We start from the raw sequence: 144,179 nt of genomic DNA on the forward strand, positions 1-144,179 counted from the left end.
CAATCAAGAATTAACTATTCAGAGAGATTCAGCATTGTCATCCAGAGGAGAAGATGGAACTTCAATGAAGAAAGCTTCAATCATTTCTATTGAAAAAAATCAGAACTAAATAGAAAATTTAATCTACAGTCACAGCACTCAAGAGAAGCACAAAAAAGTGGGGGGAGGATTATATATATATATATAATTTAAAGGTTCAAGTGTTTACATTCCTAGATTTGGAAAATGATATCTGTAAATTTTGAAAATTGTATTTGCCGCTGAGGCATAAAGAGTAGGTATTACATGGACTGAGAATATGATTGTGAATGGACTCTGATGTGATGACATCAAAGAAAAAGACATTAAGGGATGGAGGAAAAGTCTGTATTGGAAAAAAGAGGAAAGGGGGAAATATAATGGGATAATTAATTCACATGAAGAGGTAGAAAAGACCTATTACAATCGAGGGGAAAGAAGGGAAGGGGATGAGCATTGTCTGAAACTTGATGTCTTCAGTTCAGGCTCTAAAAGAGAACAACTTATTCATTCAGTTGTGTATAGAAATTTATCAAATCCTATAAAGATTTAAGAAGAAAAAGAGGCAAAGAAAAGGAAGGGAACAGACAGAAGGGAAAGCAGAAACAAAAGGGAAAAAAGGTAAGAGAAGGAGGGAAGGACTGATAGCAGATAATGTAGTGGGAGGAATGGGTTAAAAAAATTAGTAAGAGAAGGGGGGGGGTGATAGCAGATAAGATAGTGGGTGGGTTGGCTAAAAACACCTCTATAGTCAGAATGGAAAGAGAGAACAAAATTATATAGCAGACAGAAAATAGGATGGAGGGAAAATAGAGCTGGTGATCATAACTGTGAATATGAATGAGTTGAACTCTCCTATAAAATAAAAGCAAATAGCAGAATGGATTAAAAAAAAACAGAATCCTACAATCTGTTATTTACAAGAAAAACATTTGACAAAGAGAGACATACAGAGCAAAGGTAAAAGGCTATAACAGAATTTATTATGCTTCATCTGAAGTAAAAAAAAAAAACAAAAAACAGGGGTAGCAATTCTGATCTCAGATAAAGTTAAAGTAAAAATAGATCTTTTTAAAAGAAATAAGGAAAGAAAATACATATTATAAAGGTTATTGTAAATAATGAAGTAATAATATGATTGTGTATACACCAAGTAATTGAGCAAGCAAATTTCTAGAGAAGATTTTAAGCCAGTTACAGGAAAAAATAGACAGCAAAACTATTCTAGTGGGGTACTTCAACCTTGCCCTCTTTTTCTTGGCAGTACATGGCAGCTACATAAAAAATGAACATGTATTAGGACATAAAATCGTCACAATCAAATGCAGAAAGGCAGAAATAATAAATCCTTCCTTTTCAAACCACAATGAAATAAAAAAAAATTACATTTAATAAAGGGTCAGGAAAAAAGACTAAAAACATTTGGAAATTAAAATGATGTAATTCTAAAGAATGAGTAATTCAAGCAAGAAATGATAAAAACAATCAATAATTTTATTCAAAAGAATGACAATAATGGGACAACATTCCAAAAAAATATAGGATACAAGCAAAGCAGTTCTAAAGAGTAATTTATATCTCTAAATAGTTACATGAATAAAATAGAGAAAAGAGGAGATCAATGAATTTGAGATGCAACTTAAAAAGCTAGAAATAGGATGATTTAAAAATCCCCAATGTAACATAAAATTAGAAATTCTGAAACTCGAAAGAGCAATTAGTAAGAATGAATGTAAGAAACCTATTGAACTAATAAATAAAACTAAATTGGCTTAATGAAAATCACAACAAATCATATAAAGTTGTGTTTAATTTGATTACAATTAGGAAAGGAAAAAAAAACAGCATCAAAAATGAAAAGGAGAACTTACCACCAATGAAGAAGAAATTAAGGCAATAATAAGAGGCTATTTAACCCAAGTGCATGCCAACAAATCTGACAATCTAATTGAAATGGATAAATACTTTATAAATATGAATTGTTTAGATTAACAGAAAAGGATATAAATTACTTTTAATAGCCTTAATTTAGAAAAAAAGAAATTGAACTAGCCATCAATGAACTCTGTAAGAAAAAAAAAAATCTGCAGGGCTAAATGGATTTAAAAGTGAATTCTACCAAACATTTAAAGAACAATTAATTTAAATACTGCATAAAGCATTTGGGAAAAGAGGCAAAGAAGAGTCCTGCTAAATTACTCCTTATATGACATAAAATGGTATTGATATCTAAACAAGGAAAAGTAAATCAAAGAAAATTATAGACCATTTTCCCTAATGAACATAATAAAAATTTAAATAAAATATTAGCAAAGAGATTACAAGAATTTATCAGGAAGATAAAACATTAGGACTACATGGGATTTATATCAGGAATATAGGGCTGGTTCAATAGTGGGAACATTATTGGCATAATTGACCATATAAATAACAAAGCTAACTGAAGTTATATAATTATCTATAGATGCAGAAAAAGCTTTTGACAAAATATACCAACTCCTATTAAAATTACTATAGAACATATGAATATATTGAGTTTTCCTTAAAGTGACAAGCAGCATCTACCTATAACCATCAACAAACATTATTTATAATGGGGAGAAGCTAGATATATTACCTACAAGATCAAGTAGTGAAACACAGATGCCCATTATCAGCATTAGTATTCAATATTGTACTAGAATTGTTGGCTTTAGCAAAAAGAAAATCAAAATAAATTAAAGAAGTTAGAGTAGACAATGAAGAGATAAAACTTTCACTTTTGCAGATGATATGATGCTATAATTAGAGAATTCTAGAGAATAACCCCAAAATATAATTGAAACAATTATAACTTTCAGAAAGTTTGCAGTATATAAAATAAATTCACACAAATCATAAGAATTTTATTAGTTGCTAACAAAGCCCAGCAACAAAAGTTAAAGAGAAATTCCACTTGAAATAACTGTAGACAAAATAAAATATTTGGGTGTATGCCTGCCAAAGCAAAGCCAAGAATTATATGAACATAATTTAAAATTCTTTTCACCAAATAAAGTCATACCTAGACAATTGAAAAAAAATCAGTTGTTCATGAATAGGCCGAGATAATGTAATAAAAATGACAATTCTGCCTAAATTACTCAATTTGTTCAGCATTATACCAATCACACTGCAAAAAATATTTTACACAACTAGAGAAAATCATAACAAAAATTATCTGGAAAAACAAAGTCAAGAACATCAAGGTAATTATAGTAATTATAGAAAAAAAAATAGAAAGGATGATGGTTTAGAAGTACTAGAACTAAAATACTGTTATAAAGCAGCAGTCAACAAATCATACCATACTGGCTAAGAAATAGAGTGGTGGGTCATTGCAATAGTTTAGATACACACAACAAAATAATCCAGACCTATAGTAATCTAGTATTAGACAAACCTACAAATTCCAGTTTCAGGGATAAAAACTCACTATTTGACAAAATTATTTGGAAAACTTGAAAATAATATGTCAGAATCTTGGCATAGATCTCCATGTCACATTGATACCAAAATAAGGTCAAATGGATACATGATTTAAACATAATGGGTGATACTAAAGGCAAATTAGGAGAGCAAGGAGTAGTTTGTAAATCAGATCTTTGGAAAAAGAAGGAATTTATGGCCAATGAAGAACTAGAGAACATTATGTGTAGAGGCCCGGAACTCTGGAGAGGTATACTTGAAACAAGGTGTTAACTCAGTGGAATTGATAAGTTGAAGGCTCTCTAGTTCACATGTATACTTAGCACTTAGTATGTTGATATAATGGTTCTCTAGTTCACACATTTTCAGTATGCTGTAATGATGTAATTGTACTAAGGTATATAAGGGCTGAGAAGGACTGAAAATGAGAGATTTTATCTTTGACCAGCTTCATAATGGCTGCCCTGTCTTCATCACTTCTCCACTAAAACCAAGGACTTGGGCTGATCCTGAGGTCTTCCAGAAAGGTAGCCCAGACATTACAATTATGAAATGCAAAATGGACAACTTTGATTACATTAAATTAAAAAGATTTTGCACAAACACAACCAACACAGCCGATATTAGAAGGGAAATACAATCCTGTGGGGAAAATTATAGCCAATATTTCTGATAAAGGCCTCATGTCTAATATATAAAGAACTGCGTCAACTTTATCAGAAAACAAGTCATTCCCCAACTGATAAATGGTCAAAGGATAGGAACAGACAATTTTCAGATGAAGAAATTAAAGCCTTCTATAGCCATATAAAAAAAAATTCTCTAAATCACTATTGATTAGAGAAATGAAAATTAAAACGACTCTTAGCCCCACCTCTCACTTCTCACATTGGTTAGGTTGACAATAAATATGAGCGATGTCGGAAAACTGGGACACTCATGTACTTAGCAGCAGTGCCACTACTAGATTTGCATTCTAAAGAAATCATAAAAGAGAAAACTACATATGCAAAAATATTCATGGTAGCAAAGAATTGGAAGATCCCCATCAATTGGGGAATGACTGAATAAGTTATGGCATTTGAAATAATGGAATGTCATTGTTCTATAAAAAGGATTAACAGACTGAGTTTTGAAAAGCCTGGAAAGGTTTACATGAACTGATGCTAAGCAAAACAAGCAGAACCAGCAATACATAAGAACAATAGGATTATGCTATGCTCAACTATGATAGACTTGGTTCTCAGCAGTTCAGTGATCCAAGACAATCCCAATAAACTGTGGATGAAAAACACTATCCTCATCCAGAGAGAGAACTATGGAGATGGAAGGTAAATCAACAGATGCTTTGTGGACTTTTTTTTCCTTTTTTTTTCTGTTTTTTTTCCTCATTTTTTCTTTTGTTTTGAACATGTTTCATAAGGGAATATGTAAAAAAAAAAAAATGAATGGGTATGTATAACCAAAAAAAAATACTTAACCTTTCTAGATCTTTATTTTTTCATCTGATTAATTTGCCCATGATTACATAGATAGCTAGTGTTAGTAATATTCAATAATAGAAGATTTAGTCCCAGGCTTTCACAATTTCAAGTCTGATACTTTACCCTCTGTACCATATTATTACATACCAAAAACAATGAGTTTCATCTTCATATATTTTGTTCTACATGTTCCAATGTAGTCAACTTCAATATGACTTAGAAAAACACAAACACAATACATTGTTACCTACTTTTCAAAGCTGTTGTGAAGAAAGTGTTAAAGAACTGCTGTATGATCAGCTTCCTTATCTAAACATTCATATCCTTCATTAATAATTCATTCAAGATAATTTTCTTCTACTCTATTTTTACTTTATGTTTGGCCATCAATTTATTTTCATTTTCTTTGTTGTTGTTGTTGTTGTTATTTTTATCTTAAATTTGTTTTATTAAAACATAATTTAAAAAGGAAAACAAAACAAAACAGAACAGAAAATCAGCATGGGACCAGCAAGAAATCAGGGGGGATTCAAAATATACAATAATAATTTCCTGTTCAAGAAAAAAAAATATCTAATAGTAGAAGAAATTATATTCATGAATATCCATCTTTTCTTCCTTATAAATTACTTTTTTTTATTCTTTTCTGTGTACATTTTTTACTTTATTCTTTTTTTTTCTTTTCATTCTTCCCCAAGCAAGTTATAATTAACTTTATATATACATATATATATATATATATATATATATATATATATATATGAGATTTATACATACACACAGTCATTCTGCCCCTTGCCACATATCCACACATATCTTTTATATCCTACCTTACTCTTTGCTTTAATTCTGCTCCTTAACTTCGTTTGCTATCACTCAATATTCCCCCACCCATGGATCCTTCTCTTCTCTTTTTTCCCAGACCTTGCTTCTCCCTCTGCCCTTCCTTCCCCCTTGTTCCTTGTACATATTGGAAGGTGTTATATCCTTTATGGTCTATGTAGTGTTGCCTATTTAACCTATTCCAGATGTCAGTAGGTTTTCAGAACAACAAACCCTCCTTCCCCCTCTAATAAATCTGTGTCTATTGTTCCTCTGAATTTCATTTGTATAACATGATTAACATATTTATATTAACTCTGTCCCAACCTTTATTTTGAGCTACCCTATTGTTTTACATTTCCAGGTAAAAAAAACATAAACAATTAGTCCAAGTTAAATTCCTTGAAACTAATCTGCTTTTAGTTCTAACATGCTAAATTTTCTATTGTGTTCATTTTTGGATGAAAGAAAATCTGCAAGTTTCCTAAATATCATCTTTTTTTCATTCAATGTTGTCGATAATTTTGCTGGATATGAGATTTCTGTCCACAAACCTAATTCTTTTGATAGTCAGTATGTAAGGTTCTAGAATCTGGGATCTTTTATTGTAGTTGCTGATAAGCTCTATTCAGTTGTACTTTAGCTCCAGTATGTTTGAATTCCTTTTTTTACTTTGGCAATAATATTCCTATGTGGTTTTAAGGAATATTTTCTTTGAGGTGGTGATCAGTGTTTATTTCTACTATGCCCTCCTTTTCTATCACCTCATGACATTTTTCTTTGATTACTTCTTTCATTATTGAGTAATGGCTCTTCTTTTTGTCACAATATTTAGGTAGTTTAATTATTCTTATATTTTCTCTTCTTGACTTGTTGTCCAGATCTGGCGTTTCTCTTATGTTTCACATTGTTTTTGTTTGTTTGTTTGTTTGTTTGTTTGTTTTTTTCATTCTTTACATTGTTTTGTTATTTCTTGTTTTATTTACAACTTCACTGGCTTCCCCTTTCTTAATTCTAATTTTCAAAGAGTTATTTTTGTATTTAAGACTCTTTATCTCCTTCCTGGATAATTTTTTTCGCAATCTTTTTTTTTTTCTTAAATGGATTTTATTTATTTACTTATTTTTAGTTTTTCCTTTGTGGCTCTCATTTGATTATAATTTTTTTTTTTAGTTCCTTTATAAATTCTCTCTAGGAAGGGAGCCATTTAATATTACTCTTTGGAGCAGAAATAGCATTTTTTTTTTCTTTGCTTAAGTATCCTTTGAAGATGAATTCTAATCTTCCCTATTCTCATAATAAGTTTCTGTGGTTGGGTCCTTTCTTCTTTGCCAAGTCTTTTTTTTTTTTTTTTTTTTTTTTTTTTTTTTTTTTTTTTTTTTTTGTTTTTTTTTTTTTTTTTTTTTTTTTTTTTTTTTTTTTTTTTTTTTTTAATGAGACACATTAATGAAAGTACCTCTAATTGTGGGGTGTGTGGATGGTGCCTTTAGCTTTACTTCAGCTCTCCCCTCTCAGTGGAACAAGTGAAGATTTATCAGAGATTTTAGGGTAAAGATTATATCCTAGGTCTAAGTTTCAGGTTGCTAATGCCAAAAAGGAGACATTGTTGTACATTCGTCAACAACTCCATTCTGTGTTCCTGAAGAATTCAGTCCAACCAATGAATTTAAAAGTCAACAGGATAAGGGATGATTTGTGGTTTTTGGCTATATAACCCAGTTTTTGCTTCTGAACTGTCTCAGGCACTACCAGACTGCTTAGTGAGTGTGCTGACCTGCTTCTTGTAAGAACTGAATAAAGACTTACTGTTTATGTCTGGAGATGCCTTTGAGTAGTCAGTTTGAGTAAGAAAGGGTCTAGTAACCCATCCCACACATCTCTGATCTAGAATTGCAAACTTATACTTCCACCTATCCTGCAAGCATCTGCAGCCAGCAGTATCCCTGCCCTAGTACTTCTGCACTGACTGGGTGTCCTGCTTCTTTCTTTCCAAGAACTGTGACTCTGTAGGAGGAGTTGGTCCTGCCATTCCTAATCAGCAGAGCTTCCCTCAGTCTTCCTACACTCAGATCTCTGATTCCTCACACAGGCTGTAAGGTGAAAATTTCTGTGATTTTTGTTGAGTTTCCATCTAACTTCAACTAGTTCCCCACTTGCTGTTTCAGAGGAGCTAACCTGGGTTATTTTCACTTCATACTAGTTAATCCCTGGCTGGGGGTTTTTCTTCAAATCTTCTTGGGTTGTACCAGGAGGACCCTTGTTCTGTCCTGTCTTCTTGATTTTTCATATGGATACATGTGATGTGCCTATGTTCTATGTTCTCCCTGAGGCACAAATTTGTTCTATTTGTGGGGAAAATCTGGAGACATTGAAATTTCCTAACCTACTCTGTCATTTTTTCTAAAAATGCTTCCCAATTTATTTTCTTTTGAGAAGACAATTTTCCATGCTTTCCAGTATGACAATATCCCATAAAGTGAAAATAAATTTAAAATGATTTTTCATAGGAGATATATGGATGAAAATGAATTAAACCCTGAGTTACAAACATGTTTATAAATATATGAATTCCAGAATTAGTACATATATGACATTGACCAATGCATTAACTTTTGTTCTCTATTTCTTCATCAATAAATTAGGTACTTAGATTATATGTTTGTTAAGATGTCTTAGAGGTATAAGACCTTTCCTAGTTATAAGATTATGATTGTGTTCATAATGTTTTTATATAGTAATGATACAAAAAATATCATTATTAAAAGATTAGATTTTTGAGCAAGAATGCACTTTGAAATCCTTGACAGTATTCCATGGTTTTTCAAATGTAATTTAACCTAATTTAAAGTATCTATTCATCATTTATGACTGACAAATTTGGGTAATATGAATTCTTTCCTCCATCACTATGTATTACTACCCATCTTTTATTCCTTGGATCATCAAACCACCCCTTCCCATGTTTTTCTTCCATGACACTTCAATTTACACCCCTTTTCCACTTTTCTCACTATATCCAATTTCTGAAATGTAGTCAATTTTTACTTTCACCATCAAAAAAACTATTTTATTTCATGTCTTAAAGTTTAAGAACAAACTTGTTTGCAATATTCCTAAATGCTAGTGCTGTCCCTCATTGGTGACCTTATTTTTAATTACCTTATATTTATTTTATATATTACTATTACTGCTGCTGCTGCTATTATCACTACTATTATTGATATAATGCTTTAAGATTTGCAAAATGCTTTACAAATGTTGCCTTATTTTATTTCCTGGAAAGTAGGTGCTATTATTGTCCTTATTTTACAGATTAGTAAACTGGAAAGATATATGTAGTAAACTGTTGAATGTCACAGATCCAGTAAGTAGCTGAGGCTAGATCTCAACCCAGATCTTTCTGATTCCATGCATTTAACTGCATGGCTGCACAATTAACCTATAGAGACAACATATTATAGAAGACAGAGGTTTGACTCTGAAGCTACAAAGAATTGTTTGCAAATGTCTGTTTTGGAAATATGCTGTCATTTGACCATGGGGAAATAATTTAACATTCAATGCCTTTTATTATTCTATAAGACTGTGTACTACAGAAAAGTACCTTATCTGTACTATCACACAGGGTTTTTTTCATCCAAGTGTTTGTGTGTCTATAAATAAATACATATCTATGAATATGTACATATATACACATACCTATACACACACCTATTAATCCTCATACCCTATACTTTTTTATTCATCATTATATGCATATATATACATATGCATAAATATAGAGATATATGTCTTTTTTAACTAAATATGTTTGTTTCTCACTTTGTCTCTAGAGTTCTCAGCTACTACTAGCTGCTTAATAAATTTCTCCTAGTTGGATACTTGATTAGTTAATTGATTACTTTTTCAACACTGTTTTTTTTTCCTGTGAGCATGAGTAGATTAATTTATTATGAGTATTTGGAGATATAATTGAGGAACCATCCTCTTCATGGTCAGATTATGGATAGATGATCTTTTTCTAAAATATTATTTTATTTTTATCATTACATCTAAAGATAAGCTCCACATTAATTGTTTGAAGATTTTGAGCTTCAAAAATATTTTTCTCCCTCTCTCCCTCCCTTATCTTCATCCCTCTTAAATCAGCAAGGAACTTGTTTATACAGGAGCAATCACTTGTAACATATTTCTAATTAGTCATGTTGAAAAAAAAAAAAAACAGAGTAAAAGGGGAAAACCACAAGGAAGAAAAAATAACAAAACAAAACAAAAGGTTGAAAATTGTATGCTTCGATATGAATTCAATATGAATAATTCTTTCTTGGGATAAGGATAGCATTTTCCATACCAAGATACTTTGAAATTGTTTTGGATCATTGTATCATTGAGAGGAATTAAGTTTATTATGACTGATCATTACACAATATTACTGATCTTGTATACAATATTCTCTTGGTTCTACTTACTTAATTTAGCAACAGTTCATGTAAATCTTCCCAAGTTTTTCTGAAATCAGCCCACTCATTGTTTATTGTAGAACAATTTTTTCCATTACATTCATAGACCATAGCCTATTTGTCCATTCCCCAGATGATGAACACCTACTCAATTTTCAATTCCTTGCCACCACAAATAGAGTTGCTGCAAACATTTTCCCACATGTAGGTCTTTTTCTCTCTTTTATTATTTCTTTGGGATAGAGATTTAATAGTGACAATGTTGGATCAGAAGTTATGAAAAATTTTATAGCCCTTTGGGCACAGTTCCAAATTATCTTCCAAAATACTTGGATCATTTCACAACTCCATCAACAAAGAATTAGTGTCCCAGTTTTCCTACATCCTGTCCAACATTTACCATTATCTTTTCCTATCATCTTAGCCAAGCTGATAGGTGTGAGGTCATATTTCAGCGTTGTTTTAATTTGTATTTTTCTAATCAATCATGATTTAGAACTTTTTTTGTATTACTACAGATGATTTTAGTTTCTTCATCTCCAAGTTGTCTGTTCATATCCATTAATGATTTAGCAAATGGGAAATGACTTAAGTTCTTATAAATTTGACTGAGTTCTCTATGTATTTTAGGAATGAATCTTTTATCAGAAACATTGGTTGTAAAAATATTTCCCAGATTCCTGCTTCCTTCTAATCTTAACTACATTGGTTTTGCTTGTAAAAAAAAAAATAATTCATTATATTCAAAATTATCTGCTTTTTGCATTTCATTACATTCTTCATTTCTTGTTTGGTCTTTAATTTACCCCTTATCCAAAGATCTGATAGATGAAATATCCTTTGCTCATCTCATTTGCTTATACTATTACCTTTTGTGTCTAATTATGAACCCATTTCTACCTTATCTTGATATAGATTATATAAGTAATATTTTTTGTTTGGCCTGTGTGCACAACATCCTCCACATCTCTCTCTCTCTCTCTCTCTCTCTCTCTCTCTCTCTGTGTGTGTGTGTGAGTGAGTTCTGAATGTCTCACATGTTCTAGCCTATGGGTGAAATCATTCTCCTAAGGTCTTTGCATGATTTCTTATAAACCAACTGAGATATCATCCATCCATTTGTGTTGACCCAAAGCATTCTGATGATCATTATCTACTATTTTGCATAGAAAAGTAAGGGAACGAATGAGAGATACAAGGATAGCACAAGCATGGAAACTTTACTGCAACTTAAAGTCTTGTCAACCTTTACTCATCTTTCCCTGACACCTTTCCTCCATGCTTCAGGGAAATTTTCCTGAATTCTTTGGCTTACTTCACATCTTGATGAGAATTTCTTAGGGCACTGAATCTGTGATTTAAACATACTACTGCCAGATTAATTTAGGACTATTCTGTTCATGAAGTATATATTTTTTCCTTGAGGTATCAAGTCTTTCAAGGTCATCCATAGAGTAATTGTGACATTTTAACTTGACTTTGCATAAGTAAAAATGAAGAATTTGAATAAAAATATTTATATATTTCAATGTTAACATTTGAATAAATCATAAAGATCATCCCATTTCAGTATTGAAATTGTTGCTTTATGCTAGTATTGTTCTGCTTCATTAGATTAAGAAAGCTAATAGATTCAATTCTCATTCAAGCTGATACTTTTTTTTTATCTTTCAGTTCTATAATTTAGGCAATATATATCTAGATCTAGTTTTTGCTTAATGCTAAAATTAAGTTTCTACTAAAAACAAGCCTACTCAAATGCAACAGTAATCAAATAGTAGATATTGGAAAGGAAGACATTGAATGAAAAATGAATTTTTGACCAGTTTTTATAAATTCTTTCCCTGATTCAGTCATACATATTCAATATTTTCAGTCATACATATTCAATATGTAATGATTTCTATTAATAAGTAGCTTTGTCTTCCAATGTAATTAAATGATAAAACTCTTCCAGAGAATAGTGGTGATAACTGAGTGGCTAAGGCATTTTTCAATATTTTAGCTTAGTGTCGCAAAGTTGATCCTTTTTTTTTTTTTGAATCAGTATTTTTGTCATCAAGAGCAAATTAAGGGGCAGAACATAAAAAAAAAATTCCTGATTTTCTTTTATTTTGAGTTTCCCTTATATATGATGATTTGTTTGTGTTGGTCTTGGTGTTGATGGTGGTAGTGGTGATGGTTATGAGGGATGTGTGTGCTTGTATGTTTGTATAAGAAAAGCAGAAGACACTTCCATTATCAGTGATTTCCATAATAAAACACACATATACATATATACATATAAATACATATATTATATATATGCATGTATGTGTGTTTTACACACACACAGAGTCATTTTTATTTTTTTTAAATCATGCTTAAAAGTTTTGTTTTGTTTTATTACTTAAAAGAGGTGGGAAGAATAGCCCTAGAAGAAAACACTATTTTAACTGGCAAGGTGGCTGTTTAGGTTTTCAAGTAGTTTCAGCCTCAAGAATTCTAAATTATATATAAAACAATCTAACAAACAATCAGTCAGTATTCATTCAATACCTTCCTTGTGGCCTCAGTTTGATTGGAAGTGCAGAGGTAACCAATGCAAGGAAAAAATTCTCTCTCTGTCTGTCTTTCTCTCTGTCTCTGTCTCTGTCTCCCTTCCTCCCTCTCTCTCTCTCTCTCTCTCTCTCTCTCTCACACACACACACACACACACACACAAGCAGATGCACAGAGACATCTACCCCAAAACCTTAATTGGGGAAGATAACAAATACACAACATATATATATATATATATATATATATATATATATATATATATATATACCACAAATATAAAATAAGTAAATATAAATATACATTGTAACATAATAGAAAGTAATTTGGAAAGGAGAAACTAGCAGTTAGTGAATTAAGGAAAACCTACAAGGAAAAAATAATGGTTACGAAGCATTTTTTTTTAAACCATATCTATTACCTTTATTTCCAAATATAGTGGTTGCCTATCCATCCAGAATCATCCCTTGTAATAAAAGGGGAAAAATACAAAGTTTTAATTGAATTTGACTTTCTATGCTTTTTTCCCTAGAAAATGTATTTACTTTTAGTACACATTATTTTATGAATCATATTGGGAGATAAAAATCTAAGAAAAAGTGAAAAACCATGGGAAAGATGAAAATAAAAAAGATGTGAACCTAGCATTTGTTGATTTACATTCAGTCTCTTTAGCTCTTTTTCTGGATGCAGAAGAAATTTCTTGTCAAAAGTCTATTGGGTTGGCTTTGAATCACTGCACCATTGAGTAGAACCAAGTCTTTTACAGTTGATCATCACCCATTTTTGTTGTTATTGTGTACAATATATTACTGATTCTGCTTTTTCACTCAGCATCAGTTCATGTAAATCTTTCCAGACCTTTCTAAAAGCAGCTTTTTCATCATTTTTTAGTATAATAATAATATCCCATTACCTTCATATACCACAATTTGTTCAGCCATTCTCCAATTCATGTGCATCTACTCATTTTCCAATTCTTTGCTTCCAGAAAAAGAGCTTCCACAAACATCTTTGCACATGTGGATCCTTTTCCCTCTTTAAGATTAGCTGCTCTACAAAATAGTTGAATCAATTCACCACTCCACTAACAATGCATTAGTGTCCTAGTTTTTCCACAGTCCCTTGCACATTTATCATTATCTTTTCCTGTCATCTTAGCCAATGCAAGAGATGTGAGATGATACCTCAAAGTTATTTTGATTTGCATTTCTCTAATCAACAGTGATTTAGAACATTATTTCATATAACTACAGATGGCTTTAATTTTGTCACTGAAAATTGTTCATATCCTTTGACTATTTATAAGTGAGGAATGACATATTCTTATACATTTGAAACAATTCTTTACATATTTTAGAAATGAAACCTTTATCAGAAACACTGGCTACATTTTTTTCCAAATTTGTACTTCTCTTTTAATGTTGTTTCTGTTTAATGTGATAAACTTGTCAATTTTACCTCTCATAATATTATCTAGTTCTTCTTGGCCGCAAATTCCTCCATTCTCTACCTTATTTGCTTATGGTATCACTCTTTATGCCCAAATCATGTAGCCATTTTGACCTTATTTTGGTATGGAGTGTGAGATGTAGCTAGGTCTATGCCAAATATCTGATATATTATTTTCCAGTTTTCCCAGAAATTTTTGTCAAATAATGATTTATCATTCCATAAACAGGAGTTTGGGGGTTTATCAAATAGTTAATTATTATATGATTTAATTATTTTATCATGTGTATCTATTCCTCTAATCCACACTCTATTTCTTAGCCAATACCAAATGGTTTTGATAACTGCTGTTTTATAATAAAGTTTTAGGTTTCCTACTGCCAGCCACCATTCAGATTAAGAGACATCTTAAATAAATAGAGGAACTCTTTCAGGTAAATACATTTCAGGCATATGGAACAGTCATTGCAAACACAACAATTTGTTCAAATGATCTTTCATTTGTGAGAAAGGAGTTTAGTTTGTTTTTTTTTGTTTTTTTTTTTTTTTGTGGTATGGAATGTATGGTTCAGTTTTATTACAATTCAATTCAATAGAATTATATTACATTTGAAACTGGAAAGACAAGTTGAGAACAGGTTAATGATTTTAAAAACTAAATAGATGGCTTTATATGCTATCTCTGAGACAAAAGGAAGACATGAAGTTTATTGAGTGGGATGATATTGTGATCAGATGTACACTTAAAGTTTAAGTGAGAGACCTGAGGCAAGGAGACTAAATGGGAGTTTGTTGCAATAACATATATGGAAAGTAAAGAAGGTCTGAATTAAGGTGAGTAGTGAAAACATGATGGATGTAAAATATGAAGCTAGAACAGGCAGGATTTGACAGTTGATTTGATATATGGGGAAAATGCAGTGTGGAATCCAAAATGACCCTGAATTTATGAACCTGAGACAGTGAAGGGGTCCCAAACTCTTCTTTAGAATCAGGTTACTTTGGAAGAGGCAAGGTTTTTTTGGTGAAATAATACCAATTTTGGACATGTTTTGTTGAAAATAACTCTGAATCCCGTTTAAAACACACAATGAGAAACTGGTGATGAGAGACTGAGGCTATCTATTATCTATCCATCCATCCATGTGTATGTAAGTGCCTCACTCTCCATCATATAAATATCTTGATCTATCTGTGAATTATCCATATAAAGATGGTAGTTAAATAAATGGAAATGAAAAAGTTATTGAAAAGAAAGTAAAGAGAAAAGGATGCTTCCAAAGGAAGCATTTTGGGTATAGATTTAATAAATTTGATCTTAGAGATATATTATGGATATTGATCTAGTAAAGAAGACATAGAAGGCATGTAGGAGAAGAACCCAGAGTCATTTTAAAAACACAGAAAAAAAAGGGTATGCAAGAAGAGTAGGTGATTAACTACATGATACTTGCTGGCTCACATTTTGCCTCAGCAATATTTTCATTTTTACTCCTAATAAAAATGATATTCTATTATGATTTAATTAAATGGTTATAAATTGCAAACCACATTTCTCTTGATTGGGGTCATAGAAATTTATAATCTAATTCAGCTACATGATCCTAACTGATTTTGTGACAGCCTATAAACTTATAAGACTTATGAGACAAGTAGTCTCAAAAAGAAATCCAAAGATAATTTAGTGACATGATATATTGCACTTTCATGGCTAGTTGCCTTATTTGGATTTGTATTGAAAGAACTGATGCCTGTGTGAGTATATACACATATACACATATAAATACACACATGTATATATGTGTAGCCACAATGCAATATACATATATATAATACAATATTGTTTACATACATATTTATGTATGTGTTTAAATGGTTTGTTTTAAGGACTTAGCATCATTTCTATGGTAATCTTAATGTGGCAACTATGACAACATGGAAAAAGAATTAGCCCAAGAAATCTGGCCCCTAAATCTGCTTCAAATTGGTTTTATCTTACTCAAACACATATTCTATATAATCTTAATCTGTAAAGTAAGAAACTTTAGACTTCCTTCTATCTCTATCTTTTATGATTGTATAGTTCTGTTGCTATAGGCTATGTTTAGGGACCACAGTATAAAAAGAAACGGAATTGGATAGTAGAAATAATTGTAGATTTGAGACCAGAAAAAACAGAGAATGTAAGGGGTTCCAACATCTGGTCAAAAAAAGAATTACAAGTGATCCCTGTGTGTGGAATATAAACAGGATAAAATGATGTTTAATAACTCTATTGCCTTTATATATTTTAGGGACATAGTTCAAGGGAAAAAGAAAAGTTCAGTCAAGAGGCAGTAGGAACCCCAAGGGACAAATATTTGGCAATTTTGCCTATATTCACTTCTGGTTGATATTTCAAGGACAGGGAGAATTAAGTTGAGACAAGAGAAAGCAAAAATTCTGAGAGGCATTATTTCTTTTAGACACAAGGATCAGAAACCTTGAAAAACAATGTCACTTCTAGTCCTAAATTACCAGGATCCCTGAGGAGTAGTGTTAATTAGAATCAGGGACCCTTCCTTCGTAAGGAATATAGTGCAGACCAAATGACAGTGACCACAATCTCCAGTTGATACCACCTTAAAAGAAGAAACAAAATTCCAAATTCCTCAAAGAAGCTCTGGAAACAGCAGTGCTAAAAAGCTGGAAGTTTGAGATAGTACTTTCCCCCTAGTTCTAAACATAACAGTGCAAAGGAGACAGAAAATTGAGAGAGTGCTCCTTCCCCAGTCATGAGAGCAACAGAGTCCAATTTTAATATAAAATTCAAAGTTAAGAAATGGACTGAAAAAAAATGAGCAAATAGCAAAAGAAAAAAAGAACCTGATGATAAAAATCTGCTATGATGACAAAAAAAGATCAAGACATACATTCAGAAGAAAACAATGGAATATAAAGAACTACAAGAAAAGTTTCAAAGGAGAAAAAGTGAATTGGATGAAAGCTCAAACTGAAATTCTGGAGGAGATGAAACTTATTTTTAACATCAAATCATTTTCTTTTAAAAAATAATTATTTGTTTAATACAAGTACAAAATAGAAAAAGAAAAAAAAAACATTGTCATGTGCACAGAATGCAAGAAAGGATTAAAAATACAAGATAATACATTTCCATTTCAAAGAATCTAAATAAATAAAACATCTTGTGCTCCAAGTTGTCCATCTTTCTTTTGCTACCTCATTGGTTTTCTGTGTTGCACACTTTTTACTTTAACCTATTTCCCCATGAAGTCTATAATTAAACATGGATACATATATATGTGTGTGTGTGTATATGTATATATATATATATATATATATATATATATATATATGATATATAATATATATAGTATGCATGCATTTACTCATACATAGATATCTATAATCATATAAATATATACACATATATATTCACAGACATCTATGTAAGGCTGAATTAGGCTTATTTGTCTTCTGTTTCTCTGAAGGTGGATAGCATGATCCTTTCTAAGTGCAGATTTTTCCATAAGTATATTTTTCTAATTCACCTATTCATTATTTCCTATACCATAGCAATATTCAAACCTTATTCAAAAATAACCTAGTTATTTTAAGTAGTCTAAATCAATATTTATTAATATGGCTGATGCATAGCTCAGTTTTTCTATTTTTCGCTTTTGATTATATTTATTTTACTTATAACTTGCCTGAGATCATGATTACCACCCTGGTTTTTTCTTATAAATTGCACTCATTATTTTTATCATATTTGTATGTAGCTCTTATTTTCTATTGTTATTGATTCCTCTACTTTATTTATACTGTTACTTTGCCTTGCTATTACTTAACCTACCCTTTCTCCTTGAATTCCTCACTCATCCTCTCCCCCTACTATTTCTCTTCTTCTTTATCCCATTCAGATTAAGCTATACATTCTTCTATATGCCTTCATCCTATCATCCCCCTTCTAACCCTTTATAAATATAGAAGATATATATATATATATATATATATATATATATACACATATGTGATCATATGTAAATCTATATATGTATGTGTGTATGTATATATCGTTCCCTCTTTAACCCATTCCTGATGTGAATAGGATTCCAGAATTAACAGCTCTCTTCCCCCATCTAATTCCTTTGTGTGAGTTCTTGCTGTCACATTTCATTCATACAATGTAATTATTATTTTTACCTGTTCTTGTAATGGGCTGAAGTTTGAGTTGATGCACTGAGGTCCCAAGTACGTGAGGCTAAATAGTAATTGGGCTATACTCTATTAATATACATGATTGGATAAAGAATGGTCCCTGCCCACTCTCTGTGCAAGTCCTGATGTGTTGTATAGGAAAGATGATTTTGGTGGGTGGAAGCAGAGAGAGACAGGAAAAGAAGCTGGGAGAGATTGGGCCTGGGTTCAATACTCCTAGCTGCTGGTCGTATAGCTGCTGGTCATGTAGCTGCTGGTCTAGCTAGCTTCTTGACTCAGCTGCACACATTGCTATCGCCGATTCTCTTCCACCTCCGATCCTTCTTCACTGAGAATAAAGATAGACGATTTTTCCCTAGCCTGAACTCCTGACTCCTGCTGATTTAAAATACGCGATCTTCACATTTGGCGCCCAACGGTGGGAACCAAGGACTGAAGAAGTCTCCGGGGACCAGGCACTTGGGTGAGTATTGTTAATAATATGACATTTTAAGGGGAGACAGTGCTTTAAATTCACCACGCCAGCTTACAAAAGAAGCTCAAGAGGCTTTGAGAGAAGTTGAATTGGTTTTATCCAATGTGGTTGAAAGAGTCACTCAAAAACCCTTGGAGATATCAGTTTTTGCCACACAAGAGGCACCCACAGCAGTCCTTCATCAAGGAGACAGTGTGATAGAGTGGGTGAACCTCCCGGCACAACCAGATCAAAGCCTTACACCCTACCCAGTGCTTGTGGCTAGAATTTTATTAAAGGCCACTAAGCGAGCAGTACAATTATCTGGGACAAGACCTGACAAGATATACACCTTTTATACCAATACACAAATTAATGTGTGTTGTGAGACCATCCCAGAGTGGCAAATTTTATTAGCCATGGCTCCAAATTTTTTACATGGGTCTCCATTAAAGATAACTAGACTATTACATAATTGGCGATGGATTCTTGAAGAAAAAGTTTCTAAAGTTCCTCTTAAAGGACCAACTATCTTCACGGATGCATCCAAACATAATATTTGTGCTGTGTACTCTCATGATCTAACTATAAAGAGAGTAGTCAGAACTCCTTTTCAGTCCACTCAGCAGAATGAATTGTACGCGATCATTCTAGCTCTTACTTATTATCCAGGAGACATAAATATAATATCTGATTCGGCCTATTCAGTAGGTGTGGTACAAAGAATTGCCACAGCCCAAATAAAATTTGCAGCCTCTAATATATATCAGCTCTTTAAGAAACTTCAAGAGCAAGTGAGAAAGCATCCAGGTAAGATCTATATATTACATGTCCATTCTCATAGTGGACTTCCAGGTCCCATATTTGATGGCAATTCAAAGGCAGATAGCCTTCTAACTATGTTGGTCAATACCCCTTTGTTCCAAGAAGCTCAGGCATCTCATTCTAAATATCATCAGGCTGCTCGAGCTTTACGTTTACAATTTGGAATAACAAGAGAGGAAGCTAGGAGCATAGTAAAAGCCTGTACGGCTTGCCTTCCTTTCCACGCTCCTACACTGCCTCCAGGGAAGAACCCTCGTGGTTTGAGACCCAATGAAATCTGGCAAATGGATGTGACCCATTATAAATCTTTTGGTCGTCTGTCTTTCATCCATGTTGTGGTAGACACCTTTTCGGGATTCACTTTTGCAATGCCAGCAGCAAAAGAGACAGCCCGAGTGGTCACTGAATTCCTCATACAAGCATTTGCCATTATGGGTGTGCCACAAGCAATAAAAACAGACAATGGTCCTGCTTATACTTCAAAACATTTTGCACACTTTTGTGCACAGTATAAGATTTTACACACCACGGGCATACCTTTTAATCCTCAAGGAAAGGCAATAGTGGAGAGGAGAAACAGAGATATTAAGACGCTCCTTCAAAAACAAAAGAAAGGGGGAGCCACAGGTAACCCTAGAGAACTTCTAAATCTAGCTCTTTATACTATTAACTTCTTGATTTTTGACAAAGATGCACTGGCTCCGGCAGACAGGTTTTATAACTCACTGGAAGGTCAGTGTCCAGTGTGAGCAGCTCCACTATCTTTAGATAATCGCCAGGTGATGTGGAGAGACCCAGAAAGTGGTGAATGGAAAGGACCAGATAGGCTAACTGCTTTGGGGAGAGGGTTTGCTTGTATCTCTACAGGTGGGGAAAGAATCAGATGGGTGCCATCGAGCCATATTCGCCTTGTCCATCGCAGAGAGACGGAGTAGACCCTTGAAACAAAGGAGACAACCCAAGAAATATTGGGTGGTTCTGTTGCTGATTGTGCTCACCAATGAAAGAGCATGGCAGTTATGGCGTTTGACTCATGGACATCAAAGATTGTGGGACTTCAAGACCCTCAGGAATCATTGGATTCTCTGAGACATAGGACTCAAAAATCCTCAGGAATCATTGGATTCTCTGAGACATAGGACTCAAAAATCCTCAGGAATCATTGGATTCTCTGAGAAATGATAAGACTGTTACAGCACTTCAAAATCTGCTGGAATCATTGGATTCCCTAACACATAAAAAGACTTTTGCAGGACTTCAAAAACTCAGGGGGATCATTGGATTCCCTGACATGTGAAGCAATGGACAGTAGATTGGTTTTGGACTATCTCTTGGCTGCTGAAGAAGATGTATGTGTGACTGTTGTTTACATACTCTCATTCTAGGACTTCTGGTGATCTTTTCCAACGCCATGTTGATTTATATTGTTTGCTATGCCGCTACTTGCATGTACAATTCATGTTTGTTACACCACATCGAGCCTGCACTGACTGTGGGGAGAGTCATCCTTAATAGCCTCTGCGTTATTGCTATGTGCTTGTGTAATACCTCCCATGCTGATGGGTTTGTGCATAATAATACCCTTCAGCCCAGAGACCCGCTAGCAACCCTCACTTCCCTTTGGTGCTTTTCATCTCCTTTCCTGAGATGTCAGGGAGGGTGTGATCATCTCCGTTTTAGTGCTTTCACCGCCTTTCCTGAGAAGTCAGGTAGGCTGTGATCACCTCCTTTTCGGTGCTTTCACCTCCTTCCCTGAGAAGTTAGGGAGGCTGTGATCACCTCCCCTTGGGGGCTCTGAACTCCCTGAGGAGTCAGGGATGGCATGACCACCTGTGTTCTAAAATAAAAGAAAGCAGGAGATGTAATGGGCTGAAGTTTGAGTTGATGCACTGAGGTCCCAAGTACATGAGGCTAAATAGTAATTGGGCTATACTCTATTAATATACATGATTGGATAAAGAATGGTCCCTGCCCACTCTCCCTGCAAGTCCTGATGTGTTGTATAGGAAATGACGATTTTGGTAGGTGGAGGCAGAGAGAGACAGGAAGAGAAGCTGGGAGAGATTGGGCCTGGGTTCAATACTCCTAGCTGCTGGTCGTGTAGCTGCTGGTCTAGCTAGCTTCTTGACTCAGCTGCAAACATTGCTATCGCCGATTCTTTTCCACCTCCGATCCTTCTTCACTGAGAATAAAGATAGACGATTTTCCCCTAGCCTGAACTCCTGACTCCTGCTGATTTAAAATATGCGATCTTCACATGTTCCTACACAGTTTTGCTTTGTCCAAATACATCTTACTCAGTTCTATCCCAATTATTTTTTTTGAACTACCCACTTATGAAAGTCACATGCAGTTTATATTTCCACATAAAAAACACAGATATTTTATCCTTATTGAGCCCCTTATAATTTATTGAGCCCCTTAACTTTATATTTCTCTCGGACCTTGTATGTCATATTTTCTATTAAGTTCAGCTCTTTTTGCCATGGAATCCTGAATGTCTGGCAATTAATTGAATATCCTTTTTGTTGTAGTTCAGAATTATGCAATACTTTGCTGGGTATGATATTTTTGGATAAAAATCTAGTTCTTTTGTTCTTTGATATATAATATTCCAAGACCAGTAGGTACTATTTTAGATCTTGTACAATTCTAATTACATAATTCTGCATTGTATTTGTATTGTTTTTCCCCCCTTAATCCTCATAATATTTTTTTTTCCCCTTAAACTGTGGGTTTTGGCTATGATATTCCTGTAGATTTTCCTTGAAGAATCTTTGTCTATTTTTTTTTTTCTATTTCTACTTTCCTCTCCTGTTTTAAGACTCCAGGACAATTTCTTTTGTGTTATTGTATAGAGATTTCTTTTTAATCTTAGCTATAAAAGAGTTTGTTCTTATCAGTGGTTTAATGATCCTAGGGAATCCCAATAAATTTTGCATAGAAAATGCCATCTGCATCCAGAAAAAGAATTATGGAGATTGGAGATAAATCAGCATATGCTATGTTCATTTTTCTTTTTTGTTGTTGTTTTTTTCTCTCTCCCATAGTTTTTCCTTTTTCTTCTGATTTTTCTCTCCCAACATGATTCATAAAGATATATGTACTAAAAAGTTAGTATGCATGTAAAATAAAAAAAATACATTAAAAAAATCTAATTTTCAAGTAGTTCAATTTGGCTTGTTTTCCAAAAGAATTTCTCCTTGTTTTGCTTATTTCAATCAGCATCAGTTCATGTAAGTCTCGCCAGGCCTGTCTGAAATCTTTCTGCTGATCATTTCTTATACAACAATACTATTTTTTAATATTCATATACCATAACTTATTCAACCATTCTCCAAATGATAGGCACCCACTCAGTTTTCAGTTTCTTTTTTTTTTTTAAAATTTAATAGCCTTTAATTTACAGGATATATACATGGGTAACTTTACAGCATTAACAATTGCCAAACCTCTTGTTCCAATTTTTCACCTCTTACCCCCCCCACCCCCTCCCCTAAATGGCAGGATGACCAGTAGATGTTAAATATATTAAAATATAACTTAGATACACAATAAGTATACATGACCAAAACATTATTTTGCTGTACAAAAAGAATCAGACTCTGAATTATTGTACAATTAGCTTGTGAAGGAAATCAAAGATGCAGGTGTGCATAAATATAGGGACTGGGAATTCAATGTAATGGTTTTTAGTCATCTCCCAGAGTTCTTTTTCTGGGCATAGCTAGTTCAGTTCATTACTGCTCCATTAGAAATGATTTGGTTGATCTCGTTGCTGAGGATGGCCTGATCCATCAGAACTGGTCATCATCTAGTATTGTTGTTGAAGTATATAATGATCTCCTGGTCCTGCTCATTTCACTCAGCATCAGTTCGTGTAAGTCTCTCCAGGCCTTTCTGAAATCATCCTGTTGGTCATTTCTTACAGAACAGTAATATTCCATAATTTTCATATACCACAATTTATTCAGCCATTCTCCAACTGATGGACATCCATTCAGTTTCCAGTTTCTAGCCACTACAAAAAGGGCTGCCACAAACATTCGTGCACATACAGGTCCCTTTCCCTTCTTTATAATCTCTTTGGGATATAATCCCAGTAGTAACACTGCTGGATCAAAGGGTATGTACAGTTTGATAACTTTTTGAGCATAGTTCAGTTTTCAGTTTCTTGCTGCCACAAAAAAGGGCAGTCACAAACATTTTTGCATGTGTGGATCCCTTCCCCTCCTTTAAGATGTCTTTGGGATTATAAGCCCAGTAGAAACACTGTTGGATCAAAAGGTATGTACATTTTGATAGCCCTTCCAGCATAGTTCTGAATTACTCTCGAGAATGGTTGGATCACTTCACAACTCTACCAACAATGTATTAGTATCCCAGTTTTCCCACATCCCCTCCAACATTTGTCATCTTTTCCTTTTATCTTAGCCTATCCAAGAGGTGTGTAGTCATATCTCAGAGTTGCCTTAATTTGCATTTCTCTGATCAATACTGGTTTAGACCTGAAAAAGAAATAATTTTTTCTCAGCAATGCAAGAGTAACTTCACAAAAATTGATTAACAGTTAAGGCACACAAACCTCACATTCCTTTTCCTTCTTGGCCCCTATTTTTTTCCTTCCTACTTTTTATCCCCATTCCCTGCTGCTGCTGCCTCTGCTTCTGTCTCTAGGCACTACCTCAGCAAAGCTTGTCCATCTCAATGATTGGTTCTCAGACTTGAAAGTTATTCTCAACAAAGACCTCAAGTTGGAGAGAGACAGAGAGAGAGAGAGAGAGAGAGAGAGAGAGAGAGAGAGAGAGAGAGAAGAGAGAGAGAGAGAGAGAGAGAGAGAGAAAAGAAGGAAAGAGAGAAAGAGGAGAGGGAAAGAAAGAAAGATGGAGGGAGAGAGAGCAAGCAGCTTTTCCCACAGTAAAATCTCATATGTGTATACCTTGTTTCCCTAGTCTGGACAAAGAAGAAAATGGTACTTTCACCCAGGAAGACTTCTAGCAGATTCCAGAGTTTGCCATCAAACTCTTAGATCAGATCATCAGTGTCTTCTTTTCTAAGGTAAAATTCTTTGGATTAATTAAAACTCTGGTTCACTTCAGACTAATCAAAAATAAGAAGAAAAACAAAGATGTGAATTTACCACCACCATTGAACAGTCAGAACAATAAAATGTATTCTGCTTTTCTATTGTATGACTTGGATAAAGATGACAGGAGTTCCAGAGATGAATTGTTACAGATACTATGCATGATGGTTGGAGTGAATATTTCAGAGGAGCAGTTGGGAAGCATCATAGATAGAATGATACTAAAAGCTGACTAGGACAGTGCCACATCCTTTAAGAATTATAGCAAAAGATGAGCACCAAGTTTCTTCATTAATAGATTGGGATTAAATTGTTTCTGATTGTCTTTTATTTAAGAAGCCGAACTTTGCTTTTGCTCCATCTCCCTTCAAAGCCTCCTTTCTCCCTAAGGACTGCTATTGTTGCCTGACAACCCTGCCCTAATAGTGCCAACACAAACCTGCCAGCCTTGGTTTTACAAGCTAAGCACTAGGGTATGAATGGCATATCTGAGTTCTCCTGCTCCCTTTGGTTTCTCCTTCCACAACTCTCCATTTATCAATATTGCCTTTCTTCTGTTTTGCTAGTGTCAGTTATAAATTCATCAGTACAAGAAAGGGAGGGAGGTAATGAATTGGGCTTGCAACTAAAAAAACTAAAAAAAGACCAAATTAAAAACCCCCAATCAAATACTAAATTGGAAATTCTAAAATTAAAAGGAGAAATTAAAAATATTGAAAGTAAAAAAACTATTGAACTAATTAATAAAACTAAGAGTTGGTTCTATGAAAAAGCCAATAAAATAGATAAGCCTTTGGTAAATCTGATTAGAAAAAGGAGGGAGGAAAATGAAATTAGTAGTCTTAAAAATGAAAAGGGAGAACTTTCCACCAATGAAGAGGAAATTAGAGAAATAATAAGGAGTTATTTTGCTCAACTTTATGCCAATAAATTTGATAACCTAAGTGAAATGGATGACTACCTCCAAAAATACAGACTTCCCAGACTAACAGAGGAAGAAGTAAATTGCTTGAATAGTCCCATTTCAGAAAAAGAAATAGAACAGGCAATTAAACAACTCCCTAAGAAAAAATCCCCAGGACCAGATGGATTTACATGTGAATTTTACCAAACATTTAAAGAACAATTGGCCCCAATGCTATATAAATTATTTGATAAAATAGGGAATGAAGGAGTCCTACCAAATTCCTTCTATGACACAGACATGGTACTGATACCTAAACCAGGTAGGCTGAAAACAGAGAAAGAAAATTATAGACCAATCTCCCTAATGAATATTGATGCTAAAATCTTAAATAAGATATTAGCAAAAAGACTACAGAAAATCATCTCCAAGATAATACACTATGATCAAGTAGGATTTATACCAGGAATGCAGGGCTGGTTCAATATTAGGAAAACTATCAATATAATTGGCCATGTTAATAACCAAATTAACAAAAACCATATGATCATCTCAATAGATGCAGAAAAAGCATTTGATAAAATCCAACATCCATTCCTATTAAAAACACTTGAGAGTATAGGAATAAATGGACTTTTCCTTAAAATAATCAGCAGCATCTATTTAAAACCATCAGTAAGCATCATATGTAATGGAGACAAACTGCAACCATTCCCAATAAGATCTGGAGTGAAACAAGGTTGCCCACTATCACCGTTACTATTTAATATTGTATTAGAAACGCTAGCTATAGCAATAAGAGCTGAGAAAGAGATTAAAGGAATAAGAATAGGCAATGAGGAAGCCAAATTATCACTCTTTGCCGATGACATGATGGTATACTTAGAGAACCCCAGAGATTCTGCTAAAAAGTTATTAGAAATAATCCACAACTTTAGCAAAGTTGCTGGTTATAAAATAAACCCACATAAGTCATCAGCATTCTTATATATCACTAACAAAATCCAACAGTCAGAGTTACAAAGAGAAATTCCATTTAAAGTAACTACTGATAATATAAAATATTTAGGAATCTATCTGCCAAGGGAAAATCAGAAACTTTATGAGCAAAATTACAGACCACTTTTCACACAAATTAAGTCTGATCTAACCAATTGGAAAAATATTAAATGCTCTTGGATAGGGCGAGCAAATATAATAAAGATGACAATATTACCTAAACTAATCTATTTATTTAGCGCTATACCAATCAGACTCCCAAAAAACTATTTTAATGACCTAGAAAAAATAACAACAAAGTTCATATGGAAAAACAAAAGGTCAAGAATTTCAAGGGAATTAATGAAAAAAAAATCAAATGATGGTGGCTTAGCTGTACCAGATCTAAAATTATATTATAGAGCAGCAGTTACCAAAACTATTTGGTATTGGCTAAGGAATAGATTAGTTGATCAGTGGAATAGATTAGGTTCAAGGGATAAAACAGTCAACAAATATAGCAACCTAGTCTTTGACAAACCCAAAGATCCCAGCTTTTGGGATAAGAACTTACTGTTTGATAAAAATTGCTGGGAAAATTGGAAACTAATATGGCAGAAACTAGGCATTGATCCATACTTAACGCCGTACACCAAGATAAGGTCAAAATGGGTTCATGACCTAGGCATAAAGAATGAAATTATTAATAAATTAGAGGAACATAGGATAGTTTACCTCTCAGACCTGTGGAAGGGGAAGGTCTTTATGACCAAAGCAGAACTAGAGATCATTACTGATCACAAAATAGAAAATTTCGATTATACCAAACTGAAAAGTTTTTGTACAAACAAAACTAATGCAGACAAGATTAGAAGGGAAGCAATAAACTGGGAAAATATTTTTACAGTCAAAGGTTCTGATAAAGGCCTCATTTCCAAAATATATAGAGAATTAACTCTAATTTATAAAAAATCAAGCCATTCTCCAATTGAAAAATGGTCAAAGGATATGAACAGACAATTCTCAGATGAAGAAATTGAAACTATTTCTAGTCATATGAAAAGATGCTCCAAGTCATTATTAATCAGAGAAATGCAAATTAAGACAACTCTAAGATACCACTACACACCTGTCAGATTGGCTAAGATGACAGGAAAAAATAATGATGATTGTTGGAGGGGATGTGGGAAAACTGGGACATTGATTCATTGTTGGTGGAGTTGTGAACGAATCCAACCATTTTGGAGAGTAGTTTGGAACTATGCTCAAAAAGTTATCAAACTGTGCATACCCTTTGATCCAGCAGTGTTACTACTGGGATTATATCCCAAAGAGATTATAAAGAAGGGAAAGGGACCTGTATGTGCACGAATGTTTGTGGCAGCCCTTTTTGTAGTGGCTAGAAACTGGAAACTGAATGGATGTCCATCAGTTGGAGAATGGCTGAATAAATTGTGGTATATGAAAATTATGGAATATTACTGTTCTGTAAGAAATGACCAACAGGATGATTTCAGAAAGGCCTGGAGAGACTTACACGAACTGATGCTGAGTGAAATGAGCAGGACCAGGAGATCATTATATACTTCAACAACAATACTATATGATGACCAGTTCTGATGGACCAGGCCATCCTCAGCAACGAGATCAACCAAATCATTTCTAATGGAGCAGTAATGAACTGAACTAGCTATGCCCAGAAAAAGAACTCTGGGAGATGACTAAAAACCATTACATTGAATTCCCAATCCCTATATTTATGCCCACCTGCATTTTTGATTTCCTTCACAAGCTAATTGTACAATATTTCAGAGTCTGATTCTTTTTGTACAGCAAAATAACGTTTTGGTCATGTATACTTATTGTGTATCTAATTTATATTTTAATATATTTAACATCTACTGGTCATCCTGCCATCTAGGGGAGGGGGTGGGGGGGTAAGAGGTGAAAAATTGGAACAAGAGGTTTGGCAATTGTTAATGCTGTAAAGTTACCTATGTATATATCCTGTAAATAAAAGGCTATTAAATAAAAAAAAATTAAAAAAAAAAAAAAAAAAAGAAAGGGAGGGAGGGAAGCAAGCACTCCCACACATTTTGCATCCCATAAAAGCCAACAAAGCACCTTTACTGACACATATATGCTCTAGTTAGGGTTTAATACATCTCCTCAACTTTCTTTAAATTCTTCATAAGTACATATATAACTGTACAGCCATATACTGAGCCTTCAGTCTCAATGTTCCTTTTTAACATACCTCACCCTCCTTTGTTCTTCCTTCTTCCAAGTTATGACTACCACATTGCCAAATCTCTCATCTGTCAGGGCTTATAAAATTGGTGAGAGGGCTTGATGGTTTTTAATTATTTTCTACTCAAAAGTGCAAAACATCATCTTTCCAGAGTTTTTGGGAAACTAACCACTTTCCCTTGAAGAAGAGGAACATCCCTAAGCTTCTTATACTTAGTATTATAGTTGAAAGATTTCATGGTGGAAGCATCCTTCCTGAAAATGAGTGGTCAAGATAGAGGTAGCAGTCAAGGTTTCTGTGGGTCCTTGGTTAGGTCACCTCATTTTTTGTCTCTGACCTGCATGATTACTCTTATTAGTACAATATTTATCCTTCAGAAATTGGCCATCCATATGGAAGCACCATTAATTTCTGAGTTGCTATTATCAGGATTGCTTCTATGGCAATATGTATGTGAGATTGTTCATGGATTCTTAGAAGTGGAGACAAGCTTAGCATCTTCTGAGATCCTCAGTATTGACACCCACAGCATTGTTTATACTTCAATATCACTACACTGAAATATCTTAAACTTTGGGTATCTAAATTGATAAACAAGTGTTAAGCAAGTGCCTAACTTACTCCAGAGCAAGAGATTTGAAGATTGTTCTCGGCTTCCTGAAATTTTGTACACAGATTCTCTTTAAAATTGACTTTGCAAATGGTTATGCTGAAATTCATAGCCAGTTCATGATACAGGTCCAAAGATATGAATGATTGTCTCCTGGTTAGCTAATTTTTTAGCTTCACATATATACTGCAGCTGATTTTTTCAGAAATGAGGCATCTGGCATTCATCACACATCCTGAAATGGGTTTGTAGGCTCTTGGAAAAAGTCCGTGCCAAAGCCAGCTTAATTGAGACTTCCCTGAATTAGATTGTCATGTTAACGACTGTATGAGTTGTTTTATTTCTGTAAATGCCCTAAACCATCTTTTTCTTGGCTTCTTGCTTCATTATTTGCATGAGAAAACTGATCAAGATACACTCAGGATTCTTTGGGAAAGTACTTGTCATACCCTTCTTCAGAATGCCAGCTGATAAAGTGGGGTGGTTTAAGGAGGTAGTCACATGGATCAGTGTAGATGCAAATTATCAATGGCTTTCACACAGGGCAATGAAACTAAATTACTGCTTAGATGATGTAATATAGAATTTTTTAAAAGTCCAATGTAATGTAATACAGAAGTATTTTAGTGGCTTTATGACATATTTAAAATTCTTAAGATGTACAAAAATATTTTCTCATTGTATGTATAACAAAATATCTCAATCCATGATTATATTTTGTTATTCCATTAAAATTGGGTTCTTTGATACATCAAAAAGTGCTTGTGGTTAAAAGAAAAACAAAACCAGAGGTGTAGCCAAGATGGCAGAGAAGCTTCTTTTTCCGAGCTCTCCTTGATGTCCCTCAAATTAAAAAGGGAATCAAGCCTCTGAACTGGTTTTGGAGTGACAGAATCCATAAACATTTGGAGTGTAACAAATTTACAGCAGAAGATAATTGTGATTATCTTTAGAAAAGGTCTACTTCAATCATTTATGGAAGGAGGCAGGCTGAGCACAGACAGCAGAGTACAAGTTCTTGGGAGTGCAGGCAATGCAGAGACTCAGGACAGTGTGCCATCCTGCACAGGGGGAATCTACTGGGACAAATCTACAGCAGTGTTGGCTAATTTCTCCTGGTTGCAAGACAGTAGATCAGCAGATTATCTGCAAGAAATGCAACACAAATACAAAAGGCAAATACTGAGCTCCTAACTCCCAGAATATCACAGACTTGGCCACATCCACCTAGCACCAGAAGTTAGTCTGCATTGACACAGCATAGCCACTGTTGCCTTTAGATGAAGTTTGGACAATCTCCCATTTGCCCTAAAAGCAGACCTCAACTTTAAAAAAAAATAATAAACAAAAAAGCAATAAGAACTCTGACAATAGATAATTTTTATGGAGAAATAGAAGAGATTTCAAAACATGAGGATACTAAAAGCAAATTGTCACCAGATGAAGCCCTAAAAGGTAACATGCATTGGTCCCCATTTCACAACCCCCCCCCTTTTGCTGAGGCAATTGAGGGTAGGTCACTTGCCCAGGGTCACACAATTAGAAAGTGTTAAGTGTCTGATTGAACTCAGTCCTCCTGACTTTAGGTCTGGTGCTTCAGAAGACTCTTTTGGAAGAATTCAAAAAGGCTCTTAAAAGTATTAGAAGAAAGATAGGGGAAAGGAAATCAGAACTTTGCAAGAGGCTTTGGAAAAGAAAACATAGAAATTATCTGAAGAAAATTCTTTACAAAAATGATTTAGGGAAATGGAAAAAGCATATAACTCCTTACAAAATAGAGCTAACAAATGTAAAAAAGAAAACAACTCCTTGAAAAACAGAATTTGTGAAATGGAAAAAAAAATCACAGAACAAAACAAGTCATTTAAAAATTCAATTGGCCAAATACAAGAGAAGCTAAACAAAGTAATTAAAGAAAATAATTCACTAAAAATTAGAACTGAACAAGTGGAAATAAATGATTCAATGAGACATCAAAAATCAATCAAACAAAACAAAAAAAAATAAAAAAATAGAAGAAAATGTAAAATACCTCACTTTAAAAGCAACAGAATTGGAAAATAGATCTAGGAGAGACAAATTAAAGATTATTGGACTGGGGCAGAGCCAAGATGGTGGAGAGGACACACTCTTCTTTCTGAGCTCCCTTACTACCCTCAAACTATTTATGAAATTCAGCCTCCAAATTAGTGCTGGACTATCAGAACCCATGAATATCAGGAGTACAACACATTATCAACAGAAGATAATCTCAAAGATAGCCAGAAAAGGTCTGATTTGATTGTGCATGGGCATTGGAGGAGGCCAGACCAAGCGCAGGCACAGATAGACAGGCAGGCAGAACATGGAAGTCAGCATATGCAAAGTAGACCAGGAGTGGGGTGTCGCTGCTGGAGAATCTGTGAGAAAGACTCTACTGAAGTGTTGGCTACTCTGCTCTGGTTACAAGCCAGTAGATTAGCAGAGTAGTTATAAAATTTCCAACATAAACACAGATGGTAAAGAGTGTACCCCAAAGTGCTGGAGTCTCCCGGGGCCTGGCTACACCCATTGAGCACCAGGAGTGACTCAGCTTGATCACAGTATGGCAGCTGATCCCAGTGCAGCTGCTGCCATTCTGCTGCTGCTCCACTATCACTTCCTGCTGCCTGTTCAAGAAACTTGGTAAGCCCTCATTGCCCCAAAAACAGAATCTAGCATTTTTTGTTTTTTAATGAGTAAAAAGGCAAAGCAGGCTCTAACTATAGATAGTTCCTATAGTGAAAGAGAGCAGATTTCAAACCCTGAAAAGACTAAAAGCAGATTGTCTCAAAATGAAGCTCCAAAGGGGGATATGACATGATCCCCCCCACATAAGGCTCTCATAGAAGAAATTAAAAAGAATCTTAAAAGAGAGCTAAAAGAAGAATGGAGAACGGAAAACCTTGCAAGAGAGTCTGGATAAGGCATATCATTCATTAAAATTAGAGTGTACAAAGAAAACAACTCCCTGAAAAACAGAATTTGTGAATTAGAAAAGGTAAATAACTCCCAGGAAAACAGAATTTGTGAATTGGAAGAAGAAAATAACTCTTTTAAAAAAATTGGTGAAATGGGGGGAAAAAATGCCATAGAACAAAACAACACATTTCAAAACTCAATTGGCCAAATAAAAAAAGAAATAAAAATGTAAATGAAGAAAATAATTCATTAAAACTCAGAACTGAACAAATGGAAATGAATGACTCGAGGAGACATCAAGAATCAATCAAGCAAAACCAAAAAAATGGAAAAAATAGGAAAAATGTCAAATATCTATTTGGGAAAACAACAGACCTGGAAAATAAATCTAGGAGAGATAGTCTAAGGATTAGTGCAAGAAGAAATAGATAGCAAAACAATTCTAGTGGGGAATCTCAAACTTGCTCTTTCAGAACCAGATAAATCAAAGCATGAAATAAATAAGAAAGAAGTTAAGAAAGTAAATAGAACTTTAGAAAAGTTAGATATGGTAGATTTTGGAGAAAATTGAATGGAGAAAGAAAGAAATATATGAATAAATGTTTAAATGTTGTTTTCCTTAAAATGATCAATAGCACTTATTTAAAATCATCAGCAAGCATCATATGTAATAGGGACAAACTAGAACCATTCCCAATAAGATCAGAGGTGAAATAACACTGTCCACTATCACCATTACTATTCAAAAATGTATTAGAAATGTTAGTTTTGGTGATAAGGAAAAAAAAGAGATTAAGGATTTAGAGCAAGTAATGAGGAAACCAAATTATCACTCCTTGCATATGATATGATGGTATAGTTAAGAGAACCCTAGAGAATCAACTAAAAAACTACCAGAAAGAATTCTCAACTTTAGCAATGTTGCAGGATGCAAAATAAATACAAATAAATTATCAGCATTTTTATATATTACCAACAAAGTCTAGCAGTAAGAGATACAAAGAGAAGTTCTATTTCAAATCACTGTGGATAATATAAAATATATGGGACTGTTCCTGCCAAGCCAAAGTTAGAAACTTTATGAACACAACTACAAAACACTTGCCACACAAATAAAGTCAGATCTAATCAATTAGAAAAATATCAAGTGCTCAGATAGATCAAGCTAATATAATAAAAATCACAGTGTTATCTAAATTAATCTACTTATTTAATGCCATAGCAATCAAACGTCAAGAAATTATTTTACAAATCTAGAAAAAAAATTAATAACAAGGTTCATATGGAAGAACAAAAGGGCAAGAATTTAAAGGGATTAAAAAAAAACAATGATGGTGGCCTACCTATGCCAGACTTAAAGCTATTTTATAAAGCAGCAGTCATCAAAATTATTTGCTACTGGCAAAGAAATAGAGTAGTAAATCAGTGGAGAAGGTTAAGTTCACAGAACAAAATATTCAATGACTATAATAATCTACTGTTTGACAAACCCAAAGATCCCAGTTTGGAGGATAAAAACTCATTATTTAACAAAATCTGCTAGGAAAATTGTTAACTAATATAGCAGAAACTAGACATTGACCCACACCTTACACCATATACCAAGATAAGGTCAAAATAAGTTCATGATTTAGACATAAAGAGTGATATAATCAAATTAGAAAAATGCAGGAGATCTTATCTCAAATTTGTGGAGAAGAAAGGAATTTGTGATCAAAGAAGAACTGGAGCTTGTTATTGAAAACAAAATAGATACTTTTGATTATATTGTTAAAAAGTTTTTGTACAACAAAACTAATGCAGACAAGATTACAAGGGAAGCAGTTATTTGGGAAAATATTTTTTACTTAAGGGTTCAGAGAAGGTCTCATTTTTTAAACTATATAGAGAATTGACTCAACTTTATAAGAATTAAAGCCATTCTCCTATTGATAAATGGTAACAGGATATGAACAGACAATTTTTAAATGAATAAATTAAAACTATTTCTAGTCACATGAAAAGTTTCTCTAAATCATCATTGATCAGAGAAATGCAAATTAAGACAACTCTGAGGTACCCCTACACATCTCTCAGACTGAGGGGATGTGAGAAAACTGAGAGCAACTGGGAACTATGCTCAAAATGTTATCAAACTGTGCATATCCTTTGAACCATCAGTGTTTCTATTGGGCTTATATCCAAAAGAGATCTTAAAAGAGGGAAAGGGACACATATGTGCAAAAATATTTTTGGCAGCCCTTTTTGTAGTGTCAAGAAACTGGAAACTGAGTGGGTGCCCATTAGTTGCAGAATGGCTGAATTAGTTATGGGGTATGAGTGTTCTGGAATATTATTGTTCTATAAGAAATGATCAGCATGATGATTTCAGAGAAGCCTGGAGAAACTTACATGAACTGATGCTGAGTGACATGAACAGAACCAGGAGATCATTGTACATATCAACAGCAAGATTATACAATGATCAATTCTGATGGCCATGGTTCTTCTCAACAATGAGATGATTCAGGGAATTTCCAATGATCTTGTGATGAAGAGAGACATCTTCACCCAGTAAGAATACTGTGGAAACGAATATTTTCACTTGTTTTGTTGTTGTTTGATTGAATTTTTTATTTCTCATTTTTTTCCTTTTTGAACTGATTTTTCATGTGCAGCAAAATAATTGTATAAATATATATCCTTATATTGGATTTACATATATTTTTGCCATGATTAAGACATATTGAATTACTTACCATCTAGGGTAGAGGTAGAGGGAAGGGAGGGAAAAATTGGAACACAAGGTTTTGCAAGGGTCACTGTTTAAAAATTATCCATGCATATGTTTTGAAAATAAAATCTTCAATAAAAATAATAATATAAAAGCAAAAACAAACAAAAATACCTCACAACTAAATGCAGTAAAACAGAAGTGTTAAATTCATCCTTTTCAGACAATAACAAAATGAAAAATAAATTCATAAAGGGCAAGGAAAATATCAATTAGAATTTTAATTGGAAAATAAATAATCTAATCCTAAAATGAATAAAAATAGAAAAAAAGGTCATAAGGAACATGAGCAAGAGGGGAAAAGTTTTTAAAATTCATTAGATATAGGTAATGTTGTACTTATGAGGGAAATAATATCTATAAATGCTTCCATCAATAAAACAGAGAAAGTACAGATTAACTAATTGGCTCAATAACTTAAAAAAAATAAAATAAGTACAAATAAAATATCTCCAATTAAATGCCAAAATGGAAATTCTGACAATCAAAATGGAGATTAATAAAAATAAAAGTATAAAAAACTTCAACTACTAAATCATTTTTTTTTTAAATAAGAGACAAAACCAATTTAGCAGTATTAAAGGCACACGTGATAAATTCACCAAAATGATGATAAAATTAAGGCAATTATTAGGGGTTATTTGTCTAATTGTTTGTCAACAAAGCTAATAATTTAAGTGAATAGATGAATATTTCCAAAAATTTAAACTGTCTAGATTAACATAAGAGGAAATAGCACAGAATCCTAAAACAATCTGATTTTAGGGGGGAAAAAGTTGAATAAACCACCAATGAGCTCCCTACAGGGAAAAAATTTTAGATCAGATGGATTTGCCAATTATTTAAATAGTAATTAATCTCAATATTATGGAAAGTAGTAGAAAAAATAAGTAAGGAAGTCTTACCAAATTCATTTTGTGATGCAAATTTGGTTCTTATACCTTAAACCAGAGGAATTAAAACATACTTAGCTTCATTGCCTTATTGCATATCAATGCACAATTTTCATCCTAGCAAGTAAATTTTATCAATATATCACAAATTATCTAACATGACCAGATGGAATTTATGCTAGAAATGCAGGGCTAGTTTAATAATATTAGAAAAACTATCAGTATAATTGAACATATCAATAATAAAAACATCAAATATATAACAGATTTATAAAAGTAGACCTTTAGTAAAACAAAACATACATTTTTATTTTAAAACACCAGAAGCATAGGAATCAATACTTTTCACAACAAGATAATCAGCATCTATATAAAACTCTAAAGAGTAAACAACACACATATACATGTATATGTGTATATACACACATGCATACACACATAACAAGAGTAAAGTCTTCCCAATAAAATGTTTAGTGAAGAAAAATACATATCACCACTATTATAAAATATTGTACTAGTAATGTCAGTTATAGCAATGACTAGACAAAATAAATTGAAAGAATGAAAATGGTTAACAAGGAAACAAACTAGCATATTTTGCAGATAATATGATGGTATACTTAAAGCACTGTTGAGAATAAACTAAAAAACTAAGTGCAGCAATTAAAAACCTCAGCAAAATTTCTGGATGTAAAATAAACCCACAGAAATCCTCATCAATTCTTCATACTGTCAATGAAACACAGGAGCAAGAGATAGAAAGAGAAATTTAATTTAAAATAACTGCAAATAACAGAAAACATTTGCAAATCTACCCACCAAGTTAAATCTAGAAATCATATCAACATAATTACATTTTTTTTGAAATATAAAACAGATTTAAACAATTAACAAATATTAATTGCTCATGTGTGAACTGAGCCAATAGGACAAAAATGGCAATTTTACTTAAGTAAATTTATTTATTTATTGTCATGATAATCAAACTACTGAATAATTATTTTGTAGAACTAGAAAAATATTGGAAAATTCATCTGGAAAAAAAAAGATTAAAAAATCAATGAAAAAATGTGAAAGAAGTCCTAGATATTCCAGATTTTAAACTATTTTATAATACAACCTGGTACTGGCTAAGGAAAATAATGTTTGGTCAGTGGAATACATTATGTATGAAAAGCAAAATAGTAAATGACCATAATAATCTAGTTTTTGATAAACCCAAAGATCCAAGTTTTGGGGATAGAAATTCTCCATTTGACAAAAAAAAAAAAAAAAAAAAAAAAAAAAAAAAAAAAAAAAAAAAATGACAAATTGAAAAGCAATTTGGCCAAGGAAGAATGAAAGAAAGAAATAGACCACTATCTCATACTGTATATTAATATGAGGTAAAAATGGATAAATAAATGATTTAGACATAAAAGGTGATCATAAATAAAATAGAGGAGTATGGGGAAATGTAGCTATCAGAGGCATGACTAAAGAAAGATTTTATGAGCAAACAAGACTTAAAGAAAGAATCATGGAAAGTAAAACACATAATTTTAACTACATGAAATATGAAAAAAAAGTAGATTTTGCACAAACAAAATGAATCCAACCAACATTAGAAAAAAAAACAAAACTAAACTAAAAACTGGAAAAAGGCAGGGTGTGGAATTACATCAATTTTCTGTGATAAAGGCTTCATTTCCCAAATATATAGGAAACTAAATAAAATTTATTACAAAAAATCAAAGAAGTCATTCTTTATTTAAGAAATGACTAAGGGATACAAACATGCAATTTTAAAAAGAGAAAGTCAAACCTGCCATATTCATGTGAAAAAGTGTTCAAAATCTCTACTGATTAGAGAAATTTAAATTAAAATGCTTCTTAGGTACAACCTGATACTATCAAATTTTCTAACAAGACAGGAAAGTTGACAAATGCTTGAGAGAATATGGAAAAACTGAAACATCATTGTATCATATAGATGGAGTTGAAAACTAATTTAAACATTTGAATAATAATGTAGAACTCTTTGATTACCATTTTACTGAGCAAAAGTGAATAATAAGTATTTATTAAATTAATAGTAAGGATTTCCTAGTAACAATGTGAAACCTCATGATTAAAGTAATACATTTTGGAGTTGCAGGAGAAACTAAAATTTTCCTTCTCTGGCAGTAAAAAGAAAGTTGGGAAACCTGTTTTTTTTTTTTTTTCTTCCTTACTTCTTCAGAGATTACTTGTTTGATCTTGAGAAGACATTTCACAACTCTTAGTCTCAGTTTTATAATTTGTGAATTAAGGAAAATAAATTTCTTTAGTTCTAAAGTATCTTATTTTTAACAATGTGAATCTTTGTGCAAAACTTTAACATTTTAAAAATACAACAATGTAGATTCATTCATTCGGTATATGTTGAATATAACATTTTAAAAGTTATACAATTTAGTCTTCAAATTTGGCTTATCTCACCATTTTGAAAAATTAGTACTCATAAAAATAATAAAACTATAACATTTTCACAGACCTGAACAACATAGACATTTCCTTTTGATTTGGAAAAGTAAATGATGTCTTTCAAAGCATCAACTTATTATTATTATCCTGCCTTAGTATGAATAAATCCATATTTTTCTATCCTTACTTCTGGTGATTTGTGTGACATCTGTGAAAATAAAAGTCTTTGAAAGAAAATGGGCAAATCTGGGTTACATGTGAGTTGCTGATGAGCTAAAATCTCAGCTACAGAGGAAAAGTGGATAGTGCCCTACTTACACAACTGTTAAATAAAGAGAGTTCTGCTCTTGAATTTTACTTTCTTACCACCAATGGACATCAGATTATTTTTGAGGCTATGAAAATAAAAAAAATGTCATTGCAATATTTCTCCTGGAAAGTATAAGGCCAGTGGAAGCTGTGCATGCATGTTTATATGTATTATATATATAAAGGAGGGAAGAAGTGTGTGACAGTTGACTTTTTCTTGGTTTATACCTTCTTTATCTATTTTACAATCCAATGAATATATAGAATCTTTACCTTGTATACTTGGGGTAAGAAATATATTCTTTCCTTGCAGGAATCTGTGGACAGGTTCATCAATTCTCAACTAGCTGTATTATCTTGGATAAATCACATATTCATTCTTTACCACAGTTTATTTTTATGAGAAATAAGAGATGTTTTATGAGAAAACATTTGCTCTAGATACCTCTAGGTTTGTTCTGAGGATTAAATCATGAAGTGCATTAGCAGTAATTCAGAAAACCAAGAATCATTAAACAAATGCAAAATCCTCTTATCACTATCATCTCAAATTTTTGGATTCAGTTCCACTCAAGTGTCATACTATAATGGAGAGATACTGTTGAGTCCCAAGGAGATAAATATGCAGAATACAGTTTTAACAGATTTTCTTAAACTAGAAAGCTTTCGAGTACAGGTCAAATGACAGCCTAATATCTTAGTTAGACAAGTAGCAAAACAAGTTGAGAACTTAAACAGAAAATCAGCCTCCAAAAGCTAAATTTTTTGACCAGATAAACTGACAAAATTAGCTACAAGACAAGATTTATTTTCAACAATTATTGATGAAACTGATGTCCTATGTATATGTATGTCTTGTAACATAAATACTGTAATAATTGTAATAATTGATGAAATTGATGAAAAATTATTGATGAAAAAATTATCAATTCACTAATGAATGTACATGTTCAAAATATATTTAATATAGTTACCATTATCCTTATATTAATTACTTATGGATTATTTCAAGATGGACTAACAGATTTTATTCTTGCCAGTTTAGGGAGGGGATTTGTTCTTATGACTTTATTTATAATAGATATTTAGTAGCTGCAATAGTTATTTTAGGCCCTTAGCCACATCTTTTTTTTCTCTTAAAAATAATCCTCATTTCTGTTCCAAACAAAGGAGAAAAGACAATTGTTAATGCCCCAAAATGTGAAAAGATATAGTATAATTATGAAGTAACTTCTACTACATTTGCTCATTTCCCTCATAAAAATGACAAAGAAGCTAGAAATCTCTTCTTTAATAAACTCAATACCATATTTTTAAATGTCAAGGAAAAAAAAACTGATAAAGTAAAATTATCTTTTTTGTGTTTCATAATATTTTACTCTTGGTCTAGCAGGCATTTCACAAGTACTTGTTTTATTGTCATGTCAAAATATTGCATTAGAAATCCAACTCATTTCTTTATACTATCCTTAGTCTCTGTGAAGTATAAAGTTACTCCTTACTGTTCGTTATTACTATGTGTTCTACCTACCATACTTCTTAGAATGTATAGGATAATTCCTCTTTCTTAAATACAAGGAAATCTTGATGCACCAAATAATGAATTGAAGTGGGTAATTCTAACATGTAGTGGAAAAGTATTGTAGCTCATTTATGCATTAAAAAAATAGATAGTATAGTTGATACTCATAGACTGTGAATAAAGACTGGATGAGCCTGTCCTTGAACAAGGCTAATTGCCTCTGTGACTTCAAACAAGAAACTTTAGCTCTTGGTATCTCAAATATATTTTCTCATAGCAGAGTAATATGTTCTCAAAATTATTTAGTCTACTTAGATAAAAAGGTGGCATTAGTGCACAATCATAAGTTTATCACTAACTGTATTAAAGATGTAAGTAAATTAAATGATTTTCAGGGATAATTTTACTTAGAATTTATAATTTCATTCATGAATATTATGAAATGACACTAGATGAATAATAAAAATAGACAAAATGTTAAATTATAATATTTTTCTCATGTAGGTTAAAAATCTTGTTAGGCTTTAAAATACAGATTTTCAATATTCAGTTTAAGAGACAAAAAAACACACAGCATATAGAAATATGAATCTATTATTATATGCAATTGGGAAAAAAGTAAACAGTTATAATGGAAAGCATGAGTCTCACTTTGAAGACACAGTAACAATATAAATTCCATGACATGCATATTGAAAACTCCTTACAGTTTCAAATTGAATAGTAAGATATTTCTGAAGTGACCTAATTTTAAATATTCATAGGTACTCTATAACTATAAAATGTACAGTTATATCGCACATCATAAGTATGAAGTGTATCATTGTCTTGCTTTTCAGAGTCTAATGTTCAAGAATAAAATTCTGGCCAGTAATTTGCAAGAGCATATTCTTTAAATGACCAATTTTAGTAGTGTATTTGTCATGAGACAAATGAACAAAATGAAAGACATTTCATTTAGCAGATTAAAATAATTGGAATAATTTAACCTAAAAGAATAACAAAAGATGAACTTCTGATTGTTTTCGAATATAAGCAAGAACTGAAAAGAAATTGTTGAAATTGTTAGCCATCAACCAGCAAAGCAGAAAAACTCAAGCATTATTTTAATAATATGATTCCTTTGAGATAAATATTTTCTATTCAATGTTACCCAGAGCAGAATGACTTTCTATAACACTGGAAATCTTTCGTATTAAAATGAGGAACCATCTCGTTTGAATTAGAATAACATAATCATGCTGGGGGAATTGGGTAAAGATAAATTTCTACTTAATTTATAAATGTAAAATTAAATTTTATTCCAAAAACTTCAAAAGATAGTCAAATAACATCCTTAATGAATGTTTATATATAATGAATAATTATATATATATATATGTATATATATATATATATATATATATAGAGAGAGAGAGAGAGAGAGAGAGAGAGATACACACACACACAATCCTTTTCCTAACATTCTCCTATAAACATACAAGAAGTTAGTTAAAGCTTTAGTCTCTTTAATTTCTTCCAGTGGGGTCTGTCCTGAATATACTACCCCTACTATTCAGCACCACCTAGAGCTCCGGGGGTGGTGGTGCTGAAAGGACAGCTCCCAGTAATGTGGGCTGTCTCAGTCAAAGCTTCAGCAAAGCTTTTTGAAAGCATCACCCATAAATCCTTTTTTAACACTCAGTCATTCACAAAATCTGAGAAAAGACCCACCATCATCTCTGTTTACATGGGAACGTACTTATACTGACTCTCGTGAACACCCACGACCTACCCTAACAATACTGAGCACGTAAGCTAACACGGAATAAGAGGGAGGGAAGAGAAGTCGAGGTAAGGATTGTGGGCGAGGGGAGGGGAGGGGAGGGGAGGAGATAAAAAGAAGGATAGTGAAAGGGACCTTCTCCCAAGATCTTTTTTTTTCTTGTTTTTTTCATCTATCGTTCCCCACCATCACCAACACCACCACTGTTCTCACCACCCCGCACAGACATACGGAGTTTGGGACAAGAGAGGGAAATACGGAAATGGGGGCACTTGTTGTTTTCTTGAGCCTATAAATCATTAGCTCTATTTATTCAACTTAAACACTCAAAATTCACAAAATAGAGACTCAAATATGCGTCCGAGTTTTCTATAGTCACACAGTTGCTTTGCACAGATTAAACAGCCCTAAAGCGCGCTCGCTTACGTCCTTGAAAGCAGTAAAAGACAGTTGAAGAGAGGAGTTTTCTCAGTCCTGTCCCTGTCCCGTTCCATAAGTGTAAGGATGCGGACATTTCTATTGCTGCTGAACTTCAGGCTCATCGCTCCATGTCATATAACACACAGAGAATTGTACATATATAGAGGTGAAAGAGAAAGAGAAAGGGAGTGTGTTTCATTCATTTATAACATTACATTTCCGCATTTCAAAACTCTTGATCATTCATATTTATGCAACTGTTAAATAATTCATCAAAGATAGAATACTAATGCAGAACAGTTTTATTTTAATAGGAAAGCTTTAAAATAATCTGTTAGTAAATTGCAAGTGTCAAATGATTTCAAATGTAATCTCTCAATTTCCCCCATCCCCTCCCCCTCAAAAAAAAAAAAAAAAAAAAAAAAAAAAAAAAGCCTGGTGCAGATTGTAGAAGGATTTGAGTCTGCAGCTAGAGCGAGGGGGATTACGACGAGAGCAGAGCAAGTTAAATTGTGCTGCATATAAAAAAATGGGCGGATTGGTTTCTAGATGGAGCGACTGGTACCACCTTCCTTTCTAAAATAAAATCTCTCTGGCATGAAGTCACTGCCTATTTCACATCCGGTTTACCCTGGGACGTATTACTACTGTCTTGGTAAAGAGAAATCTTTTGTTGTATATCTGCAGACCGAATATTGGGAAGAAATTTGGGTGTGAAATCTTCAACATTGAAGTACGGAAGAGTCCATGATGCCTCAGACTGTATGAGTGAGAGGCAGAAGCAGGGACAACATTCAGCTCCAGTTCCTCAGCCATCCCTTACTCTCACCAGCTCCGATTTCTTGGCGATTTTCTCTAGCAGACTTTCCACCCTTCCTTCCCAACCCGCCCCCCCTCCGCCCCCCGCCCGCATCTTCAGAGATCCAGTGCCTGGAGGGGGCCGGAGGTAAGTGCTGCTCCAGGACAGCGAGCAGACCTTTGAACGTGGGTTTTTCAAGCCTGAGAGATCAGGAAGCTACAGGGGTAAGAGAGAGGGAGAGGGAGAATGCGAAGAGCCCGTTTCCACAGCAGGTAGAAAAGAATGGGGGGGGGATGAAAACCTCAGTAATCGCTGGATCACCCCCTACTTTACCTTCATCTTCTCCACTGGCTTTGGGTAGATTTGAATTTGAAATTTATTCTTGGAAGAGGATGGGGAAAAATAAGAATTTTTTGATCTATTCTGCAAAGGTGGGGATGAGAGGGATGTCGTCCAAAGTTGAAATAATGAGAAGCAAAACATGTTTCAATGTAAGCTTTGGGTAAAGGCACTCTTTTAATCTAGCACCTAAATGCACTAAATGCATCTTTTCCTTCTTTCAGTGATGCTGTTGAAATGCTTTTGCGTTTGGAAGTCTTTCTCATTTTGCATTTGAGAAACTCAAGAATATATATTTTTACAGCCCTTACATTGGTGTGGTGTGGTATGGTGTGGTGTGGTGTGTGTGTGTGTGTGTGTGTGTGTGTGTGTGCATATGTGTGTGTGTGTGTGTGTGTGCGCGCGCGTGTGTTTTGGAAAAGGGGAAGGCACGTAGAGAAGAAAGTAGCCTGGGGTTCTTTTGAAAATTGGCATGTTTGCATTTCTCTTTTCATGTTGCAAGAAACTTTACTTCTTCAACAACTGTAGTACCTTATTGGAATTGTTTTTCTCTTTTAAAAATATTAAAGAAAAGCAATGACTTGGAGCTCAATGCCTAGGTAATCTTTTGGGAGACTTAAAGAAAAACCAAAACAAAATGCATTTTTAAAAGTTAGTTGAGCTCAGTAAGAGAAGCTGTTTTATTTTATTCAAAAGCTTCTGCTTTATCGAAAGGTGCCTTATGTTTGTGCAACTTGAATGAAATTTCTTACTACATAGATTTTAATTGTTTCTTTCCTATTATGTTTAACTCATCTTTGTCAAAGCCAAAAATAAAATCAATCCACATCTATTGATGGCTTAGCATTTCTTATCTCTAGATCATTTTGCTCAAAATACATTATATTTTGTTGCTCATATATCTGATTATAACTGGTTTTTTTTAAACTGATTTAAATAAACCCTGGGAGTATGGAATAAATCAGTGTGGATTTATTTTAAAGAAACATCATATTAAACTGTAGAGTACTCAATTTATTAATTGCTTTAATGTATTGTAATTCATTAATCTTCTCAGCTACTGAGATGCAAATTTCCATTTATATTTCTGGATGTTTTAATTAAAGTGAATTCAAAAATATACAAATCTATTCAATACACAGATATTAAAGTGGCTTTAAAAAACTGTAGTCATGAATATATTTTAAGTTTACATTCCTGAAACCTCCCTACCATTTCTTCTCCTTAAAATCCACAATATCAAAATGCAAAAATTAGTAATAGTTGCATTTCATCTTAAGTTAAATATGCTATACAAAATGATGGCAAAACAATTTCTGTTAGCTTCCATATGAAAATACTCCCTTTAGAAGGAAACACTTCTGAGCAGGTAGCATGGAAAAAATAAAAATAAAAATAGGGATATGAAATGCCAGTATTTGTATGTATGTGTAACCAACACATGGCTGGATTACAAAGTATGTCCTTTAGTCTCTTGGAAGTGTTAGTGTGCATACTGAATAGGAAATCATAAGGGGAAGAATTTCACCATTATTCTTGTGTACAAACAAGTAGGTTTCAAAAGATAAAGAAAAGCATGATCAGGTCTGAGATAAAGATAGATGAAGAATATAAAGGTGAAATACAGCCAGCAAAACTAAACAAAAAAATCATTTCTATTAGCTTCTAAAATAATATACGTTCCAGGATATGAGAAATAGTTTTTAAAAGTTACTACACAATAAATTCTTGGAAACTTAAGATGACCAAGTTTTAAGATTAAAAAAAATAAAAGTAGGAATAGGAAGATTTTATTCATACTGGGAAAGTTGAAAAGTCAGGTCCCAAAAGACAGTTCTCAAGTTGAGAAAGTGACATCAGAAAGTATTTAAATATTTGTGCTTTTCCAAGGAGGGTGAAGGTATAGATTCATTTCTCAATGGAGAATTGAAAAGAGAGAGTAGAAAATGGATGAGGCCATGTTTGTATTGTTCCAATGAGGTGTCATATTACTGTGAGGTCATTTCCTGACTTGAAAGCATTCATCTAAATGGCCTCAGCCTTAGTGGCTACAACCCGACTTTTTCTGAAGGGGATGTTGATATCTACTTATTATACTTTTATGCTAGGAAAAACCAACATGAAGAGGAAACTTGGTCTTTTTGAATATCTTTGGGCCTGGACGCTCCTGAGTGCACTTGCTGGAAAAAGGTGGGGAGACTTTATTTTAAAACTGCATGAATATTTCTATAACCTTTCATTTATTCAGACAGGGAGAAGTAAATTTTGTCTGAATGGAAACACTTCTAAGGAAATTCAGGAAAGTTAATTGGAGTCAAATCCCAGCTAAGTATAAAGAAGAGTAGCCTGAAAGAATAATGCCACTTCTTAGCATGGCATGCTAATTAGATTATACTTAACAGATTTTGACAAAGAATATGGGGATATAGCATTATATTTTAAGACTGAACTTTTCATTTCCAAATAAGATCTGCTTATAACATGCTACTTCCCAATTCATAGAAAAAATATTCCCAAATTCAGATACATATAGTATGTCCTGTCAAATAATATATCTCTATATTGAAATTAGGTGGACATGTGTGCAGACTCACCTTTATCTTCTAAAGTAATAGCTCAGGCTTGAGCTATAGATTTTATTTTTAAAATGGTGATGTATATAATTAAAACTAAACTTTTCCTGGTTAAATATATGTAGAATGATTTATTTTTTTAATTCATTTTTAAGTAAATCTTTAAACATGTTAAGCAAAATATGACCTTTGTATTAATGAGTGAGCAATGTGGGATATAAAATTGGTTGGGAGAGAAACATTAACATATAAAATTATTATCATATCAAAAATAAAACTCCATCACTAACCTAATCTGAATAACATAGACAATATATTTTTGGTAACACTTCATGGACCAATTATTTTCAAAACAATTTTTTATTTAAAAAAACATCAATACCTGATTCACCTATTCACAAAGATAAATTAGTCATAATGCAAAATCCAAAATATTTCTCAAAAGATAATGAAATAAAACATGTTTATTCAAATTATGATTGGAGACAAACAAATTTAGTGTTCCAAATTCATGTACTCCACAGGAATTTATATTAATTTTTTTGTTTGTTTGTTTTACCTTTCTGTCTTGCTACCACTTATGGCAAAGGATGTTTAAATGATGAGTAAAGAATATAGCTTGCAATAAGAAAAACTAATTGAAAGATTTAAATGTAATTCATTGCTTTTTGAAAAAATTATATGGTGTCACTATTGTAATGACCTGTAGATGGAGTTAGTGTACAGTGTTTTATTATATGGTGGTTTAGTATGAAACCAGTCACATACAGTAACTAACATTTCCTTTCAAAAATATATTCAGTATATACCAAATAAATGGTCTTGTTCTTTATCATCATTCCATGTTCTGGATAGTTGTTTCAGTGTTGTAGTAAAATAGAAGTGTTATGTACAAAAGATCAAATTAACAAATTGCATTATTAAAAAAAAAAGCTCTCAATTTCCACTACTTTAACAAAATTGGTCCTCTTTAGTAAAAAGCATTAAAGGAAGCATGATAAAAATTCATTTAATACTTATATCCTACTATGCTGAACAAAGTGTTTTAGAATGAAAATAGTATGTTTTCTTAATCCATGCAAGTTACAGCAATAGAGCTTATATTTGGAAACATCTGTAAAACTATTTAATAAGTACAGTATAGGCAAATAGATGCTATTAATTACGTAAAATTGGCTTGCCTTACTCTATAACTTCATGGTCTTTCCCTCTTCCTTTCTACCCACTATTATTTTTTTTTTTTAATGCACACTCACATATTTCTTATGGTTTAAGGTATACTGTGTTGTACTTTGTGTTTTCTCCATGTGACCTTTGAATAACCTTGGAATGATACATATACAGCATTTGGTTTAGTGACATTGAATATTACAAGAAATTTCATCAGGGGACTGTTTCTGCATTCCTGCCGTCTTCTGCCAAGTAGAGGTCATGGAAATGCAGGACTCATTGAAAAACTGGGTTAGAAAGTTTAAAACAAATATTTAGGGTAGAAAAATACCAAATTTAACAAGATGTTTCTTTTAATTGGGGAAAATTTGGATTGGAAAGAATTTAGTTATAATAATTTTTAACATTTAAAATGTTAAAATTGTTTTATTTTTAGCATGAACTAAGATGATATTGATAACTTGGACCTTCCTCTAATAAACATTGAATTCCTATTTATTCATGCTTTCCTCTTAAATGACATTCTGATAGCATCATTTTGGTCCATCCAAAAAACTTTGAATATCTAGTTTAATTTATTCATTCATTTGTGTCTTCAAACCCAATAAAATCCATAGAAGCTGAGGAAAAGGAACCCTGCCCAATACATTCTTTTAAAGATCATATCAGTTATCAATTAATAACATTATGATGAAAAACTTTGCATTTATCATTATTTAAGCTTTGTTATAATTTTTAAAAATGTGATTCTACTATTTAGTAGCATCACTTCAAATTTACTAGAAGGGGGACCTCACTTCTAAAAATGTAATTTTGAATAACATTTTTCATTATGGAAAATATAATTAAATAATGTTTTAGTTGATTGCTTCAAAAACATGAATGAAATTGACTTCATAGAAAGCAAGGAAGTTGAAGTTCAAAATGCTTTTATTATTAACCTGAGGTTCAATATGTATGTAATCAATAGATTCCAATAATGCTATACAAGTCAAATGCAGTGAAAGGAGAACTGGACGGACTAAAGGGAAGACTTATTTATAGTTTTCTCTGGGCTACTAATTAGACAGAATACCTCAAGGAATTTATTTCCATGTGATTCAGTTTTCCTTATCCATTAATTCTTACTTAAATGATCTCTAAGGTACATTCTTAATCAGTGATATTAATAATCCAAAAAACCCCAAAACAACAACAACAAAACAAAAGCAAACAAACAAACAAAAAAGTAACAACAAAAAAGTAACAACAATAACAACAAAAAACTTCCAATTGGAAAATTGCTCAAATGCCTGGGATGTTACTGAAATGACTAAGGAATCTTTAAATGCATTCTTTCCATTTACATAAAGATAAAAATTACTTTAGCTTTCATGGAAATAGAATTTTTAAAAGCAGTAAATAAAGTAAAAATGAAAATGTGTTTATCCTAAGATTTTACAGGCGATTCATTAAAAAAAAAAAAAAAAACAGATGGTTGATTTGAGGATTGCTTGATTTTGAAGAATGCATGAATATTTCATTGGAAGGAATTTGTATTTGCTATTTTTTTTCCAGCTTTGGACAAACTTCACTACAAGATGAAATTAAAGACAATACCACTGTATTTACAAGAATTTTGGATCGACTCCTAGATGGTTATGATAACCGCCTGAGACCAGGATTGGGAGGTTTGTGATATTATTTAATTATTTTTCCACAAATTATTATTAACCCTTTAATTTAGGTAATGATCACTCTGTAAACTTTAAAATTATAAAAAGTACCACCTAGTGAAAAACTGTTAAAAACTGCTCCATGCTAATTAAATATTTTATCAGAAATTAAGTAATTTGAGATGTACTTGCTAGAACTACACATAAGAATATTTCATGATGATGTGAGAAAGCATAAAACGTTTAAGAATTTTACTTTTATCATACATGGGAAACATTTTTCCCAAGATTTGTCTTCCTTAGTTCAAGGAATAATGTCAAATTTTAATATCATGCTACTTAAGGATCTAATGAAAAGCATTAGTACTTCATCAGGCATTATTATGGCAACACTGAATTTGAGCAACACTTACATAGGTATATTTATTCACAGGTGTGATTTGCAATAGTATATATTGATCTATAACTTAGTATTTCAAAGAATGTTTTCTCAGAGAGAATAGAACAGTGAGATTATTTTCTTTGAAAATATCCTGAATTTTATCTTTTTATTTGCTTTGAAATGTTAGAATAACATTAGGTTTTAATGATAGATGTAGGAAGGGAGAAATTAATTAGTTATGTTTATTACGGTAAAGGTGATGCATTTTAAGTCAGAGCAACTGGGTTCAAATTCTAACCCTGCCACTTTTCACTTGTTTAACCTTGGGCAAGCTAATTATTTTCTCTTAGTATAAGTTTCCTCATTTTAAAATAAATAGGTTGGGCTAGGTCTTTTCTGAAATGTGTTCTAGTTCTAAATCTATGATACTAGTAGGAAGATAATGCACAAATCATGAAGCACTTCACATGATATTTATAATCTTTTCATATTTAAACCAAAGCAAGACACCAAAAGCATAACAGGTTGTTTTACATAAATGAAATGTTTAAAAACAGCAGCATATAGCTCTAATAATGGCTATGAAGCTAAAAAGGTCTTGAGTATACGCATGATGACAATATTTTTGTTATCTTAAAAGAAGCATTACTAAAATTGATGAAGCTAATCATCAAAATATGGTCAACTAATACCTTGATCTAACTCACTAAATTCATAAAGATAATTTAGTAAAGCATAGAGAGTTTAGCTTCTGGGTAAATGGAGTTTTTAATTAAAGATGTGAAATCAGGAATTTTTGAAATATTGATGTGTGTTCAAACAAAAAGAAATCATAATTACATCAGAATTAAAAGGTATGATTCAAATTCTTAGGCCATTCTATGAAAATGACAAGTACCATTATTAAATACTGATGGAAAAATGGCAAATCTCATATGACCCAGTGCTACTTAGTTTCAGATATTTAAGATCTGATTCTGATCTAATCACCTGAAACTTCCTTATTCTTTAAAGAAGGTGAGTCATTTGAGAGTATTATGGGACTATTGTGATGGCTGCCAAGTGCCATTATTATTTCAGAAGGCCTGAGGGGACTACCTTGTCAAAGTCACAAGTCAAGCATATGTCAGAAATCACATTAGTTGTCTTTTCTTGTCAAATTCAAATATTCCTTCTTTGAAAAGGACTTTCCATATTTTGATTAAATTACATTTCTTTTAGATTTCATTTAAGCATCTTTCTTCAATTTGTAGTAGAAATAATTGCCAATTGAAATGTGAATCCACATGTAAAAGAATGACAAAAAAATAGAAAGAGTATATATGGTATGTCAAAGTTTTATCTGCTTTCATGTAAACATTTGGATCAGCTCTAAAATAAATATTCATTAGGTCATTATTAGCACATCTTTCAATATAATCTATTATGAAATGGGATATTATACTGCATGTCAAGGATTGCAAAGTCAAAGTGTAGGTACAAGAAAAAGTATGAGTATGCTACCTTAATTTACAAAGTACTTATCTTTAAACATAATTATATGGAAGCCAATGAAACTCCTTAATCTCCATCTTTATATGTGGCTCAGGCTCAACTCAATTACAGCATTTTTTTCCTCAAAACCTGGAATGTGTGATGAATTGAAAACAATGAAAGCCATTTTGGCCCCTGACATAATTAAAGAAATCCTTTCCAGGATTTTTACATGCATCCTATTTATATCATTTACGAAATTCACATGCATTTCCCACTGAATACTAAGTTTAAAAAATACAGAGTAATTTTTAAAAATAGAGAGAAGTTTTTGTTTTCTAAAATCTTGAAAAATGATAGATTTGGTTAATCTCAACTTGTTTATAACATTATTATATAAACATTATTTTTTGTAAAAAATATGGTATTGCCATAATGTACTGAAAATAACAAAATATAACTTACAAATATTATGATTTTATTTAAATATAATGTCTTCTTAAATTCCTTATTGATTCATTAAATGCATGATTCTATGAAAGAGATCTGATTTAGGTGTGCAAAAATATACAGATTACTTAAGTAATTGATTTACAAGAACATAGGGTATGTGGAGACCCTTCCAAAAAATAACTTCATCATGTCAACCCAAGAGGGACAATATGCTTTTAGCTAAATGGTTTAAATAGTATAAAGAAAATTAAGACAGACTTTTATAGAATGGCAGAAATAGTTTATAACACAGACAAAACATGTAAGCTGGTGTTCTTTTTTCATGGGTAGAATGGGAAATTTAAAATGGTGAAAAGCAAGAACTTGATGAAAAATAACAATAAATTCTGCCTTTCTTGTTAAGCATGACTTCAAAAGCCTCATTTTGGGGAAAGCATTACATTTGGATATTTGTGAGAAAACTAATTAGAAAAAAAGACCAGATTCTTACCCAATTTTCCATCTAAAAATGTCACATGAGGGATTGTTATTAAAATTGACAAATTTGAGTCAAAGAGAAAACTTTAGTAGTGACTAACCTTGTATTTTTTTATGTCCCTCTGATAATATATATTTCAGACAATGTTTACCATAAGTGTCATTTAGGTTTGGTACATATCAGGGCATCAATGTATTCATAGCCAATAGTTCCTAAAAGCTGCGATTTGTGAAAATGTCCAACATCAATAATCTATATTAACACTTCCAATGTCCTTCACTAACACATTTTGCCTCACTGGAAAATTACCACCTTATTGTGCCTTGGAACTAGACTTGACAAGAACCCCAATGACTATCTACTCTGAACCCTTCATTTTGTATGAGTCAACTTAAAGTCTAAGAGTTTAAGTGAAGACCCAGGGAGTAAGTGTCAGATAAAAGTTTGTAGATTAGTCTTACCAACTCCAGAGGCATTATAAAATATTATTTTCCTTGCAATAACCAGAAACCATATAAATCCTTAACCATATTCTGGGGCTAACTTTTTGGTGAAAAACCAATAGATTAGTCTTCATATAGGAGACAATAAAAGTTATCATGTCTATAGCCAAAGTCTTCCTACTTTGGTAGAATTTGCCTAGAGCATATCTGATATTTCTATAGCCGTTGGGAAGCTAGTCAACTGCATACATGGTGAAACTTCATAATGAGAGTCAATGGAAATATATAATTATAATAGTATTTTTAATTTAATAATTTTCTTCTACAATGCATTCTATCACATGTTTATATCTATTTCTAGTGACATAGGTAGGGCAAGTCATTCAATATCATTCATCATGAAATTAATTTCAACATACCCCAAGAAAAAGAATGCTCATCAAATGTAAAAATGACATGGAGTAAAGCTGAAGATAACATAAATAGTAATTAAGACAAATAGAAATTTAGCTAAAATCAGGCAGATGGATAAATACATACATGCATAGATATATACATATACATAAATTATAGATTTTACTTCAAAATGCCCTAATGCTTTTTTATTTGATCTTCATAACCTGTGAAGTGCACAGTGCTATTGTATCTTATTTCTCTGGTGAGAAAACTAAGACAAAGAGGATAAGGGCCTGTCCCAGGGTCATATATCTAGTCAGCTTAAATCAACAACAAACATTAATAAATAACATTGTTTCAGTGAAAGTGATTGCAGAGAGAAAGTATCAAGATTAAAGGATAGAGGGAAAGACTTTTTGCAGAAGGTGAGGCTTTAACTGAGATTTGAAAGAAGTCATGGAATCCCAGAGGCAGACATAAATAAAGAATTATAGACTTGGTGGACAGCCATTAAAAATGACTGGAAACTGGGAAATGAAGTTCCATGTGAAAGAAGGAGTAAGAATAACTATGTCATTGCATCATAGAGCAAGAGGAAAAATGTTTAAGAATGAAAAAAAAATGATTCAAATTCATATTTTCTTCAGTCCACGGCTAATATTATATTCCTTAGGCTATTAGTTTCTCACCAAAATTATATCAACTTTCTCTTCTGTGCCTTATCATCTCTTAGTTAAAACAAGATTCACTCCTTTCCCTCACCACTAATAGTGGTTCCTAGTTAGCTACTCCTAAAAAAAAAAAATGGGGTCTTGACTTTGAAACCATCATTCTGTACATTATACTGTATTTATCTATATGCATGCCATATTATTTGCAATAGATTGTAAATTCCTTGAAGGCAAGTATTGTTTTGTTTTTTGATTTGATAATCCAGTATCAAGCAATCATTATGAATACAGTAGTTAAAAGATTACAGTTTAATTGAATTTGATAATATACTCAAACTACTTTTATAGACATTAGACTCCAGGTTTTCAAAAAGACTTGCTTTTTCAAGATAACATAAGTTGTGTCATAGGCAGGATATGAACCCACATCTCTCCCACCTAAATCTACATATAGCAATGTCACATTCCTAGCACTTGAAAACCTTAAGAGACATATAAATATCAATTATTACTATTTTGAGCAGGATATTCTAGTAAGACTTCAAGAAATTATAAAAAATTGGAATTTGAGTTATTTCTGAACACATCTATTAATACCTATCTTTAGAGATTTTAGAGACTTTCCAAGTCCTGAGAGTGGACATCTTCCCTCAATTTTATACCTTAATTCCATTAAACATTCCATTATGACATATCACCTATTTTGACAGAATTAATGAAATAAGTTTTGCAAAGGTTACGTTTTGTAAAAGCTGAACTTAGAACAATATTGAGAAATATTTTTAGGTGTTATTTTATTCTGACATCATCAGTATTATTCTTAAGGTAGTCTCTCGAAAAATTGTTAATTCTCTTTTTAACTCATATCAAATTTTAAACAAGAATTAGCTACAGAGATTGTAAAAAAATAATCTCTTATTCAAAGAGAAAAAATAAGAACAAAATATTAACTACTTATGACAAGTGACACCATTTGATTTGTAAAGAATTAAATAATTAAAACTTGGAAATAAATTTGAAAATCCAAATTTAAGACCTATTAGTGTATTAATTTTTAATCTATATTTACCTAAGTTATGCTTTACATTGAGAGCTGGGAGTTATTAATAAACTTTTAGCCTACACATAAGATCCATGCCTGAGACTTGTTGAATTTATAGTTTAAAGCACAGTCAATGTAGAAGGAATACATAGAAGGAAGAAGATAATAACAGAAGGGAAAGAATTTAAGAAATAAAAAGAAAAAAGAGAAGGTGGAAAAAGGAAATGAAAGAAGAGAAAAAAAGAATGAAAAGCAAATGAGAAAAAAATAGAGCAAAGAGGATCGAGGAGAGACAAAAATATAAAAGAAAACCAGAAGGCATAAAAGAATTAGGAGAAGAGGAGAGCTCACTGAGATTTTGCAAAAGCACAGAAAGTCTCTATTGGAAGAAACCTTAAAAGCCATTGAATACAAACTATGTCTGATCAAGATGACACACCCAACAAACTATCATACACTCTTTGCCTGAAACTTCTAGTTGGCAGGAAATAAACAACTTTCTAGAGCAACATGATCAAGTATTTGTATTTGGTAGATTTTTCTGTCTGTGAAACATCTATGCTATGCATTACCTATTACTGATTTGTAACTTAAATCAGTTATCTTTTCCCCTCTCTTCATTTATAATAGTACCATAACACTTACTCCAGCAATTTAGAAATCTGACCTTTCTATTACATGGAGGACTGAGTAGGGGTGGAATAGGAAGCTTAATTGCAATTGTTTTATTCATTTGATTTTTTTTTCCTCATTTGGCCAATGGTATTTTTTAAGGAGTTGTTTTCTTCAGATAATTTCTTTTCTTTCCTTTTATAAACTGTTGGCTCTTTCAGGCATACCTCTCATTTCCTTTCTCATTTTTCCTTCTACTTCTCTTATTTGCCTTTCAAAGACTTTTATGAGTACTTCCAAGAAGCCTATGTGAGCTTGAGACCAATTCATATCACTCTTTGAGATTTCTTCTTTCATATTTTATCCTTGTCTCTGTTGGTGGTTTGGTCTTTCCTATCATCATAGTAGCTTTCTATGGTCATTTTTTCCCCTTTTCTTTTGGCATTTCCTTGAAAAAAATTATAATTGATATCTGCTCCTGGAACAGAGGGGACAGTTTTGAGCTTCCTGTACTAGTTTTGAGCCTTGATTTTGAGCACAGGACCCCTTGTATTTGCAAGGGGTAGCATTGCCTACTTTTTTTCATGAAACAGCCTCGTTTCCCAGAATTTGCCTTCTGAGCTGGGATTGGAAGCTGCCCCACTGATTTGTTTCTTTGCTGAACCAGGACAGAGTGTCATAGTTGCTGATTTGCTGTGATTAAAATTCTCTCACTGGTTTTCCCAGTCTGTTTAAACAGGGCTGAATATGCTTTTCACCTCAATGAGAATGACCTTTTTTGAAGTTTTTCCACTCTGTCTTGAGCTGGAGAGTGGTTTCATTCTATCAGATTGTTCAGAAGTTTGATTTCATGTGTTTTTTGAGGGAAACTGGGAGAGCTCAAGCAGCTTCCTGACTTTACGCTGCCATCTTGACTCTACCTTCAAAAGTGTAATTGCAACTGAGGAGTATAAATCTAAAAATCAATAAACAATAAAAGATCCAAGGCAGAATTTCATTTATGTGAATCAAAATCAAAATCAAGATAAACAGAAGCATAAGGCTGAGACAAAATTATTGAGAAGTAAAGTATAAGTGAAATGAAGTGAAATTCTCTATAATTTTTCACACTAATGATTATCAACAATGTAGATACTTCTCCCATTTATCCTATTCTCTATCTCAATCTGCCTCTCTCTCAAAACTCAAACACTCAAAAGTATTTTACTTCTCATTTTTCCCTCCCTGCAAATACCTTCCATTAGCTCCCTCTTTTCCTAATTTCTCTTATCTCCTTCACTTCCTACTTTCATGGTAAGATAGGTTTCTACAATTTAAATTGTATGCATTTTATTCCCTCTTTGAGTCAATTTTGATTAAACTAAGGTTCATATGGTCCCCTCATCATATCTCCTATTTTTCTCTGCACTGTAAAAATCTCTTTCGGCCCTCTTTTTTGTGAGACAATTTTTCCTATTCTACTTCTATTTTTTCTTCTCCCAGTGTATTTTTCTCATCCATTAATTTTATTTTTAAGATAATTATATTATTACATTCAACTCATACCTTTCTTTTTGATATATGTTCCTTGTAACTGCCCTAACAATGAAAAAGTTTTTGGGAGTTAATATATGTCATTTTCTCACATAGAAATGCAAACTGTTTAGTATTATTATTTTTTTAATGATTTTTCTTTCCTGTTCACTTTTTTTGTGCTTCTGCATATTGTATTTGAAGGTCAAATTTTCTATTTAAATATGGTATTTCTATCTTCTATTTCATTAAATATCTATTTCCTTGATGAAGGATTATATCCAGTTTTGCTGAGTAAATGATTGTTTGTTGTAATTCTAAGTCATTTGCTTGCTGAAATATCATATTCTAAGCCCTCAAATATTTTAACACAAAAGCCGTTAAAATTTATGTTATCCTCACTATGGCTCCATGATATTTAAATTGTTCCATTTTGGCTGCTTTCAGCATTTTCTCCTTGATCTAGGAGGTCTGGAATTTGGCTCTAACATTCCTGGGAATGTTAATTTTGGGATTAATTTCAGAAGGTGATCTTTGAATTCTTTTAATTTTTGTTTTAACTTCTGGTTCTAGTGAATCAGGATAGTTTTCTTTGATTATTTCTTGAAAGATGATGTCTATGCTCCTTTTTAATATCATGATTTTCAGATAATGCAATAATTCTTAAATCATTTTTCCTGGATTTATTTCCCAGATCAGTTTTTTAAGGAGATATTTCACATTTTCTTCTATGTTTTCATTCTTTTAATTGTGTTTGATTGTTTCTTGCTGTTTCATAAAGTCATTAACTTACACTTGCCCAGTTCTAACTTTAAGGCATTATTTTCTTCTGTGAGTTTTTGTACCTTGTTTTCTCTTTATACTTGTTTTCTATTTGGTCAATTCTATGTTTTCTTACAATCTTCCTTTTAGTGAATTTTTGCACATCTGTTGTTGTTGGTTTTTTTTTTTTTTTTTGGCCGAGTCTGTTTTCAAGATATTGTTTTCACCAGTATTTTTTGTAACTCCTCTTACAAGTTTTTAACATCCCCCCCCATGATTTTATTGTATCACAATTATTTCTCCTTCCTTTACCTCTCTTAAATAATTTTAAAAAATCATTTTTGAACTCTTCTATGACCCAAAACCAATTCATATTTTTTCTTGGAGAATTTAGATACTGAAATTTTGACTTTGTTGCCTTTCTCTGAGTATGGGTTTAGATCTTCCTTGTCACCCTAGTAATTTTCTGTGGTAAGGACTTTTTTTCTATTGTTTGCTCATTTTCCCAGCTTCTTTTTTGACTTATAGCTAAGAATAATTTCGAAGGTTCACATGTGTGTGAGAGTGGAGTACAGCCCAGCACAGGCCATGCTAGAACAGCCACAGTTCCAGCAATGCAGGAGCAGTCCTAGGGACCCACTGAGCAACTGCAGGTGGTTTCCAGAACTTTCAACTGGATAATAAAGGAATAAAACAACTGGGAAGAAGTAGATCATAGGGTTCTCTTGGCTATCACTGAGGTAGGACTCTATTGCTTTCTTCATATTTAGATCCATAACACATCCTTATTGGCCCTCCCAATGTGAGAAGGAGCACTAGCATACCAGAGATTTCAGTGACAGTGGAGTGTGGACCCTCCTTACAGCTTCAGGGCACAAAAGAGTGCTTGTGATTACTCACAAGCCAGGGGACAGGTTAGGAGTCTGAAATTATTTCACCTTAGCATCAAACTATTGAAACTTGCAAGAGTGTATCCTCCAATCTGGAAGCAGAACCCTATATTAGCAAGAGTTAAATGTCAGGCTGGGAAAATAATCAAATAACAGGAAAAAAAATGATTCTGAGCACAGAAAGTTACAGTGGTGAGAAGGAAGATCAAAAAAACACACTCAGAAGACAATAACAAAGTCAAAATTCCCACATTCAAAATCTCCAAGAAAAAATAGTTCTATTCCATGGAAGAGCTCAAAAGTCATTTTGAAAATCAAGTAAGACGGGTAATGGAAAAATTGGGAAGAGAAATGAGTAATACAAGAAAATCATGTAAAACAAGAAAAGTAAGCAATGTGAAACCCATTATGCATAAAATATATATTTTTTGGAGAGGTTCCTTTGCCTAGAAACATGCAACCAATGTGTATATCAAAAGCAGGACTTTAAAACTAAGTTTTCCTGATTTTGATTTCTCAACCCACTAGATTGTACTACCTAGAAACACACATGCACTCTCACACACACACAGAAAAAACATATGCCTAAAGACTAGATCAATGGGAATATATGCAACAGTGCATCAAAATTCAATTTGACAATCGAACATTGAACAAAAATTAAAGTTTCCAGTTAAATACTGATGATTACTCTTTGAGTCTATCCATTCAATTAATACTTTTTCAATCATACTTTTATTTACCCCATTCACCACAACTTGCCAATAAGAGTAAGCCTTGAGTTTGAATACAGATTAAACAAACTATAATTCCAAGATTCCTTTGACCTATTATGTAAGAATCCCATCAGTAAATGGGATGAATTTAATTTGGTATGAGTTATTTCTGAAAAAGTTGTCTAGTCTCTTTGTGTTTGATACTTTCATGTACCTATATTATTTGAACCAATGGCCTCTTCTTTTGAACATTAAATCGTTGTGGAAGCTAATAAATAATAAAATCTCTGGGATGAATTGTTAATGGAACTTAATTATTTCCCAAATAAACCTTTGGCTATCACAAAGTCCAGATAATATATTCACTCTGATTAATGTAATTAAAGGCAAAGGACAGATCAAATATGCCTATCCCAAGTTGGTTGGTATGTGCAGCTATATAGACAGAGATCAATAAGCCAGCTATGTTCATAAAATGCATAAGTCAATCTTTCTTTTGAAGTTAATGCTGCAAAAATAAAAGCTAACATAGATCACATAAATTCCAGGCCATATGTGTTGCTTCAACCTAATTGCTATTTCTACTGTTAATAATAGTGCTGACTTTCATAGTTAGACATAAAGCAATAATTATTAGTCAAATACTAAGGTGGAGGTTGCATCCATTGCAAGTTATAATAAATATTGGATAACTTTCTTCTTCAATATAAATGAAAGAGCAAAACATTTCAATTATAATAAAAGATTAGTCTACATATACACGGTGTTTTAATGTTTGATTATTCAAGTAGATAATGAAGACATTTTTGGTTCTTTTGAATGAAGAATTCTATTATATGACTTCTTAAGAATTTTTAAAAAGGCCAATATTTTAAAGTTTGTTATGGACCATTAGAAAATGGTTCTTTCAGGACAACTATAAATGTCTATACATTATGTGAAAAATATGATGGATGATCATCTGCACAAACCATAATTCTTATATAATAGAATTAAAAAAAATCTCTTCAAGGTGGTTTTCCATACTGAATCTCTTTTGAAATTATTCTAGTACAGGATACACTTTTTAAAAATTAAGTCTATTGTGATTTCTATAATGTAGCCCAACTACATTCTAGTATGAGACTGAATAGTAAGACCAGGATGATATCTAAGATTGATGCTCTTAGGAATATTGGATAAGAACACAATTCTGCTCTCAAATCCAATCTGATTGAAAGTGGTAAGTAAAAATCTAGTATGACTAAGTAACAATCTCATTTTCTTTCAATTTAAGGGTTTTGTACATAGCATTAAATATTTCTGGAAGTTCATCATATTGAATTGAGTTACACAATTTCACTGAAGAATTTTCTCCAGAAATTTGTCAGATATGATCTAGTAAGAAAAAAACCCACAAATTAAAAATAGCAATTATGTATGTTATATTAGATATTAATATATTCACATTTCTATATTAGTATCATAAATAGTACATATCAAGTACAATGTTATTTTAATCTTAGCATGTGGTTTTCATATCCTATATCAAATATGTAATTATTTTACTAAACAAATTTGAACTATCAAATTGTGATCACTGATAATCAATGCAAGAGTATTTTGTAACCCAATACATACATACATAGGTAGATCATTTTCAAGTACTTCAGTAGTTTTTTTTTTTCTTTCATGTAAACAACACTAATCCACTTTGTCTACTGCTACTGCATTTCTTAGGAAATGTCACTATTTATGTAAAAAAGTGTCACAACACTAAAATAAAGCTCAGCTTATTGGTTGATATATATGTCACCAAAGGCTAATAAAATAAAATCAAGTTGAACTTGAAATGTTTTCTATTAAGCAAACAGTTTGAATGCCATAATATGTTTTTTTAACCAATTTTGAAGACATCAGTAAAAGTTAAGGAAGATTTTCTCAAGGAACAATATGAATTATTTGAACAAAACTGAGAACATAAAAACAGACCATAATAAACTGCAACATTTTATTATAAAGTTCCCAGACATCTAAAATGTGCCTCTAGAGTATTAGTTAAACAGCAGAAGTCTAATATTTCACTATATAAATTTTTCACCAAAAAGAATCTGAAAAATGGAACAGAATACAGTGTAATTGTGATGATTAAGGATAGTATAGGTATGGAACCCAGAGTATGAAGTCAGAGTCAGTTTATCACTTGGTTCATTTTGCAGAAATTTCCCCCCTCATTTTAAATTCTTTGTTACAAGGGATGATCTGTCTAGTTCAATGAGGAGATATATTCAGAAATAAATATGATAAACAGATGGTAGCAATATAAATTGACAAAATAAAAAAATGCATACAGTTAACATTTATTTTGAATATAACATGAAGAAGTGTTTTTTATAATTAGTAAATTATTTTGTCCATTAACAAATAATTGACTAGACAATAATGGAAATCAATGGAGTTATCACCAAGAATCTGTATGCATTTAGCAAAAGATATTACTGTTTCTCAAAGTGGAATATTTTAACTTTCTTTTGTGCTGAAAATATTAACTGTGAAATTTCATGTGTAAGCAGTAAATTATCAACACTACACTGCAGAACAATTTTAGAAATAGCTAATCAAAGGCAATAAATTTCCCATTTGGGTGTGAGCTTGTGGTGGAGAGATCTAATGAGAATTTTTGATAGACACTCACTGTCCCAATTTCCTGCTTCATCAGAGCGTGTAACTGAAGTGAAGACTGATATCTTCGTCACCAGCTTCGGACCTGTCTCAGATCATGATATGGTGAGTGACACTAATTCTACATTTATTGATGTAGTTTATTTTTGAAATTTTCTTTAGATATGGGGGGAAAGAACTTAAAATATTTGGATGAATTTTCAGCAGCTTGATGAATTCATCTATTTTAAAACTTTTTGTCTCCCCAAAATTGCCAAGTTGTATAATTAGTGATTGTTCTTCACAATGACTACATTCAAGAATATTTAAATTCAATAATGTATTACAGAATATATATGTATATTGTATATGTGTATGGCATACTGAAGAATGTCAGCTACTTTATTCTTGAGACTATTATAGGGCTTATTTTCAAATTATAGTGTGGTTCTTGTTGATGGATTGCCAGAAAAGAATGTTATTAACTTTAGTTCTGGTAAAGAAGATGATGTTGATTTAAGGATAATGAGTTCTGATATTCCTAGATTACAGCCTGATATCTGATAATAATCAAAAATGAAATTCTAAAACTTCTTTGGACATAAAGAAAAAGAATATAAGTAGTGAATATTTGATAAAAGAGAGGCAGAAAGAATTACAAGCATTGATATCAAGGAGAAACCAATGCTTCAACTATGACAGAGATCATCCAGAGTAAATTCATGAATGAGAAGAAAATTAAGACATGTATGTGCTTTTTCACAACTCTATTTGTGCTAGTTATATTGTTCTTCATTACAGTAGAAGCTGCAATTATTTATTAAGCAAAGTGCATATTGTCAAAGCATGCCCAAAGGGAATGTGAGACCTCATTTGTGGGATTCTGTTGAAGAGTAAAATTGCTTTTGTATCTATGAGCATAGAACAGGTGTCTTCTCATGGGGCAAGATTTTCTTCTTCAGTCAATAATGAATCTTTGGAATAGTATTGAGGGAAAGAAAGGAAAACTCATATATTGGCAAACTAGCTTAGTTAAATCAGGCCTAGTATTTAATTGGCAACACATTGCCTTCATATCTTAAATTAGAATGTAATTTCAAAATTTTGGTTTGGCACCAAAATTCTTACAATAATGAAGACACAAATAAATCAGTTTCCCATAAAGTCCTTAGAAGCACACAATGAGATTAATTCTTAAGCAGATAACCTATATCTGTGATCTAGTTTCTAAAATGCCTATTTATTGTTACTATCTTAACATACAATGCTTCTTCTAGCCTCAATTTTATCATTGGGAGACAGATAGAAATGCAACAAAATGTTATTGTATTAATCTAATAATCACAACAATAAGTCAAATTAAATTTTTAAAAAGTTTCTATTTAAAGCAGCAAAACCAGTAATGTATATAGAAATGATTCCTAAATGATGCTAAACATCAGAAATAGTGAAGTGCATGTGCTAAGTCAGGGAAGTTTGCTCTGTTTTGTACTTGAAGGACCAGAACATGACCAAGATTCCTCCTATGACAACTGAATAATTAGCAAGGTCTGTGATCTCTTTGCCATATGTGGTGAATATATAGTAAAACACCATCTGAACAGCTAAATTATTTGATCATCTTGAAATGATATCATGAAGAATCTAGCAGACACTCATTTAGTGGTAAGCAACAAATCTTAGAGTAATGGAACTGTTCTAGAAATACAATCAAGACAATGTCACAGCCCAAATGAAACTATATTTAACTAAGAAAAAAACCATCTCCTATATCTTTTCATGAGAAGCTGATTTAAAAAAAATATCATAAAACCAAAGTAGCCTGCTTTCATTTGGGACAAAAAAAATTAGGACAGCTCCTTGAAATTATTTTAAAAGCCACTAAATGATAATCAGGCAGCTAATTCCCAGAGCCCTGGCCTCACACAGAATTGTTCAGAGAATTCAATCAAATGGAGTCATGTATTCCTTAGTGTTTAAAAGATATTATATAGAAGACCCAGATGAGAATAAAAGTTGCATATTGGAATGCTAAAATAATTACAACATTTATTTTGGAACATGAAGGATTTTACTCTATGTCTATAAAGTAAGGTTCTATTCTTCTAGGATACATTACATAGAACAGGATTTCTTGGTGAGAAATTTCATCCAGGTTATGTGGGCTGAAACTGTGAAACTTAATGTGGATTTCTTGGCATTCCTTAATTGTCTGCAGTTCTCTTGCCTACCCTTCCTGTTATCACTGCCTCTCCTCCTCAACACCCCTTTTACTGCCAGCAACCTTCTTTTGCTCTTCTAAACACAATACTCACCATTTTAAAAAACCTGCTATGTATTCTCAAATAAAGGTACTTTATACATATGCACATACATACATACATACATGAAGAAATGGGGGTTAAAATGTGAAAAAATTTGTGAAGTTATTGTCATATAAATATGAAAAGTTGTTTATATAAAGATTGAACAGAAGCCTATAATTACTTCTTTAAGTGCTGCCAAACTACATAACTTGGAACTTCAAATTTCTGAGCCATGAGTTTCCTGTTCTCTAAAATGATGACATGAAATCCATAATTTGGATAGTCTTCTTGTTACTGCATCAAGAGTTCTTGGATAAGCAGTGACCAATACTATGTAGATAACATATTTAAAACTTCTGATGGAGTTTCAAAAGTCAATTTAAGGAGTGTTGTTTATTCATAGATAATGTGAGAGACATTATCTAGAATGTCTAATTGCCACTACTATTACTAAATATTTATTTAAATGTATATGTGTGAAGCAGGATGATATAATGTATAGAAAATTAGACTTCTGATGAAGAAATTCAGAGTTTAACTTCTACCTTTTATACATACTCTCTGTAGAATGCTGAGAAAGTCATTTAACCTCCCTTTATCCCAAACAACATTTTATTTTTTCAGTTTTCTTAAACTTCACTCTCCTATATATACTTTATAATGAGGTGACACTAGACTCCTTACTGATCTCATAGAGGGCTCTCTATATCTTAACTTTTATCATTTTCACTAGTGACTACACAAACCTAAATGTTTTCCCTCATTATCATTCTTTCCCTGGCTTTCTTCAGATCTCAGCTGAAGTTCCACCATCTTTAAGAAGCCTGCCTCAGTCCTCATTAATCTTTGTTCCTTCTCTCTAAGATTCATCTCACTCATATCTAGTTCTGTACCTTAAATATATAAATACATATATATATTTATATATATATATACACACATATCTTGTTTATCCACAGTAAATGTTGTCCCCTAAATTGGATTATGAACTCCCTAAGGGGAAGGGCTGTTTTCCCTTTCTTTGTATATCCACTCCTTTGACCAAGAGAGTGGAACATAGAGTAGACTAACTTACAGAGATGTTTTTTAACTATATTGGTAAATAAAGTTTCTAGAGATCCCCACACTGTTAAAATTACAAATAGTTTTTAAAATACAGCAGGAGAATTCAATCTATTATATATCCTGGGAGTGTTTATTTTCTCAAGTCTTATTTGTTTGTATATATATATATATACATACACATTGGTTTGTACTGAGTTATATTTACTCTTTCTCTTTGACATCTTTCAAATGTGATTGGAAACTATTTTATTTCTAGCTTTCATAATTTTAGGTGATTTGTGCACAGTATTCATACCTATTTCTCTTCTGACTCTGAAGTCCAAGACTTTTACCTTTACATAATTGTTTTTATGTCACAGTGATGGGATACCCATTTCTTTGCCCTCTCTGGATAATATAGGCTGAAAATCTATAAGGAAGCACTTTAAAAATAGTCAAAGTCAGGTATTGCTTTGTTTTGTATCTAGAAAAAAAAGAAAAGGAAAACTAATTTGTAGATTTCTTTGTTTGGCTTTCTAATGAGGAAAAAGGCAATTTACTGATAGTAAGATGGCATTTCTTGGGTTGTCTACATTTCATACTGGGAAATTCTAATATTGTGTTCATGAAGAACATTTAATGGCAAGAACTTTAGTTATGAATTCTGTATCACAATAGCAAGTACTGTAAGGAGATATTAACCTTTTAAATTTCAAGAGCTGGTAAGTCCTCTTGATTGTTTGAAGATTAATAGATGTTTGGTTCTAGCTACTGTCAAGTAAAATGCCATGTTTGTTCAAATAAGTATATTACAAAATAGCCTCATATGGTTGAGAATAATAATGAACTTCTCACATTCCTTTTATTACATATACTCTCAGATATTTCACATATCTTTTGTTTACTAAAAAATAAACTGGTGGATAGAAGTTTTCCTTTCATTTCTCAATCCTCTACATTTCCCCCCCTTCCCCAAATATAGGTGCTGCTTAGCTGGAGAATAGTATGCATTTTCTGACTGAGAGTGAGAAGTAATAAAAGTAAAGCTGTAGCAAAGATATTTAGGCTTGGTATAGTGCAATGGCATTCCATATGTCTGCAATGATTTGATTGTTAGTCTATCAAAGGAATGGATACAATAAAAATCTGAAGTTTCCTTCTAAATTTATAATTCCACATTTAGCCCTTATTCTTGTTTTAACATCTATTTCTTCAAAAGAATGACTGAGAGAGAGTCAATGCCACTAAATGTCTAGTATGTTAGATTTTGATTCAGGCTTAAATTCTGCAACTTTAGCTGTATGACTTTAAATACCCTACTTAATCTCTTAAATCTCAGTTTCTTCTTCTGAAAAATGGGTAAATCAAAGAATAAAAGACATATTTCACATATTTTTTCAAAGGTCAAATGAAATTACTTATCTATTGTTTTAATATAACTTAAAATCCTATATGTGATAAAAAATTTTTTATTATTATATTCCTAATTTGCATTTCCTCTTTTTTTGTTGTTCCTCTTACATATTATTCAAACTTCTCTCTTTCTCTTGTAGAGAACTGAACATCATCTCTAAATTAATATATAAAAATAGAAATATTGCAGTGCTAAGATATTAGTTACTATATTTTTGTTTTAACTAACAATTTCTCACTTTTCCCCCAAAATGAATTACTTCTGATACCAGTATGCACAACCAAATCTGCCAGTTAGAATCATAATGATATCAATTATGTTCAACTACCAAAACAGCAAAATTAAAATGAACTTTCTCTGAAAGACTATAATGAAAACTGTTAATTTTTCAGTTTTAATGCTATTTCTAAAAATCTTTAGTTATTTTGCAGTACAAAACATAATCCATCAAACTTAAAAATTATTTTTCAAATTTGTTTAGGAATATACAATAGATGTATTTTTCCGTCAAAGCTGGAAGGATGAGAGACTCAAATTTAAAGGGCCTATGACTGTGCTTAGGTTAAATAACCTAATGGCAAGCAAAATTTGGACTCCTGATACTTTCTTTCACAATGGGAAGAAATCTGTTGCCCACAACATGACCATGCCAAATAAGTTGCTTCGCATTACCGAGGATGGCACCCTGTTATATACCATGAGGTAAGAGCCACCACTGTCCATTAACCATTGATTATATTTCTCCCCATCTCTATTTACCATTGAAACCAACATGTTACAATTAAAAATGTTTTCTATCCTTTGGGTTTTCTCTTTGCCTCAGTATATTTTAGATTTTTGTAATTTCATAAAGGTATGGATTCAGAATTGGTTTATAAGTAAACCTAGAATGAAAATGTTACCTGTAAAAAAGGGGGACCAAAGCAAAAGTAAAAAGGAAATCTAAAGAATAACTTAAATGAAATAGATAACAAGAAGAAATGTAGGACAGTTCAAAGACTTATTTATTGGTTGTTAAAAATGAAGTCTACTTTAACATTTCAAATCCATTTCAGGTATCTCTGAAGACTGTAAATGGATGTAATATATGAGCAGAAAATTCATTACCTCCCTTAATAGGAAACAGATAATTCATATAATCTGTATAGGTTTTTTAAGGGAAAATAAGCCAGTTGGAAATTTTAAATCATAGAGAACTATATTACTTTTGAGAAAGAAATTGTTTCCATTTGCTGATAGTTTGTAAAATGATTTTCTATTTGTGAATTAGTCCCAAACATGGCAAGTAGAGTCATGTAATTTCTCCCTTGGTATAAAAAGGTAATGAAAGCAAATTCTGCACTCATTTGGCATGCTTTTCCATGGAGGTAGAATTATATTTTGCCTTTAGAGTACTGCCAATCCCGGATTTTCATTCACTGACATTCAAAAAATTTGAAAAGCTGCTTTTGATATTGGTCCCAGCTGGCTTGAATTGGTGTGAGTGTATGGGTTCCAATGTTAAAAAACACACAAGGGAAAGAAAGAAATAAGGGAATAATTGGCCATGTGTGGGGAGATTTTGCCAAATATTCTAGGCATGATCTGTTTATGTTCAAAATGCTGGCCTTAAAGCTTTGTGATTGGTTAACCAAATCCAAAGCTAATCTTTTCACTGATCAGCTGTCACTTTGCTGGTTGGGGATTTTTATATCTTTACTATTTTTTTTAAGATTAGTCACTATGAATATATGCAATGTTTCTCATTGTAAAAAATAGCCATGGTCCTTCCATTAGCTAAATTTCTGTCTTTTGCTAATGAATGGCATTTGATTGTTCCAGGACACTATGCATCCTATTGCCATTATAATGTCTTTGGGAGTTTAAAGTAATCTTGAAAACTTAGGAAAAAAAAAAAAAGAAAACTTAGTAACTTCCTTCTTTGGTAGTAAAATAACTTGCTCTTTAACTGAGGTTATGATAACCTCATGGCATTAAACATTCACAATTATTCCCTTCAAATATGTTAATAATCTGTGTCCTTTAAATATGAATGAATAAAACAACTTTTGCAAATAAATATAATTTCACTTAGTAGATTATAAAAAGCCTGAGCATAAATCAAAACATATTGCAGGAAATTTCTTAGGTCATATATTATCTTTTGTTGTTCTAATGAAAACTAAGTTCTAAAAATTGCTTGATACCATCCTTCCACACAAAGATAAAGGATTGAAAGAATAGTCTAGCTTTTGTTTACCTGTTTGTTTTTCTCTGAATTAAGCAATTAACAGACAGATGCAAAGGCTGGCTTCTCTCATTTGTTGAGGTGTCATGATCAGAGCTTCATTCCTTCATACTTCCAATAAACTACAGTATATATTCTTGTTTTTTTTTAATTGATGCATATGTATGTGATTGAGATAGTGGGAATGTTTGAGTGCAGAGGTGGGGCAAAAATGTTATGCCTAATTATTAAAGGTATTGAAAGATATCTCTAAGAAAATTAAAAGAACTTTATTTAATTCTCTTTTCTGCTGCCAACCTACTTGTCTCCCAGTACATGCAACCTGCTACTTGTCTTTTTGAATCAATCAGTGAGAATGGTATCCAAATCTATGTGTAACTATAGACAATGAGGAATTTGAGGTTTTCTTATACAGGAATGTCTGTGGAATTTTTTGTTGTTGTTATATGCATATATGTGTGCATATGTGTGTAGAGGGGAAGTTGGGAGAGGTCTACATCTTTCTGTCTATCTATCTATCCATCTATTTATCTATCTATATCACAGGGTATCATGTTGTGGGAAGAGGTACAAAGATGTCAGTTTAAACTACATATTGTCATATACTAGTTACATGAAATTAAGCAACCTTTCAGTTCTATAAAAATAGATAATGATTTTCATTTGTAAAAGGAGTTTTTACATAAAAGACTCATTTCCACAATAAAATTGTAAATCTAGTGTTTATATATATGTGTGTGCATGTGCATTTATGTATATATATACATTCCAAAACATACACACATATATTTGTGTGTATATATATATATATATCTTCAAAAATATGTTTTTAAATGATATATGCTTATCAATATATCAATCTAATCACACTTCATTGCCTCATCACAGAATGCAGAATGGGAGTACATCTAGGTTTTCTGAACTTATACTAGGTGACATGCAATCTCTAGTCATTTCTTCAATCCTTTGTTCAAATTCCATCTTCCACAGGAGACCTTTCCTAGTTCCTCCAAATATCAGTGCTTTCCCCTTTCTTGTTATCTTCCATTATCCATTTTATCCATTGATATTCAAAGGACACAGATTATTTAATACATTTTAAAAGAATAACTGTAAAAATTATTAAAAAATCATGCTTAATACCATGATATTATCATAACTGCAGTTAAAATAGTAAATTATTACACTACCAATGATGTAGTCACTAAATTTTCAAGATTACTTTCAAACTTCCAAAAATATTATAATGGTAATAGTATGCCTGGTGTCCTGCAGCAATCAGATATCATCCATTAATTAAAAGAGAGGGGGAGAAAGAGAGGGAGAGAGAGAGAGAATGGAAGATAACCTCTCTGTTTGTCTTTGTCTCTCTCTGTCTCTCAATATGTAGATGAATAGAGATAGTTAAATAGATACAGGAATATATATATATATATATATATATATATATCCAGCCCTTTAGGATTATGGTCAATTAGATTGTGAAATAGAATACCAGCCCTGGATTGAGGAAAACCTAAGTTCAAATTTGATTTCAAACACTTACTCTCAGTGTGACCCTGGGAAAATCATTTAATCCTATTTACCTTAGTATTTTTCATCTGTAAAATGGGCTGATAAAAGGAAATGACAAACTACTTCAGTGTCTCTGTTAAAAAAATTCAAAATAGTGTCAAAAAGAGTTAGAAATGACTGAACAACAACATCCCCTGTTATATGGATTAAGTGATTTGCTATGGCTGGAAATAATATATATATAATATTATCTGCATACATATGCAAATATATGCAGTGTTATCATATAATACATGATATCATAATATGTCATGTTACATTATATTATATAATATATGATATAATAGTAAAGCATAATGAAATAGGACATTATACATACTCAGTTATTCATATGCTATCATTTCTATTAGAATATAAATTCCTTGAGCATAGAGATTGTTTTTGGCCTATTTTTATGTCCCCAAAACTTATCATAATGCCCTGGACATAGTCAATGAGTAAAAAATATATATTGACTAGCTAACTGATCATGAAGACAGAAAGACTTAAGTACTGGCCCGGTGATGGGATGCACACTTGTCTACTCTGGGTAGATCTAGCAAAGAAGCTAATTTTTAGAATTCTGGTCACTAAATTATGATGTTTTGATTTTTTTCAGCTATAGCAAATCATAAATTTCATTTAACAGAGAATAGAGGTATTGAGATATTCTTTAGGAAAGGGAATGCCTGCACCAAAGAAAACATTGGTACTTAGTATTGCAAATGGACAATACACTGTTTTTGTTGTTTTTGTTGTTTGTTTGTTTTTTTGGACATTTACTCACATTTGGATTTTGTGTGTACTGAAACTATCTATTTACTGATATTGGGGAGAAGGGGGCTAGTGATGGAGAATCTGATCTGCAGTGCTTTTTCCTCTCATTTCTCAACTGACTAGATTGACTGTACGAGCTGAATGCCCAATGCACCTTGAAGACTTTCCAATGGATGCTCATGCATGCCCATTGAAATTTGGAAGCTGTGAGTTACCTTAATTTTAACTACCTATGTTTTATTAAAACTCTAAGACTCAAATCATATATGTCTGACAGTGAATACAATGATAAAACAGTTTTAAGACCTTCAATATGTGATACTCTATCTATATCAATGATTTATCTATGTTGTTTTGAAAGAGGAAGACATGAGTTAACCAATGGAATAGAAAATGGAATTAATAAGTTGATTAGAAATTTCACTTTACTGGAATATTCAGATATTAAAAAGGAGATGATAGTGAGAAAAATATTTTTTTTTAATTTCAGATTTACCAAAACACCATTTACTCCCAAACTCATATTGATATGATGTTTTATTATTTACTAATAACAAAAAGTTATGTGTAAACATCAATTTGACTTGGTAATATGTAAAAAAGTTCCGATTAAAGGATGACTTAAACCTACAGGGATGATATTTTTTAAGGGAGAGGGAGATTATATTAACTTTGTCCATGAGAAAGTTATGAATCCACTTGCATATACAAAAGAATTTATTTCACTATAAATTTTGAATGATAATCCATATTTAACCAGAGTGCATTATCTTTTGAAGTTCTCTTAGGAATTAACCAAAATCTTATTGCATCTATCATTTCAAAATATAAAATAAGCAAATACATTCATTGTCTCAGAGCTATTGCAAGGAAGTATCACTTCCCAGAGATGTGTACTCTCTTCTCTTCCCATTTTTCCTTCTGAGTTTAGGTTTTTAATATATGATGAGCATATGTGTCTATATGAAAAGTAGATCATGATATCTTTGTCCCTATCTTGTCTATTGGAGGATAAAATGAATGTGGGCACAGTCAATTCTTTAACCATCTTTCATGCTCTCTTACTCTGTAAGTTGGTTTTCCTCAGTAGCTATTATATATGATTCATGGGATGAGGAGGGAAATAAGTAGTATAGGAAGATATCAATACAAAATATGATACAGACTCTCTCTTGGATTCTTTGAACTATCATATTGTAAAAAAGATTTCATGAAGGCATTATCACCATTTTCTAGACAAGACTGCACTCAAATTCACTTACATCAGCCTCAGTTCCTTACAAAACAGTTTAAAGTCAAAACTATGAAATACTATAACCTGCCACTTAATGATCCTCAGGTCAAAATAAAATGTTATTATAGCTCAGTCCTAGAAATGCATATTTCTTGATCCAGTCCAGAAATCTTTGTCTACTGTGAAGCCTCTCAGTCATACCACACGCTGGAGTTTTGTATTGCAATGTTCAAAAAAAAAAAACATAAATCTATTTTGTGGGGGTTAGGGGAACACTCTTTATCATTTGAAATATTTTTCTTAAAAAATTTCTCATTGGCAGAGAAGAGGGGAAATTCTATGTATGTCAGCTTATACCTAGAATAAAGTGTTGACTGCCACATTGTTAGCTGATGAACAACACACATTGCAAATAAGATTGTTGAATATCATCTAGCCATTAAGTCACATGCATATGTACTAGTGTCTTTCCTCAATCACTAAGGTCAATAACTCAAGTTGTCATATATACTTTGAGGATTTTATAGGGAAAAAAGCTGGAGATGCATTAGAATTGGAAGGTGCTTTAAAGAGTTTGAATGAGAACTCTTCCTCATTTTATATTGAGGAAAACTGAGATTTAGAGAGATAATACAACTTGTCCACATCAAAAACAACAACAACAAAAAATGGTGATTAGAAACTGTCTTTTGCTTTTAGCACAGAAAATTTCTGATTATAGTATGCTATTATATACTATACACACAGACACACACACACACACACACACACACATATATGTATATGATGAGAAATGTGCATACTCTCAAAAAGTCAAATGCTTGAAATAACCCCTACAAAAAATAAACAAAATACCTAAGGAAAGGTAATGGCAACTCCTTCTTCTGGATTATATTTTGTATATAGCAGAACAAATGTTTACTCTAGATAAGTGTTCATTTTACTTAGATTCCTGGTTGTCCATTCTTCAGTCCCAAACATATGAGCTGTAGAGCAAAGGAGGCTGTAAAAAATTTAGGCTGCAAACATTATTATAAACAGTACTGCTCAAAATGATTGACAGGAATACCATGCTGCAGTGAATGATGCAATGAAATCATAGTCAAAAGTCCTGACTTTGGACAGGCACATTCACCTTATCATCATATATCTTCATTGAAAGTTTAGACTACATGATTTCTAACTGCTCTTTAAGGTCCAGTATTCTATTATTAATCTACTGGTTTTTCAGATGCCTTGGTGGCCATTTTTTCAGTAACCTAGGAAAAAAGCCTTGCTATTATTTCATGTTTTAGAATTTAGAATGGTCCAAGAGCAAAGAAATTTACTGGATTTTCTTGTTAGGCATAGTTAGGCTATGGCTGCTCAACTGTAATGGATAATGACAGAGCAAATCAACCACTCTTGGACCCACTCACTAGCTTTCAGACTGTCCAGAGGACACTTTTGTGGCCTGTTTTGTGTGTACTAGTTCTGGTTTAAATGGAATGGAGAATTAAATGGAGAGTGGAGAATTCTGGTTAAAATGAAAAGGAGAAGATTTCTTATTAAGACAGTGCCCTGGACATAAAGTGGACTTAATTCAAATCATTCAAGTGAAAACATTTCTTAACCTACTTCCAATAGGAAGCATCTGACCAAAATGTTAGATTGAGTGGAATGTGGATACAATTTACTTGAATACTAGGTAAAATCTGGAATAACAAAAACCACATGTTGACATGCAAAAAAATAAGAAAGTGGGTATTTTCTTTAGCACAATTAATGAAGATATGATTGCCATTGCTAATTTAAGTTTTCTTCTTGTTAAAAGAACAAAAAAGATCAGGTGCATGTGTATCAGGCAAGGAAGAGAATGGGGTGAGGTTTGAACAGTCCTCATAAAATTGCAAGTTTATTTCTCCTTCAGTGAAAAATTGTAGTTGGGTAGGATGAGTGGTGAATTCATTTTAGAATTTTTAGCTTTATTTGGCAAAATTTTGCGCCATAATTAGATGTTTGAAACTTTTCCCCTCATCTGGTTTTCTGGTTGGTTGATTGATTGAATCTCTAAAACATGAATGCTTTTCCACAATAAATCTTTGACTTGGTTTTTCTTTCCAAACAGTTTCAGGAAAACAGGCTTCATCATTTCTTTGTGTAATCCATACTATTTTTTATAACCCAGGGACTAATGAAGACAAAAGATGTAGTCACTTCCTATCTTTGATATTATCTGTGTGATTTTACTCAAGTCACTTAACTTGTTTGTACCTGATTCTTTTCATATGTAAAATGAAAGAATTTGCCAGATATTGCTTTCATTTCTAGAGCTCTGATCCTCGCAACTCTATAACCTTTCCTGTTTTAATTTAAGCCTTAGTTCCTCTTTTCTGGTACATTTAGTACATTGATAACTTAGATATCTAATTACTATTTTCCTTATACATATTCTTCTACTTAATTTATTCCTTCCTTGATTTTCTTTTCCTAGATTGAATAATATCAGTTCATTTAGCTTTTTTTCTGTAGCACCAACATTTCAAGATCAGAAATGAGAATGCATTGCAAAATAATGAATACTAGATATGGAATCAGATGAACTGATTCATATCCTAGTTCAATTCCTTGTTAACTATATGCTATTAGCCAAGTGAGTGGGCCTCACACAATTCACCTATAGGATAAGTTTTATACCAGATTACTTTTAAATTCCTTTTGACCTCTTAATATTTGGTCACATAATTCCTTGAAATTAGTTCAAAGAAAAGAACATAGCTTGCACATGCTGTGATACCTGTAGGAATGTATATTAAGGCATTATGGATACGATTTTTAAAAGACTTTATACATAACTAGCCACAAAAATGTGATTTTTGCTATTCTAATCTGTATTATGGGAGGCTGAGACAGAAAACAATAAGAAGAGATAATCTATCTCTAAGTTAATTGCAGGGTTTATATTAGTTCAGGTTAATTATGGCATTGAGGACTATTATAGCTAATAATACCAACAGATCATTGAGAAGTAATACATTATAATTATAAAGTTGCTGTCAAATTGGATATCATGGTTTTTTTTTTCTGTTCAGTTATACAAATAGATTAGAGACCAGTTCAAGACAAGGAATCATAGCTTCCATTGACCCTGTTCCTACATGTGAAGATGGAAAAAGAAATAATTCCCTTTTGAGCAATTCCAAACTAAAGTGCACTATAGAGTATCTTAATGATCTGCCCAATTTACAAATGGGTAGAAATTAATTTGTTTAGGAGTTTATGTTTATTCTGTATGTATTAGTCTATAGCAAGTGCTTTAATGCTCATCGATTGATTGTTTTAATGTGTATTGACCTTTACAACATCTCTACATTACAGCAGGGAAGATATCATTATCTAAATTTTATAAAATATTCTGAAGAATGAGGTGTTTGGAATACATACTGTAGTAGGAGATTAAAGAGGTGTACACAATGCTGTCTTTCCCACAAATTTGCTTTTTAACCTTTGGAAAAATCAAATCATCTCTGAAAAAAATAAAGGGGAAGGAAGAAAATGGATGATCTAATGATCTATTAATGTCCAATAATAAGATTTAACACTATCAGTAATAAATAGAAAACCATTCATATTAAGAAAAGTTTTGAATAAGAGTTATTTGTCACTGGATAGGGAAATCAACTATTGAAGTGAGGATTACAGTTTCTAGGTACTATATTTGTTTTCTACTTAGAGTCCCACAATTCCATCTATGTGAATCATAAGCTGCTTTGGGGCATGCTGACAGATGGAAGTCTTCCATTTAATGCAGCATATGCTAAATGCCTCATCTAAAAATCAATGACACCAAATTCCCAAATTGTCCATTTGTCATTCTTTTTTTTTTAAGCTTTTTATTGACAAAATATTGTCCCTTGTAAAAACTTCTGTTCCAACCTTTCCCCTCCTTTCTTCTACCCCTTCCCCTAGATGGCAGGCAGTCCCATACATGTTAAATATGTTAAAGTATATATCAAATACAATATATGTGTAAAAAATTTTATACAATTGTCTTACTACATAAGAAAAATCGAATTTAGAAAGCAGGTAAAAATAATCTGGGAAGAAAAACATAAATGCAAACAAACAATAACAGAAAGATTGTACTATTTGTCATTCTTATATATCACACAGACTATTGGCCACTGTACTGATTCATAGAAAACTCTTTTTTAAAAACCTGTAGAATGCAGAAGCAAAACCAAAACAAAGTGAAACGAAAATTGATTGCTGATTGGTGATCCAGAAAGAAAAGAATTGGTATAAAAGAAAAAAAAATGCACTAGTGATGGATAATTAAACCATGTAGATTAGCATTCAATAGCAATATTCACCTCATGATAGTCTGGTCCCTTTAAACATTTCCCCAGAAGAAAAGGAAAACTCTACAGATCATTAAGGGAATATACACCAAGTTTTCAGCTTCTTTTTTCTGTTTGTCTCATATAATTTCATCATGATCAAGGCAAAAAAAAATGTGTGACTTTCAGAGCTGTTTACTAATATCTTAGCAATGGAGACATGCAACATTTTTGAAAACAAAATCCAAATTATATGTACAGAATGGGAAAAAAAACATAGTCTAGGTGTGAATGGTGAGTATTCGAAATCTGTTATTTTGGTAGAACTGATTTACTCACCTCACCGTTCATCATATGATTTTTTTTTTATACAGATTCAACAAAGTAAATATAGGAATCTAGTATTAGACATAAAAGTGAGCCAAGGAAACAATTTCTTTTTAATCTGAGATAGTAAAACTTAATCTAATATTTTTAATGTAAGTGAAAATACTTCATTATATAGATAAAACAATTATATTAATATTATTATTCCTAAAAAAGGAAAAAAATAACATGAAATTTCTTGGCAAATGAATAATCTTTAAGCTTTATTTTCTATGTAAACATATAGTTTACTTACATGTCAGATTGAAGACAGCTTCTAATTTTTAATCTCTTAATAAATATATAGTGATAAATGATATTAAGTAGGTTCTTAAGAGATAATGCAATTAAGTAGAAAAATCATTGCACCAAGAGCCAAGGAGACTTAAGATCTTTTAGAGAAGGTCTAGGTGCTGAATTTTTAGGGTACCTATGGTACTTGTCTTTCAGTAATACAGAAATAGCAGAGCTTAGAACTTAGCAAGTCTAATTTTAAAAATATAAGCTTTAAATGTATTCTGATGGAAGTGGATTTCTTTGACAAAGAGATCTAACTCAGTTTCAATTGATCAATGATGGACAGAAGCAGCTACACCCAAAGAAAGAACACTGGAAATGAATGTAAACTGTTTATATTTTTGTTTTTCTTCCTGGGTTATTTTTACCTTCTGAATCCAATTCTTCCTGTGCAACAAGAGAACTGTTCTGCACACATATATTGTATCTAGGATATACTGTGACGTATTTGACATGTATAGGACTGCTTGTCATCTGGGGGAGGGGGTGGAGGGAGGGAGGGGGAAAGTCAGAACAGAAGTGAGTACAAGGGATAATGTTGTAAAAAATTACCCAGGCATGGGTTCTGTCAATAAAAAGTTATAATTATGAAAAAAAAGAAAAAAATAAGCTCTATTTATGACATCATGCTTGGGTTCAAGTGTCCCCACACTTTCCATTGCCATAGACTCTCTCTCAAATGCTGGCATTTTTTATTTTAGATAGAACTTGTGGTTCTTGTCTTATGTGTAAAAAATTACTAGATCAATCTCTAAATTCTAGTTCTCTCTCACATGTTAGTTTTGTAATTACAAGCAAGTCACAGTATTCCTGAATCCAAGATTCTTCATTTATAAAATGAGAGTAATAATACCTTATCTTTCTAAAGAGTTGGGTTTGACTAGATATTGAATGAATCCCTTCCAGTTCTAACAGTCCTGTGACTTCTGTGACCTCATATGTTTTCCTTCTTTTCCAATTAGATGCTTACACTAGAGCAGAAGTTGTATATGAATGGACCCGAGAACCAGCACGGTCTGTAGTTGTAGCAGAAGATGGCTCTCGCCTAAATCAGTATGATCTCCTTGGACAAACTGTGGACTCTGGAATTGTTCAGTCCAGTACAGGTGAGTAGTTACTCTGAATTTCAGAGTTAATTGACCTAGGAGAAGAAATATTGGAAAGTTAAAATAGAAATTATGTATGCCCAGTCATTAAATTGAAAAATCAATGTTACTTTTAATAAAATGAAAGATAATGTGAAACAGACCCTATAGTCAAAGTCATAACATCATGTTTCTTTAGTTCTGGCACCAATTTGCTGTATGACTTTCATCAAATCTCTCCATTTCTCTGCAACTCTGATTCTTCATCTATACAATTAGGAGATAAAATAGGTTATTTTCATTTTTTTCCTCTACTCCATTCCCTAAAAGGGTTTTGATTACTAACTAACTCCTTACCTCAAATGTTAAAAAAAATAACCTTATTAGAAGAGCTCTTTCTCTTTAACTAAGAAACTTTTGTAACCTAAAGTCTGAACAAAAGAATAGATTTACTATTCACTGTCTCAGAAAAGGTCTGCTTCTGATCTCTAGAGTTGTTAGATATGCATAAAATAGATGGGTTGCCAGTCTTCTGTTGCCTTGTATGTCATATATTAATGATAGTGCTAAAAGTTTGAGATCTGGATCCAATGTTATTAAATAATTAGGGCCCAATTTTTCAAATTTGGGCAATCAGATTTCATGGCAGAATAATTAAATCAGAACTTAATCATTCAGTTATCCATTTAACGGGTCTAAGTGAAATGGGAACACCAGTTCACTACTCAAAAGTCACATTTGGATTACAGCTCTTTGGGAAGTGTACCAAATGGCTGACACCCATGAATCTGGAATCCCACTGCATAAAAAATAGTTCAATTGCTGATAACTTTAAAAGTCTTCAGTAAAGTGCAATCCTTTAAATGGAGTTCTTTTAAAAATCTAATTATCCACACATATCAAGAGACTTATGTTTCCAAATAAAAATTATTTAGCAATAGGATAATTAAAAAATATATAACTTTTTTTAGAATTTTAATATTCAAAGTGGGGCCCACATAATAACTCAAAAAAATAAAACATCTTAATATTTTCTCCTTAATATCAGGTAACCCAAAATCAGTATAATATTTCTTCTATAGCACTACATTAAATTTTAGTATCTAATACAGATATTCATTTGTTTCTCTTTGGAGGAAAAAATAGAGTTAAAAATGTCTTGTTTTATAAGGAGAAAATAATTTATTTGCATTAACAAAGAAATTTCTTAATTCTAGTAAAGCCCAGTCTGGCACATATCTCTTTCTTAATAAATGTTTATGGATGACATAAAGATATAGTTATTTGCACCCATATCACATGACAGAATAGTGAAAAGACCAGTACAATAGGAACCAAAAGAGTTGATTTTTAATCCTCATCTTACCTATATAAAAGTATAGTGAAGCATAGTAGAAAAAAAAAAGAAGTACCTTGGGTGAAATCTTGCTATCTTGCTTTAGTACTCTCTAATGGTATGACCTTAGTCAAATTTCTTCTCTTTCTGAGTCAGTTTCCTCATCTATTAAATGAGATGGGTAAAATTTGATTATCTGTAAAGTCTTCTTGAGGTCTAAATCTATGATACTGTGACTAGCTGTAATATTACTACTTCATCCTGTTCTTCAACATCCATATTTGGGGAGGGAGAGATAGATAATTGTGAAGTTCTCTTTCTGCTTTAATATGCTGTGTTTTGATAGAAATAAATCTTATCCTGGGCATTTTGGGGAAATATAAGATTATGGAAATGGTAATGGACTTGATAAGTCTATTTTATTATTAATATTTTTGAGTAGTAGCTTTGATAATTCAGGGGAATAATTTGAGGAATAGGAGACTGTAGTGTTCTGGTTGGTTTTCTGGAGGGCTCAAAACCAGCCTTTGTTTCAGCAGAGTAATCAACACAAGAATAGCCAGGTGTTAAAGTCCAAATTCTTAATTATCTCCTTCACTAGTTTCCTTGCCTGGGGCCCTAGCTAGCTTTCTTGAGGGCCTCCTGAATGTGTCTTGGTTTCTATGGGGGAGGCAGGAGAATTACTATGACATTCTCTGTCTTGAAGTCTGTCTTAGTCTGGGAGCTTGTGCTCCACCTCCAGCCACTGTCTTCCCCCAGTCTGTTTCTGAATCCTTATGAGTCTGTCTCTGGCTCAGATGGGCCTTGGTCTCAGTGGAGAAATGAAGGAGGACATGCCTGCCACCACGATGGTATGAGATGGAATAAATGAATCTGGCTGAGTTTGTCCCAGCTTATATACTCTATTATAATTACATTATCACAGGTGTGAATCTTGTAGAACTATATTAAGTACTAAGCACATGTACTGAACTAGAAAACTATTAATCACCATGCTAAAATAGATAACCATTGTCTAATCAATTCCACTGAGTTAGCACCTTGTAAGAATCCTTGTTTCAAGTACAGAGTTCTGGCCCATAACAGGAGAAAAGTGGCAGAATGCAATGAGTTTGGGGCTTGGAAAGCAAATCTAATTTATTTAGTAAATTATATGGAAACATTCCAAAGGAATATGAGCTCTCTTCTGCTTTTTCCATTCATTAAAATAGTCTCTGTATGTACAATGTGAAGGAATAAAATGTTTGAGTAAAGTCTTTAATGACACATGTCACACATCATTCTATAGCTTTAAAAATATAAGAGACATAAGAGAACTATCACTTACCTGCTGCCAGAGGGCCAGGAAAGATGACAGATTGTGGTACATAGAGTTAGGATAATAAGGGAAGTGAGAAAGTGAGGATCTTTAGTCACTATAGTGTTTTCCATGAATAGAAAAACATTTCAATTATTTTCTTGAAAGGAGAGACCATCATTTATTTTTTGTTTAATCATTGTTCTTTGAAGATACAAATGTCCTTAGTAGCTCTCATTGGTGACAAATTAGAAGAATAAGAAGCTGACCAATCCATTATGATTTTTGGATCTAATATATATTGATAAAAGTTGGGTTATTCTTTAGAATTAGTAGCCAATAGAACATAGTATGGAATCTAAATATTGGAGATGATCAGTGTATTTCTTAGTTTGGTAAAAAAAAAATCATGTATGATAAATGAATAAATGCAAGCACATAGCATGAGATAAAGCCAGAGTGTCCATACTCACTCCCTTGCCATTGCCCCCCCCAAAAAAATCGCATCCCTAAATAGCCTATAATAGCACGATGAATTTTGAACATATGATTGTTAGTCCATAGCAATTGGACTCATAAACATATACTTTCCCAAATATAATTCCAAGTATAAGCCAAGTAATGTAGCAATTTACCTTTTTCAAAAGCTATTTATCAACTCTAACCACCAAATAGCCATGAACCTGGAAAAAAATGCATCTCTGATTTGAAATAAATATCATAAAATCTATATATTAAAGTTTAAGTCATCGACTTTTAGATGAGTGCACCTCGAGAACACCATATTTTACTGAGATCCAGTGAAATAAAATGATTTTCATAAGATCATGTAGCAAATTAATTGAAGAACTGGGAGCAGAACACAAGGCTACAAAAATATTTTAGTATTCTATTTCCAAATACATCATATTTTATTTCTTCTAAATTTAAAATTTTTCATTCAGAGTTTACTAGAGAAATAGTTGATAATATAACTGGTGAGACACTATATATATATATAATCAGAAAGACCCAAATTTAAATTAAATTTCAGACACTCAGTAAGTGTGTGAATCTGAGCTTGTCACTGAACTTTTGTTGGCCTTGGTTTCCATAATTATGCAACAGTGATGCAAAATAGGGACAATGCAAGCATCATCTGGGATAACACTTATTAAAAAAAAAACCTTAACATAATATGTGACAAATAATATAATACTATATAAAAGCTTATTTGCAAGCTTTCCTCTTCCTTTCTTCCATTCCATCCATACACACTTTTAACAAATTTAGTCTAGAACAGTGTAGAAGTAGGAAATATTTTAGAGTGTAATAAATACAATACATTTCTTAATTGTGAGTCGGGATAAGGGAGAGAACCTAGAACTCAAAAATCTTAAAAGCAAATGTAAAAAAAATGTTTTGAATATAAGTGGGGAAAATATTAAATAAATGAGCAAATTATAAAAGAAAATTTTAAATGTAATTAATACAATACTTGATGATCGTCAAGAAACACTTGATCTGTGTCTAAATTAATCAAATTTGAAAATATTGCTCAGACACTACACTAAGTGCTCATAATGCAAAAAAAAAAAAAAGACACGGAAGTCAGTCTTTGATCTTGAAGAGATAATAATCTAATAGGATAGAAGATAAAGGAGAGACAATAATAAAACAAATACATGCAAATCAAGTATATATAAGAAAAAAGCATAATGTTGACAGGCACTTTAATTGAGGCACTGGAAAATGAATCTTATAGACAATGAGATTGTAACTGGAATTTGGAGGAATTAAGAAAATGTAAAAGGTGATGATGAGGAGAGAAAACATTCTAGACATGGCAAATAGCAAGAGAAATTCCAGGAACTGAAATATGAAGTCCCTTGTTTGTGGAATAACAAGGAGATCACTATTACTGAATCAAAGATTGGTAAGAAATAAGATAGAAGAAAATGAGAAAAGTGTTGGTGAGTGGGTGAGGTGGGTATTACTTGTGATTGAACCTGGAAGTGTTTTAAAGCTACTGGTATTGATTTATGAGATGGAGGATGACATGATTAAATGCATACTTTTGGAATATTATATTGATGTCTCAAAGGAGGATAGGTAGAAGAGAGGAGAATTTTGAGACAATCATATCCATCAACAGGATATTGCAGCAGTCCAAGTGTTAGGTGTTAAGGACCTGAATTCAGGCTATAGTAGTATGATAGTAGAAAGGGGACATATTCAAGATATATTGTAAAGGGCTTGGCAATAGATTAGATATGGAGTATGGCATATAGTGAGGAGTTGAGGATGATACCTATGTCAAACTTGAGGCACTAGAAGGATAATATTGTCCACTATCATAATAGGAAAGTTAGGAAGAAGGGGAAGGTTTAAGAAAAAAAAAACTAAGTTAATTTTTCGAATTTTTAGTTCAAATATGTCTCCTAGACATTTAATTTGAGATGTATGATTGACAGTGGAGTTTGAGATTAGAAATCAGCAAAAAAAGATTAGGGAAATACAGTCTGCTTTCAGGATCATTAGCATAGAGATATTCATTAAATCTTTGGAGATGAATGAAATTACCAAGTGAACTAGCAGGGAGATAAACATATATAGGACTGAAGACAAGATTCTGTGATATATTTACAGTTAGAGAATGTGATCTGAATAAGGATCCAGCAAGGAAAATGAGGAGTGATCACACAGCAAAGAGGAGTAATAACAGAAAGTGGTGATCTGAAAAACCTAAAAAGAAGAGAATAATAAGCAAAAAAAGCAGGAGGATCTAAAGTAGGAAGGTCAAGGAAAGTGAGGATTGAAAAAAGACTACTGGATTTGGCTTTTAAGAGATAATTGGTAACTTTGGAGCGAGCAACTTTAGGGGACTGATCAGGTTGGAAATTAAATTATAAGGGCTTAAGAAATGAAATTGGAAGAACCTGTTGTATGTAAATAGCATTTTCAAAGTATTTATCCCAAAAGAACTGGAACAATATATGTTATTGAAGATGAAATGAATGAAACTTCTCAAATAATCTGGATGGAATTACTAAAACGAGAGGATTTTTGAAAATGGAGGGTGGTGTTTGCAGGCAATAGGGAAGGAATAAATGTGCAGGTAAATGATGGAGTGGAGATGATAAAAGAGCCCTATCTTTTTTGAGGGAACAAAATGGAATGTATCACTTAAGTAACTGCAGATATGTGTCTTGGTAAAAAGTAAAGCCACCAGTCCGTGCCAACAACTCCACTGCAGCTGTCACCAAAGAAGTTGCCTCCTCTCCTCTTTTCCTTTTTTTTTCTGCTTTCCTTTCTTGCTACCCTTTCCATATATCTCCCCTGACTTTGGGGAGGTGCTTTGAGCCTCTGTTTTGCTTCCAGATCTTCCAAAAGAAGCAAGCCATCACTATTAAAACTGGAGGATTTCTATGATCTTGAATACTCTACCTCTTAAGCTGAAATATGAAGGAGAGGCAGCTTGAGTGCATTAAAAGCAGTTCTGAATTTAAACTTGGATGATCTGAGCTCTAATCTGGGCTCTGCTACTTATCTGTGTGACTAAACAAGAATAGATCTTGTCAGGATATCAAGTGAATGCAATAAGATGATAGAGCTCAAGGAGAAATAGCATGTGAGGAAGATCATCTCAATCTTTTCCTCAGAATAGAATGTTTCTCCCTGTATCTAAATGGAGATTGTTGTTTAAATAGACTATTCCAGAGAAAACAGCATGCAGATGTGGAAGTGATTTTAAGTGAAAAGAAAGACTGGAGTTTGAGGGTACCAAAGATCTCTCATTAAATACATTTGTCTTGGAAAACTGTGGTTATATGTTAAAGACCATGCCTAAGTGAAGGGGCAGGTCAATTCTCCATGAACCTCCAAAGCTGTGAATCATGACACTTAAAGGAATTGCAAAGCAGCTTTCTTCAGATCTTTGACAATTTGCAGATTAAAAGTATTGTATCTTCTCCTAACTTGACCTGACTAGTCAAGCTCTTTAATCACAGTGTTTACTTCTGTTCTCAAACCAGATGCACCTTGTCCTTTAGCTTTAACTAATGCCTCTTGTAATGGTGACAAGAGGGGACAAAACTGCTACATAGTTGGTGCTGATGGTATCACTGCCCCTCCCACCCCTCCTCCTCCCTCCACCCACGAAGACAAAATTGAAGGAGGAAGGCCAGGAGATGGGCAAGACCCTAAGGGTGCATGCTTGGGTACAGGCGAACATGAGCTATGAAAGAGAGAAGCACCACAACCCTTAATCTTATGCACTGTCTTTAAGGTACTTAACTCTTTTCCTGGCCAACTGGCCATGCTTTCCACCTGCATTGTCAGAACCATCCCCCTCCTGCTCTTTCTCCTCCCACTTTCTTGTCTGGCCATCCACATTAAAAGCTTTCCTTGTTTTAAAACTTGTGGGATTCTTTAAAGCCAATTGTATTACATTGCACATAAGGAATGTTTCCTTGGGAAATGAATCAGGAATCATAGATTTGTAGTATTTAATTAGCTGCTCTTCCACTATTTTCCATGTCTCTGGCACTAATTTTTCTTCCTTAGAGAGCCAACAAGACGAGCACTCTACTAAATTTAAGATTCTGGTGATCTGCTTCTGAGTTACCAATAAACTTTACTTCTCTATTAACCTAACTACACATGCTTCATACTTCCCTCAGGGTGGGACAGATTATTTTCTTAGTATTTCCCCATTTCAATTGAAAAATAAAAGTGGTTAATTTAGCCCTTACTGCATCTTCCCACTTTTCTATTTTTGTACTTACCCTATTTCCAGGCTAACTGCTCCATTGAACTCACCAATTGCTTCACTCAAGCTGCTGAGTGTAGGGCCTCACATCTAGAGCCTCACGTCTAGTGCCCTATGTTGGGTGCCAAAATGTAGTGTCCTTCTGGACGTCCCTATTCTGGCACCAAAATGTCATGTGTTCTCTGGAGTCCCCAAATTGGGGTGCCAAAATATACCATGCAGATTAGCTCTCTGGAGGATCTTGGGACCAGCCTTGGTCTTGGTGGAGGAGTGAAGGAGGCAGGAGACTCACTAAGATGGTCAAAGATGGAGTCCTTCTTTCAAGTCCTTGCAGCCTTAAATACCATAGTGTGATTACATCATTACAGCACACTAAGCATGTGACAGAGAACCATTATGTCATCACATCATACTGAGCATGTGCTAATTATAGTAGCATTACATTACCACAGCACACTGGCCAAGTGCTAACTATAAGTACCTTGCTATTGATATGTAAATGCATCTCTTTACAATAAGTATCCCTTGCTTCAAGTAGAACCCAGTTGGTCACACCCTCCTTGATTTCTCAGGATGGGTGAGAACACCAAAGGGAAGTGGTCATGCCCTCCCTGACTTTTCAGGAAGGGTGAGAGCACCAAGGGGAGGTAGGGAGCCATACTGGGCATTGTCAGGAGGTTCCTTCTGGCCTGAAGGGTCTTATATCTTACCCAGAGTTCCCCCACTATCTGCAGCCCTTTACAGTTATGTATTAGACCATAAAGAATTTCAAGCCAGGGTAAAGGAATACAAGAATATCCACTATTATTTCATAGCACTGAAAAATAATGAGATAATAGATGTCACTCAGAAAATAAAATGTTCTTGTTTCATGAAGCATAGCTGTGAGTCAAACTCTTAGACAGAAATGAACTGAGAATTGACACCTGAGGAGGTTTTTTTTTTCCACTACTAAATTGGTTCCTTCATGTTCAGAGTTAATATTTGATTATCAGTATTGTGTGTGATATCCAATAGTATTGGATATCCAATAGTATTGGATAAAATCTCAAGACTGTTTAACTCACCAAACTTCCAAGGTTACCTTGGAGGAGAAAATAGAGTCAGTATTCATGCAGGTGAAAGAAAAATGAAGAAACAGTGGTATCAAAAGGCTATTTGAAGAACTTGAAGCACTTATAGGAAAATGGTGAAGGTCTTTCTGATTAAAAACAGGTGCTCACTTTATCAAGGCTGATGTTAAGAATTTATATTTTGGATCCAAAACGTATCTGTGTCACACTTATTCAGAATATCTAGTCACAGTCCTGCTTAAAGTGCTTCCTAGAATGCCATAGGCTGTCTTTTCTGCAAATCTGAATGGCAAATCTAAGTGATGGTTGAGGAAACAATCAAAAGCTACAAGAAGAGATTATAAAAACTTGGAATACTTGCTTATTTACACAAAAAACATGTAAGAGAGCAAAGTACTTCTAATCACCCAGCACTAGATTGCTGTCTTTTACTTCAGTGAAGATGATGGTTATTCCAGTGAGAATGCAATATGTGTGCACACAGCACTCAGCACTCCTTAAAATTTATAATTATATAATTACTTCTAGTATATATAAAGTATATATATATATATATATATATATATATATATATATATATATAGTGCAATCTCTAATGTCAGTAGTCACCTAGAAGGCAAAGTTGGCAAAGAAGACTTCAGCGACTTAGAAAGTGCTCCTGTGGAATAAGATGAAAAATCACAATCATTATAACTGCAACTACAGCAACTTACTCCACAGAACTTACCACCAAACAAAGGTGACATCGAAATCCCAATGGACAACCTACTTCTGAGACAGAGGCTGAACAAGCTAGAAGATATTGCTATGAAAATGCCTTCCCAAAATGAAGAGAAGGGTGTATCCGATGTAGAAAGGGAGAGGAGTCAAGAAGAGTCAGATAAAATGGTGGACAAATATGATCTGGCCACTCAATTCCAAAAAGAATTAGACTGAAAAAGAAAACAATGGCGATCAAAAAAAGGATAATATAGACCTCAGCGAAGAAATACCTACCCCAAAGCCTCCTCACCAATCCAGAGAAAGAGAACTATAAAGGCAAACACAGAAAAAAAAAGAAAAAAATAAAGGTTCTGTTGCACCACCACTTCCTGCTTATGAATGAGAAATAAAGAGACCTGATGATAAATATAATATGTTCACTTCTAAGGAAAAAAATGTGGCTCAAGGACCCCAAAAGATCTTTCCTTAGAAGAGTGAAGAAAACTCTTTGAACAGAAGAAAGCCCTGAAAGATGCTAAGAAGCAGGAGCAGATGCAGAAGCTTGGAACAACTCCTCCCCCTTCCCTATCAGTCTGTGGTGCTCCTCACCACAGCTTTGTTGGTTATACTTCTGATTTTCCTATGCAGATTTATGTGGATTCTAGCAGTCCTAATTTTGGGAAGGTGTTATTATACATTCCTAGCACAGACTATGTGTTCTCCTGCCACCTATGAACACTTACAGACTTTTGGACATTCAGTAAAACCAAGCCTTGCTACTCCTCAACCAGTTCTAGTAGTACAAAATGTATCAACTCAAATTGATGATGGTTTCATCTTCATCATGAAGATGGAGGTTTCAACTTCACAGAACATAGCACAGAATAAAGCCATTGCCCATTAAGAACCTTATGCAGCTATTTGATCAGTATCTACCCCAGATCCTCTACAGGGACAAAGTTATGTTGTTTGGGATTCTAATCAATAGAATATGCCTCTGTAGCAGCCATACTTCTTTTAGCTTACAAGGCTTTTAGCTTATAAGGCTTTATAAAGCTTTATAAGACTTTATATAGACTTTATAAGACTTTATAAGACTTTTAGCTTATAAGGCAATGGACATCAGAGCTGGACATGAGAAAATATTTAGTTATAATCCCTCATTTTACAAAGGAAATGGAAACCCAAATCTTGACTAAAGTCATAGAAATAATGGTAGAGTTAGGAAAACTGTCTCATTTCTCAGACCTGTACTATATAGCCTGTTGTATCTCTTTTGTGATAAAACAATATTACGGCCTCACTGAGAATTGCAAAATCATTTAACTAGAATTTTGATTTAACATTTAATCACCAAAGAAGATAATATTTAAATTTTGACCTCATATATAAAGCACAATATATGCAGTCTCAAACATTTCTGGTGGAAATATTTTTGCTGAATAAGTAAATACCATGAATGTAATACATGCTTACTACATAAACACAATGAACATCTCCCAGACTGATTTTCATACCTTCAGTGCTCTTGATGCTGTTAGAAGCAATATTTCATCCAATTTGATCATAAGTATGGTACCATCTTTGAGACTTTATAAAAAAAAAATAAAGATTTAGAAAAGAAATGTGGAAAAATTATAAAATAAAAGCAATTTGATCATGTTTCCAAGTGAAAAATATTCACCCAATATTTGGATGTGTCTTTACTACTTAAAATGAAGGAATCTGCAAAGTATACAAAAGCTTTATTATCTTTGGAGTTTGAAAAAAGTGATTCATTTAAACTAGCTGTTAGGTTGAGCATATTCACGCTATCCAAAGTGACAATAAAATTAAAAGCACAATACTTAAGATATTGCATAGAATCCCCAAACTGAAAACCTTATACAGGACATAAATTGCAATTCCTTGGTTTTCAGATTTAGAAAGTAGGGCTCAGAGAAGCGAATTAACTTGACAAAGGTGACAAAGCTGATAAGTAGAAGAAAGATTATTTTTTAGGACCTATAAATTTTTAGTTTTCCAAAGTAGTACGATCTGTATTATTGTCCTGGGCTATGTTCTGATCTGTACTAAACCATGAGAACACTTTTCTGCCCTGGAACTGAGAGGAGGATCTCTTAATTAAACATAGCTTTTAGATACTGAATCAAATATCAAAAACTAAAGTATGGGGGAAAAAACTCTTGCCTGCAATTTGTTTTTTATAGTATCATATATTTCTATTTCTACTGTTTTGTAGAGTTAGCTTCTTGAGTGCAATGTTCATCTTATTTTTGTCTTTGTAACCTCATGACAATTATGGACATATGATAAGTGCTTTATAAATGCTTATTTAATTAAACTTCCTTCCATAAAAAATTAAATTTTATCTTTGAATTAATTTTTGTGAACATGATATCAAAAATTATACCTAAAAATCAATTTATATTGTAATGCAAACCAACTGATTTGTCAATTGATAGGAGCCATAGAATCATAAATTTTAAAATTTGAATGGAATCTTGATGATCATTATTATACATCTCTCCCTACACCAGTTCATAATTCATATGGTAGAGTCATTAGAGCCGTAGATTTGGAATTATAGAGTCTAGGTTTGATCTTAACTCAAATATTTTTTTACCTTGTGACTTTCAGCAAATCATTTAGACTTCCTAGGACTCAGTTTCCTCATTTATAAACAAGAGAGCTCTATTAGCCTATAAAATCTTTCTCAGCTCTAAATTCAGCTACATGATGGAATATGTTGATGAACAATTCAAAATTTTTTGGTGTAGGGTTAAATTATGCTATTTGAGAGACTTTAATAACATTTGTTATATCAATCTAATATCTTGATATTAGAAATTTTGTTGTGTTCCATAGAGGTTTTCTTTCAAAATGAACAGGATTTTCCAGAGTGTGCTAGTATTATCAGGATTTGCTCTTGGTGAATCTCAGAAGGAAAAAAAAACATTTTCTGGGGTAAATCATAACTTATGATTTCCTTTTTATTGCTTTCTAGGAGAATATGTTGTTATGACCACCCATTTTCACTTGAAGAGAAAGATCGGCTACTTTGTTATTCAAACATATTTACCCTGTATAATGACAGTTATCCTCTCCCAAGTTTCATTTTGGCTCAACCGAGAATCAGTTCCAGCAAGAACTGTATTTGGTAAGTGAAAAATGAGTATTTCCATTTCAATCACATGTATCTAGAGAAAGGGAGTGAGGCAAGAAAGTAATGTTGTTATCTTGATATCAAAAGTATGTGCAACTATTTAATAAAAAATAGAAAAAAGCTGTAAAAAATAGGAATTTGACAACAGATAGAGATATACAATATTTGTTCACATCACCCAAGCAGTGTTTGCTTTTAAAAATAATTGCAAGGCCCTTTGGAATAACAAGGTCCTTTAATAGAAGTAAATATTGATTTTAATAACAAAATGATTTTAATATGTAATATATAAACATATTTAGAAAAAAATATGCAAAATAACACCTCTATGCTTGAACAAAGAAATCTAATGATTAATAGGGGATTTTTCAGAACATAAAATGCCCACAATATCATATTGTGATTAAAAATACTTCAAGAATTAACATATGAATATTATTGCATTTTACATTGTTGTCAATCTTCAAAACATTTTCATCAGGAATCCTTCCTCTTTGGACAAAAATAGTGGTTACTAGAGAAATGGGGCAAAAAATATTGTGATGGGAGGAACTGGTTGCACAAAGGACAGTCCAACTGTGGATTCAATTGGACTAGGAAAGAAAACAATCTGTCTCCCAGATTGTTCATCCCATATTTGTATAATGTTTAGGAGAAAACTGGGAGAGAACAATGATGATGAGATTCTAGTTGTGTTAACGCTGAAATGGGTAAAGATATAGGACAACATTGTATAGAAAACAATGAGGTTCAGTTTCCATGTAGAAATAATTCTCAATGCTATTTTTTTTTTTTTTTTTTTTTTTTTTTTTTTGCTGAGGCAATTGGGGTTAAGTGACTTGTCTAGGGTCACACAGCTGAGTGTTAAGTGTGTGAGACCAGATTTGACTTCAGGTCCTCCTGACTTCAGGGCTAGTACTCTATCCACTGTGCTACCTAATTGCTCCAGAAGTAATTGTCAAAGCAGAAATGCACCTTACTAGATAATGACATACTGGAGATAACTGTCTAGATATCCTGGCATAGTTATAGTTTTGAACTTGACATAGCTTTATTCTTTAGTTACTCTCAATAACCCTGTAAAGAAAACAGATCAAAGGTTATAAGATTCATTTTATAAATAAAGAAATTAAAGTAAAAATTAGGTCAGTAATGTGATAAGCCCAAGGTCACACAAGTAGTAAGTGACAGAGCAAGTCTTAGGATCCTAAAATTAGAACTGGAAGGCCATTTTTCAGATAAAGAAACCGAGGTCAAGAAAGGCAAAGTGACTTGTTCTGACGTTTTGAATCTATGAACTCACCTTGAATGCCTTAGTGCCAATTTAATTATGATTGCCTCAGATTCCATAAATATATATATATATATATATATATATATATATATATATATATATAAAAAGCCAAAACATTAAATTTTAAATATTCTCATACTATGGGAATTGGAAGTATATTATAATATGCAGAGATCTCTTTTCACATATCATGACTTGTAGAGAAATTATTTTCTTTTAAGGATCCTATCATTCCTAATTCAGTATCCAGTTTCTCCTCATAGTGAAGAATCAGGTCCTTGATAATAATTATAACCTTAATGACCAAAGTAATAGAAGTGGAGTAAAAATTACCTGTTTTAATAATACTTATGAGCTGTATGACCCTCAGACCTCTAAGTATTGTAAAATTCTAGATGCCACTATTGTTTTCTTGGTTAGCTGTTCAAGCTTTTCTTTTAACCCATACTCTTTGTTATCTTCAGAGTTGAAGACAAAGCCATAAAAGATGTATTGAATCAGGACATTTCCATCATTAGTGATTTCAAAAGCCAGAACACCAAGCATATTTGGGGGGGGGGGTGAGTTGTGTGTGCACATGCATGCATGCATGCATGTGACGACCGCACTAGCACCCAGGACACCCCAGAATCAGCTGTAGTCAGGATAAGCAAAAGTCCTTAATCTTTATTCTCATCCCCAGAAGCAGGATTGAACAGGATGGAAGCAGAATCTGTGCAACCACCTTCCCTCGTCTATCTTCGAGAGTGTGTCTCTGGCTAGCTTTACTCCACCCCCTAGTCCCTCCTACAATCCTCTATACACCAATCATTGAGCCGGTACAGATAGTGGAAAGGACCATTTTCCAAGTACATGCCCATACAGTATCGTCCAATTAGAAGTTAGCCTCAAGCGCTCAAGCGCTCGGGCAGTCCCGATCTCAGTGCATAGTTCCAGCCCTCAACACATGCATATGTGTGTGTGTGTGTGTGTGTATTTTATAATTGAAATTGTACAGGCAAGTTTGAGAACAAAAATTGCCTGCAAAGGTAATTCCCCTCCTTGCTTTGGAGAGAATTCCCTTGTTTTGCAGAGTATCTTACAAGTAGCAAGTCTTGGTCACAATGCTTTCCAAAGGCCTTTTCTCTGACTGACTGACATGTCCTTTTGATAATTATAATGACATTGAAAACTTAGGTGTGATCAAGGTTTTCCAAGCTTTAAGATGCATGTTTTTCAAATGTTTTGCCTTTAACAAAATCTCAAATACATTTTTTTTCCTTTATACCTTTAACATTTACCTAGTAACTATGTTTTTGATCTTTTTAGCTTGAACTCAGTATATTATTTTAAACTGGGCCCTGCCTGAAAGATTGTGGACTATGCAATAAAAATCCCTTAAGTTTTGCAACTAAAATTATGTAAACTTATATTTTATAAATTAGTGAATAATTATTAAAATGATTTAAGAACTCTTAAATAAATTTTAAATATAAATGAAAGCAGCCTGTTAATTATATCTACTATGAACTAAAATCAATCAAACTATTATCACGTACATGTATTCTATAAATATGAAATAATCCTTAACTTCAAAAAATTACATTACATTAGGAAAGACAAAATGTTTATCTGTCTTTATGTTTAAATAAGACATTAGTCCTTTATATATAAATGTCTATACAAGCATGCATTCCTTCCATATCCTGCATTCATTTTATATGCATATAAAATGAATGCAGGGTATGTATGGAAGGAAGGGGAACCACTATCTCCTAGGAGATTTAAGAACTTGGTTCATAATCATGATATCTAAATGAAGTATTTTCTTTCATTTTACTTTTAATAGTGTTTTATTTTCCCAAATGTATGCAAAGCTGGTTTTCAACATTCTCCTTTGCAAAATCTATGTCATCTTACTGCAGACTTGGAGCAGGATTAAATCAATATTCATTAAATCAACAATACACCTTCTCCAAAACAGAAAAAAAGGGAAAATACATTCTCATTATATAAATCTGTTTAATTTCCCTTCTCTAACAGATTAATATTCTTAATTCTTTTGCATTTTTTGTGTATGTTTTTTTTTTCCCTCTAGGAGTGACAACTGTCCTTACTATGACCACCCTGAGTATCAGTGCCAGAAATTCTCTTCCCAAAGTGGCCTATGCCACAGCTATGGATTGGTTTATTGCAGTGTGTTATGCCTTTGTATTTTCAGCACTGATTGAATTTGCCACTGTCAATTATTTCACCAAGAGGGGTTATGCTTGGGATGGAAAAAGTGTTGTTCCTGAAAAGGTAAACATCTTTAATGGTTACTATAGAGCATGACTTGGTTTTTTTTTTTTTTTTTTTTTTTTTTTTTTTTTTTTTTTTTTTTTTTTTTTTTTTTTTGTGAGTCTCTGAAAGTTAATCAGAACATAATTCCCTCAGCCATTTAGAATGAAAAGAATTTTTAGCTTCATTGAGGGGGCCATGTCAAAGGGTCAAACCAAGAAGTATTTAAATGCCATATGTGTTACATATGGTGGGCATTGACCAAGTTGATTCATCCATTTAATCAACACCTTAAAATATATTTACTATGCACATACACTGTGCTAAGTGCTAAGGGCTAAAGTAATTTAGTAAGGTAGTAAGGTAAGATAATAAAGTAATCTATTTGGCTCCTAACTTTTAGGACTTTATAGTCTATATATCATTTAGAAATTTTCTTAATATCTATGAATCTCAGTATCTTTACTTGTAAAACATGATATTTATAACATAAGGCTTTAAGATCTCTTTAAATTATGAATCTTAGATCTTGGAATTTCAAAGGTAAGATAAATATGTAATATGGTATATGGCATATTTAAAATGTCATAGAAAAATCAATTGAAGAAACTTAATTGGTCTTTAGCCTGATGAAGGGGAAAAAGAAGGACATGATGGGTGTCATCAAATATTTGAAAAGTAATTTTTCTAAAAAGAATTAGGTTGTTTCCATTGTTTTATTCTCAGGAGGCAGAATCAGAAAGAATGGATCCAAGTTGTAAAGGCAAAATCAGGGTTCATGTCAGTAAAAAAAAATAATAACAATTACAGGTGTTAAAAATAAAATTGTTTCTGAAAGTGGTAAGTTCTTTTACTTCAGAAGCCCCTTTAATTAAACATTATGATCACTTTTATAAGGAGATTCTAACATTATAACATGAATGCATTATATTGTAAGGCCTCTAAAGTAATTTCCAAATCAAACTTCTGGAATTATGCATTATAGGATTCAGTAAAACTAATATTATATAACATGTAAGTGGAAAACTATATAATGTTGGTATGAGTTCAGAGGAAAGAGAAAAATCATTTTTGGCTTGAGAAATGGATAACTGAAAATCAGAGATGGTATCTGGATATAAGTGGCATTGATCCTGATTTTAAGAGAGTTTAATTTCAAGAGAAAGGAATGGGGGATGGAATTATTCCTGGAATTATAGGTATAAGGAAAAGAGAGGAATACTGAGTTTGGAAAAGAGAAACAAAATCCACAGAGTAAACCTTTGCATTAAAGATAGTTTCAATGTTGAATGTTAAAACTTTGTGTAAATTGCCTCAAATTATTAATGAATGAACTAATTCATCACTTATTTGTATACTAAACTGAATCAGGCTAAATTTTTTGTAACATAGAGTTCTAGCCTTTAGATTGCTATTTGGCTTCCATATTAATTTAAAAATTGATTGAATAGGTGACATTTCTAATGTACACAGATAAGTCATTTCTATCAAAACCCAATCTTTTTTTCATAGTATTGTTATAAATTTACAAGTGATTTTCTCCTTTATTTTCTGAGGTAGACTGATTAGTCTAGGATTTGTTTTTAAAACATAAAAGAACTATCTCTGTCAAAGATTGAAATTGTATAAACATAAATTCAATAATATTTGGGGGGAATAAAGGGTTTTTTTTGAATTTTGGATTAAGATGTTAGGATTTTTAGGATTTGGAAAAAAAAACTTTGAGATCTCCAAATGAAAGGTTCCTCCTACAGTATGTTTGACAGATGGTTATCCAGTTCCTGTTTGAACACTTCCATAGGCTTCTTGGCCTAATTCCAGATTGTCTGAGTAAGTTTTGTTAGATGAGGTCTACTTTTAGTTAATATAATCTATCATGTAATTATCTTACATTATCAATTCTCCATGAGTATTTTTATTTATTATTTCAAATGTTCTAAATGAAAATTTAATTTTAGAAAAAAATGATAATCATTGTCTTTAAAAGTATCCCTAAAACATATATTCTTCATTTATTCAATTTTAAATATAGTTATATATTATATTGAAGAGCACATCTTTTAATTGAATATTCATTTGACAATTAATAACAGAAAAAAAATGTTAGAACTAGGACACTGTATTTAACCTGACTGAATCTCCAAATCCTGGTATGTGCAATTTTAAAAAGCAAGGGATGTGGCATTTGTTAAACACTTGTTATGTGCCAGGGTTTGTATTAAGCACATTACAAATATTTTATGTGCTCTTAAAACAACCCTGCAAGGTAGGCTTTGTTATTATGCCCATTTTTAAAAAAAACAATTGAAGGAACCAAGGTAGGATGACTTAAATTGACTTTTCAAAGCTATTAAATGATTGAGGCTATATTTGAATTCAGGTGTTTTGATTTTAGGTCCAATGTTCTATCTACTGTGCCAATTAGTTGCCTCTAAAGAAAAGAGAGGAAACACAGAGTATCCCCACCAAGACTGAGTGTGTGTGTGTGTGTGTGTGTGTGTGTAATATTGAGTAAATATAAGACTTTCTTATTTAAGATGTAATTCCCCCTCCTATAGTTTATTAAACAATGTGATACTAGTTTTTAGTGACAAAACCATTTTCAATAAAGAAACTGAGATTTTCAGATAATTGCCAAATATTTAGCAATATTCTATCTATCTTGTTCTATGGCTAGCATGACAAAACATTAGAAAGAATTTGAATTTGAATTTCATCATGAGAAAATGAAACTGGAGGTAGGTGAGATTCAAATAATTTGTTAAAATATATGAATAGTTTATCTTGTAGAACATGGCAGAAATTTTGGAAACAATGCTGAATTCTTCTTAAACAGACAAATTTAAACAAACCATACAAGTGACAAAGAAATACACAGCTACTTATTTTAGTGTGGATAAAAGAAAATCAAATAAGATTTCATTGCTTCAAATTATTCAGATCATGATGCTTCCATTCCCACTCTTCCTTTGTGCACTATCATAATACATTCATTTCCTCTACAGAATTTCACTCCAATGTACTATGGATTGAACTTTTTCTGTTATCTTTTGGCATTTCATACATACCAGTGGAATACAAAAATTTTATAGTAGTTAAACTCTTGCCACGTGACAAATACATAAACTCTTTCATGCATTTTTTTTTATATCTTTGACACTGTTTCTCCTTTAGAATTATGCATATGTAATGTGGTAAGCATGTTTTGGACCCCATGGCATAAAAATTTCAGTTCTTTAGAGATTGTAGTGATTTTGAAATAAACAAGTCACAATATACTGTTAAAATACTAACAAGAGTCATTATTACTTTGAAAGCTAGAATTAGTATTTAGTCTTTCTTAAGCATGAAACCAGAGTAAAGTCTGGGCAATTTGAACTTGCATTCCTTAAATATTAAGTCAAATCACTGCTTTGCAAGAGTGATTTATGAGTTATTAAGAGTGACTTAGTCTATGTTATTTTTGTAAAAAAAATACTAAAAAGAATGTTTTTCCTCTTTTCTCTAGCCAAAGAAAGTAAAGGATCCTCTGATTAAGAAAAACAATACTTATGCTGCCACAGCAACAAGCTATACTCCTAACATCGCTCGGGGGGATCCTGGGTTAGCCACCATTGCCAAAAGTGCAACAATAGAACCCAAAGAAGTCAAACCTGAAGCAAAACCACCAGAACCCAAGAAAACTTTTAATAGTGTAAGCAAAATTGACCGACTGTCAAGAATAGCTTTCCCATTGCTTTTTGGAATCTTTAATTTAGTCTATTGGGCTACATATTTAAACAGAGAGCCTCAGCTTAAAGCCCCCAACCCACATCAATAGTCACTTTAAATTGTATAGTCTTGTTCAATCTTTCCACACTGGGAATTGCCTTCCGTTCTCAACACAGTAATTCCCATTTACTTCATTGCCTCTGTCTTAAAGAAACTGAAGGTTTCCTTATTTTAAAAATAAATCATAACAGAACAAGAAACCCTGTATGTTAAATCCAAAGCAGTATGGTTAACACACCTGGGAAACTGGATTTTGAGTGAGGAAGTGAAAAAATCCCAACAAGATAGTGGTAAAAGAGAAAAAAGGAGAGAGAAAGAGAGAGAGAAAGAGCACAAAGAGCACAAATGGAGGGAAAATGAAAGGAGTAAAGAAAATTACTCAACAAACTCACCAAATTATAGGTAAATATTATATTACCAAATTCCCTAATAGAAATGCTACATGTCAAAATATTTTTATGCAAAAGATTTAAAAAAAGTTTTTAAAAGTAAAAAAAAAATCTTACTTCCTTATTGCATATACTATATAATGCATTTACTCTTCTGTTCATTGAAATGATGAAAGGATTTGATTTTTGAGTTTTCCAAGTTCTGAGTAATATTACTTATGCTAATTCTATTTTAACATCCCCCAAGCTTATTGTTATAGAGGTAAATACTATTTTAAAATATATGAAAATTTCATATTCTAAGGTGCATTGATGAATGCTTCAAACTGTATTTTTTTGTCATTGTTGTTTTTAGCAAGCAGTCTACATGAGTCATCGTCTGAATAGCAAACTCAATAGAGTAAAAAAAAAAGTCTTCCCTTTTAAAAAGATTAATCCCAATAGAACCCAGGTCCTAAAAGAGGTTGCTTCTTGTCTTGAAAACATTTTAAGAGGGGGCGAAAAAATGTATTTTGCAAGCTCTAGATATGTTGAATGTATTATTTTCTATAACAGTACATTAAAAGCTTTAGATTGAAATTTATGACTAGCAGACAAAAACAAAATAGAGTATTTAATATTTGTAAATAAGTGGCATGAAATTGTACATTTTTTTTTACTTTTTTAAAGTTATGTTCTTAAAATATTGTGCAGGCCTCACCTCTGTTAGATCTTAATATATTGTTATATTCTGTGGAAACATATTTAAAGCCTGCATATAAAAGATTAGGAATCAATAAAAGCATAAAAGACAAAGATATTGGATGGAATTATACAGATGGAGAGAAAGCTGGCAATTTCAAAAATACTTGATGCAGAGTAGTGAGTAAATTGCTCTCTGATCCAGTTATAGAGAAATATTCAAATTTAGGCTACTGTGTGGTAGAGAAAATACTTTTTTTTTTAAAAAGTTCCAGCTAGAAAATCATCTGTATATCACTGCTATATTTGCTGATACATAACTGTTATAATAAGCAATGTAATATATGTAGCATTCAATACAAAAAAATCATACACAAAGAATGTACAGAAAATAGATTTTATTGAATAAACTTATTACATTTCATTTTTACTGTAGCAATATCTTTGTAGGAATACTACGTAAGGGCTTAAAATATACAATGTTCATTTTGCAGGTATACTATTTGTTATTCCCTAGAAAATAATTCTAGTCAGTTTCATTACTGTTGACAAGTTTAGAAATAAACATTTAAGTGGCAGGTATTTTTGAAGTGCTATGTTTGACTGAAAAGAGTTTTGAACATATTTAATTTAGTAATACAGAATTCATGAGACATGTTCTGAATACATTTAAAAAACCACCACATGAAACTTTAGCAGAAATTTTCAGTGACACAGTTGAGTTCCAGTCATAAATGTGGGGCAACATTTGATTAAGTTTTTTCTCTGAAAGCTTCTATTTAATAAAAAGAAAAAAAAATACTAGTATGTGTGTATGTGTATATAGATGTATATCTATACCTATATATGACATATAGGTATATATCTACACATATTACACATACATAAACACATATATATTCACATAAAGGGAATGTTCAACTTACATAAGATTTAGTGCTACTTAAATTTGAGGCACTAATGTGAAGTTGACCCAAGGATGTCTCATGTTCTGCTATCATGTGTAGATATATGTACTAAAAACACAATAAAATATGGCTCGTTAACTTCTCTGTATTTGTTTATCTTGTTTTGTTTTGTTTGGGGTTTTTTGGGTGTTCAACTACTGTGTTAATTTAGAGAGTTTTATGCTCCAAGTTACAGCTAATTATTTTTGGTCTGCATTTTGCACAATAGATATGGATATTAATTAAGTTGTCTGCTTTTTGCTATGCAACGATGGCATTATATGACATCTTTGTTAGTATATGTGGGTAGTATTTTATTGTATGAATTGATTGCACAGTTTATTGAAGACCAGATATTTTATGTAGCTTTTCTACAGTGCTTTGCTAAACCATGTAATTCTAGTAAGTCTTCCTTGAATATAATGGTACACTCTTATAGAGGACAGTTCCTGTTTACTCCTGGGATAATTTTAATGATGACATTGAATGTTTATTGCACCTCAGTGCAGTGATGTGGCAATAAAACCTAAAACTAATAGAGGTTGTTTATGGCAGACGCATGCATTGCTTTACAGAGTTTAGCAAAAGCTCTTTATGTCAGGCTGTAATTCTATTAAAATAATAAAGCTAAAATTATTCAGTAACAAAATGAAATTGTTTACTTTGTTTTCTTTTGTTCTTACTTTCTCCTCTAATGTTAACAAGATACTCTCATTTTCTTTTGTGTTTGGGGGATCCAAAGACAAAAATACTTATCCTCAGGAAGCATACATTCTATTGATTGCTTCCACCTCTTAGCAATTACTAAAATTATTTAAGTACATAAGTCTATAGGATCATAGGACTAAATGTAGAAAGGATGTCTGAAGTTATGTAATCCAAATCCCTTATCCTGGGGATAAGGAATTAAGCAGAATCTAAGAAATTTTCTCAATTAGAACCAAAGTCCTCTACTATAAATGCAGATTGCTTTCTATTGTATTAATGAAAGAAAAAAAGTATAATGAGTTAAAATATTATTTTCTTTTTATAATATTGGTTAAAGTTTTTTTTATTAAATTATAAAAACATTTGAGGGTCTTAGAAATTTTGAATCTGCCTCCAGTCCAAATATTACCTGATCCCTTTTAAAAAATAGTGTTCAACTGATGAGTTTAACCATCATAAGCATTATTCATCTAAAAAATTCTTTTTATATATAAGAAAATTCAACCCAAAATCATTCTAAATATATATTTCTTCTCTCCTCTTCTGTCTCCTCCTCTCCTTTCTTCTCTCCTCTCCTCCCTCAGTCTCCCACCCCACATTCTCATTTGGTACTCATAGCTACCTTGTGAAATAAGGTATTACCCAATATCATCATACTCATTATAAATATGAGAAAATCTAAACCCTGAGAATTAAATAGCCTTTCCATATTTACCACACACTTTAAAACTAGGATTTGAACCTAAGTCATTCTAACTCTAGATGTAATTCTACTCTGCCTCTAAGTAAACAAGTATAATAAAGAGAGTATTTTTTTTTTGGTTTGTCAAAGTAACTTTTGCATGGATTCAAGCATTAATCATTAAGAATAAAACAGAAGAAAGTAAAATGGAATATAAATTAATATAATAGTATAAAATATAATGAAAAATAATATAATTTAGCATAGTAAATGTCATTAATATAATATAGTATCATAGTATAAAACATTAAACTATATTATATCATAATTATCATAACATAGTATAACTTAATGTAGTATAGTTTAAAATAATCAAATATACAAAATATAACATAGCATGGAATAGTATAATATGACATATTATGTGATATGAGATGACATAGAATGGCATGGTTTAGTGTATTGCAAATTAATATAATATGAGATAGAACAACTCTCAATGAAATGCACAATATCATAAAATATTTTTAGAATAGATAGGGTAAGCAGAGTAGGGTAAAACTGAGTAGAGTACAGTAGGGTATTGGAGTGTATTATAATATTATTTATCATAATATAAATTAACATGACAATACCTTGGATTCACATGATATGATAACATAACATGACATTATAAAATATGAAATGGTGGTATTAGATTGAGTCTTATCAGTTTTTTATTTTTGAGAGCATCTTGCTTATTTTTTATATCACACAATATTCCATCAAATTAAACACAACTTGTTCAGGCATTCTTCAATTGATGGACCTCCCTTCAATTTTCAGTTCTTTGACACTACTAAAAGAACTGTTATAAATATTTTATACATATAAGTCCTTTCATAAATAGATAGATATCTAGATAGTTAAATAAATTGATTGATCTTTGGGATACAGACTTAGTACTGATATTGATTAGTCAAGGCATATGCATGGTTTTATAGCTTTTTAAACAAAGTTCCAAATTTCTCTCCAGAATAGTTGAATTAGTATATAACTTCACCAAAGGTAGATTAGTGTTTTCTTTTCCCACATTCCCTCCAACATTGTTCATTTTTCTTTTTTGTAACATTAGCCAATCTCAGAGATATAAGGATTGTTTTCATTTGTATATCTTACCTCAATAGTGATTTAGAGCATTTGTATGAATGAAGAAAGTTTTGATTAATTTGTCTGAAAACTGCCTGTTTCTATCTTTATAAAATTTATTTATTTATTTTTAATGTGCATTGCTTTATGAAGCATGTTGGGAGAGAGAAATCAGAACAAAAGGGAAAAATCATGGGAGAGAAAAAAAAAAAACAGAAAAAAGAAGAGACCATAGCATGTGTTGATTTACATTCAATCTCCATAATTCCTTTTCTTTGGAGGCAGATGGCATTTTCTATCCAAAGTCTATTGGGATTGCCTTGGAACACTAAACCTCTGAAAAGAATCAACTCTTTCAAAGTTGATCATTGCACATTCTTGCTTTTATTGTGTACAATATAATCCTAGTTCTACTTATTTTGCTCAGCATCTATTCACATAAGTCTTTCCAGATCTGGCTACTATATCTTTTATTAATTATCATTTATTTTTCTATATGTTTGAGAAATTAAGGCTATCAGAGAAACCCACTCTAATATTTTTCCACAACACTGATTATCAATGTAGTTCCATCCATTCTATTTGCCTATTTATCCTATAACCTCTCTCCTCTTACCCCATCCATTCTCAAAATTGTTTTGGTACTTTTACCTGCCCCAAATTGCCCTTCTTTCTATCAGCACCTTGGTTTTCCATATATTTCCCTTCCTGCTTTCATGTACAGAAGATAGATATCTACACCCATATGTGTATATATGTATGCTTTTCTGAGCCAATTCTGATGAGAATAAGATTCAAGTACTCCTTGCCCTGCTTCCCCAATTTCCCCCTCCACTGTAAAATCTCTTTCAGGTCTCATTTATGTCAGATAATTTATCTCATTCCACTTCTTCCTTTTCCCAGTGCATTTTTCTTTTTCATCCCTTAATTTTATTTTTTAATGATGATTACATCACATTCAACTCATCTCTTCTTTCTGACTATTAATACTCTTAACTGCCTTAATGACAGCTATTTTAGAAATTATAAACATAATTTCTCCTTGTAGGAAGCTAAATAGTTTAATGTTATCAAATCCCTTATGATTTTTCTTTCTTATTTACCTTTTTGTGCTCTTTTGCATTTTGTGTTTTAAAGTCAAATTTTCTATCAGCCCTGGTCTTTCCATCAAGAATGCTTGAAAGTCCCCTATTTCACTAAATATCTATTGTCATCTTGAAAAATGATACCCAGTTTTTCTGAGTAAATTATTCTTTATGGTAATCCTACCTATTTTTCCTTCTGAAATATCATTTTGACCCCTCACATATTTTAATATAGAAACTGTTAAATCTTGTGCTATCCTGAATGTGGCTCCATGGTAATTATTATTTTTTTTTTCTTTTTTTTGCTTATTGGATTTATTTCCTCCTTGATCTGGGAAGTCTGATGTTGGAATCTTTATAAACTGTTAAGCCATTGGAGTTGATTTGATCTTAGAAAGAGATATTTTGGGCCAGAACTTGAAACAAGGTACTAAGTGGAACTGATAGAAACAATGCTTGTGTTCACACCTTTAGAGAGCTCATAAGTATCTAAGTCCTCAATTGAGTTCACACATTTGGGAGAGTTCAGGGTTTAGAAAGAAACACTGAATTCATACCTCCCTTAGGGCCAGAGAGCACTCTAGGAGATAACCCAGAATACCTCTCCCTCCAGAAGGCGGAGTAAACCTTTGGGAGATCACATATATAGAGGGAGCTCTAGGATTTTTGGGTAGTTACTTGAGTTAGTTTTCTTGAGAGAGTTTTACTTGGAGTCAGAGAGGAGCACTCTGCAAGAAAGCCTACAAGCCCTATCTTCGAGACAAGAGATTGCATTGCATCTTTCAACTTGGTGCTGGCTGGAGGCTAAAGAAAGCAGAAGCAGAAGCCAAGGACAAAGCTGCAAGATCTCTTGGAACCAAGCAGAGAGAGAGGCCTCTGAGCTAACTGGGCTATATTGAAGGACACAATAAAAGTTAAGATCTTTTATCAGCTGGCTGCAATTTTGGAGTAATTATTTATTTCAACTGAGACTAAGGCTGCCTCCAGAAAACCTTCACAGTCTGGAATTTGACCATACCATTCCCTGGACTTTTTATTTTGTGATCTGTTTCAGGAGCTGATCAATGCATTCTTTAATTTTCCCCTATATTTCTAGAATAACAGAACACTTTTGCTTGATAAGTTCTTGAAAGATGATTTCTAAGTGTTTTGTTTTTCCGTTTTTGATCATGGCTTTCAGGGAGTATAATAATTTATGATTATCACTCCTGGATCTACTTTATAGGTCAGTTGTTTTTCAACAGGATATTTCACATAGTCTTCTTCTTCTTTTTTTTTTTTTGACTTAGTTTGGTTGTTTCTAGATTCCTCATAAAGCCATTAGTCCATTTACTCAATTCTATTTTTAAAGATATTTTGTAGTTCCTTTTTCATTTGGCCAATTTTACTTTTTAACTGCTCATTTTCTTGTGTGAATTTTTGTGCCTTTTTCCATTTGACAATTCTTGTTTTCAAGGCATTCTCATCAGCTTTTTGTTTAACTTTTGCTATTTGATCTAGTTTGTTTTATAAGGTGTTGTGGTTTTCTTCAGTATTTCTTGTGCATCCTTTATCAAATTATTGATTCTTTTTTCATGATTTTCCTTGTACATTCTCATCTCTTACCAAGTGTTTGCACTACTTCTCTTAGTTGATTTTCAAAATTCTTTTCCAGTTTCTTCTACGACCTATGATTAATACATATTTTTGTATTATAGGAATTTTTACTTTATTTTTTCTGAATGTGTATTTTGATTTTCCTTATCTGCTTACTAATTTTCTATAGTCAGAATATTCACTCTGTGAAATAGGTGTTATTTATATCCTAGTTTGATGGATAAGTAAATAAGACTGAAAAACCTTCATTGGCTTGCTTCAGGTCTTACAACTAAAATTCCCTTTTTCTCCTCCAAAAAAAAAGAAAATTGCTTGCTAATAATTATATGTAAATCAAAGGCCAAAAATAAAAGTCACAAGAAATCTAAGCAATTATAAATTGCAAGCATATAATAAATGGGGAGAGGGCTAAAAAGAGGAAGAAACATGTCTATCACTAGATTCACTAAGTCAGCTGGGAAATGACTATGTATGAAGGACAGACAAGAAAACTGCTCAAATTGTATATCTACAAATTCTATAAAGGTCAAATAAATGGTAACAGGATTCACCAATACTCCCATAATGGGACTCAACATAATAAATCCAAATAAGTTATACAGAGTTCAAGAGAGAGGAAGTGAATTTGATAAATGGGGATTTAAGGAAGAAATATGCAATTTCACTTGAAAGAAGAACCTTGGTCTCACCTAAAGTTTAGCAAGGTCCTATGAGGCAGTTAATATGAACCAAGCATCAGAGACTATTATTTTAGATAAAGAATAGATTGAGAGGGGTAGCTAGGTGGCAGAGTGGATATAGCACCAGCCCTAAAGGCAGGAGGATCTGAGTTAAAATCTGGTCTCAAACACTTAACACTGCCTAGCTATATGACCCTAGGGGAGTCACTTAACCCCAACTGCCTCAGCAAAAACAAAAACAAACAATCAACAGAAAAAAAAAAAAAGAATAGATTGAGAGCAGAGGTTTCCAACTCATAAATATTAAAGTACTTTATATATACCATTACATAACAAAAGGCAAAGAATAAAAGAAAGTCATTATTCAACAAGTTAGTTGTGAAAGAATGACATGAGAATAAAACTGGCTCTTATCCAGGAAGAAAAAACTACCAAATCAAATGATTTTCCAAAAGGTTTCTATAAGCAGGTTTCTATTGTCTAAGCAATAAGAAGTGATTTGACTAACGAGACAGAAGGAACAAATGAATGAATGAATAACTAAATCAATCAATCAGTATACCGACTGACCAATGAATGAATGGAGAAGGGGAAGAGAAAAGCTCTCATTGTCTAGAATTATTTAAAATGAAGTGATATCAATACCATGTCAAAATGGTTTTTTTTTAATGTCAGTATTCATAGAGACTGGATCAAGAATTGGATCTGTTCTTTTATTTACTACTTTCATAGTAAATATATGATTTTTTCTCAACTTATTATGATGTTTGCTTCCTATAGATGTTTTCCATTAACAGAGGAATAACATGCTTCCTGAAGATTAAGCAGGAAGACTTCAAGTAGAGGCAAATTCACAGAGGATGCTGGAGTCTAATTTTAGTTTCTTAAGGGTAACATTAGTTGCAATAAATTCAAATATCTTTACATTAAAAAAAATAGAAGAAAACAGTGGATCTCCTTTATTAGTGATGTTAATCCTTTATATACCTATTTATTTTCATTGTTGCCAAAGTTTATTACAAAAAGAATTTAAAAATATGCCTGGAACAAAGCAGAAATAACAGATTGCATTATGCTATATGAGAGCCATGAGGCTGTATGTGTTGGCATTAGGCAACAGTCTTGCACAAATTGCTAAGTACACCAGCTTTTAATCAAGAGCTCTAGGTGACTCAGGTGACACTATATTTAGTCACCTTGCTATAATTCAAGAAAAAAAAAAGAATACTTCCTTTCCACATAAGTTAGTTATGTGCCCTTAAAGGCAAGTGAAATAGGCCTCCTCGGGGGCTCTACTGTACTCTTATCAAGTAGGAAAAATAAGCAGAAAACAAAATTAAATCTTCATCTATATCCTAAAGTAGGGAAATATAGGAATATCTATCTTTGAAGGGGAAGAGTACCAAGGACTTTGAGAAGTTGCTGTATTTCAGTTTGTTTGTTTGTTTTTTGCCTTATTTTTTATTTGAAAAAGCAGAATAAGAAAAAAGGAAAACAGAAAAGAAAACAAAGAAAAACAAAAGAGAACATTGTCATGTACTCAGTAGAACATCAGGTAGAATTCAAAATATACAACACATTACCAGATCATGAAAGTGTGTATGTATGTGTATACACATGTATATATATATATATATATATATATATATATATATATATATACAAATACATACATACATACTTTCACACTTTCATGATGTGTGTATTTCATGATATATATATATATATATATATATACATATATATAATATAGTAGTAGAAGAAATTATATTCATGAATGACTGTAATAGGCTGAAGTTCGAGTTGATGCACTAAGGCCCCAAGAACATGAGGCTAAATAGCAATTGGACGATACTCTATTATATTAACATATGCTTGGAGAAAGAATGGCCCTGCTCACTCTCTGTGCAAGTTTTTATATGTTGTGTAGGAAATGATGTAGAGACAATTTTGGTGGGTGGAGAGACTGAGGCAGAGAGACTGCTGGTCAGGTTCGTGTCACGAAGGCTTTCACTTCCTATCATCATTCCCCTTCACCTCAGCAAAGAATAAAGATCAAGAATTTTCCTTTAACCTTAATTCCTGACTCCGGCTGATTTTAAAATATGCGGTCATCACTAATGACCATTTTTTCTTTACTTCCTTGTAAATAATTCTTTGGTTTTCTGCTCCTGCAACTTATTAACTTTGTTCTGTTTTCTCTTTTTAATCCCCCTCCCCCCCTACTCCCAAGTAAACTACATTAAGCTACATAAAAAATGTAGCTCATGCACACTCAGGCACATCCCACATGCATACATGTCTTTCCTATCTTTGCTGCCTCTTTAATTTACGTCTGCTCCATAATTTGCCTTGCTATTACTTAATCTTCCCCCACCCAAGGATCTCTCTTGTTTTCTTCCCTCTTTGCTTCCCTCATCTCTCCCCTTTTATTTCTTTACAGATTTTGAAGGGTGCTATACTCTTCATGGCATATATATAGTGTTGCCTATTGAACCCATTGGAAATGTGAGTAGATTTTCAGAACTATGAGCCCTCTTCCCTGCCTAATGCCTCTCTATCTATGCTTCCTCTGTACCTTATTTGAATAACATAATTGCTATTTTTACCTTAATTCTAACAATCTTTCTTTGAGCAACCCTATTGTTGATATGAATCTTATATACATACATGTATATGTGTGTATATGTAATATATATATATATGCATATATATAATATTATTCTTATTACTCTTTGAAGCAGAAGATTTATTTTCATTAAAGATTTTTTTTCATTAAAGTGTCCTCTTTTGAAGATGAACCCTGGTCTTCCTTGTTCCCTTAATATGTTTCAATGGTGAGGTTTTTTTCCTCATTGCCAATTCATTTTTTAAAAATAAGAGGTGTTTGTATAAGCACTTCAAATCATTGGGAGGGGGGGAACCTCAAACTTCCCTTCAGCTCTCCACTCTGACCAGAAACCCAAACCAAGAGTACTACCCTCCTGCAAGTGCCCATATCCACCAATGTCCCTGCCTGCCCCTTCTGTACTCACCACATGCTGGTTCCTTCTCACTAAGGTCATGTCTCAGCAGCAGAGTGGACCCAGCATTCTCAATCAGCCAAGGTTCACTCAGTATCAAGGCCTCAAACTACAACTCCACAGATAGGGAGTTGAAAGTCTCTATGATTCCTGCTGAAGCTCCAGCTATACCCTGCTAGCCCAACTGTACCCCACTAGATGTTTCTGCTGAGCTAGTCCAGAGGTCTTTACACTTCAGACAGGTTAATCCCCAGTCTGGAGCTTTTCTTCAAATCTTCTCAGGGTGTCAGGAGGACACCAGTTCTGCCCCAAGTCTTCTTGATTTTTCAACCTTCTCAATTAAACTTAAGGCTCAAATCTGTTCTATTTGTGGGGGAAATTGGGAGAACTTGAAATTTATCAACCTACTCCACAATCTTTCAGAATCTTTCCCTTGCTGCATTTTTAAAATGTGGAAATACAAAGGCAAAAATAAAAACCTCAACTATCCATAAAACCACAACAAATTACTGCATTGTGTTTGTTCAGTCATTCCATTCACTTAGTCAATCAATCAAAAAGCAATTATTAAGCATCCCTCAAATACCAGATATTGTGCTAGATACTTGAAATACTCAGAAATCATTTACATGGGTCAGTTCCACATATTGAGGACTGTCTTTAGCTCTCTTAAAAGTGTGTGAGCACCCTATGGCAAAACTTGTCTATCAATTATCTCTTCCTTTTTCCACTTAATCAATCTACCACTTTTAAATCTTTGTAAATCTCTTTGATAATATTCCATTTCCCTTTTGGAGACTTTTTTTTTTTCTTATCAGAATTTTGGGCAATTCTTTATTGATAACAATCTGCTGTCTATTCATGGCCTCTATGCAATTCTCAGTTATCTTTTTGATAATCTGCAGCTTGAGTTCTTCAGAAATAATGGAACACTATAATTCAAAGCAGATGAAATAACAACAAAAAAACCCCCAGAAAATACTGGGCTGTTTTTGTTTGGGGGGGTTGGTTGTGGGGAGGAAAGAAGCACTGAATGAAAAACAGAGTAAAATTGTAAGTGTAATCCATTCCAACTATTCTTCTCATCCTTAGTCCAGTTCTCTATATATTTTCTAAACCTATTTATTTATCCAGCAATCCTTTTCACACATATATTATTGTATTTGCATACAATAATTATCTATGTTTATAAACTGAATATGTACACATATATAGCAACATATATATATGTGTGTGTGTGTGTATATATAGATATATAGATATACATTGAATAATTGGTTCTATAGACTGTCTTTCTAACTGCATATCATAGTTTGGACAAAGGATTTTTTTAGGATTAATTACTTAATTAAACTTCTTATAAATAATTATCTAATGAGTAAAATAAATCTTAGTTCTATGAAATTATAGAACCAAAAATCATGAGATTGGAAGGGACTTTAGAGGTTACCTAATATGAAATCATTATTGTTGCATTGAGGTGCAAAGAATGGTAAGAAACGTGTCAGTTGGAGTTGTTAGATATTGCAGTTAAAGAAACAGAATACTCTGGGTATTGAAAATGGAGTGTTTTTGTTTTTGCACAACCAAAACAAATTTTTGGCTATCCAAGCATTTGAAAAAAATACATAATCATATTAATTTTTTAAATAAATAAAGTATTCACGAAGGTTTCAAGAGAAGAATGGAACACAAATGAAATGCCATATTCACATAATATACACTTAATGGACAAGTAATTGATTTCCTGAATGATATGTAAATTATCACATCATATGTTAGCAGGGCACTGACTCTTAAAGAATAGTAAATGGAGGTTTATTTGCTGATATAATTATAAAAGTAGAACTGTACCAATAATTGGAAAAAAGGTTTAAAAAATGGTGGAGTATAGAAGAGATATTGATGTATAATAATAAAGTATTAATATGAGGAATTCATAAAAGCATAGGGATATATATAATATACATATATTATATATATATATATATATATATATAAATTAATTCAGAGTGAAATTAGCTGAAACAAAAAGACAGTCTGTACACTGACTACATAGTGTAAATAAAGAAATCACTAAAAAGAAGACAAACTCTGAGTAAATGAAAAGCTAACAGTTGTTCTGGGAAAAGTCGATTTTTTGAATCTCCCTCATAACAGCTAAGGCAAGATGTTACCTGCTTTGTCAGATATGACCATTATGAATATTGGGGAAATGGTTATCTTGGGATTGTTTTCCTTTATTATATAGAAGGGTTTCTCTAAATGACTGTGATCTAAGGACAACACTATGGGACATGTTTGTGTGTGTACACATATAAATGTGTGCATTTGTTTATATTTAGTGTTTAGTCAGCAATTAGTATGCACTGACTAAATATTAATTTACTGAATAAATCTCTTTGTGTGTTTTTTTCTTTCTAGAGGCTGTATACATACTTGTGTGTTTTATATACCAATATATGATTTTCATTAAGAATAATCAGTTTGGAGGCAGCTAGGTGGGGCATTGGATAGAGTACCAGCCCTTCATCAGGAGGACCTGAGTTCAAATCTGGTCTCAGATACTTAACACTTCCTAGCTGTGTTACCTGGGCAAGTCAATTAATGCCAATTGTCTCAGCAAGAAAGAAAGAAAGAAAGAAAAAGAAAGAAAGAAAGAAAGAAAGAAAGAAAGAAAGAAAGAAAGAAAGAGAGAGAGAAAAAAAGAAGAATCAGTAGGAACTACAGAATTGGAAGCATTACTTAGGTTTCTTAGGACATTAGGATCATTTCATATGGCCAGTCTTTTGGGGGGCTTCTGCAAAGGTGAAAAAAAAAATCAATAGCAAAAATAGATCCCAACACACATAGTTCTCATTCAAAGTACAATAATGTAGGGGAAAATTAGAAGACTAGATAGGTGAACACCAGTACATAACTAGTACATGGTGTAGGCATTAAATTCATGGGTTGTTGGTTTGTTTTTGTTTTTGTTTTTGACAATTTCTTATAAAGCCAGATTTTGAGATACTCCTGTCCTCATCTCCCTATTATATATATATATTATTTAATAGCCTTTTATTTACAGGATATATACATGGGTAACTTTACAGCATTAACAATTGCCAAACCCCTTGTTCCAATTTTTCACCTCTTACCCCCCCACCCCCTGCCCTAGATGGCAGGATGACTAATAGATGTTAAATATATTAAAATATAAATTAGATACACAATAAGTATACCTGACCAAAACGTTAATTTGCTGTAGAAAAAGAATCAGACTCTGAAATATTGTACAATTAGCTTGTGAAGGAAATCAAATATGCAGGTGTCCATAAATATAGGGATTGGGAATTCAATGTAATGGTTTTTAGTCATCTCCCAGAGTTCTTTTTCTGGGCATAGCTAGTTCAGTTCATTACTGCTCCATTAGAAATGATTTGGTTGATCTCGTTGCTGAGGATGGCCGGATCCATCAGAACTGGTCATCATATAGTATTGTTGTTGAAGTATATAATGATCTCCTTGCCTGCTCATTTCACTCAGCATCAGTCATTAAAGTCTCCTCAGGCCTTTCTGAAATTATCCGTTGGTCATTTCTTACAGAACAAATTCCATAATTTTCATAACCACAATTTATTCAACCATTCCAACTGATGGACATCCATTCAGTTTCCAGTTTTTAGCCACTACAAAAGGCTGCCACAAACATTCTGTGCACATACAGGTCCTTTCCCTTTTTATAATCTCTTTGGGATATAATCCCAGTAGTAACACTGCTGGATCAAAGGACAGTTTGATAACTTTTGAGCATAGTTCCAAATTATTCTCCAAAATGGTTGGATTCGTTCACAACTCCACCAACAATGCAAATGTCCCAGTTTTCCCGCATCCCCTCCAACAATCATCATTATTTTTCCTGTCATCTTAGCCAATCTGACAGGGTGTAGTGGTATCTTAGAGTTGTCTTAATTTGCATTTCTCTGATTAATAATGACTTGGAGCATCTTTTCATATGACTAGAAATAGTTTCAATTTCTTCATCTGAGAATTGTCTGTTCATATCCTTTGGACCATTTTTCAATTGGAGAAGGCTTGATTTTTATAAATTAGAGTTAATTTCTATATATTTTGGAAATGAGGCCTTTATCAGAACCTTGTGTAAAAATATTTTTCCCAGTTTATTGCTTCCTTCTAATCTTTTCTGCATTAGTTTTGTTTGTACAAAACTTTTCAGTTTGGATAATTGAAATTTTCTATTTTTGATCAGTAATGAGCTTAGTTCTTCTTTGGTCATAAAGACCTTCCCTTCCACAGGTCTAGAGGTAAACTATCCTATGTTCCTCTAATTTATTAATAATTTCATTTTTGTCCTAGGTCATGAACCCATTTGACCTTATCTTGGTGTACGGCATTAGTATGGATCAATGCCTAGTTTCTGCCATATTGTTTCCAATTTTCCCAGCAATTTTTATCAAACAGTAAGTTCTTATCCCAAAAGTGGGATCTTTGGTTTGTCAAAGACTAGGTTGCTATATTTGTTGACTGTTTTATCCCTTGAACCTAATCTATTCCACTGATCAACTAATCTATTCCTTAGCCAATCAAATAGTTTTGGTAACTGCTGCTCATAAATAAATTTAGATCTGGTACAAGTAAGCCACCATCATTTGATTTTTTTTTTCATTAATTCCTGAAATTCTTGACCTTTTGTTTTTCCATATGAACTTTGTTGTTATTTTCTAGGTCATTAAAATAGGTTTTTGGAGTCTAATTGGTATAGCGCTAAATAAATAGATTAGTTTAGGTAATATTGTCATCTTTATTATATTTGCTCGCCCTATCCAAGAGCATTTAATATTTTCCAATTGGTTGATCAGACTTAATTTGTGTGAAAGTGGTCTGTATTTGCCTATAAAGTTTCTGATTTTCCCTTGAGATAGATTCCAATATTTTATATTATCAGGTTACTTTAAATGGAATTTCTTGTAACTCTGACTTTGGATTTTTTAGTGATATATAAGAATGCTGATGATTTATGTGGTTTATTTTATAACCAGCAACTTTGCTAAAGTTGTGGATTATTTCAATAACTTTTAGCAGAATCTCTGGGGTTCTAAGATACCATCATGTCTTCGAAAGAGGATAATTTGGCTTCCTCATTGCAATTTTATCCTTTAATCTCTTTCTCAGCTCTTATTACTATAGCTAGCGTTTCTAATACAATATTAAATAGTAACAGTGATAGTGGGCAACCTTGTTTCATTCCAGATCTTATTGGAATTGGTTGCAGTTTTTCCATTACATATGATGCTTACTGATGGTTTTAAATAGATGCGCTGATTATTTAAGAAAGTCCATTTATCCTATACCTCAAGTGTTTTTAATAGGAATGGATGTTGGATTTTATCAAATGCTTTTCTGCATCTATTGAGATGATCATATGGTTTTTGTTAATTTCTATTAACATGGCCAATTTATTGATAGTTTTCCTATATTGAACCAGCCCTCATTCCTGGTATAAATCCTACTTGATCATAGTGTATTATCTTGGAGATGATTTTCTGTAGTCTTTTGCTAATATGTTATTTAAGATTTTAGCATCAATATTCATTAGGAATTGGTCTATATTTCTTTCTCTGTTTTCAGCCTACCTGGTTTAGGTATCAGGACCATGTCTGTGTCATAGAAGGAATTTGGTAGGACTCCTTCATTCTATTTTATCAAATAATTAATAGCATTAGGCCAATTGTTCTTTAAATGTTTGAAAATTCACATGTAAATCCATCTGTCCTGGGGATTTTTCTAGGGAGTTGTTTAATTGCCTGTTCTATTTCTTTTCTGAAATGGGATTATTCACAATTCTCTCCTCTGTTAGTCTGGGAAGTCTGTATTTTGGGTAGTCATCCATTTTCACTAAGTTATCAAATTTATTGGACAAAGTTGAGCAAAATAACTCCTTATTATTTCCAATTTCCTCTTCATTGGTGGAAAGTTCTCCTTTCATTTTAAGACTACTAATTTCATTTTCCTCCCTCCTTTTTTCTAATCAAATTTACCAAAGGCTTATGTATTTTATTGTTTCTAGAACCAACTTTAGTTTTATTAATTAGTTCAATAGTTTTTTTTCCTTTCAATATTTTTAATTTCTCCTTTAATTTTAGAATTTCCAATTTAGTATTTGATTGGGGTTTTTAATTTGGTCTTTTTAGTTTTTTTAGTTGGCTCAATTATTAATCTTTTCTTTCTTCTGTTTTATTCAAGTAAGCCCTAAGGATATAAAATTCTCCTTATTACCGCTTTGCTGCATTCCATAAATTTTGGTTGATGTCTCATCATTGTCATTATCTTGAGGAAATTATTAATTGTATCTATAATTTCCTGCTTCACCCAATCATTCTTTAAGATGGATTGTTTAGTTTCCAATTACTTTTGGTCTATTTCCTAACTTTTTGTTGAATGTAGTTTATTGATCATGATCTGAAAAGAAAGCATTTACTTTTTGCTTTCTTGATTTAATTTGAGGTCTTTATGTCCCTAATATATGGTCAATTTTGTATAGGTTCCATGAACTGCTGAGAAGAAAGTATATTCCCTTCTATCTCCATTCAATTTTCTCCAAAGATCCAACATACCTAATTTTCTTAATATTCTATTTACTTTTTAATTTCTTTCTTGTTTGTTTTGTGGTTTGATTTGTCTAATTCTGGAGTGCAAGGTTGAGATCTCCTACTATTACAGTTTTGTTGTCATTTCTTCTTGCAACTCTCTTAACTTCTCCTTTAGGAAGTTGAGTGCCATACCACTTGGTAATATGTTTAATATTGATATTGCTTCGTTGTTATGTGCCTTTAGCAGGATGTAGTTTCCTTCCTTATCTCTTTTAATTAGATCAATTTTTACTTTTGCTTTGATCTGAGATAAGGATGGCTACCCTTTTTTTGACTTCACCTGAAGCATAATAGATTTTGCTCCAGCTTTTACCTTTACTGTATATGTATCCCTGCTTTAAATGTGTTTTTGTAAACAACATATTGTAGGGTTCTGATTTTTGATCCAGTCTGCTATCTGCCTCCTCTTTATGGGGAGTTCATCCCATTCACATTACGGTTAGAATTACTAAATTGTATTTCCTGATCCTAATAACCCCAGATTGTGCTTTACTTATTGCCTCCCCAACCCTCTTTCCCTTTTTAAACTTATTAAACTCTTGTATCACGATACTTATCCTCTTTATAATTCCCTCCCCCCTTTGAGTCTTTTCCCCTTCCTTCCCTCATTACTCTTTTTTCCCTTTCCTCTCCCCTGTTTTTAATGAGGCAAAGAGAATTTCTCTAAAACAAATGTCAATTATTTTCTTGAGCTAACTCTGATGAGAGTAAGATTACACAATGTTCCTCCCCTCTAAATTCCCTCAGATATGATAAGTTCCTTAGCCTCTTTGTGGGATGTGGTTTCCTTTTTATCCCTCCTTCCCACCTTTTTCTGCCATCATCCCTTCCAATCTACCCTTTTTATGTTATATCAGTAAATCAAATTTACATGTATTCTTTGTATATCCCAACAGAAATACAACTCAAGAGTTATTTTACCTTTTCTGCATCTCTTGGTTCTATGCTTGAGATCAAATTTTTGTTTAGTTCTTGGTTTTTTCTTCAGAACCAATGGAATTCATTTGTTTCATTAAATGTCCATCTTCTTCCCTGAAGAAAATGCTCAGCTAGCTGGGTAGTTTATTCTTGGCTGATCTCAAGTTCTTGTGCCTCGGAATATCATATTCCAGGCCCTTCCTTTCCTTTAATGTAGCAGCCAGATCTTGGGTGATCCTTATTGTGGCACCTCGGTATTTAAATGTTTTTTTTTGCTGCTTGTAAATTTTTCCTTAATCTGATAGTTCTGAAATTTGGCCCAATATTCCTTGGGGTTTTTATTTTAGGTTTCTTTCAGAAGGTGTTCAGAATTCTTTTCAATGCCTATTTTACCTTCTGATTCTATTACATCTGCAGTTCTTTTGATGATTTCTTGTAAAATAGTATTCAGGCTCTTTTTTTCATCATAGTTTTCAGAAAGTCCAATAATCCTCAGATTATCTCCCTAGATCTATTTTCCAAGTCTGTCATTTTGCAAGTAGATAATTCATGGTTTTCCAGTTTGTCATTTTTTTGTTTTGCTTGACTGATTCTTGCTGTCTCAATGAATCATTAGTTTCATTTGTTCAGTTCTAATTTTTAAAGAATTATTTTCTTCATTAGCTTTTTTACTTTTCTATATATGTCCAATTGAGTTTTGAATGTATTGTTTTGGTCTGTGGAATTTTTTCCATTTCACTAATTTTTTTTTTTTAGTGAATTATTTTCTTTTTCCAATTCACAGATCCTACTTTCTTGCGTTCTTTGTCTTTCCAATCACGGATCCTACTTTCTTTTGAGTTCTTTTGTCTTTTCCAATTCACAAACCTACTTCAGTGAATTCTTTATTTTTTCCAATTCACAATTTTACTTTCCTGAGATTTTTTACTTTTTCCAATCTGTATTTAGGAAGTTGTTGCTCTTTGTAAGGCTTCTCTTCCTTTCCCCATTTATCTTCTAACTCTTTTGAGACTTTTTAATGGCTCTTTTATGAGAGCATCATATAAAGGAGGACAGTCTGATGCATTTTTGCTGTTTGAGGTCTCTTCAGGTTTGCTGACCTGCTCTTTTTCTTCATAGAAGCTGTAGATCGTTCTTTTCATCTTTTTATTCATGTTTTAAAGCCTTTAGGGTAGGTCTCCTAGGCAAGGGGGTTACCAGCTTCCTCTGCAGAGCAGGGAAAGATGTAAACCGATTTCTGGCTCCGTTGTATGGGAGTGCTCTGAGTGAGAGTTTTCCCTTCCCCCAACAGGAAGTAGATTCAGCACTGGCCGAGCTATCAAACTGCTTAGTAGGGCTGAGTGGGTTAGCGATTGCCCTCGGCTAGAGACTAAGGGGTGAAAGTGTCACTACCCCAGGCTGGAGCCTCTTGTGGGACTGTGAGTATTAGCAGCTGACCGCAGACTGCAGACCGCAGACCGCAGACGCCCGAACTCTTCCCCAGTGTCTCTGCCCAATGCAAATCGGCCCTGGAAAAGCTCTATGGTCCAAGCCGAGCTCCCCACTGGGCAGATTGGAGGCTAACCCGGGCTGCGCCCTCCTGCTGTGCAGGATCACAACTGCCCCAAGGAAAAGCCCGTACTGCGGGTTGGGGCTGTGCGCTTGTGCTGAGATCTGTGCCTTCACCCTGGGTTTGAGACTCTCCTCGGAACCTAATTTCTCTCCCCCTCTGCGCCGATCTCCCCCCTGGCCCCGGAACCAACCTTTTTTGGCGAGACTGCAGATTTTCTTCGGCCGGTGAGTTGTTCTACTTCTTATCTTTACGAATTGTAGCAGTCAAGACTATTTTTGAGGCTCGATATAATATTGATAAAGAGGGTAAGAGAAGAGCTTAGAAAGTCGCGTGTGTCTTCTCTGCCATCTTGGCTCCGCCCCCTCATCTCCCTATTATAAATGAAAGATCACAACAGAGTTCTTAATATACTTTATAGAATCAAAAAAAAAAAAAAACAATCATCACTTTCTCAGTATATCTAATTTAATGAAAGTTAATTGAAATTCATAGTCTGACACAATCTGATTTAAATGAATTAAATAATTTTGCTTGCTAAGTCAGTCAAAAGGCTGCTCAAAATCCAAGTAAAATACAGCTGGAAAAGGGGAAATAAATGAGGAAAAAAATGAGTATAACATCTAAATTTAAATCAAACAACAACTGAAACTGGAAAAGTGTTACAGTATACTGATCAGAGAAGATATTGGTGAGTTACTAATAAAAATCTACACATCATCTTCTGCACTGCTGCACAGAGAGAAAATGAAAAATTAGAGCCAAAGTTCAAGAGAGTTAGAACTGGAAAATAAACAAAATGTAATCAGTCCATGCATTACTACTTCACAGTCACAGCTCAGCTCTAAAACTCATTTCATTCTAAATAAAGTAAAAACTGCTCTGATACATCTATAATAATTTGACCACAAATGGTATATCTTCACAATAGAAACTGACTCAAGAAAGGAAATTTGATTGTAGTGACATAGTTGACATTGAGTTACACTTTAAATTCACTCTTCACACTTGAGAAAACATCAAACACTAGTGACCCTACAAAAATTCATTAGAAAAGTTAAAATGTAAAAGTGACACATGGAGAACATGACCAGAGTAGCCTTTGACAGATTGATTCTGAGAGGCTAGTTCTGGGATGGCCACACTCTTTTATGCAGACTGCCTTTACTACTTCTTTGTTATGAGGAAATTAGAGAACAGAAATTAGGTTATGAGGAGAAAGGAAACCTCTTTCCCCCTCCTCTCTCTCCAACCATAGGCAAAATGAAAATGCTGAGAAATGTAACAAATGACTACTCGTCATCAAGTAAGAAACAGGAAAAAAAAACTGGTAGAAAATTATTTTATTTGGAAGCAAATTCATATCCTTAAATTCAGTTCAGACACAGTATAAATTTTAAAATAGGGTCTCCATGAGAGGATTAAGATAATTCTGTGTTTTGACAAATTTTAATTATTGTCTGAAAGATAAAATAGATCAAAAAGTTTTGCTGGATCACAGTGATTTCCCCCAAAATTAAGATATTTCTTAAAATGGAAAGAAGCATTCTTCTCTACCGAGTTCCTTAGGCACTAATTATCATTTCTAAGAATCAAAAGCAAACACACTTTAGGTGGAGTTTATGTTTCTAGAAGTGGAATTTATTACTTTATTACAAGTCTGTTCCCTAAAAGAAAAACTGCAAGGCATATTCTTCATTGTAATGATTTATAGTAGGTATGTGGCTTTTGAAGGTCAAACTATTAGCTGATTTCTATGTGCATTGGGTGTATTTTATATAAATTATTATGGGTTAGTGGTTAGTTCGTCATCAATCAAGATTCCATTCCCAGAGAATTTTACTATTATAAAAAAGAGGTATAGGCATTCCCTTGTTTTATTTTTTCAAATTAATTTAGTATTTTATTTTCCCCAGTTATATATAAAAGCAATTTTAGCATTCATTTTTGAAACTTTAAATTCCAAATTCTCTGTCTTCCCCCCTCTCCACACTCCCCACACTCCCAAGAAGTCCAGAAATTTGATATAAGTTGTAGATGTGGAACCATGCAAATTTTTTTCCATAATAGTCATGTTGTGAAAGAAAACATAGAACAAAATTAAATGAAAAAATAAAGTAAAACAAAAAACCTAACAAAAACAAACAAATCTCATGAAAACTGAAGAAAGTAATAAAATATGTTTTATTTTGCATTCAGACATCATCAGTTCTTTCTCTGGGGATGGATAGCATTTTTTTCAATATAAGTTCTTCAAAGTTATCTAAGATTATTGTATTGCTGAGAATAGCTAAGTTTTTTCACAGCTAATCATCTTACAATATCTCTGTTCTTAATGCTGAGTGAAGTATGTAGAACCAAAAGAACATTGTACATAGTAACAGCAAAATTGTATGATGATTGACTGTGATGGATTTGTCTCTTCTAAACAATGCAATGATTCAAGGCACTTCCAATAAACTTGGGATAAAAAATGCAAATAAGATCCAGAGAGAAATTATGAAGCCTGAATGTGTAGTGAAGCACAGTACTTTCAGCGCTTTTTTTGTAGTTTTTTTTTTTCTAGCACAACATGCTAAATATGGAACTATATTCGAAAGGATTACACATATTTATCCTGTATTGGATTGATTATTGTCTTGGGGAGGGGGAAGTGAGAGAGGAAATGAAAATAATTTTAAACAAAAAGTTTTACAAAAATGAATGTTGAAAACCATCTTATATGTATTTGGAAAGATAAAATTTTATTGAAAACAAAATAAACCAAACCATATCATTTCTGTTTTATTGCATTTTACATGAAATGTTTTACATTTCATATTGCATCAGATCATGGAAGCCTTTCCAGATTTTCTGAGAAGATCCTACTCATCATTTCTTAAAGCAAAGTGGTATTCCATTATTATCACATACCACAGTTTGTTCAACAATTCCTTAAATGATGCGCATCAACTCAATTTCTAATTCCTTACCATAAGAAAAGAGCTGATATAAATATCTCTGTACATATTTGGGATTTCCTGTTTGTTTTTCCTTTGACCAGTTTTAGGATACAGACTGTATTTGAGTTTCACCTGCTACATTAAGTCAGGGAGGAGCCCAAACTACATGATAGCCAAAATGATCTCAAAAGCTATATTTGGTCAAAGGGTATACATGGTTTTGTAGTCATTGAGGCATTTTTCTGAATTGTTCTACAGTATGGTTGAATCACTTCACAGTTTCACTGACAATGCATTAATGTCTCATTTGTTCCTACACCCACTCCACCATTTATCATTTTCCTTTTCTATACTTTTAGCCAATCTAATAAGTATGAAGTACCTCAGCATTGTTTTCATTTGTATATCTTTAATCAACAGGGTATTAGATTGTTTTCATATTACTATAAATAGTTTTGATTACTTTGTCTGAAAAATACTCATATCATTTGATCATTAATTAACTGAGAAATGGCTATTATTTTCATAAATTTGAATTGTTTTAGAAATTAGGCCTTTATTAGAGAAACTTCAAAACTTTTTTCATGACAACTTTTATTACCTGTATTTCCCTATTTCCCCCACACCATTTATTTTATTCTCTTTCCTTTCACCCTGTTACTCATCAAAAGGGTTTTTCTTGTGATTACCTCCTCCCATAATCTGTCCCCCTTTCTTTTATTCTGTTCCTGAAAGGTACATTACATTTTTATACTCAATTAAGTGTGTATGTTATTCCCACTTTGTGCCAATTCTGATAAGTATGGTTCTCTTACTTTTTCTTACATACTTCCTGTTCCCCTTCACTGTAAAAGATATTAACTTTTTAATGTCAGATAATTTACCCCTTCTACATCTCCCTTTCCCTTGATACTAGTGTATTTCCTCTCTTACTTCTTAATTTTATTTTTCTAGATATCAGCCCTTCATATTCAATTTGTACCTGTACCTTCTGCCTATTTATACTCTTTCTATGCCTAATAATGAGAGTTCATACAAGTTACAAATATCACTTTCCCATGCAGGAATGTAAACAGTTAAACCTTATTAAGTTCTGTATGATTTCTTTTTACTGTTTACTTTTCTTGAGCCTTATATTTGGAGGTCAAATTTTCTACTCAGCTCTGGTATTTTCTTCAAGAATGTTTTAAAATCCTCTATTTAGTTGCATATTTTTTTTTTGCCATGAAAGATTATATTCATTTTTTATGTGTAGGTGATTCTTGGTTATAATTCTATTTGTTCTGGTCTCTAAAATATAAAATCCCAAGTCCTCTGATTCTTTAATGAAGAAGCTATTAAATCTTCTTTTCTCCTGATTGTAGTTCCAAAATACTTTAATTTTTTTTGATTGCTTGTAATATTTTCTCCTTGATTTGGAGCACTGGAATTTGATTTTAATAATATTGGCAGTTTTCATTTTGGAATTTTTTTTCAGGAAGTGATCTGCTGATTATTTTAATTTTTATTATACTCTTTGACTTCAGAATAACAGGACAGTTTTGTTTGATATTTTCTTTCAAAAAATAATATGTAGGCTCTTTTTAAAAAAAATTTTTATAGCTTTTTATTTACAAGTTATATGCATGGGTAATTTTTCAGCATTGACAATTGCAATACTTTTTGTTCCAATTTTTCCCTTCCTTCCTCTCCCCCAGATGGCAGGTTGATCAATACATGTTAAATATGTTAAAGTATAAATTAATACAATATTAGTGTACATGTCCAAACAGGTATTTTGCTGTACAAAAAGAATCAGACTTTGAAATAGTGTACCATTAGCCTGTTAAAGAAATCAAAAATGTAGGCGAACAAAGGTAGAGGGATTGGGAATTCTATGTGGTGGTTCATAGTCATCTCCCAGAGTTCTTTCACTAGGTATAGCTGGTTCAATTCATTACTTCTCTATTGGAGCTGATTTGGTTCATCTCATTGTTGAAGAGGGCCAGGTTCATCAGAATTGATCATCATATAGTATTATTGTTGAAGTGTATAATGATCTTCTGGTCCTGCTAATTTCACTTAGCTTCAGTTCTTATCTCTTCAGACCTTTCTGAAATCATCCTGTTGGTCATTTCTTATAGAATAATAATATTCCATAATATTCATACACCACAATTTCTTCAGCCATTCTTCAATTGATGGGCATCCACTCAATTTCCAGTTTCTGGGCATGTAGGCTCTATTTTATCTGGCTTTCAGATAGTCAAACAATTTAAAATTTTCTCTTTGGGATCTATTTTTCAGGTCAATTGTCTTTCCAATTAGATATTTCACATTGTCTTCTTTTTTTCATTCTTTGGGGTTTTATTTATTTATTTGCTGACTCAAAAAGTGATTGCGTTTTATTTGCTCAATTCTAATTTTTAAGCAATTATTTTCTTCAGAAGGTTTTTGTACCTCCTTTTACATTTGGACAATTGTACTTTTTAAGGAGTTTTTTTCTTCATTGTTTGTACCTCTATTTACAATAGGTCATTTCTGCTTTTCAAGGCATTTTTCTCCTCATTGGCTTTTCATATCTCTTTTATCATTTGGCCTAATATGTTTTTTTCTTTTTTTAAGTGAAAAGACATATTTATTTTTAGAAGAATTGCACATGTTTAGTCTATATTAGATTACTTGCTGTCTAGGGTAGGGAGGTATGGGGAAGGGAGGGAGACATTTTAGAACACAAGATTTTGCAAGGATGAATGTTGAAAACTATCTTTGCATGTATTTTTAAAAATAAAAAGTTATTGTTACAAAATATATATGTATTTTATCTACATCTATCCATTCATTTAGCTATATCTATGTATCTATCTATGTTTTTTTTTTTAATTCTGAAGTTTCCCCTCAAAAAAATCTTGTATTAGATCATGCTTTCTGGGCAAAATGGGTAGCAAGAAGAGACAGTGAAAAAGATTTCCTTATGGCTGGAATATCTGGTGTATTAAAATAAGACATAAGACTGTTTCATCAATCAGGAAGTTTACAAAATTTTGTTAAATATTTAATATTTTCTAAATGCTATTCTAGGAACTTAGAATAAAAATAAAAGGGAAAAAAAAGACAGTCTCTGCCTTCAAGTAGCTTACATTCTAATGGGGTTTCCAAATTACTGAAAGCATGATGCACTCTGAAAAAAAATGGAGAGGAGATAGTTATAACTTAACATTTACATAACTTCTTTAAAGTTTGCAATGCATTTTATATATATATATATATATATATTATATATATATATATATATATATATATATATATATATATATATATATATATACTGACCCATTTGATTCTCAAAACAACACTGTCATGTATCTCCTTTGTATAGATAAGCAAAATGAGATTGGGAATGTTGTAATGACTAACCAGGATCATCAGAAAGATAGTTAGTTTTTAGGGCTATTTTTGAATTTAGAATTTTTTAATTCCAATTGCAGTTTTTTCTACTGAAATGCCAAGATAAGAGAAAAACAGGGCAGGCAAAATAATGAAATTTTAAGAGCAGTTATTGCTAGCTAGCAACTGAACCCCAACCAAGACTGGAGGGGTCAGTAATGAGTGGCCTCAGGACCATATATTTATAGAAAGAAGAGAGGTCTCATCAAAATGTTTCTTGATACTTTGTCATAATAAAGAAATTTCTATTCTAAACAGGAGGCAAAAAAAAGTTATCACTCTAAGAGGGTCATTCTCAGGCAGCAGCAAGCAGCATTTCTTTAAGTTTATCAGGCTGTCAAGGTCTCAGGACTCTCAGGACAGTACATCTGGGTTGTTAAAAAAATACCATCTACATTAGGGAGTAAAGAACTGGTAGTAAACTTCTAACTGCAAAGATTCCAGATTATGTTTCTCACATCCCATTTGGGGTGCTTTTCCAATTCACTGTTATCCCATCTAGTTCTCACTAGGACCCAGAGACCTCTAGGAAGAAACTTCCAAAGCTGAAATGATTATATATTTACATACAAAGACATCTAGTAATGATATAAATTCTATAGTTCAATAAAGGTACTCAGTTACTCAGCAGAATCATCTCCATCTAAATCACTTATTTTTAGATTTTTATTTTTAAAAGAAAGGCACGGTTTTCATCATTCACCCTTGTAAAACCTTGTGTTACAATTTTTTTTCCATCTCCCTTACCCTATCACCTTTTTAGAAAGCAAGTGATACAATATAGATTAAACATATGCAATTCTTTTATACATATTTCAACAATTATCATGATATACACACACAAAAAAAAAAAAACAGATCACAAAAGGAAAAAAATGAGAAAGAAAAGAAAAAGTAAGCAAACAACAACAAAAAAAGTGAAAACATTATATTGTGATCCACAATTCCCATAGTCCACTCTCTAGTTACAGATGGCTCTCTTCATCACAAGATCAGTCAGACTTCTACCTTTCTCTATAAATAAAATGAAATTAAATCCTCACAAAACCAATTTCTGGAAACCAGACCAAAAGACTTCAATTATTAGTGTCCGGTTCTTAAATGCTTCTATTAAATAAAATATTTTTGACATAACATGATTTACAAATACCAGAGTTATATTAACTTCATTTTCAAAAAATTTAGTCTTTTATATAGCAAAATACAAAATCATTAACAGTGAAAAAAAATTTCAATATACAAAAAATAAAAATTGCATAAGAAACTAGGTACTTATGTTTACATAGAACTTCATATATATGCATAATATAATATATATTTTCACATGTATATTGATGGATGGATATATGAATGATGCATATAAAAATTATAATAATTATTTTTTCCTGAGGCAATTGGAATTAAGTGACTTGCCCGGTTCATATAGCTAGGAAATGTTAAGTGTCTGAGGCCAGATTTGAATTCAGGTCCTCCTGACTGCAGGTCTATCCATTGCTCCATCTAGCTGCCCCAATAATAATAATAATAATAATAATAATAATAATAATAATAATAATTAAATACACAAAAGGAAACAAAATGCAGAGAATATATTTACATTTAAAAAGTTGCACAGATAATAGAGCAGTGGAATTGGGAATCAGAAATTATCCCACAAATCCCAGGATAAAAGTACAAAATGAAATCTAAGGAGAGCTAATAATCCAGTTTGACTAGAACATAAATTTTGTAAAACGGGATACTATGAAATATGTTTGTAAACCCAGGTCATAATTAAAGCACAGATAATCTGAAATATAATGGGGGGGAGGGTGTATTCAGTAAACAATAAGAAGCCAAAGAAATATTTAAGATAGGGAAATAATGTATTCTGATCTATTCATTATGATGATGATTTTGATAGATATGTGAAAGGTTTATAAAGGGAGAACCATAAAAAAGGACACTATTTTACTGTAGCCCAAGTGAAAGAAGCTGAGAGTCTACACTAGTCAAAGTAGAAATGGGCAGTTCATTATAATTAGATGTGGAGAGGCAATGTATAGAAGAGAAGGGAAGTAACTTGTTTACCTATTTCAGGACCTTTAGCCACTTTTGACATGTCATAGTTTCACAGATTTTTTTTAAAGTGTTTCCCACAGAAGACTGATTCAAGTTGTGATGCACCCTTCTTAAAATATGATGCAGAATTAAATAGCATGCAGCACATTTGAACTTTACAACACATGGTACAAAGAAATTTATCTGAATTCTTCACATTAGTAAAAGAAAAGATAATAGTCTTTCAAATTTCTTTCCATGGCAGATGAATAGGAGATACTAATTTTAGTCATTTTCTAGCTCTATAACTTTAAGGCCATCAGTTAATATTGCCCATGTTTGTTTCTTTAATGGTTATATAAATATAAAAACCTTTGCCTTCTTTACAAGTTGTCTCAAGATTCAAATAATATATATGTGGAATTTCTTTGAAAAAAATTAAACAAAGAGAAAAACCAGTGTTTATTATTTACCATATTTTAACTCACACCTATGTGTGTTATTCTTTCTCCATAATTTCTTTCAATGATGGTGGTGTCCTAAATAGAAATAGAGTGCTTTGGTAAAAAATAGCTTTTGGAAATAGATGTGGCTCATGATATTCCACGAAAAATATTGCAAATGCTGATAGCAAGAGTTATGGTGGAAGAAGTCAAAGAACTGTAGAAATCTATTTATAGATATTTATAAGATTATTCCAATTCAGGAAAACACAGATTTCATAATAATATCATAGACCTAAAGCTAAAAAAAGAACTCAGAAGATATGCAGCTAAAATTATTACTTTTCCAAATATGAAGTTAAGCAAAGTATTTATAAAAGGGAAAATATTTATATAAGGTTAATTACATAATTAATTTTATGACTGAGAAATCAAATTTTTCTTATGAAAAACCCATATGTTTAATATTGTTTGATTTCAAGTTGTAGAAGCCTCTAGGTCAAAGTTACTTGTAGAGAGAATAATATATAGCAACTCGCAAAAATCAGACTCAAGGAGTCCATTTTCTCCTTCCTCTATCAATTTTCCCCAAACATAAGAAGATTCTCAATTTGCCATTTTATAAAGAAATACATACAGTGCAAAAATGCCTTCCTGAGTATTTGACAAAAACAGTGATAAGTAAATCCAATCGTAAAGCTCTTCACTTTTCCACTTTGATTCTGTGGTAAAGGCTTGAGAAAACAGATGGAATGATATTCTAAAGGTCAGGTGAAGTAAGTAAATCTATAAATACACAGCTTTTCTATTCAAGCTGGGATTACAGGGGTTACAGGAGAAGAAAAAAAAAACTATTCCCCTACCCTTATGAAAACATATCTAATAAGAATTGTAAATCTTTAGTATTATGATCAGAACACTTCATAGTATTGATAATCTAGCATTATAGTGCTTTATTAATGAACATGAGGCTGTTGACAAAATGCTTAATTTTGGCACAGCAACTACATAAATTACTAGCCTCATTAGAGAGTGATATTAGCATATAATAACCTTAGCCAGAGCAATATACTACCTAAAATAGAGAAAGCCAATATTTTCTACTAGTGCTAAGTATCATAAAGATTTCAACCTGGAGCATGTCATTGTATTTGAGTATCTCATGCAGAGAAATTGTAAGTGATAGAACTGTTTTTATCTCAGTTTGAATTAGAGTTAACTATATATCTAATTATCTTTGATCCAATGACTCATTTAAAGCATAGTTGATATATTCTATGTATTCAAATTATCATATAGGCATTTCAATGTACATAATATTGTCACTCTAAGTTGTTTCAGAAGCTGACATGCTAAATATTAAACCAAGCAAAAATCATAATATCAACAACTACACAATCATCTAACTAACAAATTATACCTTTGGGAACATTATAAACAAGGGCTTGCAAGAGCACCCAATTTACATCACCAGAAATTCAAACAATATAAAAAAATACAATATACACAGTAGAAAAAAAGAATAATACATACAAAAAGAGACTCAATATGCATCTAATTCAATCACATCATTTTATAGAGGAGAAAAATAAGTTTTAGAGGAGAGCTTAGCTGGCTAGTAAAAAGATATATATATATATAGGAGAAAATATATTCAAGATAGGGGATGTAAAAGTGCTTTAATAAAGTTCTAAGTGTACAAATGTCAAGTAGTAATATGAAGACATTAATTTATCATCATAATTTTCTTATATAAAAACATGACATTTAAACTGATATTTATACTGCTGCCCTACTTTTCCAAGCAAAAAAAAAAATGAGAATTGGGAAAATTTTTCCTTTTCATTTTATCTCTATACCACTGTAACAAAGATTTTTTTTCTTAAATCTCTGGTACATATTAATACTTCAGTGAATTTCACTCACAGTTAAAATAACTAATGCTGTATTTTCTGCCATCTTATTACCTTAAGTTATGTTTTCCTCTTTCCTTTCCCCTTTCCTCCTCTCTGGTATTTTGCTTCTGAGCACAATCTCCCACAAACAGCTCTTCCCCTTTAGAGCCCCTCCCCCATTCTTACATCTTTCTCCTATTATTTCTATTTTCCCTTCTATTAGCCTTCCCCTTTCTTTACTCCCTTTCCCCCTCCCATTTTCCTATAAGGTGAGACAACTTTCTCTGTGAAAACAAATATATTGGGGGCAAAGCCAAGATGTGGAGAAGGCACATATGACTTTCTAAACTTATCCCATACCCTCATTACTAATTATTAAAATCAGTCTCAAAAATAGCACTTGACTGGTAAAATTCATGAAGGCTGGAAGTACAACTTAGCAGTTGAAGATAATCTGGAAGATCACCAGAAAAGATTTGTCCTGAGCAGTGGAAGTAGACCGGTACACACTGGGATAGAACAAGAGACTAGATCTGGAGCAGACTGGGGGTAGGGGGTGATCTCTGTGGTTAGAAAATTTATAGAGAGTACTCTACCATAGATTGGGCTGTTCTGTTTTGGTTGCAAAGAAGTAGACCAGCAGAGAAATTAAAGCCAAAAGTAGAGGGTACTCTAAAACATTCCAGAACCTAACAAGATCTGTCTATACCCACCCAAAACCAGAAGTGAATGAACTAGCACCAGCCACAACACAGTTGTGCAGCAGCATTCTGCAGCAAGGACTTTCATGGAGGCAGGCAAAAATCCACCCAGCAGGGGGCAAAGCCCAGAGCAGCCTCTAATCTGCACAGTGGGAGGCTTGGATTAGGGCAATAGAATTTTTGCAGCATGACTGTGCTCCCCAGGCAGAGACACTTCTGGTGCCCTGAGGGATAGGTCAACTGCTAATACTCAAAGCCAGCTTTTGGGGGGGGGGGAAACAATGCACTTTCCTGCTCAGCCTCTAGCCCCAAGGCAGTCACTAATCCTCACAGCAGGGCTCCTTGGGGCACTTCAGCAGCTCGACCCATGGGACCCAAGACTGAGTCACTTCTGGTTTGGAACTTTTCCCAGAGCACTTCTGCAGCCTGGCCACTCATTGCAGCTCATTGGCAGGATAGTTACTGTCCATATATCTATCCCTGCTCTACAGAGGAAGCTGGTAACCTTCTTGCCCTGAAGACAGACCCTACAGGCTTTTAAAAAAATGAGTAAAAAAATCAAAAGGATGATCGATAGCTTCTACACAGAAAGAGAGCAGGTTTTCTACCCTGAGCAGACTAACAGCAGTCTCTAGACAATACCCCAAAGAGGATGTAACATGATCCCCATTACACAAGGCTGTACTGGAAGAAACTACAAAAAAAAATCTTAAAACAGAACTAGAAGAAAAATGGGGAAAGGAAAGAGAACCTATGCAAAAAAGTAACAACTTCCTGAAATGTGAATTGGAAAAGATAAAGAACTCCCAAGAAGTACAGGGAAACAGATTTTGTGAATTGGAAAAGGTAAAGAACTCCCAGGAAAAAAGGATTTGTGAATTAGAAAAGATAAAAGAACGACAAAGAAAGTAGGGTTTGTGAATTGGAAAAGAAAATAATGCAATAAAAATCAAAGAAAATTTGTGAAATGGAAAAAAAAATCCATAGAGCAAAAAAAAACCATTTAAAGATGCAATTGGACATATACAAAAAGAAGTAAAAAAGCTAATCAAAATAATTCATTAAAAAATGGAACTGAAAAAAAATAGAGATGAATAATTCATTGAGACATCAAGAATCAAACAAAACCCCAAAATAAAAAAAAAGGTTAAATATCTACTTGGAAAAACAACAGACTTGGAAAATAGATGTAGGAGAGATAATCTGACTATTATTGGAATTCCCAAAAATTATGATGAAAAAAAGAACCCAGGTACTATTTTACAGGAAATCATCAAAGAGAACTGCCCAGATGAAATAGAATCAGAAGGTAAAATAGGTATTGAAAGAATTCATCGAACACCTTCTGAAAAAGACCCTAAAATAAAAACTCCAAGGAATATTATGGCTAAATTTCAGAACTATCAGACTAAGGGAAAAATATTACAAGCAGCCAGAAAAAAAACACACACAATTCAAATATCAAGGTACCACAATAAGGATCACTCAAGATCTAGCTTCTTCCACATTAAAAGATCAAAGGGCTTGGAATCTGATATTTCAAAAGGCAATAGAACTTGGAATGCAGCCAAGAATAAACTACCCAGCTAAACTGATTATTTTCTTCTGTGGAAGAAGATGGACATTTAATGAAACAGATGAATTTCATTTGTTTCTAAGGAAAAAATCAGAACTAAACAAAAAATTTGACCTCTGACCATAAGACTCAAGAGAAGCAGAAAAAGGGAAAAAGAATTATTGAAATTTCTACTACATATATACAAAAAGAGTACAGGTATAATTTGATTTTACTGATATAACATAAAAAAATGAAGTAAAAATGGAAAGAGGATAATGTCACAAAACGGGAAAGGGGAAGATAAAAAGAGGGAAACTACATCCCATGAAGAGGCAAAAGAAACATCAAATCTGAGGGAATTTAGAGAGGGGGAGGAACATTGTGTGAATCTTACTCTCATCAGAGTTGGCTCAAAGAGAAAATAATTGACATATTTGGATTACAGAAAAACTTCTCTCACCTCATTAAAAAGTGGGACAGGAAAAGGGAAAAGCAAAAGAGTAATAAGATAAAGGTACAAGAAAGGGGAAAGGATTCAAAGAGGGTGGGAGGGATCCTAAAGAGGAGAGCTGCATGACACATGTGGTGCCCATAAGTTTAATACTGGAAAAGGAGGTAAGGGGGGGAGGAGGGGCAAGAAAAAGAAATGTAAGGATAATAAGATGGCAGCAAATACAGAATCAGTAATTTTAACTGTAAAAGTGAATGGGATGAATTCTCCCATAAATAAAATAATAAATAATATTGTAAACAATAAGTTGTTTACAGGAAAAACATTTAACACAGGGAGATGCATACAAAGTAAAGGTAAAAGACTGGAGCAGAATCTATTATGCTTCAGGTAAAGTAAAAAAAAGCAGGGATAGCCATCCTTATCTCAGATCAAGCAAAAGCAAAAAAATTGATCTAATTAAAAGAGATAAGAAAGGAAACTATATCTTGCTAAAGGGTAGCATAGACAATGAAACAATATCAATACTAAATATATATGCATGAAGTGGTATAGCATTTCACATCCTAAAGGAGAAGGTAAGAGAGTTGCAAGAAGAAATAGACAGCAAAGCTATAATAGTGTGAGATCTCAACCTTGCACTCTCAGAATTAGATAAATTAAATCCCAAAACAAATAAGAAAGAAATTAAAGAGGTAAATAGACTATTAGAAAAATTAGGTATGATAGATCTTTGGAGAAAACTGAATGGTGACAGAAAGGAATGTACTTTCTTCTTAGCAGTTCATGCAATCTATACAAAAATTGACCTCAAAATTAAATGCAGGAAGACAGAAATAATAAATGATTTCAGATCACAATGCAATAAAAACTACATTCAACAAAAAGTTAGGTGTAAATAGACCAAAAAGTAATTGGACACTAAATAATCTCATCTTACAGAATGACTGGGGGGACTTCTGGCCAAGATGGCAGAGAGGAGGCACACAGTTGTGTAAGTCCCCATTTTCTCTCAGAATTTGTTTCATGACAAGACTCTGAATTAATGCTTGACTGAAAAAAAAATTCACAAATAGTTACCAAGAGAAGGCATCCTTGAAATTCAACAGGAAAGGTCTGTTTTTGCTCAAGGGTGGGGACAGTTTTAGATTGGGTGCAGGCTGAGGGTAGGCAGCGGCAGGAGAGGACGGGAGGCAGCTCATAGTCGAGCAGACCAGAGTGTGGTGGGGTGTGATCTTAGCTGTCTCTGCGGGGAAAGCTTTGCTACAGGATTGGATACTTTGCCCCAACAGCAAGCCAGTAGCCCAGCAGAGATGCTAAAAACATGAGGGAGAGGGTGGTGAAGAATACAACCCAAAACAGTTGGAGGCTCTCAGGACCTGGCCACTCCTCCCCCACACAGTCTCAGCATACTCTCAGAGTCTCAGAGCGCAGGTGCAGCACAGCCATCGCTGTCCTGCTAGTGCTTCGATGCTGCCCCCCACAGTCTGTAGAGGAAGCTTGGTAACACCACCCAGCCCCTCCCCCCCAAAAAGCAGATTCCACTTTTTTTTTTTCTTTTTATCTTTGCTAGTTTGTCTCTGATTCTTCTCTGACAAAATGAGCAAAAAATTGAAAAGGACCTTAACCACTGACAGCTTCTATGTGGATAGAGAGCAGACTGTAAACCCTGAGGAGACTGAAAACAGACTGTCTCCAGGTGAATCCCCAAAGGAGGAGATCATCTGTTTTCTTAGCACAGATGAATCTCATAGAAGAAATTTAAAAGGCTCTCAAGGAGATCTAGAAGAAAAATGGGAAAAGGAAAGGGAAGCTAGGCAAGAGAGTCTGGAAAAGTCATCCCACTCATTTAAAGACAGAATGGATAAAGAAATCAAATCCTTGAAAAATAGGATTAGTGAACTGGAAACAGAAAACAGCTTTCTAAAAAATAAAATTGGCAAAATGGAAAAAAATCCCATAGAATAAAACAACTGAACTGGACAATTAGAAAAAGAGATAAAAAAAGTGAGTGAAGAAAATACTTCATTGAAAATCAGAATCGAACAAATGGAACTGAATGACTTGAAGAGACACCAAGAACCAGTCAAGCAAAACCAAGAAAATCAAACAATGGAAAAAAATGTTAAATACATACTTGGGAAAACAACAGACCTGGACAATAGATCTAGGAGAGATAATTTGAGAATTATTGGACTCCCAGAAAAGTATGATAAAAAAAAAAGAGCCTGGACACTATTTTCCAGGAAATTATCAAAGAGAAATCATAGCAACAGAGGGTAAAATAGACCTTGAAAGAAGGCATTGATCACCTACTGAAAGGGATCCTAAAATCAAAACACCAAGAAATATAGTGGCCAAATGCCAGAACCCTCAGACGAAGGAAAAAATATTGCAAGTGGCTAGAAAAACTCAATTCAAATATAGAGGAGCCACAATAAGGATTACCCAGGATCTAGAAGCATCCACATTAAAAAATTGAAGGTTCTGGAATATGCTATTCCAAAAGACTAAGGAACTCACTATGCCACCAAAAATAACTTACCCAGCCAGAATGAGCATCTTTTTCTAGTGAAAAAGATGGTCATTCAACAAAATAAGCGAATTTCACCTATTTTTGATGAAAAAAACAGAACTTAACAAAAAGTTTGATCTACAAATATAGAACTCAAGAGAAACCTAAAAAGGTAAAAAGAAATCTTAGGAAGTATATTTCTGCTATAAAGATGTATAAAGAATACATGTATACTTTGTTCTAGAAACTAAAGGTGGAAAGGACATTGTACCAGAAAAAAAGGTAAAGTGGGGGGTACTACATCTCACGAAGAGGCAAAGGAACCCTATTATATCTGAGAGAAAGAATGGAGGGGGATGAATATAGTGGGTACCGTACTGCCATCAGAATTGGTTTTACGAGAAAAAATTTAGACATATTCAATTTATGGTGAAACTTCTCCCACCTTGTCGAAAAGTGAGAAGGGAAAAGTGAAAAGGGAAGGAATAAGCTAAGTGGAAGAGAATATAGAAACTGTGAGGGAAAGGAGTAAGATAGGGAGAGGAACTCTAAAGGGGGGGAGGAATACTAAAAAGGGAAGGCTGTGAGAAGCAAGTGGTGCTCACAAGTTTAATATTGGGAAGGGGGATAAAGAGGAAAGAAGGGAGAAAAGCATAAACAGGGGTTAACAAGATGGCAAGTAATACAAAATTGATAATTTTAACCAAAAATGTGAACGGGGTAAACTTCCCCATAAAAGGAAGCAGTTAGCAGAATGGATTAAAAGCCAGAATCTTACAATATGTTCTTTATAGGAAACACACCTGAAGCAGGGAGATACATGCAGAGTAAAGGTAAAAGGTTGGAGCAAAATCTACAATGCTTAAGTCAAAAAAACAGGAGTAGCCATCTTGATCTCAGATCAAGCAAAAGCAAACATTCTAATTAAAAGAAATAAGAAAGGGCACTATGTCTTGCTAAAGGGTAGCATAGAAATGAAGCATTATCAATATTAAACATATATGCACCAAGTGGTGTAGCATCTAATTTCTTAAAAGAGAAATTAAGAGAGCTGCAAGAAGAAATAGATAGCAAAACTATAATAGTGGGAGATCTCAACCTTGCACTCTCAGAATTAGATAAATCAAACCATAAAATTAATAAGAAAAAAGTCAAAGAGGTACATAGAATCCTAGAAAAGTTAGATATAATAGATCTCTGGAGGAAATGAAATGGAGACAGAAAGGAGTACTCTTTCTTTTCAGCAGTTCATGGAACCTATACAAAAATAGACCATATATTAGGACATAAAAACCTCAAACTAAAATGCAGTAAGGCAGAAATAATAAATTCATCCTTTTCAGACCATGATGCAATAAAAATTACATTCAGCAAAAAGCCAGGGGAAAGTAGATCAAAAAATAATTGGAAACTAAATAATCTAATACTAAAGCATGATTGGGTGAAACAGCAAATCATAGACATAATTAATAACTTCACCCAAGAAAACGACAATAATGAAACATCACACCAAAATGTGTGGGATGCAGCCAAAGCAGTAATAAGGGGAAATTTCATATCTCTAGAGGCCTATTTGCATAAAAGAGAGAAAGAGAAGGTCAATGAATTAGGCTTGTAACTAAAAATGCTAGAAAAGAACAAATTAAAACCCCCCAGTCAAACACTAAACTTGAAATTCTAAAAATGAAAGGAAAGATCAATAAAATTGAAAGTAAAACAAAACAAAACAAAACTATTGGATTAATTAATAAAACTAAGAGTTGGTTATATGAAAAAAACAGTAAAATAGAGAAACCCTTTGTAAAGCTGATTAAAAAAAGGAAAGAGGAAAATCAAATTGTTAGTCTTAAAAATGAAAAGGGAGAATTCGCCACTAACAAAGAGGAAATTAGAGCAATAATTAGGAATTCCTTGGCCCAACTTTATGCCAATAAATTCAACAACTTAAATGAAATGGAAGAATACCTTCAAAAATATAGCTTGCCCAGATTAAAAGAGGAAGAAGTAAATATCCTAAACAGTCCCATATTAGCAAAAGAAATAGAACAAGCTATTAACCAACTCCCTAAGAAAAAATCCCCAGGACCAGATGGATTTACATGTGAATTCTACTAAACATTTAAAGAACAATGAACTCCAATGCTATATAAACTATTTGAAAAGAAAATAGGGATTAAAAGAGTCCTACCAAACTCTTTTTATGACACAGACATGGTACTGATACCTAAACTAGGTAGGCTGAAAACAGAGAAAGAAAATTATAGACCAATCTCCCTAATGAATATTGATGCTAAAATCTTAAATAAAATATTAGCAAAAAGATTACAGAAAATCATCCCCAGGATAATACACTATGACCAAGTAGGTTAATTTATACCAGGAATGCTGGGCTGGTTCAATATTAGGAAAACTATTAGCATAATTGACTATATCAATAACCAAACTAACAAAAAACAGATGATCATCTCAATAGATGCAGAAAAAGCATTTGATAAAATCCAACATCCATTCCTAATAAAAACATTTGAGAGTATAGGAATAAATGGACTTTTTTTTCCTTAAAATAATCAGGAGCATATATTTAAAACCATCAGTAAGCATCATATGCAATGGGGAAAAATTGGAACCTTTCCCAGTAAGATCTGGAGTGAAACAAGGTTTCCCACTATCACCATTATTATTCAATATTGTATTAGAAACACTAGCCTAGGCAAAAAGAGTGGAGAAAGAGATTAAAGGAATCAGAATAGGCAATGAGGAAACCAAACTATCACTCTTTGCAGATGATATGATGGTATACTTAGAGAACCCCAGAGATTCTACTAAAAAGCTATTACAAATAATTCATAACTTTATCAAAGTTGCAGGTTATAAAATAAATCCCCATAAATCCTCAGCATTTTTATACATCACCAACAAAACCCAACAGCAAGAGATACAAAGAGGAATTCCATTCAATATAACTGTTTACAGCATAAAATATTTGGGAATCTATCTACCAAAGGAAAGTCAGGAATTATATGAGCAAATTTACAAAATTTTGTACATATTCTCCACACAAATAAAGTCTGACTTAAATAATTGGAAAAATATTAAGTGCTCTCACAGAGGCCAAGTGAATATAATAAAGATGACAATACTCCCTAAACTAATCTATTTATTTACTGCTATACCAATCAGACTTTCAAGAAAATATTTTAATGATCTGGAAAAAATAACAACAAAATTCATATGGAATAATAAAAGGTTGAGAATCTCAAGGGAATAAATGAAAAAAAAATCAAATGAAGGTCGCCTAGTTGTACCTGACCTAAAATTATATTATAAAGCAGCAGTGACCAAAATTATTTGGTACTGGCTAAGAAAGAAATTAGTTGATCAGTGGAATAGGTTAGGTTCACAAGACAGAATAGTCAACTATAGCAATCTGGTGTTTGACAAACCCAAGATTCTAATTTTTGGGATAAGAATTCATTATTTGACAAAAACTGCTGGGATAACTGGAAATTAGTTTGGCAGAAATTAGGCTTGGACCCACACTTAACATGGTATACCAAGATAAGATCACAATAGGTCCATGATTTAGGCATAAAGAACGAGATTATAATTAAATTTTAAAAAATACAAATAAATAAATCCATAGGATAGTTTACCTCTCAGACTTGAGGAAGAGGAAGAAATTTGTGACCAAAGATGAACTAGAGACCATTATTGATCACAAAATAGAAAATTTTGATTGCATCAAATTAAAAAGCCTTTGTACAAACAAAATGAATGCAAACAAGATTAGAAGGGAAGCAACAAACTGGGAAAACATATTCAAAGTTAAAGGTTCTGATAAAGTACTCATTTCCAAAATATAGAGAGAATTGACTCTAATTTATAAGAAATCAAGCCATTCTCCAATTGATAAATGGTCAAAGGATATGAACAGACAATTTTCAGATGATGAAATTGAAACTATTATCATTCATATTAAAGAGTATTCCAAATCACTGTTGATCAGAGAAATGCAAAAGACAACTCTGAGATACCACTACACCTCTGTCAGATTGGCTCAAATGACAGGAGAAAAGAACGACAAATGTTGGAGGGGATGCAGGAAAATTGGGACACTGATGTATTGTTGGTGGAGTTCTGAATGAATCCAACCATTCTGGAGAGCAATCTGGAATTATGTCCAAAAATTATCAAACTGTGCATACCCTTTGATCCAGCAGTGCTACCACTGGGCTTATACTCCAAAGAGATACTAAAGAAAGGAAAGGGACATGTATGTGCCAAAATGTTTGTGCTAGCCCTGTTTGCAGTGGCTAGAAACTGGAAAATGAATGGATGCCCATAAATTGGAGAATGGTTGGGTAAATTGTGGTATATGAATGTTATGGAATATTATTGTTTTGTAAGAAATGACCAGCAGGATGAATACAGTGAGGCTTGGAGACACTTACATGAACTGATGCTAAGTGAAATAAGCAGAACCAGGAGATCATTATATACTTCAACAACGATACTGTATGAAAATGTATTCTGATTGAAGTGGATTTCTTTGAGAAAGAGACCTAACTCAGTTCAATTGATCAATGATAGACAGAAGCAGCTACAGCCAAAGAAAGAACACTGGGAAATGAATGTATACTGTTTGCATTTTTGTTTTTCTTCCTGGGTTATTTCTACCTTCTGAATCAAATTCTCCCTGTGCAACAAGAGAACTGTTCGGTTCTGGACACATATATTGTATCTAGGATATACTGCTACATATTTAACATATATAAGACTGCTTGCCATTTAGGAGAGGGGGTGGAGGGAGAGAGGGGGAAAATTGGAAAAGATGTGGGTGCAAGGGATAATGTTGTAAAAAATTACCCTGGCTTGTGTTCTGTCAATAAAAAGTTATTATGGTAAATATATATATATATATATATATATATATATATATATGTATACAAAAAAAGAATGATTGCATGAAGCAGGAAATTATAGACACAATTAATAATTTCACCCAAAATAATGACAACTATGAGACATCATACCAAAATTTGTGGGATGCAGGAAAAGCAGTAATAAAGGGAATTTTTATATCTTTAGAAGTTTACTTGAATAAAATAGAGAAAGAGAAGATCAATGAATTGAGCTTGCAATATAAAAAGCTAGAAAAGAACAAAGTAAAAACCCTCAATCAAATACTAAACTTGAAATTCTAAAATTAAAAGGAGAAATTAATAATATTGAAAGTAAAAAAAACTATTGAATTAATAAATAAAACTAAATTGGCTTTATGAACAAAACAATAAAATAGATAAACCTTTGGTATATCTGATTAGAAAAAGGAAAAAAAGGAAAATCTAAATTTTAGTCTTAAAAATGAAAAGGGAGAATTTTCCACCAATAAAGAGGAAATCAGAACAATAAGAAGTTACTTTGACCAAATTTATGCCAATAAATTTGATAACCTAAGTGAAATGGATAACTACCTCCACATATATAGGCTTCCCAGATTAACAGAGGAGGAAGTAAATTGCTTGAATAGTCCCATTTCAGAAAAAGAAATAGAACAAGCTATTAATCAACTCCCTAAGAAAAAATACCCAGGACCAGATGGATGTACATGTGGATTCTGCCAAACATTTAAAGAACAATTTGCTCCAATGCTATATAAATTATTTGATAAAATAAGGAATGAAGGAATCCTACCAAATTCCTTTTATGACACAGACATGGTACTGATACCCAAACCAGGTAGGTTGAAAACAGAGAAAGAAAATTATAGACCAATCTGTCTAATGAATATTGATGCTAATATCTTAAATAAGATATTAGCAAAAAGATTACAGAAAATCATCCCCAGGATAATACACTATGATCAAGTAGGATTTATACCAGGAATGCAAGCCTGGTTTAATATTGGGAAAACTATCAGTATAATTGGCCATATTAATAACCATATTAACAAGTCATATGATCATCTCTATAGATGCAGAAAAGGCATTTGATAAAATCCAACATCCATTCCTAATAAAAAATACTTCAGAATATAGGAATAAATGGACTTTTCCTTAAAATAATCAGTAGCATCTATTTAAAGCCATCAGTAAGCATCATATGTAATGGGGAAAAACTACACCCATTCCCAATAAGATAAGGAGTGAAAGAAGGTTGCCCACTATCACCGTTACTATTCAATATTGTATTAGAAATGCTAGCTTTGGCAATAAGAGTTGAGAAAGAGATTAAAGGAATAAGAATAGGCAATGAGAAAACCAAATTATTACTCTTTGCTAATGATATGATGGTAAACTTAGAGAACCCCAGAGATTTTACTAAAAAGTTATAGAAATAATCCACAATTTTAGCAAAGTTGCAGGATATAAAATAAACCCACATAAATCATCAGCATTATTATGTATCACTAATAAAATCCAACATAGTTACAAAGAGAAATTCCATTCAAAGTAACTACTGATAATACGAAATACTTAGGTATCTATCTGCCAAAGGAAAATCTGAAACTTTATGAGCAAAACTAGAAAACACTTTTTGCACAAATTAAGTCTGATCTAACCAATTGGAAAAATATTAAATGCTCTTGGATAGGGTGAGCATATATAATAAAGATGACAATACTACCTAAAGAATCTATTTATTTAATGCTATATCAATCAGACTCCCAAAAAAACTATTTTAATGACCCAGAAAAAATAACAACAAAGTTCATATGGAAAAACAAAAGGTCAAGAATTTCAAGGGAATTAATGAAAAAAAAAAAATCAAATGAAGTTGGCCTAGCTGTACCAGATCTAAAATTATATTATAAAGCAGCAGTTACCAAAACCATTTGGTATTGGCTAAGAAATAGATTAGTTGATCAGTGGAATAGGTTAGGTTCAAAGGACAAAACAGTCAATAACTAGAGCTATCTAGTGTTTGACAAACCCAGAGACCCCAACTTTTGGGATAAGAACTTACTGTTTGACAAAAATTGCTGGGAAAATTGGAAACTAGTATGGCAGAAACTAGGCATCGACCCACACTTAATATGCTACTGACTATTTTAAGGAAAAGCCCACTTATTCCTATACTTTCAAGTGTTTTTAATAGGAATAGATGTTGGATTTTATTAAATGCTTTTTCTGCATCTATTGAGATGATCACATGGTTTTTGATATGGTCACTTATACTAATAGTTTTCTTAATATTGAACCAGCCCTGCATTCCTGGTATAAGTCCTATTTGGACATGGTATATTATCCTGGGGATGATTTTCTGGAGTTTTTTGGCTAATATTTTATTTAAGATTTTAGCATCAATATCCATTAGGGAGATTGGTCTGTAATTTTCTTTCTCTGTTTTCAGCCCACCTGGTTTAGGTATCAGTACCATATCTGTGTCATAAAAGGAATTTGGTAGGACTCTTTCATTTTCAATTTTTTCAAATAGTTTATATAGCATTGAGGCTAATTGCTCTTTAAATATTTGGTAGAATTCACTTGTAAATCCATCTGATCTTATGGATTTTTTCTTAGGGAGTTGATTAATAATTTGTTCTATTTCTTTTTCTGAAATGGGACTATTTACGCAATTTACTTCCTCCTCTCTTAATCTGGGAAACCTATATTTTTGGAGGTAGTCATTCATTTCACTTAGTTTATCAAATTTATTGGCATAAAGTTGGGCAAAGTAACTCCTTATTATTGCTTTAATTTCCACTTCATTGGTGGAAAGTTCTCCCTTTTCATTTTTAAGAGTAATAATTTGATTTTGTGCTTTACTTTTTCTAATTAGATTAACCAAAGATTTATCTATTTTATTGTTTTTTCTCATGAAACCAACTCTTAGTTTTATTTATTAATTCAATAGTTTTTTTCTTACTTTCAATATTATTAATTTCTCCTTTCAATTTCAGAATTTCAATTTTAGTATTTGATTGGGGTTTTTAATTTGCTCTTTTTCTAGCTTTTTCAATTGCAAGCCCAATTCATTGCTCTTGTCTTCTTATCTTTCTCTATTTTATGCAAGTAAATATCTATAGATATAAAATTTCCCCTTTGACCATTTTGGCTGCATCCTACAAAGTTTGGTATGTTGTCTTATCATTGTCATTCTCTTGGGTGAAATTATTAATTGTGTCTATGATTTGCTGTTTCACTCATTCATTCTTTGGGATGAGATTGTTTAGTTTCCCATTACATTTTGGTCCATTTTCTCCTGACTTCTTATTGAATGTAATTTTTTGTTGCATTGTGATCTGAAAAATTGCATTTATTATTTCTACCTTTCTGCATTTGATTTTGAGGTCTTTATGTCCTAATATATGTTCAATTTTTGTTTCCATGAACTGCTGAAAAGAAAGTGTACTCCTTTCTGTCTCCATTAAATTTTCTCCAAAGATCTTTCGTACCTAACTTTTTAGTATTCTATTTACCTCTTTAACTTCTTTTTAATTTATTTTGTGGTTTGATTTACAGTTTTGCTTTCCATTTCTTCTTGCATCTTTCTTATCTTCTCCTTTACGAATTTCCATGCTCTATCACTTAGTGCATATATATTTAGTATTGATATTGCTTCATTATCTATAGTATCCTTTAGCAAAAATATAGTTTCTTTCCTTTTCTCTTTTAATTAGATCAAATTTTGCTTTTGTTTTATCTGAGATCAACATGCCTATTCCTGCCTTTTTTACTTCACTTGAAGCATAATAGATTCTCCTTCAGTCTTTTACCTTTACTCTGTATGAATTGCTCTGCTTTAAATGTGTTTCTTGTAAGCAACATATTGAAGGATGCTGGCTTTTAATCCATTCTGCTAACAGCTTCCACTTTATGGGGGAGTTTACCCCTTTCACATTTATGGTTAAAATTACTAATTCTGTATTTCCTGTCATCTTATTATGCTGAGATTAAACTTTTCTCTTTCCTTTTCCCCTTTCCCTCCTCCCCAGTATTTAATTTATGAGTACCACTTGCCTCTAGCAGCCCTCCCCCTTAAGAAACCTTCCCCCTTCAGAGTCTCCCCCCTTTTCTTATACCTTCTCCTACTATTTCTGTTTTTCCTTCTATTTAGTCTACCCCTTCCCTTTTAGCTTGCCCCTCCCACTTTTCCATAATGTGAGATGTTTCTCTGTAAACCAAATATGTCTAATATTTCCTCTTTAAGCCAAATCTGACGAGAATAAGATTCATACAATGTTCATCCCTCTTCCTTCTTTCTCTCAAATATAATGTTTCCTTTGCCTCTTTGTGAGATGTAATTTCCCTCATTTTACCTCCACTTTTGCCTCTTTCTTGTACAATCCTCTTTTCACTTCTAGTTCCTTTTTTATAACAATAAAATCAAATTATACATGCACTCTTTCTGTATACAGAAATACAATTCTCAGGAGTTCTTTTTATGCTTGTCTTGAGTCCTATATTTGTAGGTCAAATTTTTTGTTTAGCTCTTCTCTTTTCATCAGAATTAAATGGAATTCAGCTATGCCCAGAGAAAGAACTCTGGGTGATGACTAAAAACCATTACATTGAATTCCCAATCCCTATATTTATGCCCACCTGCATTTTTGATTTTCTTCACAAGCTAATTGTACAATATTTCAGAGTCTGATTTTTTTTTGTACAGCAAAATAACGGTTTGGTCATGTATACTTATTGTGTATCTAATTTATATTTTACTATATTTAACATCTACTGGTCATCCTGCCATCTGGGGGAGAGGGTAGGGGGTAAGAGGTGAAAAATTGGAACAAGAGGTTTGGCAATTGTTAATGCTGTAAAGTTACCCATGCATATAACCTGTAAATAAAAGGCTATTTAAAAAAAGAATTAAATGGAATTCACTTGTTTCATTGAATGCCCATCTTCTTCTCTGGAAGAAAATGTTTGGTTTAGCATAGAAATTTGTTCTTGGCTACATTCCAAGTTCTTTTGCTTTTCAGCATATCAGATTTCAGGCACTTCGATCCTTTAAAGTGGAAGCCGCTAGATTCTGGGCAATCCTTATTGTGGCTCCTCAGTATTTGGTTTTTTTTTCTGGTTGCTTATAATATTTTTTTTCCTTGGTGTGATAGGTTTGAAATTTATCCACGATATTCCTTGAAGTTTTCATTTTGAGGTCTCTTTCAGGAGGTTTGATGAATTCTTTCAATGGATATTTTACCTTCTGATTCTGTGACATCAGGGCAGTTCTTTTTGATGATTTCATGAAAAAATAGTGTCTAGGCTCTTTTTTTTTCATCATGGTTTTCAGGGAGTCCAATAATCCTTAGATTGTCTCTCATAG

General features: G+C 32.6%; 1 protein-coding gene and 1 long non-coding RNA gene across 4 annotated transcripts; one reads left to right on the plus strand and one right to left on the minus strand.

Moving 5' to 3' along the window:
• Positions 1–43,080: 43,080 nt before the first annotated feature.
• GABRA1 (gamma-aminobutyric acid type A receptor subunit alpha1) lies at positions 43,081–100,563 on the plus strand. 3 transcript variants are annotated; one of them, XM_031953633.1, is made up of 10 exons: positions 43,081–43,566; positions 45,867–45,948; positions 49,059–49,171; positions 61,685–61,752; positions 66,872–67,092; positions 71,072–71,154; positions 78,127–78,270; positions 90,415–90,567; positions 93,945–94,147; positions 97,635–100,563. In XM_031953633.1, exons 2-10 carry the CDS (start codon positions 45,878–45,880, stop codon positions 97,944–97,946), a joined length of 1,368 nt encoding a protein of 455 aa, XP_031809493.1. In that variant the 5' UTR covers positions 43,081–43,566; positions 45,867–45,877; the 3' UTR covers positions 97,947–100,563. The 3 variants fall into 3 exon arrangements, with proteins under 3 accessions (XP_031809493.1, XP_031809494.1, XP_031809495.1); XM_031953634.1 differs by lacking the exon at positions 43,081–43,566 and adding an exon at positions 43,590–43,643; XM_031953635.1 differs by lacking the exon at positions 43,081–43,566 and adding an exon at positions 43,671–43,691.
• LOC116421666 lies at positions 78,227–80,007 on the minus strand. The gene is made up of 3 exons (XR_004232144.1): positions 79,662–80,007; positions 78,414–78,516; positions 78,227–78,305 (listed from the first exon to the last, which is right to left on the minus strand). It is a non-coding gene; the product is annotated as an uncharacterized LOC116421666 (long non-coding RNA).
• Positions 100,564–144,179: the final 43,616 nt, after the last annotated feature.

Source organism: Sarcophilus harrisii, chromosome 2, assembly GCF_902635505.1.
Source record: "Sarcophilus harrisii chromosome 2, mSarHar1.11, whole genome shotgun sequence".
NCBI classification, from domain to species: domain Eukaryota; kingdom Metazoa; phylum Chordata; class Mammalia; order Dasyuromorphia; family Dasyuridae; genus Sarcophilus; species Sarcophilus harrisii.

Bases quoted from the DNA above. Each gene is read 5' to 3' on its own strand.
- GABRA1 (XM_031953633.1), top strand. From the start codon at position 45,878: ATGAAGAGGAAACTTGGTCTTTTTGAATATCTTTGGGCCTGGACGCTC. The intron at 49,172-61,684 runs GTTTGTGATATT...CTGCTTCATCAG, and splicing joins CCTGAGACCAGGATTGGGAG to AGCGTGTAACTGAAGTGAAG. The intron at 67,093-71,071 runs GTAAGAGCCACC...TCAACTGACTAG, and splicing joins ACCCTGTTATATACCATGAG to ATTGACTGTACGAGCTGAAT.